Raw genomic sequence first — 137,950 nt, forward strand, 5'->3', positions numbered from 1 at the left:
CGCCTCCAGGTCCACTCGCCCGGCAGCCTGGTGCCCCCAGCTCCCAGTTGACCGGATCAGACGGTGCGTGAGCGAGCGTTGCCACTGAGGTTTCAAAAACCCAATCCAATCCTGGGGTTTGAAGGCCCTGGGGGTGAGGGTATAGGGCTGTTCAAGGAGTGGGATTGGGACAGATGTTTGGGAGGTGGCTAGGTGACAGGCTGGCTGGACCCATGGTCACCACCTCTTGGCACCAAGATTTCAGACAAGAGAATATTGTCTGCAGTAGCACCAGACAGGTGGCCTGGGCCACGCCACTCCCCCTCTTCCTGTCTGCCTGCCCCTGGCCACCTTCACACCTCCCTCCTCCACTGGCTCCCCCTAGGCAGGCAGCAGCAGTAGTGCATGTAAACATCTTGAGCGCTCGCTCATCACCACCCAGGGGGCCAGCTCCCCACTCAGCAGCCTGGCCTCCGACCCTAACACCTCCGCCAGGAGGTTGCCTCTGGACGCCCGGCCCTGGACTCTCATCCTCAGGAAGCACAACCACTCCGTTTACACAGCTTAATTCCATTGCGGGCAGGTGGACGAGGTCCCCATCGGACAGTGCCTGTAATGCCAGTCAGCTAAGCCCGCCCCCAAGGCAGGAGGCTGAAGTCCAGACAGCTCAGGTCACGCATCCAGCCAGAAGTGTGGCAAATCCGTGCTGAAGCTTCAGGAAGGAAAACCCAGAAACACTTCCCCCCTCCCCCACCAACCCACAGATCCAGATCTGCAGCCTCTGAGGCAACCTCCCCCAGCCTCAGTCGGCCCCATTAACCAAAACAGCTTCATTATGCCAATTTCCAGCTTTCAATGTGCGGCTGATAGCTGTCAGCAGAAATAAGAGTTAATGTGGAATTACTCCCATTCACTGAGCTGCCTAGCTAGAGGAAGCTGTAAAGCTTTGATCGCAGCAGCAGAGACCCTGCCTCCCCAGCCTGCACCAGGCGGAGGGGCTTCTCCTCTCCTTCACGGCTGGGGAGGGCAGGCTAGAGGTGCAGCCTTCCAGAGCAAGGGGTTCAGGTTCTCTCACTCTCAGACACACACACACTCACACTCATGTACACACACTCCTTTACACAAACACATACACACTCATACACACACAAAGAGGCAGCCCTGAAGCTTCCCTCCCCGCCGCCCACTCCCCATCTCCAGGATCTCTCTCTCATCAATGCCATCTGGACGTGCCTAACTCTCCATCCCTTTTGTTTTTACTCTGGACCGTGATTAGCTTTTTATTTAGGAAAATTACTTTATTTTATATATATATATATATAGATAGATAGATAGATAGATACGTACGTATGTATATATAAAAAGGTTCCATTTCATTTGTAAAATCTCATTTTTTCTTTTTCTTTTTTTTTCCCTACAGAAAATGATGACGAGGTTAAAGGAGAAAATAAGTTACATTACAGTTTCCAAAATGGTTCTCGCTCTCCGCTGAAGATGGGCCACCGTTGGGGCTGCAATGCGCTCGCGGTCCCAGCTTGTGCTTTGCAAGAAGAGGGAATATAACTAGACTGTTATTTTAGGTTAAAATAGCCAAGAGACAGACGCCTTCGCCTCAAAAATATTCTGAGACACATAAAAGTAGAAGGAAACAAGTCTCTTCAGTCACAAAATGTCGTACATCCCGCATATACTAGATTCAATTAATTTAATAAAATAGAATATACATAGAGATTCTGCACAAACGTATTGCTTTCTCCCAACAGCTCCTGGTGTCGGGAACCTCAGCTGCACCGGGCCTCTCCTTCTGCCTGGAGCCAGAGTTGCCAGGGCTGCTGCTTTTAACTCTCTTTGGAAGTTCTGCTTGCAGGTACCCAGAGCCACTGAGGCAGGGAGGAGCGCCTCCGCCTCCTTGGTGTCTATATGGAACTTTTGTCAGGAATATAGCCCAGGAGGAGGAGCTAGGACTTGGCACCCAGTGGAGAAAGGTGAGTGGGAAAGTGGGGCAGGACTCAGGGGTCCAGGTCTGCTGGGTCAGAGGATAAACCGGAGAGACTCAGCACATCTTTCTTTGGGGAGGGCGAGGCAGCCATGCTGTCAGGGGGGCCAGAGGCCAAGGGATCCTTGGAGTCGCTGGACGGAGCCCTCCTCCGGAGGCAGACGCCAGGGCTGGGCGCGGGCCGAGGACCTTGGCTCTCGGGGGGGTCTATGGAGATACTAGGCGGGCTGAGTTTTTTCTTGGGCCGGCTCCCAGGCCCGCCAAGAGGCTGGCCCCCAAGGTTAGAGGGGTCTGTGCTCAGGTGGGGTTGGGAGCCGCTGTCCAGGCAGCTGACGGCGATAGAGTGTCTCCTCTGCTCATCCAGCCAGGACGTGGGCCGGCGCTGGCAGCTCTGGGCCTCCACGCTGTAGCACTTCTTCAGGTCCCGTGGGGATGGGGGCTCCTCCTGGCCGCCAGGGGGCAGGAGGTCTCCTGAAATCCAGCTCAGCTCCGTGTCCAACTCTAAGCTGCTTCTGGTCTCTGGAGGGCCCTTGCCCCAGTTGGGTTCTGGGCCTGGGCAAGGGGCTGGCGGGGGCATGTGCTTGGAGATCTTGCTGTGGCTGCGGGAGTGCTGCTGTGCCTGGGTGCCCGACTGGCCCCAGAAAGAGTAGGCCCGGGCCAGGGGCGGGGAGGGCCCACTCACCTCTGCCAGCAGGTCTTCCCGGCTGCCCAGGCCCTGAACGTCCAAGGAGTCAGTCCTTATTGCTGCCTATATGGGGTGGGGGAGGGCTCAGCCCAGCAGTCTCCTCTCCAGCATGGACTAGCCCTCCTGTCAAGCTGGCTGTGCCCCCCGCCCACCACCACCATGCACAGCAGGACCATCCTAAGCAGAGGTCCTGGTAGCCGCTCTTACTAGGAGATAGGGGTCATTGCAGCCTGACCTCTGTGGTCCACCATGCCTCCTCTCTCCCCACTAAACCCTGTCTTCCCTCCCCCATGCTCTGGTCTCCCCTAAGCCTACGAGAATCGCTCTCTCTGCAGCCCCTGCCTCCTGGGATATGAGAGAGAAGCCAGGCCATCTCTGCTCACTGAGCTGGCTCCTTCACGCCTCCCCGCCTCTGCCTAGACTTCCCCTTTGGCTCTGAATACCCTTCCTGATTGGCAAGAATCCCTCGATTTTACGGACTCAGGTTCTCTGTGACACAGTGTGTGACAGTCTCCGTCCCCAAGTAAAACCGACCCCTTCCTCTTCTGTGTCCCTGCTGCCCCCCACACATGGGTGTCTGGCAGCTGTGAGCTGAGGCTGCAATGATCTGATGGCAGGTATGTCTCCACTATTAGACTGTGAGCTTCAGGGGGCAGGGGCTGTGTCCCCGGTGCCTGGCACACAGAGGCTGCTTAGTGACTATTTGCAGAATGAATAAGGACTGTGCCTGCTCCCCCAAGCATGTGGGATTGAGATTCTCATGTGTCCACGCTCATGCCTCAGGATACACACATGGCATGGGCTGTGGCCTTATCACAGGTGGGCTCTGGGGCCGGGCGTGGTGGCTCACACCTGTAATCCCGGCATTTTGGGAGGCTGAGGCGGCCGGATCACCTGAGGTCAGGAGTTGGAGATCAGCCTGACCAACGTGGAGAAATCCCATCTCTACTAAAAATACAAAATTATCCAGGCATGGTGGCGCATGCCTGTAATCCCAGCTACTCGGGAGGCTGACGCAGGAGAATCGCTTGAACCCAGGAGGCGGAGGTTGCGGGGAGCCGAGATCGTGCCATTGCACTCCAGCCTGGGCAACAAGAGCGAAACTCAAAAAAAAAAAAAAAAAAAAAGAATGTGGGCTCTGGAAGGTGGGCCCCAGGCTTGGCCAAAAGTGAAGACACTTAAAACCTGCTTTGTGCCCCATAGCTCAGTCCAGAGTGTGGAGAAGAATTAGGAGGCAGCTCTGGTTGGTGAGGAAGGAAAGACCAGAGACTGGGGTTCTACCTCCGACCAGACAGGCGTGACCCTGGGCAAGCACTACCCCTTCTGGTCTCCAGGCCTGCTCAGTGGAACAAGGAACCGGGTGCAAATTTCAAGAAGGCACAGACCACTTCCGCTTTGCCCAGTACTGTGTCCCTGATATCTGCAACTGAGCCTGGCACATCACTGGCACACAATAAATATTTGCTGGAAGAATGAAAGTGTCAACCCAGGTCATCAGCAGCAGCAGAGGGTCCAGCCCCCAGGCCTGTGCCTGCCTTTCCACACCTGCTCACCTGGCGCCTGAGTGGCCTCTGAGCCAAAGGGGACCGTCCTGGTGGGGGCAGTTTGGGGATGGTACCCCAGGTTGGGGTGCTGTGGGGCTGGAGCAGATGAGGTGCATCTTTGGGAAGCTGCAGGATATAGCTGGTATCTGCTGGCTGGGAGTGAACGGACAAGACGGAGCCTGTGGAGGGAGGGAAGCAGGGGAGGGGTGGGGGGAGAGAATGGAGCTGGAGGGTTCAGGGGAGCAGGCTCCCACCTGAGCCCTCCCTTCCACTCTCTCCCCCTTATCAGGGCCTCTACCCTAACCTCCTTACCCCCTGGACTCAAAGCCATTCCCCCAGGCTGCAGGCTCCCCTGAGGTCAGAGAGACCTCTTTGGCTGCCTCAGTTCCCCATCCCTTCAGATCAGGACTGGCTTAGGCCAGGATGGAATCTCCCTGTGTGAGCCAAATTGGCCTGCTCTGGCCCTGGTACCTGACTGAGCTTTGGGGAGCCCCCAGCCCCTGTGTCCCAGGGGCCCCTCGGCAGTGCTCCCGTGCCGACACATGTAGCTGTCATTGGGCAGAGAGTGCGTTCGGCTGACCGCAGACTTCCGCACAGTCAGTAAGTCTGGTCCTGGCAGCTCCGTGGGGTGGGGCTGAATCTGCAAAAGGAACAGGGGAGGGAGGTGGAGGAAGAGGGTGTGTCTGGGTTTGGTAACTGAGGCAGCGCTGACAATAGAAAGCAGCAGCACCCCCCGCCCAGCCCTCACCCCCATGCCCTCCCAGGACAAGGTAGAGATGGGCATGAGCGTGGCTGGGGAGAGGGGCAGACACATGGATGAACCCTCCACACGCGGGGAGGAAGCAAGTAGGAGGGGGTCTGGGCAGCCGGGAGAGTCTGCAGGCCCTGCCCCCCACCCCCTGCAAAACTGCACACATTGCATCACCTTTAAGCTCCCACTGTGGTGGTGGAGGGGCGGGGAGGTATCCAGAGAAGGGAGAGCAGCCCCCAGCCCCCAGCCCTGCAGGTGGCTCACAAGCTCATTCTAAAGGCCCCATTTAGAGGCTCTGAAGGGAGTCCTGGTGTCCACAGGGGCGGGCTGGGGCCCTGACCCAGAGCAGCTCAGGGGAGGATTAAAATCTAACAGCAGGCCAGGCACGGTGGCTGGTGGCTCATGCCTGTAATCCCAGCACTTTGGGAGGCCAAGGTGGGCAGATCGCTTGAGCTCAGGAGTTTGAGACCAGCCTGGGCAACATGGCAAAACCCCATTTCTAAAAAAAAAAAAAAAAAAAAAATTAGCTGGATATGGTGGCGTGGCACCTGTAATCCCAGCAACTCCAGAGGCTGAGGTGGGAGGATTGCTTGAGCCCGGGGGGTCAAAGCTATAGTGAGCTGGGATCGTATCACTGCACTCCAGCCTAGGCAACAGAGTGAGACCCTGTCTCAAAAAAAAAAAGGCCAACAGCAGCCCCTACAACCCTGTGCTGTCGGTTGGGGAGGTGATGGGGAGAGGACCCTCCCAAGGAGCAGGGACCAGGCAGCTCAGGAGAGCTTGCAGGTTGCAGGCTGTTCATCCAGTTCTTACAGCAGCCCCAGGTCCCAGCACAGGGCCTGGGTTGGGTTCAGGTGGGTTGAATGGCAGATGACCACCAGAGGCGTGTCACAGCTGGCTCCCTGACCTCCACTTTAACCAATAACTCTGGCAGGTGAGGGTGGAAGCCAAATTCAGCTGCTCCCTTAGTGGACAGACTCGGGGTGGGAGTGGGGTTGTTGCTTTGTTTCAGAGAAGGGAGGTACTTAGCCTTGGACTCCAGCATGAGGGAGCCTAGGTTTGTTCTCAAGAGGTTTCTCCATCACTCTGTGACCCCCTTCCCCCTGAACCCTTCACCCCTTGTTCCCAGGGAGGCTGTAGGGGTCCTGTCCCCATGCAGGCCCAGCCAGTTAAATAGCCCCAGCAGGGCTGAGGATGGCTAAGTTGGAGGACAATCTTATTTTGCTTCCCCTCTCAGCCCCAGGCTCCACTACTGCCAGCCACCCAAGACCCCTAGGGACACCCCCGCCGGTGGTCCAGTCCCTGCCTCAGCTGGGCCCTCCTCTGACAACAGGAGGGGAACAGTGGAGAGGAGGGGGCTGCTCACAGTCAGAAGGGACGGGAGCTGGAGAAGGGAAAGGGTAGGGAAGCTGTCAGAGCACAGAGAAGCCCCTTTCACCCCACTGAGTTTGGTGAAGACGCAGGGACACACAGGGACAGTGACGGAGGAGACAGGAACAGCGCTCCAGGTGAAGAAGGGCATGGCAGTGGTGGCAGAGATGCGGCTCTCACCCACCACGTGGTGTGAAGGTCTCATGTTGTGGGGGGGTGGGGTGGGGTGGGGAGGAGTGGGGCAGGGACAGGGAGGGCTGGCTTGCACAGGGCTCCAAATTCATAGATTGACTCTGATGACACCTGTTTTGGGCCGTGTCACTCCTGGGTGTCTGGATTCACTTTTTCATAATGGCTGCTGCTGCCTCTATACCCTTCAGGGCAAGGCCCCAATTTAATCTTATCTAATCTCTTTGTCACCAGTGGGGGACCTGAAGACCTTGTGCCAGCAAAGCGTGGGCCACCGAGGGCCTGACAGTTGATGCCTCTGGGTGGAGCCTGGCAGCAAACTGAGAGGAGGCGGCCCCAGGACCCTCCCTGGGCCGATCTGGAGCCCTGCAGCCAGCCCAGCCCCGGGGGTGGCCGGGAGCAGTGAGGGCAGTGTGTATGTACATTGCTCTCCAGGGCACTAAGTAAGAGTGTGTGCATGTCATCAGGCAAAGAGTCATCCGTCAGAGCTAGAGAGCAGGACGGTTCAGACACAATCTCTGACGTCAGAGACAGAGCCTCCATCTCAGCTAGAGGGATCTAGACAGGGAGAGAGATGATCAGGCATGAGAAACCAGGACAGCGCACACGCGCGTGCGCACACATACACGCGCTCTCTCTCAGTCCCCACTTCCCCCTTTTCACGAAGCACGGGGGGTGGGAAAAAAGGCATCCCTTCTCTCTCCCCACCCTTTCCCCAAACAAGCTGACAGTGCCTCCCCGCACCCACTTCAACCCCCTGCTCTGATCAGAGAGGCTGCGGCAGGCACTGAAGAGCCAGAGCAAACACTGACAAAGCGAGGAGACACAGAAACACATTCTAAAGATACCCCAGGAGCCTCCCCAGCCCCTCCCACACTACCACCACCCAGGGAGGGAGCGGGAGGACCGAGGGCTTTCGACTCTCAAAAAGATGATACCAAAAAAAAAAAAAAAAAAATGAAGAAAGGCCAGCAAAGCACTGTCTCTCCTCCCGGCACAGACAGAGCGGCACGGGGGGGCGCCAGGGACAATGCCGCTAATCTGACGGCTGTTTTCTGACTATTCTCTCGGCTTCCAACAGCCTGGTAGGACTTGGCCTGCCCCCAGATTCTGACTTCTCCCCTCGTGGGCCCTCCTCCGCCTGCCTGCAGCCTGCTCGCCCTCTCCAACTTGGGCTCTGGGAGGTGTTCTCCTCCCGTTGGCCTGAAGTGGGCACACTCGAGTGGGCCGCCACACCATCTGGCTGGCTCACCTGGGACCCAGGGGGTGCCTCAGTGCCCACAGGATGCTAGGGGACAGTTGGACCATCCCTCCCGGAGCCCCATCACCTTCCCATCGTGTCCTCTTCTCCCACAACCTTTCCCTGTGAGCCTCTTTCAGGAAGGGGAGGCCTTGGAAAGGGACTCACTTTCCCACTGATCATTCTAGGTCATTGCCAGATCTGAGACTGAATCCCAACAAGAGGCAAGGTCCCTTCCCACATGAGGATCACTGTCCATTTTTTGGGGATCAGGCTAAAGGCTTCCTAAGAACCTGCCTGCCCCGCCACCCAAAAGGGCCTCTGGAGGACTCGGCTTTTCTGTCTCCAGCTGACACCTGTCTCCACTCCGGGTCTGCAGCCTCTCACCTAGGTGGAGGGAGGGTCGGGCCCTCTGTCACATGGTAGTAGGTGGTGGTGAGGGGATCAAGGGGAGGGCAGGAGGGCAGGAACAGCCCAGAAAGCAGAAGGCCTGGAATTAGATGGGACTGGGGGAGGGGGCCAAGTGGCGCTGTGGGAAGGGGCTGGGCTTGGGCAGGAAGCCAAGTCCTATTTCACACCAAGTTCTCAAAATCCACTCCCAGCTGGAGACTTCTATCTCTTTCAGGACAGAAATCAGTGGCTCCTGACAGCACTCACCATGCCCAGTGGGCTCCATGGCTTAAAAAGCCACCAAACTGAGGACTGGCAAGTGTGTGCTGGACACGAGCGGATAGAGAGACTGCAGCTTGGCAGCGGGCTCCCTGGCCACCTACACTGTCTCCGGAGGCCTTCCTCCCTGGATCTGATACCTCCTTCCCTCCACCCTCTAAGGTCCCACTGCCAACTTATCTTCTGCCCCATCCCCCCTTTTCTCTTCCAGATTCTTACAAATCCCCTCTCCCCTCCCCAAGCTCCTCCTCCACACACCCTTCTCTGTATCAGAGGGGCAATCTCAGCAGCCCTGCCTTCCAACTCTTTTCTGGAGGTGATCTCAGTCTAGAAGAACCCCTGACTGCCTCTTGCACTCAACTGAGGCCCCGAGGCTGCACTTTCTACAGATACCCAGTGGGCAGGAACACTCCCAGCTTCCCCAGAAGCATGGCACAGCGTGGCACAGCCCAGCGCGGTCAGGGGAGAGGGCACAGCACAGGGGCACAGTAACCTGTGGGTCGGAGCCTCCCAGGCTGGGGGCAGAAGGGAAGGCAGAGGGCTGGCCCCCTGGGCCTGCCAGCTCGTCCATCAGCTTCAGCTCCCACTCCAGGGAGCCCTGGATCAGCAGGGATATGGTGTCAAACAGCTGCCTGTCCTGGGGAGCCAGCCCGTAAGGGGAGCCGGAGAGGCAGGGGAGCAGGGGTCAGAGGGCAGTGATGGGAAGTGTCGTGGAAGGGGATTGACGAGAGACACAGGGAGAAAGAGGTGACACCCAGACAACACACATGCACATGTGCACACACACAAACACACACACACACACAAACACACACACACACAGCAACAAAGAGACAAAGAGGAGGGGGTGGGGAAGAGGGAAGGTGGAGGAGGAAGGAGAGATGGGAGATGGAAAATGAGTAGAGCCCACGGCGGGGGGAGAGAGAGAGAGAGGTAAAGAGAAGATAAAAGGATGGAGAGATGGAAGAGAATCAGGCAGGTTAAAGGGTGGGTAGGAAAGAGATTTGGCAGTCGGGCAAGGGTAAGAAAGAAACAGGAAGGAAACAGAAAACTTAGCCTTGAACCTATGAGTCAGGAAGGGAAGGCCAGACCAGGCTGGAGGAGCAGAGCATGGCTAAGCTGGCCCGTCTGCTGGGGTGGCCCTGTGGGGTGAGTGTGGGCAGCCATCCCTGGGGAGGGGCAGTGACTGCTTGCTCAGCATCCAGGACGGAGGGCGGGAGGCTCCAGGAGGAGCCCTAGGGTTTGCGTGCTGCCCGCTTGGCTCCCACCCGCCACCCTCCACACCCTTCTCCTGCCCCAGCTCCTCTAGCGGCCGGGGTGGGCGTCTGCTCACCGTGGGATGCTCCAGGGAAAAGTGTGAGGCTGATCTCGCATGGGCCGCTGGGTGCAGAGCCCCAGGCTTGGGGCTGTCGGGGCTGTCGGGGCCCTCGACCCCAGGCCAGAGGAAGGCGCTGCCCAGCGGCGAGTGGGGTTGGGGGCTGAGGGTCTTCATCTCCAGCTCCAGCTCAGCCTCCAGCTCGGCCTCCTCCTTGGCCTCCTTGTTGCTCTCCTCCAGGTGCTTCATCAGCACGGCGATCACCACGTTGACTAGCACGAACTGGGCCGTCAGCACGAAGGACACAAAGTAGATAGGCGAGATGACCGTGTTGTAGCAGGTGGACTCCTGATCACAGTCCCGGAGGGTGTCCTGGGGAGGGTGGAATAGAGGGGTGAGGCTGGGGAGGACGGTGGTTGGAGCTGTTGTGGAAAATCAGGTCACTGGTGTCACAGAGCATTGGAGGATGGGAAGGAAGGGGAGGAGGAGGGAGTGTTTGGGGGCAAAGGAGCACTACAAGTGAGAGTCAGAGCATGTTCCTGGGAGAGGTAGTTCCAGAGTGTTCTAGCAAGAGGGAGAGAAGGTCACATGCTTTTATTTGTGGCCAATTCATCTTCCCAAGGAATCCTAGCTCAGGAAGTGGGGCTGCCTCCCTGGAGCCTAGGCCAACCCTGGGCCCTTACCTTCATAATGCCGTTCCAGTTGTCACCTGTGGAGACTCGGAAGAGGGTTAGGAAGGCCATGCCAAAGTTCCGAAAGGTAGCATGCCGGCCCAGGCCCTCACAGGGGTGTGTCTCGTCACACTCTGGGGGAGGAGGGAAAGGGGGAGAGGCCCATGTTAGTCCAGGAGGCCCCTGGTCTCCAGCCCTGGCTCCTCCATCCTCCCCTACCCCAACTCACCCAGGTCTCCAAAGAGCTCCACGCCCAGAGCTGCAAAGATGAAAAACAACAACATGAAGAGAAGTCCCAGGTTCCCCACCTGGAAAAGAGGAGAAGAAATAGAAACGATGCCACTGGATCTCCCAGTCAGCTTCTCTGAGCCCCTTCCCTCTGGAAAGCACCTCCCCCTCCCCAGAGGCCCCCCCACCTTCCGGCTACCTGGGGCAGGGCCTGCATCACCGTGTCCAGCAGCGCCCGCATGCCCACAGCCATCTTCAGCAGCTTCAGCACTGCAGAACAGGACAACGTCATGAGCTGGCCCCTTTGGGTCCCTGGCCAGACAGCTGGCAGAGTCAGGGCCAGGGCTGGGCTGGGGCTGCTGGGATGGCCATCCCCCAGCCAGCCAGGTTGCATCCCCACCCTCAGCCCTGTCCCCAGCCTCCCTTGGCAGAAGGTGGGAGAAAGACCCATGGGAACCCACAGCCACCCAGGCCTTGGCCAGCCACAAAGCCGACCCTTGCTCTCGCTCCCTGGGCTGGTCACCCTAGGAGGGCAGGTGCGTGGGCTGGGCACCAACCTCGGGCAATGCGCAGCACCCTCATGATGCGGATGATGGTGGGGTTGATGGGCAGCGAGGCGTTGACCTCGATTTCCTCCAGCGTGATGCCCATGATGGACAGCAGCACAATGGCCAGGTCCAGCTGGTTCCACCTGGAAAGCCCAGAATACAGCTCCCTGAGTTGGGGGAAGGGGTTCCTGAAGGAGGGGGCAGTCGTGGCACAGAAAGACAGGGCTGGAAAGGAAGGCAGACATCAGCGGGTCCAGCCTCCCATCCCACAAAGAAGAGGCGTGGCTTATCTAAGGCCACACAGCCAACTGGTGGCATGAGTAGGACTAGGACTTTAGCTCAAAAGCCTCTGCTTTTCATTTGTATTCATTTGCTTTTTTTTTTTTTTTTTAATTTAGCACTTACATGGTGTTCACTATGCACCAGGCACTTTTAAGGGCTTTACAAATAGGAACTCACACCTGCAGTCCCAGCACTCTGGGAGGCTGAGGTGGGAGGATCACTTGAGCTCAGGAGTTCGAGAACAGCCTGGCAACATAGTGAGACCCTGTCTCTACTAAAAATAAAAATAAAAAATAATTAGCTGCGTGTGGCAGTGGGTGCCTGTAGTCCCAGCTACTTGGGAGACTGAGGTGAAAGGACAGCTTGAGCTCAGGAGGTCAAGGCTGCTGTGAGCCATGACTGAGCTGCTGCACTCCAGCCTGGGCATCAGAAACAAAACAAAACAAAACAAAACAAAAACAACCTCAAAACCAAATAGGAATTCATAATCTCACAGCTCTGTGATGTGGATACTATTATTTTCTCTCATTTTACAAATGAGGAAACTGAGGCACAGAGAGGTTAAGTAACTTACCCAAGGCCACCAGCTACTAAGTGGTGAGACCAGGATTCAAATCCAGTTCAGGCAGTCTGGCTCCAGGCTCTGTGCTCTTAAGCCCCAGGCTAGTCACACTGATTTCTAGCTGCCAGCATCCCCCAGGCCCTGTCTTGTCAAATTCTCTCCATGCCTTCCCATCTCCTGGTCCTCGATGGTCCCTAGTCCCCTACATCGGCCACAGGGTGGGGGCTGAACCTCAGGAATTAAGAAAGGTCTTTAGACACTAGGTCTTCCTGGGTATTTCCCCAAGAGACTCATTCCTTTCTATCTCTACGCAAGTCCCCGAGACCCCCCTCTTCTCCGTTACCTGTCCTGGAAGAACCGACGGAAACCAAAGGCCACAAGTTTGAAAACTGACTCCAAGACAAAGATGACAGTGAAGATGTAGTTGCAGATCTTCAGAGCCTCATCCAGAATCTGGCAGGGATGGGGGCAAGATGCAGGGTCCCTTAAGGCCCAGGGCTGGGGCCTGTCTCCCCGCCCCTCCATCATACCACCCAGGTCTGAGAGGCGGGGGAACTCCAAGGAGACCCGTCTTCTCTGTTCCCGCCATGATGGCTGGCCATTAGCCACCACTCCAGAAGGGAGTAGGGTACTCATTCACATGAATGAATCAACCTTATGCTAAAGGATCTTTCTCCTTGGGAGATGGTGAGGAGGTCACATGAGAATGTACTAGAAGACACGGCATGCCAGGACGGGAAGGGGCCTTGTGCATTACAGATTCAACCCCCTCATTGGACGGATGGGGAAACCGGGGGCTGGAAGGCAGCCAAGGGAGGCTGACTGGAGAAGTGGCAAGGTCACAGGTGAGCTTTGGAGCTGGACGTTCGCTAGAATCTCAACTCCAGAAGGGCAGGCATCCATCTGCCTTTTTACCCTCAAAGATCCAGAGCGCAGCTCATAGTAGACACTCAACATTTGCTGGGTGAAGAAACCAGGTCCTCCACTCCCTTTCTGTGTGACCTTGGCCACATCAACTAACATCTCTGAGCCTCAGTGTCCTCATCTATAAAACAAAGATGATACCCACCTCCAAGGGGCACAAGAGGAACCTATGTAGTGTGCCTAGCACTTGCTTGGCACAGAGGTACCCTGGCTCAGGCTGTGTTAACCTTGCCCAGAGGTTCCGCAGCTGGAGGTGAGGGGGCCAGATGGCTGGTCCACTCGCTCCTACCTGGGGCTGCTGGTAGTGCTCCATGGCCATGGTGACCACGTTCAGCCCGATGACACCTGTGATGAAGAGATCCAGGTAGTGGCTGGTGCACAAGTGGTGGACGAGGAGCCGGAAGCGGGAGTAGTCAGAGTAGTAAGGTTTGCACTGGGCTTCTGATGGGGCAGGGGGAAGAGCAGAGCAAGTGTCAGGCCCGTGCCCCCCACACCCCTCCACCCCCAGTCCCTCACAGCCACCAGCCTCTAACGCCAGAACCGAAACATTCCATAATCATCACCATCCTCGCCCTCCCCACGCTGCCCCTTGGTGGGGGCAGCCGTCTGGGCGTGTCCCCCTCCAAGCATCTGTTGTACTGGCTGCAGTTGAGGGCAGGATGGATCAGGACATGCAGAGCCCCCCACCTACATTAGACGCCAGGTGAGCCCCCTCCCCTAGGCAGCCTCCAAAATCCACCAGCCCCTCATAACACCCTCGATTCAGTGTTCCGCAGCAAGGCCAGATCGACACGATGAAAAACAACTGGTCTCCTCAGGCTCAGAGGATGCTCCATCAACGGGGAGGCAAAGGCTTTTGCTCCTTCACCAAGCTCAGCCCCCCGGGGGAGCAGAGGAGATTACACAGAGCTGGGATTTGGAGATAAAACCGGAGATTGGAAATTGGACATCTTCTTGGCTGGCTGCACTGACCCACCCAGAGGGCCTCCAGTGTCAGTGAGGGCAAGAGGGGAGGCCTTGGGGCTCTGCTCCATCCCAGACTCAAGCTGGGAGGGCCCCACCTGTTGGACTCACCCAGTTTCTAATGAGGCACTGCCCAGCCTGCTCCTGGGTGTTTGGGCAGCCTTAGACTGCAGGCCGGGCTGGAAGCACTGTCTGAGATCTGTCAGAGGCATAATATTTCTCTTGTAATTAGTGAACCACTTAGTCATGAAAATCACGGAGCCAGAAGGTTGGGCTGCCAAGAAGGCAGAATAAATCTGGGGGCAGGAGATTTCAGGGGGGCCCTCTTCCAGGTGCTGAGGAAGGGCCAGGCCAAGTTGGGGCACATGTTCTCGGGAGGATGTTGACAGATTGGTCTCCCACGAAGCCACAAAGAAGGAAGAGGCTTTTCACGGGGAGGTGTGTGGCAGCCTCAGGTCCCAGACAGCCCTTCCGTGTCTCAGGAGGTCTAGGGGGAAGCCAGCCAGTGAGGGCTGCCGCCTCTGAGGCCTGAGCCAGGGGGTAGCTGGCTTAGGGGCAGCAGGAAGCTTTGGGCCCAGGCCAGCTCAGATGTAACTGTCCTTTCCCATGCACAGGACCATTGAACAGAGAGGTAAACTGAGGCAAGGAGCAGCCTGGGGTGGGCTCCCACCCGAGGCTGAAGGAAGAAGAGCACCCAGGTATTGCACATCCAGCCTCGTGGGTTGCCATGCTCCGGGCCCACTTGGCCACTCTCCAGCATCGGCCTTGAGGTGTGGATGACCACGGAGCAGACAGTCCCCGGCACTCTGCTGTGCCTTAGGCGTGCATGAGGCCATCTTCCTGTTTTCAGAGATCGGCCAGCCAACTGTGGCTCTGTTTGTTCGAGAACAGAGCCCCAAGAGTGTGGGGCTGGAGAGCCTGGGGCAAGGGAGGACAGGAGGCTACGGGTCATCTACACCACGATGGTGGAGGGTGGGCCGGGTGGGCCGGGCCTCTTCCTTCCTTCCTTGAGTACCACAAGAACCAGAGGGCGCTAGTCGCCCTGCATTGCCTGAGCAGCCGGAACGTTTTCTCTGCATTAATCTCCATAAATGCCGAGAGCACCCGATCCCATTATGCTAAAATATGAATGGAGAATTAACTAAAATGTTTGAATACAATTAGGTTAGAAAAAGCGGCTCCTTATTAGCCCCATTATTAGCTGAGACAATGTAGAGGAGAGGCTGGGAGAGTTGCCCCCCTCTCCCCGTCACCCCAGCCTGACTCTGTAGGCAGTTCCAGGCCAAACGGAGCAGCTGCTCCCACCAACTCTGGCCTTGCGCTAGGGGTCTGTGGGGTGGGTGGGCTTCAATTCAGCCGGGACCCTCCTCCAAGAGACCCAGAAGGAAGGCGGGGCAGGAGGACTGAGGCAGGACATCTGCTTATAGACAGGTCCCGGCCCCTGAGGTCTGTACAAACGCCCCTCCACCCTGGCCCCTACCCCAGACGGCAGGTGCTGAGGCTGCCAGAAATCCCCCATTAGAGCGCAGGTCCAAAGAGTACCAGGCCAATCTGATCAGCATCTCCTCGGGCAACCCCTTTGTTTTTCAGAGGGAGAGAATGAAGCCAGGCAAAAAGTGAGTCATTCAGCTAGCTACGAGGCATGACCGAGCTGGACCCGAACTTCCAGCCCAAGTCCCTCGCCAGTTGCCAGGTGGCTACAGACACAAGGCTTTGAGACTTTGGCCCAGAGGACACCCCTGGATGGTCTGCCCAAAGGCCTCCACAGTTGGGGCCTGGTGATGCCACCCCCCTTTGCTGCTCTCTGGACCTCGGCTCTGCAGGCAAGCATCCGGGTGTGGAGAAGAAATAGAAAGCCCCTGGGAGGAGCCTTGGGCAAGCCTGCTGCTTTGAGAGCTCCAACCATAGCCCAGGAGGAGCCTGGACCTGTGGTCACTGATGCATTGGTAGCTGTGGCACCACCTCCCTGCCTCCCACCAGGATGAGCTGCCTTAGGTGGAGAAAATACCAGAGTCAGATAGTGGGGGGAAGGGCATATCTGGGGCGGCCCAGGCCCCCAGTTAGGGGCAGGGAGGGAGGAGTGCAGAAGGAGGGCTGCAAGGCAACAGGCACAGTGAGTTAGTAGGAGTCACAGGGAGCCCAAGGCACGGCCAGGGCGGAGGGTTTGCAAAGGGGAGTGGCAATGAGTAGGCGGAAGACAGGGGTCACTCCCAAGGACACAGGCCCCCCACGGCAGAGGCCACACCTTCAGCTGCCGTGCCCAGGCCTGATCACTGGGTCCCGGCCTGGTGGAAGGAAAGAGGGTGAGTGAGTGGAGGTCGATGCCGCAGGTGGCCAAGGAGAGTGGAGCTGGTGTTGGAGGCTTAGCTGTCCTGTGGGGCAGCCTGATGACCCAGCAGCCCCGGTCCCTCCCTCCATCTGGGAAGCCGGGGTGGACCCAGGCGTCTGGTCAGGCCCATTCCCCTGATAATCACAGGCTCTGCTCTTCTGCCTTTCCCTAGGGTCTGGCTCTCCCTCTCCTGCTGGGAGCAGCACCAGGACAGGAGTGCTAGCAGGGAGGTGTGGTGCACGGGTTTGATTCCCAGCAGCCCTGGACTGCGTTTGACTCTGTCCCCATCCCCCTAGTGGGTAGATCAGTGCATCTGCACCGCTGTAGGAGAACCTCTGGGGTAAGGCCCAGGAATCTGTGTTTATGCTTTCCAGGTGATTCTTATGCACATGGAAGTTTGAAAAGCTCTGGCATAGGCCACGCAGAACTCCAGGTCCTAGGAAGTGGGATATAGGATGATCTGAGCCCTTGTTCGGGGTCTCTGAGTCCTCATCAACAGCCAGGGAAGGTAACTGGTGTACACGCCTGCGTGTGCCACCCCAGGATACAGTGGGGTCTGTCCACTTCAGGAGCACAGCAGAAGGTACCCGGAATGGGAGTGCAGTGCAAGGGTCACGAGAGTGTTTAGCACTGAGTGGGCGAGTCACGTCTTAGGGGCCATGAGAGTCTGCATGTGTTGATTTCTGGGATAACACCCAAGGTGGAAAAGTCTCTGTGGGCTAGCCCTGCGCTAGGATGTTTTGGGGTGAGTGTGAAAGTGTGCACACTTCAGTCTACAGACCAGGTGGGCCCGTAAGAGAAAAGCTGAAGGCCACTTCTTCCTTCCCTCCCCTCATCCCCTAACAAGTCAGGAATTTGCAAGACAGCCTGATGCAGAGATGTGGGGACCCTGGCAATCCAGACACAAACCAGCCAGAGACTCCTGAGCCCCAGAGAGGCAGTCTCTCAATGCCAAACACCACTGCTTAGCATCATGGGGCCATAGCACCGAGGGCCTCAGGGATGACCTACTCAATGGAGGCTCAGAGGTTCTCTCTTGGGTGGGTCCCTGAGGCCCCACAGATCATGACGCCCAACATCCCCAGGGCAACATCTGCCTGATTCTAGCTTCCAGGGGAGTGGGGAAAGTGGAGCCGGTGGTTCCCAGACTGAAGTTCCAAGCCTGCAGGAGCCATGGGGGTCCTTATGTTCTCACTCTCTCTCTTTTTTTTTTTTTTTTAAATGGAGTCTCACTCTGTCACCCAGGCTGGAGTGCAGTGGCGCGATCTCGGCTCACTGCAACCTCCGCCTCCCGGGTTGAAGCGATTCTCCTGCCTCAGCCTCCCGAGTAGTTGGGATTACAGGCATGTGCCACCACGCCCGGCTAATTTTAGTAGAGACGGGGTTTCACCATGTTGGCCAGGCTGGTCTCAAACTCCTGACCTCATGATCCGCCCGCCTCAGCCTCCCAAAGTGCTAGGATTACAGGTGTGAGCCACCGCGCCCAGCCCTTATGTTCTTTCCAATACTTCAAAAAGCTTGAAAGAAACCCTATACTTTGCCTGTGTTAAGGCCCAACAGACTAATTTAATGACGAAATGGTCTTTCTTTGCCATCATTTAGTGCGTAACCTTCTGCAGCTCAGAAGCTGTGATTAGCAATTAGATGTGCCTCTGATTAGTAAAAATGATGAAAGAAAGTCATTATTGAAGTGCTCTTAACTTCATAGACAGCCTTCTAAAGTGTGAAGTCTGTTGGAGGAGATGATAACTGGGGGCCTTGGGGATGAACAGCTTGGGAACCACCAGCTGGAGACATAGTGTTATGAGGCCCCACAGCCCTGCCACGGACTCCATGAGCCTCCACACCTCCATCTGGGGGCCAGTGGGGGAGAGGGGAGCAGGGGACCGAGGGACCATGGAGGGTGGGCTGGACCAGGAGGCTCTTCCCAGAGACACGGCTCTTGAAAATAAGGACCCAAGTCACTCCCAAATCTTTGGCTTTTTTTGGAAGAAGCTCGTGGCCAACTCAGGCCTTTGATTCCCAATTCCTGCTGTTTGTAGCGATGACGCAGCCACCGTGATCACTTGACTATTAATGAGTCTGTTCAATTATTCATCGTTACATTTTTAAAACAAATCCTTCCCCTCTCTGCTCCTCTCATCCTGCTCCCTTGGATCAAAGTCTCCCCTCAGACAAAAGGAGACAGGAGAGATTTGCAGCTCTAATAATCGACCGGTGAGTTACAAGGAGGAGGCACGGGAGGGAAGAGGTAGCGGGAGATGGGGAGCTTGGCCGGCCAAGGAAGCCCTTGCTGGGAAGGTGGGCTCTCCAAAGGGCGTCGGCAGAGAGGCCTCAGGCCCTCGCCTCTCGTCCAGTTTGGCGCAGGCCTGCGGGATGCTGCAGAGCCCAGCGCTTCAGCCCCTGCCCTCTTGGGGACCCCAGGGACCCTCACCCCTTCACCCCAAGAGGATAGAATCAATGAGCCACGGGGAGGGAGTGAAGAGCATGTCCCCACGCGCATGAGCCCACACCCCAGACGCAGTACCTGACGCAGCGCTGGCTGAGCTGCCGGAAGCAATTACATCGTCCAGCATTAGATCTAAAAGAACGAAACACGACATTGGTCACTGGCCGGACCAGGTGCGCTGGGCAGGGCCCCTCAGGGGCGGCTTCCCCTCAGCTCCCACCTCACTCTGCCTATGGGTGGGGTGCGCTGAGCATGGGTGGCTGGCTCTGAATGTCTAGCCCGAAGCTGGGGGCACAGGGTACTTGAGGAAGCCAAGCAATGTGGCTAGCTGGTCAGGGTCACGGGGCAGGGAGGCACTGGGAGGGGCAGGCAGCTGGTCATTGGCACAGATGTCCACTTCTCCCGCGTTGTGGCCTCAGCTGCACCTGAGACAGCTACAGACCCCAGAAGGGGAGCCAGCTGGGCAGGCAGGGGCCACAAGTGCCGCCTGCCAAAAGAATTCCATCTGCCCGACTGTGAGGAGGGGGTGGGGAGGATGGAGCAGGAGTGGGACGGTGGCCACGGAGGACAGTGCACCTGCTCGGCTGCAGACATCCACAGGGAAGCCGAGCCCGGACCCCTACCCGGAGCCGAGCAGAAGGCCTTGTGGGTGCTGATAGTGAGGGTGGGGGACATGGAGAATGGCACCTCCCATTGCTGCCCAGAGGCCAGTGTCTCCCCCACATCCTGGAGCAGCTCCCGCTCTTCACAGGGAACACAAGTCCCCTCCCACCTCCACCCTCGTCTGCAACTCCCACACTCTCCCCCCTCCTCACAGTGCCACTCCCAGGCCGCGGGAGATAGAGCTGACAGCAGAGGGGAGGCAGGGGCACGGCAACCCCTCACTCATTTGGTGGTACTCACATGTGAACACACCAAAGGAAAACTCAGGCCACCGCACCCATCTTATCGGCGGAAGGAAGACGATTTGTGAAAAGGTGAAGAGAGCATGGGAAACCCTCACCCCAGACAGAGAGAGACACACAGACAGACACACAAAGGCTTAGAGAAACCCACACAAAAGACACTTAGAGAGACGTGGGCCGTGACTGAGAGAGAGAGGCGCGGAGATTACGCTGTACCAGGCAGATGGGAGCCCTGGAACCCGGGAGAGAGGGAGACAGGTGCAGACGCACCTGGGGATGCCCCAGAAACAAAGGGGCCTGGGCGCCTGCCGCGTCTCTCACATCCTTCCTGGCCTCTGTCTTCTCACTTAGTCTCGGCCCACCCATGGCATAAGGGCATGAGGACGGATGGATGGGGGCTTCACCCACCCAATGCCAAGAGATGCTGGGGAGCACAGGTGAGGAGGTGAGGGGCTGCAGGGGCCCAGGTTATTCCAGAACTTCCAGAACTTCCCCAAGCCAAGGGGAGTTTTCTTTTTTTGTTTTCATTTTTGCTTTTTTTTTTTTTTAGTTTAGCAGAAATATATATATATATATAATGGTAGAAAGTTTTGTTAGAGATAGGGAGGGAGGGGTGTCTGGGTTCTCTTTCACGCTGTTGTCCATTACTGAGTTCTGCTGAGGCTTTGCTCGGCAGCTGCAGACACTAGGTGGGTGCAGGGTTGAGATGCTTGCTGCCCACCCTGGGCCTCTAGATGCTGGCATGGGGCAGTGGAGCAGCCAATGAGGCTCCTCTGAGAGTCAAGCTCGGGGGGGGCTGGGTGTCAACCTCCATTTGGTATCATCTGGAGAGGATGATGCTGAGGTCCTGGGAGCCCCCAGGGTGGGGACAGCTCCCCCTACCCATGGGGCTGAAGTGGTCTGCTTCATGCTCGCTCTAAAGGCAGACATGCTCTTGGGGGGAAGGAGGTGAGGAGGGGGGTGGGAGCCTCTTCTCCCTGCCCCCGGCCCCAGCACCCAGCCCCCTGCAGTCGCAAGGCCAAGGTCAAGCACGACCCAGAGAGAGGTGGAAAGACTACCGACCAGCCATCTGCTTCTCCTTACTCCTTCTCTTTTTCTCCAGTCTTCGTAGGCGCTTCTCCTCCCGCCGCCGGGCCTCCTCTTCCTCCTGGTGCTGCCGACACTTGTGGAAGTTCTCCACCACCACACCCACAAACATGTTCAGGACAAAGAAGGCCACAATGAGCAGGAACGAGATGAAGTACAGCAGCATCCAGGGGTTGTGGTTCATGATGGGCTGGCGGGGAGCAGGAAGGACAGGCGGAGGCATCAGCCCGAGGGCAAGCTGTCTTAGGAGCTGCCCACAGCCTAGGTTCCTGCAAACCCAAATAGCTACAGCCACCTGACAGGCGATGGAAATGAATGGTGTGGGTTTGATGTGAAGCAGCAGGGAGGGGCAGGGACTGTGGTAAAGGGGAGAGTAGATTCTCCATCCAAAACTGCCTCTTTGTTCTGGCTGACTCCTGCCCTGAGGGAATGCAAGCCCAGTGTTCCCAAATCTTCAGACTTTTCCTGAGTAGACACAAATCTGGATTTCTGTGTAAAACTCACCATTTTTTTTTCTTTTTTAGAGACAGGGTCTTGTTCTATTGCTTAGGCTGGAGTGCAGTGGTGCGATCACAGCTTATTGCAGCCTCGAACTCCTGGGCCCAAGAGATCCTCCCACCTCAGCTGGGACTCCAGATGATACCACCACACCTGGCTAATTGTTTTTATTTTTAGTAGAGCTGGGGGTCTTGCTATGATGCCCAGGCTGGTCTCCAACTCCTGGCCTCAAGTGATCCTCTTGCCTAGGCCTCCCAATGCACTGGCATTACAGGTGTGAGCCACTGCACACAGCCCAAATTCACCAGTTTAAAAATATTCATCACTAATTCAAAAAATGTTAAACATGTTGTAGACCAATAAAACATGCCCAGATTTGGCCCACAGGCTACCAGCAACAGCCTCTGCTGTAAAATGTGATGCTTCTTTCATGGCATTTTGCCACCCTGCCTTGCTCATTCTGTCCTGGAATCAGCCCATGCTGAGTGACCTGAGCCCACAGATGGATCCTGCCCACCTCAGCCCTACCTGCTGGTCCACGCCCACAGCATCCAGCCCATCGTACATGATGTCCACCCAACCATCCTTGGAGGCCAAAACGAACAGGGACATCAGGGCCTGATAGGGAGGAGGAGAAGGAGACATTTGAAGTCTAGGATGTGTGGCTGAATCACCTACCACCTGCCCCCAAAGTGTCTCCTGCATCAGCTCCAAGTACCCCAGCCCTCGAGGGGTCAAGCTGGAGTCACACTCCAGGCTCCAGGAGAGCCCTCCCTCTCAGGGTTCCATAGCTGAGCTGCAGCTGGAGGGGCCCTGAGAGATGGTCACACCCTCTGCCCTCCACCAGGTAGGACAAGGGACCAAGAAACCCTGGAAATCCAGAAACCAAAACCAGGGTGGGTCTGGGAAGCAAAACTGAGCAAGCAACTTCATTTTCTACATTTCTGTTTCTGCAAATATGGAGTGAGGAAAGGAATTATCTTGACAATATACCCGTCCCTTCCACCATGTTAAAGAAATATATACATCATCTCATTGCATCCTTACTGTGACCTCCGAGGAGATTCTATTCACCAGTGAATGGAGGTGACTCCATTCACCAGTTAATGAAACTGAGGCCCTGGTAAGTCAGCTGCTCCAGGTCATTGAGCTGACAATGGTGGGGTCAGGATTTGCACAGGATTCACATCCAGGGCTACCTGCCCCTACTGCCATGTGTGCTTCCTGCTCCACCATGTAGCTCTGTGGCCCTGGGCAAGCCCCTTACCCTCTCTGAGCCCCTGTTTCTTCATATTTAAGGACAGCTAGAGACCCCATGGGCCCACTTTTTGGGGCACCGCGGGATGGACTGGGCTTTGCGACATGCTGCTGGTTAGACAGCAGAGGGTGTGAAGGGCTGATCTCTTCGTGGAGCCCACCTCCACTGGAGTCAGCAGGTATCATTAAGCATGGCCCTGTGCCCCCTCCAGCCTCCTTCACCACAGCCCCACCTCTGAGCCTGGGGCTCACCTGGCCGAGGTTGTCGAAGTTGTACTTGTGCCGGACCCACCGGTAACTGGCCTCGGCACAGTCCGATTTATTGGTGATGTTCCTGGTATCCTCGCCCTGGCACACGAAAAACTTCCCTTTGAAGAGCTGGACACACATTCCCAGAGACAGAGAAAAGTGAGCTGTGACCACAGGAAGCCCAGGACTCCTGAGCCCCACCCCCACACCAGCCTGGGCACATTTTGGGTGAGTGTGGGGTGCTCTGCTCTGGGGGCAGTCAAGTCAGGGAAACACTGACAAGAGTCTCCCCTGCCGACGCCCCCTTCCTTTCCAAGAGTGGGGAGGAAAGGTAATCCGGGCGGGCAGTGGGAAAGGGTGGAGGCGGGTAACAGTCATTCATCTTCCACCAATGGTTAGGCCAGGCGTGTGCCAAGTGGGAGTCCCCAGCATCATCTGGGAACATGCTAGAAACACACCTTCTCAGGCTCAGCCCAGATCTATTGAATCATACACTCTGAGGTGGGGGAGCAGCAATCTTTTAACAAGCTGTTCCGGTGATTCTGACGCAAATTCAAGTTTGAGAACCAGTGAGCTAGGCATTTAATTCTCACAGCAACTCTGGGTGGGGGAGTGGGTATCTTCAACCCCACTTTACAGATAAAACAACTGAGGCTCAGAGAAGTTAATCCACTCACTAAGGTCCCATAGCCAGCAGGTAGCAGAAAGGGGGCTTGAACCCAGGTCTGTCTGATCAGAAAGCTCACCCTCATTCCAGTATAAACCAGGCTATGTATGACTACTGGTGAAAAAGGGAAGGCAGGACCAGGGGGCCTGAGCAAACTGCTCGAAACAGACCTAAATCCACCGGAAGGACTGGGCTCAACAATGCTTCACTCTACTGACCCAAGGAGGCTGGGAAGTGAGGAAGGGGAAGGGCACTGGGTGGGAGTGGGGAGGGTGTACAGAGAGGCACCACACAGCTTTGGTAAATGCACCCCAGCCTGGTCCCTAGGGCTACAGAATTTCCAGGAAGTCAGGGAACAGCCCCCCGACCCAGGGCAGAGTGGACATCCCAGGAAGCCAAGGGAAGGAGGAGCGGGGAAGGGAGGGTGTAGCCACCCAGGGGCTCCCACGCTGCCTGAACAGCCAGCTGTCTACCCTGCAGCTGAAACAGCTGGAGCCAAGGGCCCTGGAAGACTATGATGGAGGGGCTCCCCGGCCCCCTGAGGCGTCTGCTGAATCCTGCAGGCAGCTCTGGCTCTTTCTCTTCCAAAGCCAAGTCTCCTCCCTGGGCCCAAGGCCAAGTTTCCCCAGCAGCCCCCACTTCCTGCCTCGTCTGGGGTCTGCACCCGCCTGCCTGCCAGCACGCTGCTAACCTGGCCCAGCTGTCTGGGCCCTGGATCCCCAGACCTGGCCTGCAGCCCACTGTGCTTGAGCGGGGAAGGAAGGGAGGGGATCCCGGAGTAGACCGCGGGCCAGCGTCTGTGCTCAGGGAGTGCGTGCAGAGGGCAGGAACAGCAGCCTGCGGCTCCCATGGCCTGAAGCCTCTCTGCAGCCCCGGTCCTCCTTGGGGCCTTCCTCTATGCTCCCACTTTTCTTCGAAATGCCCAGGAGGTAAAAGGGCCTAGAGCCTGGAGGGAAGCGTCCCTGCTTATTCCTTTCTGGAATGAAGGCAGCAACAGCAGCTTGAGCCATAGGACCCAGGGGCCAAGGGGAAGGGCCCTACTCAGGCTTTCACCCACAGCTGGCCCCCAGAACCCCACACACCTGCACCCCCAAGATGCCGAAAATGATGAAGAAGGCACAGCAGATGACTACAATGTTGCCGATGGGTTTCAGTGAGGACATCAGCGTCTCCACCACCAGCTTCAGCCCCTGCGCCCGGCTGATCACCCTGGGGAGGGGAGGGAGGGAGGTGATAAGGCTTCTCCCAGCCCAGACCCTCCCTTGTCCCTTGACCCTACTCCCCACCCCCAACCTTGACCACTGGTCCCTTCCTGGCCTCTGGTGGCAGAACACAGTCCTCTTTTCATGGGACCCCTGCCATCAGGACCCCTACTGTAATCTCTCAAAACAAGTGGCAGAGATCCCCATGCCCCACATCTCCACCTCCATCCCAGGATGTCAAATGTATGACCTGTTTGGGTTGGGAGTGGGGAGGATTCAACTCAAGTGAGGCGTTCCCTAGGGATGCAGTGTATTGTGGGTTGGGGGCACCAGGAGATAAACTTGTAGGGGAGCAGGCAGAGAGGGGAAGGGGCAGAGGGAGATGGACTATCACAGTTAGGGAAGCATCGCCATTACTCCACATCATCCCCATTAAAAAAAAAAAAATCTGAGTTGGGGGTGGTGACTGGCTGATTGGAAAGGGATTCCTGAGAGGGTGGATCCCTGGCCAGGAGAAATGTCACCCAGGGGTGGTCCCTGGCAGGCGCCTGAAGATGGGGAAAGCCAGCAAGAGGTGTCTGTCACCTCACGGGGAGGGGCTGAGTGTCACCCCTAGAAGCCACACAAGGGAGAGCCGCAGCTGAAGACTGAGAGTCCTGCCCGTGGGCCCTTGTGCCGTGCGCTGCACAGGGCTGCAGTCACCTTACATCACATGGTGCAGCGGCCCTGAGGAATATGTCATGTCGAAGAGGAGGAAAGCAGGTGTGCATCTGGAGGGAAATTACTGCGGCTGTAATCTGAGTGTTGTCTGGGGCGGGGACAGGATCGCCTGTAGGGGTCACAGACAGGAGGCTGGCCTGTGCGGGCTTTTGTTTGGTGGCAGGGAGTGCTGGTGGTGGGAGATGTCCCTGCGGAGGGGGCCACCTGTTGGAGGTGTTCCGGTGCTGGGGAGGTAGTCACCTGAGCGGGCGCAGGGTCCGCAGCAGCCGCAGCACCCTCAGCATGCCCAGGATCTTGGTGCCGCTGTCAGAGACCATGGACACCAGAATGTCGATGACGGAGATGAGCACCAACAGCCCGTCCAGCACGTTCCAGCTGCTCCGCAGGTACGCCTGCTCCCCGAAGCACCAGCCCAGCGCCACCACCTGGGGACCGCCGCCGCGTCACCGGCCGCCCTCCCTGCTGGCCCCAGCCCTGCCCTGTGCTGTGGCCAACCCTCCCATCCTCAGCCCAAGCCGTCTCCACCCCAACCAGGAACCAGAGGGCCCAAGCCAACACCAGCCCCCATCACCTTCACTGTCATTTCAGCCAGAAAGACTGCGGTGAAGATGTAATTGGAGAGGGTCAGGAAGATGCGTTCCTGCAAGAGAGGGGAGGCAGGGGTTGCCCGCCAGGAAGCCCCCACCCTTGGGCCAGGTCTGCTCTGCATACACAAGTCAAAACCTGCTTCCAACATTTGACTCAGAAAACGACCCCCACCCTCCACAACAATGTAGATCACGCCCCTCTCATACACGCACAGAGCCAGTGCCAGGCCCCTTGACTCCCCTGCAGCTCTGTGGACAGTCACACCCCTGTCTGTGACCAGAGCTCCCCACCCCCACAGCCACTTAGCCCGAGGGGGAGAGGATCTGCACCGCAGTGCTGTGATCTGCGTTCCACATCCTAAGCCCTATTCCCTGGTTCCTTTTAAAAACTGGGGCAGGATCTCACTTGATCTCTGACCCCTGCCTGCCATCCCAACCTCTTCACTTGCTTTCCTGCCGTGTGCCCCAGAAATGGAGCAGCAGTGGAAGCTGGGGTCCTGACACAGACTCTGCACCCCCAGGCACAGGCTGGGGCAGGGCAGGGAGGAAAGCCATCTAGTTCCCTGGCATCCATGGACTGAGTCCCTCCCTGGGTGGCCAGGAGACGGGCGCAGATCTCTAGAGAGGTGGCGGGCAGGGTGTGAGCACAGAGAGGAGGGAAGGAGAGGAGCAGGTACATTGACAGAGCTGGAGACGGAGAAGCTGAGTGGGAAGATGGTGAGAGAGACGTGGAGACAGTGACATGGTGACAGAGAGCTCTACAGCAGGGCCTCAGGCGGGAGGCAGCCAAGGCTGGAGTGCAGCCAGCGCCCCTGCCTTACCCTGTGACTCCGGGTGTGAGGTCCCCAGTGCGGGTGCTCTCTCACCCGCCTAGTCCTGGGCTGCTCCCGCCATTCCTCAGGCTCCCTCCACCCCGACCCTAATAGAAAACAGAAGCCCCAGCAGCGCTGAAATCTAAACAATGGTGTGGGAGATGGCAAGGAGGGATGAGAGGCAAACCCTGGCTACCTCTGAGCAAGTGGTGCAGGATGCCGTGAGGGGAAACACAACCACCCCCCACCCATCCTTCTGGAACCAGAATTGCTGCCGACAGCGAAGGGCTACAATGCCAGGCTGGGAAGAGACAGCTCCCAGGGTGAGGTGGGCCCACCCTGATGGAGTTCGATCCTGGGGTGGTATGTACAGGGCCTCTGGCTCTCCTTCTGAGAAGGACTGACAGATTCGCAGCCAAGCAGAAGTGACCCATGTCCCCACTAAGGCCCCTGAAAATCTACTTGTTTTTGACCTGGAAGGACCACCAGGAGCGAAGAGCGGCTTCCATGGCCACTCTGCATGCCCCCGAGGCCCCGAGGCAGACTGGGCAAGATGCCTCCCCATCTGCACACAGCCCCTGCACCGCCCCAGCACTCCCTGACTCACGCATGTGCCCCACAAGCCTCTGGCCCATGAGAAATAGCCTGGAGTGAGACGAAGCACCTAGCTGGGCTGGTGTATCATAGAAGGGAAACTGAGGCAGGAGAGGACACAGGTGGCGTCCTGGGGACCAGGATCTGGTGAGAGGCCTGAAGGAGAGTCCTGGCCCCCTCACTCCCTGCTGTGTGACTTGCAGGTCAGCAACTGTGGCCTCCTCGCCTCCCTCACTTGTCCTGAGTGCAAACCCCAGGAGAGGCCTTGCCCGGAGCGGGGCTGGTGACTCACAGCGCTGTGGGGGTCAATTTTGGGGCGCTCCATGGCGATGGTGATGCAGTTAAGGAAGATGATGACAAGGACCACGTGGTCGAACATCTTGTGGGTGATGATCCGGTGACACAGGAGGCGGAACCTGCCCAGGCATGGAGGCAACGACTGAGAAGGGGAGGCAGGGCAGGTGGCAACGAGAGGCACTGCCCGCAGCCCCTACCCCTCCAGAGCCCTCCCAGCTGAGGCCACCCCGCTCACACCCCCAGGCAGGGTGCCACTTCTCAAATCCCTGATAGCATCGCCAGGGGTAATTTCCCGTGAGAAGAAGAGGTCGGGACATAGGTCAGACCCCTGCCCTGTCACTTACCTGGACTGAGGAGGGAAGATGTAGGCTGACCAGGAGTCTCGCTCGAGGCAGCAGGCAGGGAGTCGGGCTCGGATCCATGCGCGGACCCGCTCGCCTTTGCTCTGCAGAACAAACACTGGAGTATGAGCAGGACCAGGCCTCCAGGCTCCCCGGCTCCTGGCTCCTCAGCAGAGTCACGACCCTCACTCCTTGTCTACCCTCTCCCACCTGGGGCCCAAGCTCTGCCCTGCCTCTCTTCCTTTATTCCTAAAGCCACCTCCTCATCTCCCTGTCAACCTTGCCAGGCCCCCTCCCCATCCCTGAGGACCCCTCGCCTCTCCATCTCCTCCCTCTCCTCCCCTGCACCCCCAACCCCGCTCTCCCTCTCCCCACCCCTGCCTCCAGCCCAGCCCCCTGCCTGTCCTCCCTGCTGGGCTGGGAAGCAGCATCAGTTATCAGACACTGGCCCCACACAGCTGTCTGTTCAGAGACACACCTGAGCCGAGGAGACACTGGCCCTGCTCTTCACGTGCTAACCCTGAGGTCACTGCACCCCCTCCCCAGGGGGAATGGTGGTGGTGAGGGGCTGGGGCAGGGGCACATGGGTATGGACAGAGTGGGAAGTCAGGGCTTGCGATGAGGTTGAGATGAGAAGGGGGATGCGGGCCATCAGTTTGGAGAGATGAGCGATGGGTCCTTCTGAGTCACAGGGGAGGGCCATGAAAGATTCATACACATCTGCCCAAAATCATTCATATCCACCGAGGGTGGCAGAGCTGCAGCCCCAGGCACAGGCATGACAAGGATCTGGGGCTTGGCAAGGCAGGCAGAGGGAGAAAAGGGATTGTTTGGAGCTCGGTTTCCAGGTGCCCCTTGATATCCTGTGGGCTTGGAATGGTAACTCCCTTATACCCTGCCGGGCCAGGCACAGCTCCCCCTCTTTCAAGGTCAGGGGTGAGGGGTCACTGTGCCCACAGGGGCCTCACCAGGTTGCCCTCGTCATCGGCGTCATCCCCATCCAGTGGGGGGTCGTCAGGCCGCAGGGCCCGGGCCAGGCGCCCTGAAGCCGACTTGCCATTGCAGTCCTGGTGCTCAGAAGCAGAGCCTCGGCCACTGGCAGTGCGATGCAGCCCTGGCACCTGCAGTGTGTCTGGCAGGTCAAAGGAACTCTTGGCCTCCCGCTCCAGGGACCCCCTGTGGCGACGGTCACTGCCCGCAGGGCTGGCCCGCTCCTCTTCCGAGCTCTCCTCCTCATCCTGGCTCTCCTGGCCTTCTCCCGACAGCAGGGACCGCCGCTCCCCACTTGGGCTTCTCCGCTTCAGGCTGGGGGCACGGCCGAGGCTGTTCCGGCTGGAGCGCCTGCTGGTCCAGCTGCTTGCAGCGCTCCAGGGGCTGTGCGGGGAGCTGCGGGCGCTGGGCTGTGGGTGAGCAAGAGAGGAGTGGTCTCAGGTAGGGCCCAGCAGCCCTGTCCTCTCATGTGCACCCGGTCTCCCAGGAGGCTCACTGGCATCACATCAAGTGTAGGGGTGTGAGCAGGAGCTCTGGACTCTGATGCCCGGGTTCAGATCCTGGCCCACCCCAACCAGCTGTGTGACCTGGGGCAAGTTATTAAGCCTCTCTGTGCATCTGTTTCCTCATCTGTAAACTAGATATGGCAATAGAGCTCATTCCTCATTTAGTTGGTGAGAGAAGTGTTCTCATCAGCTGAGTGGCAGTGTATATAATGTATACATTATATAATGGAGTGTATATAATTGAGTGAAGAAACACAACTCAACAGCAAAAAATCAACCCAATCTAAAAAATGGGCAAAGGGCCTGAATAGACACTCCTGAAAAGGAGACACAGGGCTGGGCACGGTGGCTCACACCTGTAATCCCAGCACATTGGGAGGCTGAGGCGGGCAGATCACCTGAGGCCAGGAGTTCGAGACCAGCCTGGCCAACGTGGTGAAACCCCATCTCTACTAAAAATACAAAAAATTAGCTGGGTGTGGTGGCGCACGCCTGTAATCCCAGCTACTCAGGAGGCTGAGGTAGGACAATCACTTGAACCTGGAAGGCGGAAGTTGCAGTGAACTGTTGCACTCCAGCCTGGGTGATAGAGTGAAACTCCATCTCAAAAAAAAAGGAGAAACAGATGGCCAACAGGTACATGAAGAAATGCTCAACGTCACTAATTACCAGGGAAATGCAAATTAAAACCACAATGAGTTATCTCACACCTGTTGGATTGGCTACTATGAAAGTGATGAAAGATAACAAGCGCTGGTGAGGATCTGAAGAAAAGGGAACCCTTGTGTCCTGTTGGTGGAAACGTAAATTAATACAGCCATTATGGAAAACGGTATGCAGGTTCCTCAAAAACCTAAAAATAGAGTTGCCATATGACCCAGCAATTCCACCACTGGGTATTTATCCAAAGGATTTGAAATCAGTATGTGGATGAGATATGGGCACTCCCATCTTCATTTCAGCATTATTCACAATAGCCAATATATGGAATCAACCTAAGTATCCATCAATGGATGACTGGATAAAGAAAATATGGGCCAGGCGCAGTGGCTCATGCCTGTAATCCCAGCACTTTGGGAGGTCAAGGCAGGTGGATCACTTGAGGCCAGGTATTTGAGACCAGCCTGGCCAGCATGGTGAAATCCCATCTGTACTAAAAATACAAAAGATTAGCTGGGCATGGTGGCACATGCCTATAATCCCAGCTAATCAGGAGGCTGAGGCAGAAGAATCGCTTGAACCTGGGAGGCAGAGGTTGCATGCAGTGAGCTGAGATCGCACCACTGCACTCCAGCCTGGTCGACCGAGTGGAAAGGAAAAGAAAGAAAGAAAATATGGCATACATGCACTGTGAAATACTATTCAGCCTTAAAAAAGAAGACTGTCATTTGTGACAACATGGATGAACTGGAGGATATTATACTAAGTGAAATACACAAGGCACAGAAAGACAAATAAATACCATATGATCTCACTTATATGTGAAATCCAAAAAAATTGAACTCATAGAAGTAGAGAGTAGAATGGTGATTAGCAGAGGCTGGGATTGGGAGGGGTAAGGATGGGACCAATGGGGAAGGCTTAGCCAAAGGATACAAAGTTTCAGTTGGACAGGAGGAATCAGTTTTCGAGATTTATTGCACAGCATGATGGTTATAGTCAATAATAATGTAATGCATATTTATTTCAAAATTGCTAAGAGAGTAGATTTTTAAATGTTCATCCCACAAAACAAAAAAGTCTGTGAAGTGATGCATATGCTAATTAGCTTGATGTAATCATCCTGTAATGTATGCATATATCAAAACATCACATTGTGCCCCATAAATATACACAATTAGTATTTGTCAATTAAAAGCAAAATTTAAAAAAATTAAAAATAAATAAAATCATGAGAGTATGGGCACCAACACTAGCCTTCCAGATTAAAATGCTGGCTCTGCCATTCCCTTCTGCAATCTGAGGCTCAGGCCCCCTCTGTAAAATGGGGATCATTGTGGTACCTACCTCCCAGGGTTGGTGTGAGGATTAAATGCATTTAGAATGCTTCAGAGTAGTGTTTAGAACAGTGTCTGGCACAGAATCAGTACCTAGATGAGGGTCTGTTATTATTATTATTATTATTATTATTCGGTCTTGAGGAGGTATGGACACCCTACCCCCATTTTACAGAAGCAGCTCAGAGTGGTGGCGTCTTGCCCGAGGTCACTCAGCTAGGTTACAGAAGAGGTCAGCTTAGGCCCTGTTTTCAGCCCCCAGGCTAGGGCTCCTTCCCTGGCTTGCATCACCGGCGCGGACTCCCCAGGGGCTTGTCCAGGCACACCCAGTCCCCGTCCCCAGCCCATGGGGCAGGGGCTGTGCCCTTGGACCCTCCTGCCTCCATCCTCTCTTCCTCCTGTCCTCCTTGGAATATCTCCCACCATCAGGGTACCCACATGCACCCCCTACCGGTGACTTCATCTCGTGGGCCGCCCCAGGCTCGGCCGACCCGCTGCTGCTGGTGCGGCGCGACGCAGGGCCCAGTGCCTCGCCCAGGCCCGTGCTGGTGCTCTTGGGCAGCGACATGGGTGTGGCTGCCGTGTGGATGATGAGAGGTGGCAGCAGGCTCTTCCGCAGCTCTGGGTGCTCTCCCAGGGACACCACTGCACGGGGAGAGAGGGAGAGATCCCGAGTCCACTCAGGGCTGGCCCAGGGCTAAAGGTCACACCCCAGGATAGGTACTCACGGGCCAAGCACTTCTTCCTGTCCCCATCACCATCCAGGCTGGGTGAGAAGAAATCGGGCTCTGATTCGGACTTGTTGGCATCTCCCTAGGGCAGGGGAGCAGCGGACCATTAGGGATCGGGCCAGGCTGGGGTGGTTGGGATGGACCGGGCCTCCCTCTCTTCACACACGCACACCACATATAGGCCACAGGAACCAGCAACCACGGCACGAGACATGCACGGCACAGGCCAGACCCCCCAGGCTTGGGGCCCGAGGCTTCCCAGGGCCCCACCACCTCTGCCTCTCCAGCCACACCTCAGAAAAGGCCACGGCTTATGTGAGCCCACAGCACAACCAGCCTGGCTGAACGGTCACCAAGGCTGGCTGGGGAGAGAAGGGGTAGCTAGGTGGCAGGTGGCACAGGCCAGAGGGGGCTGGGGACCTGGGGACCTGAGTGAAGTGGTCACTAGAGCCTCTCTTGCAAAAGTTCACTGGAGGCCCTTTGCTTTCTCTCCACGGCTCCCCTCCCCTGAGCCTCAGACTCGAGGACCCTGGAAGGAAATTGAAAGACCCCAGACAGAACAGCTCAGCCCGAGGACGCCACTTCAGTCCCTCGGTGTCTTCCCTTCATCTTCCCCAAGTCCCGGCCACCTCCCTGGCCCCATTTTTACCTCTCTACCTGTCTCTGGGACAGTTGTTTCTTTCTTCTTAGCAGGTCAGTAGGTTCCCCAGTAATTACACACTTCTCCTTAAGAAGTTATTAAAAAATACTTGATTGCTACTTTTGATAAGGACATAAATATTGGGTAATTGGCATCTCAGGGGATCATTTTCATTAACTCAGTTTACAGCCCTAACGAGGCCTTTAATTATCAAGTGGAATCTCCAGGGGGCTGCTCGGGATATGCAGCACCATGGGGTCCCACAGGAATGCTGGCTTCGCCCCGAATTCTGGTGCTGGGGCAGGGAACAGCAGAGCACAGGCTCATCGTGGGGCCAGAGCGGGAGCCAGCCCTGAGAGCGCCAGCTGGACCCAACTGGGTGATGAAGGGGCCAAAGGCTCAGAGGTGATTTAAAATATTGGTACATTTTGGCAAGAACCACATCCCATCCCCACATCCTCCAAGGACTTGTCCTGAGCTGAGGCAGCTTGCAGGGTCTCCAACAGGGGCCTGAGGCAAGGGGTGAAGGGGTGGGAGATGGGGGAGTATAGTCTACGGCCAGATCTTGACTCCACTGAAGCCGGACGTCTGGGACTCCTCCGGGACCTCAGCACAGGCACGCACACACGGGGTGCCCCACACACGTGCACACAGAGGATTCTAAGTCCCTTCCTTCTCCGGCCCATCCACCGGTCTGGCAGGGATGGAGATGGTGCCCTTGGTGGGTTGATGGGGGCAGAGGCAAGGAGGTGCCTCCCTTCCGTGTCCTCAAGGGGGAAGGGACTTAAAATCGAAGCAAACCTCACAACACCAATGACCATCACGGCTATGACAGGTTGCACAGCAGCGGAGCGTGAACACGAGCACAGAGACATGGAGGCGGAGTGGAGGGGCACGGGCATGGGGCACGGGAGGCATGCCGGCTCATGATCGCGTACCTACCCCCTGGGAGTCGACAGGCAGCTGAATACAGCTTAACTGTCCACTCGCATCTTCCCGTTTGCTGATTTCCTACAGGGAAAGGGGGAGGCAGGGGAGGGCTGCTGGTCACAGGCACTCGAGGCCTTCAGATATCGGCAGTGTCGAGAGAGGATGAAGAAAAGGAGGGGCGCAAACCCCACAGCAGGGGAACTGAGAGACACGGGGAATAGGGGGCAGAGAGGGGACAGAACAGCCTTCCAGAATTCAACTACGGGCTCTCAGGCCAGAATGAATCTGAAGGGTGAGTGCAGAGGCCAAAAAGATGGGGACAAGGGCAGGTCCCCCCATAATCCTAACAATAACAGCCACCATTCATTAAGGGTGTGCCCAGCATAGGAAACTGCCTCCTTAACACCAGCTGGCTTCCTTGCAACGTAGGACGTAGGTTCCAGGATTGCCATCTTACACAGAGAAACCCGAGATTTGGAGAAGTTGAGAAAACTGCCCCAAATCATACAGAGTAAGAGGTGGATCTGGGCCTGGAACCCGAATCTGTGGCTCAGAACACCACTCTCCTCTCACCAGTTCGGAGGCAGTGGGCTTGGGGAATGGGTAGGAAGCAGGGAAAGGAATGGACGAAAGTCAGAGTCAACACGGAGCCAAGTCAGGCCTCATAACGTCTCATGCTCTCAGCTTAAGTCCCTTCAGATCAGAATAGATCCAGCTGCTCCGTTTGAGATGGGATGTGACAAGTAATGCTGAGATGATGGCTCTGATGTTGTTTAGTATCAATTAATGGCCTCACACAGGGTCTGCTGCCTGTTCATTTAATTAAGTGTGTGAATGATAAATACACAGGGATTCAGGGCGCTGCCCCCTGCAAGTCAGGAAATCACCAGCCAAGCAGGCTGTGTCCCTGGACCACCCCCTCCTAGCTCTTGGCAAGGTAGCAAGGCCAGCAGGGGGGCTACCCTTGAAGCCTCCTGCTGGGGAAGCCCACCAAAATGGGGGCAGCCACTTCCTCTGCCAAGGTGGGTTGTCTTATTTGTCAAAACAAAAACAAAAATCCCAGGCCATCACAACAGCAAAACCAGACTCCCCTGCCAGACCGTGGGGCTCCCTGAAACCTTACCCAGGAGAGGGCAGGTGCCTTGGAGGTGTCCAGGCCATGGGCATCGAAGGACACTCCCCAGCCCTGCCCACCACATGCAGGACAGGGGAGCAACTGGCCCAGCCCCTCCCATGGGCACTCCGGGGCCACAGTCACTGCCCACTCCCATGGAGAGGGGATGTTCTTCAAGTCCTTTCTCCATCCCACCCCAGGCCTGAAGCATCGCAGCCCAAGACACCGCATCCTGAGTGAGACCCTCCCTGCAAAGGTCCTGATACTGCAAAGGTTGGGGAGGGTGTGGCTGCCTGGGCCTTGTTGAGCCCTCACACTGGGGCAGTCCCAGGCCCCCAGCAGGGCCAGAGTGACCAGGCCGCCCCAGGGCCAGGCTGCGCTCATTCCCACACTCCGGCTTTGCTGTTGCCTAGCAACCAGGCCCCTCAGCTGCACTCAAGTTAACAAGGTGTTTGCTGAAAGGGCTGAGTGCTGGGGAGGGGGCCATCTGGGCTGGGCACCTCCAGACTGCCTTGGCGGCTGAGTGGCAGAGGAGGGGAGGGGAATAGGCTCACGGTGTTTTCCATTTCCCTCCACAGAGTTGCACGGAATTTTTCTGAGGGAACCATGGCTGGCAGGAGCTGCCTTTGGAAGGGGCCAGGGGGCCCGGTCCTCACTCAGCTCCTCCTCTTATAGGCCCTGAGCAGCAGCAGAGTGTGTCTACTGGCTCTTGTGGGAGCACTGTGGTGCCCCTTAATTCTTCAGGCCTCAGGGAACCCCCAAATTAGTGTCCCATTCCAGGGAGCATACCGGCGTCCCTCCCTCCCTCCCTGCAAGAGGCACAGCCATCACCAAAGCCTCCCCCACCAGCTGCCCTGGCTGCCCCACAGCAGGGAGGAAATGCGGTAACGGACAACTACAGACTGAAAAGGGTAGCGGGGAGAAAGACCAGTGTAGGACAGATACGCTGCACCCCACCAACCCAGCCGGCCCACAGGGAAAAGCCCTCCCTTGAAAGACTGGGAAAGAGTCGGAAAATAGATTTTTGTTTTTCCACCGTGTGCCGGGTATTTATAGACCAGGCCGCAGCGGGAGTTTCCATCCGGGTCACCCAGAGAGAACTGGACCAAGAGCTTCTCCAGACCCAACCTGGAGCATTTCTAGGTTGGGTCAAACTGCCCTGTTTGAAGCCCCAGCAAGCTGGGGTGGGTCTGGGGGCTTGGGTGGGAAGAGAGGCAGCGCTGAGGGAGAGGAGGGGGTGCAGCCCTCTGGGCAGAGGCTGCTCGCCGACATGGCAAGGGCAGGATCGATGTAAATCAATATTAATTGATGACGCTGCCTGTGACGAAGGTGATGGAGCCTGGGCTGGAAATAGGACGCTCATCTCTGCCATGCCCGTAGCTAATTGGGCTCATTTCTCACCCTGGGCAGCTCAGCCCTGCTCTGGTCTTAGTGGCATCTTCATCTGCTCAGTCAGAGCTCAGATGACTTGCACACAAGCCTCCTGCACCCCTCGGCTCAGAGGGGTCCTCTCCGGGTGTTCCATAGAGCACTGTGCTCAGGAGTCCAGCTGCACCACAGGCAGACATTTATCTGTTCTGCCTCTCTGGGGAAGGGATCTAGCCAACTCTGAAGGAGATGTCTACTCGGTAGCTAAGCCACCCTGTGTCCCATGTGATGAGGGGCTGCATGAGATCTGGAGCCTCCCGCCCCTGGTCCACCCCGGCTTAGTCTAAGAGGCTCTTCCTGTGGGACTTCCCAGGCCCCCAAAGTTGGCAACAGAGGGAGGAGGCTCAAGACAGGCAGCCGATTGGAAGTGGGACTGCTGTGGGCAGGGTGAGGTGGGCAGGGCAGTGGGTTACCTCCGCCTGGAAGCCCTCCACCAGAATGGCGACCAGCAAATTGAAGAGCACGTAGTTGCCGAAGGTCATGAGGGCAATGAAGTAAAGGGCCGCCCAGGATGACGTGGAGGCCATACCATTGTAGAGGACTTTGTTCCAGTCCTCCTGGGTCAGGATCTGCGGGCAGAGGACAGGAATCAGGGCCTATACTAGGGGCACCTGACCGCCCCTGTCCACGCCCTGCCCTGTTACCCTCACACCTGAAAGACGGTGACGATGGCCCAGAGCAAGGAGTCAAAATTCTTCCGGTCTGGTAGGGTGTCCCCATCCCGCTCAGAGGCAAACTTGCAGCCAAAGAGATGCATGCCCAGGATGCTGTTGGCACAAGGGGGCCACAAGCTAGGGATCAGAGCCCAGTGCTCCTCACCCCTCAGGCCCTCCTGCCCCCAGCCTGGCCGGTCTCTCAGCCGGCAAGGTGCCATGCCGCCCTCACCTGAAGATGAAGATGAAGAGCATGAGCAGCATGCAGAAGGTAGCCACGTTGTCCATGGTCTTCATGAGCACCACCAGCTGCCGCTGCAGCGCCGGCAGGAAGCGCACCAGCTTCAGCACGCGCATCAGGCGGAAGGTCCGCAGCACCGACAGGCCGCCCCCCTGCTGGCCCACGATCTCCCACACGCTGCAAAGGGGGCAGGCAGCCTGAGCCCCCTGCACCTTCACCCTCTCCCCCTACTCCCTCAGAGAAGACTCAGTAGCACCCAAGGGCCTGGCTGGGTGGGCACATCGAGAGAAAATGGGGCACAGGTGGGCCCCCAGACCTCCAAGCAGGAGCCTCCAAGATAGTGAGGATTTGGGTGACAGCCCCAGCCCCCTCCGCCCTCTCCTCCCTGCCAGAGATCACATCCTGGCAGCAGACAACCCCCTCCCTAAATCTGGCCAATGCAACTGCATCAAGTTATGGAATATTTGCTTTGTTCTCTTCTAATGAAATCTAAAGCCAATTCCAAAAGCAATAAAGTGGTTCTCCTGGCCCCAGGCCTTGCGGGGACGGAGCATTTTCCCAAGGTCTTGGAAACCCTAAAGCAAGTTGCTGGTGTCTGAGATGATTTCCAAGCACTTTTCGAGCCGGGCAGCTGGCTGGGCCTCATAACTCTTCCAACTCCTCTCTAAAGCCAATCTCCAACCCTCGCCCATCCCAGGCCTGGGTGGGGTCAAGGACAAGAGATAGAAGTGGGGAGAGGAGACTAAAGAGGGGCCTGGGCAATGAAGAGGTGAGCCCAAGGTCCACAGGAGCAAGGTGGCGCCAAGAGAGAGATGGAGGGGGCATGGGGACACAGACAGCCCCCCACCTAGGAGGAGTGGCAGGTCCTGTGAGGTCAGTGGGGCCTGACTCCAGACCCCTCCACCCCAGGGGAATAGGTGGCATGGCCCCTGGCCCCAAGACACCCCTGCTGGCATTCCTCAAGTGAGAGTCAGTGCCAGGGGGTAGTCATACCTGATGACCACAATGATACCATCGAAGATGTTGTAGGGATTCTTGATGTAGCCAAAGGGACCATACACAAGCAGCTTCAGCAGCATCTCCAGGGCAAAGAGGCTGGTGAAGACGATGTTGCTGATTTCTAGGGCGTTGGTAAGCTCCTCGGGCTGCAGGGCAGGGTGGGATGTGAGGCAGCTGGCTTACCGCTGAGCCCCTCGATCCAGTCCTCCAAACATGGGACACCAGAGAGAGGAGGAGCAGGAACAGCAAGCTTGTGCGGAGGGGTTGCTGGATGCTCAGGCCCATGGGGAGGACCCTGCCCCAAAGGCTCCGGGAGGAAATGCACCCAGGGGCAGGGGCCCCAGGAAAGGGCCACGTGAAACCCATAGCCCCAGCTATTCCCTAGCTCTGGGTCTCAGATTCAGGGGCCACAGGCTCAATGGGAGGCCTGTGCTGTGGGTTCCGCCCTATCTCCTGCTGGAGCTGCATGGCCCATCTTGACCTAGGCTATAATGCAAGCCTAGTGGGCCCAGGCCAGCAGCACGACAACGCTGACGGATGTCAGAGGGTGATCGCCAAGGCCTCACAGGCACACCCGGTCACCAAGCCCCACACAACGTCACACGTATTCCACAATTACTCTGTGGACTTGGCAGCTTTCTCTTGGACAACTGTTGGCTACTCTTGCTTCCTTCCAGACACACACACACACACACACACACACATAGAGAGAGAGAGAGAGAGAGAAATGCATGCATTCCCAGTCACACACATGGTGATAGGCAGAAGGAAGACACCCAGACATCCAGGAAGGGTTGTCACAGTTGAGGAGACACCTGGAGCCTCAGCCTGAGCCTGGGACACCCGGGTTAATTCTCAGCCTATCCTATCACTCACTGTGTGACCTTCAGCAAGATTCTCAACCTCTCTGGCCAAATGTAAACACCAGAGGTAATTCCTTTCATGCTCCCTACCCAAGTCTGGGACTGGGACCGAGGATGCACCCTAGAGAGTCCTCAGAAGGACTAATGACGAACCCTGTCTCATCTGCCATTCCAGCTCACTAGTGACCTCGCTTTCAACATGAAGTGCCTAGCAATGCACCAGGCATTAAAGGAGCTGCAAAAACATGCCAGCCACACGCCCTGACTCCCAGGAGCTCAGTGTCTGCTAGAAACACGTTGTACACACACAAAACGGCTGAATAACCACAAGAGGCCTTAAATGCTTCAGTGCCAAAATAAATTATCCAGGCAGCAAGTCCAGGAGTTCAGGGGAGAAAAGGTGAGGGGTGAACACACAGAGAAAGGCTTAGTTGGGAGAGAGGCAGCACTTGAACGCCTAAGGGTTTGTGGAGTCTCCCCAGGCAAGGGTTTAGGTGGCGTGGCTCAGGGTGGGGGGATCATGAGCAACCTCAGCCTGGTTCTGGTTGAAGAAGGGAGGGGTGTGGCCAGGCAGAGGGCTGGGGAAGCAAGAAGAGATATGGTTGGCTCAATGGACCCCACTGTCCACCTGATGGATGTCTGGACAAAGTAGGTGTCTGGCCTGGAGGGCAGAGGCCAAGTCCATAGTAGCTGCTCAAAAAGTTTGGGTTAATGAAACAATCAAATGAGGCCCTCATTCCATCAGACACCTCTCCATGCTTCTCACTGTCTCACTGACCAGTGGCCCAACCAAGCCCGCAGCCAGGCCTGAGGACACCAAAAGTCATCCTAATGGCCCTAGTTTGTGCAGCCAGCTTGGGTGGGAGGTGGAGAGACTCAGAACAAGGGGCTTCTGACTAGCAGGTGAGCGGCATTTGGGGGCCTCAGGGACAACAGCTACTCAGAGAGGTAAGCTTTCAGACTGGTCAAAGGCAGGCCTGGGGGCACAGTCAGGGCCAGCAGGCAGGCAGAGAGCCAGCTGTGCAGAGTGGGAGTGGCTGTCGTGGGGGCCGGTATGGCATGGAGTCCGTTGCTCCAGCAGATCTCAAGTAACTCGTAGCTCCGTGGATTGTGAGTGGGGGCACTGCCACCTGACCTGGTTAGCCGGGTCACACGGGGCCATTAGTGTCTCCGGCGTGAGCACAGTACAGGAGGTGGGGTGGGGCCAGGATCAATGCACATAAAGCCCCGGGCTCAGACCCCACCTGGCCAAGTGGATCCCCCCACTCTGTGCTTCCAAGTCCAGTCTGCCAGGGAGTGGGAGTCGGCGAACCCTCCTCCCTGTCACTCTGCCACTCGCCGTGTTTTTGGGCCTTGGATTAGATTAAAATGAACATGGACCGCACAGGTATGATGTTTTATGGGTTCTCTGGCCCACCATGCACCTCCCCTCATGCCATTCACACAGTAGTCCTGCCATGCTAGTCTCATAGGGGCAAAAGACGCCAAGAGATGGAGGGTGACCAGTTCAAAGTCACAGGGCAGGAAGAGCTGGGGTGGGGCCCAATCCCACATCCCTCTGACTCCAAGAATATTAGACAGTCAGGATTTGGAACCAAGCCACGGTGATGGTGAGGGGCTTGTGAATCCAGATACATGGTGGACTGGATACACAACGTGTCTTCTAAAATTATATTCAAATCAACAGAGCTCTAGGAATAAAGACCAACTCGATGTGAAGACACAGCCGAGGTACACTTATAATGGGCAAATTTCATGGCATATAAACTATACCCCCAAAAAGCTGCTAAAAATAAAAATTAATGAAACATTCTTTTAAAAGTTGCTGAAAACACAGTAGCTTTTGACGTCATGTATTTACTCAATCAGTGAATTCTAAAAGTACGACTACTACTGTGCGTGGAGAAGGAGACTGTTCTCTTCACTCCCCGATGTTATCCATGGGGCTCTCAGGAGTCTGTACTGACGGCTTGTGGACACGTGCACACCTCACTCTCCTGCACATTACCGAGAGGCTTATGGAGAAGGATGATGCCAGGCTCCTGCGAGGCCTGCCGCCCCATAAGGCTTGCCTCATTGGCCCTTGTCAAGGGCTGTGCCAGCAAAGGCTGGAATCCCTCTCTTGCCCAGCCAAGTGACTCCAGGCCTGGAGAAGCAGGGCAGCCTGATGCAGGTGGAAAGGGGCCTGGCGCACTCCCTCGGCCCTGCCTTGCTCTCTGTAGTCTCCCTGCAACACTTAGGGTCAATGCCTCTTCTTCTCCAGGGCCCTGGTATTCCCTCCAGTGAGCCACAGAAAAAGAGCCCTCCTCCCCCAGATAGCCAGGTCTGTCCAAGTTACTAAATTGGAGGCTGGGAACGATCTGCGAATGCAGGATGAGGACATAGAGACACAATCTTAGCAACAAGGTTGCCCCAGGGACCGGAGCTGTAATTACGGCTGAAAAGGGGCAGGAGTGGAGCCAACATCTGGCAGTGCCCACCACAGGCCAACTAGGCTGAAGACCTCCTCCTGGGATTTCATTTCCTCCCTGCTCACAACAAACAAGGGAGGGCTGTGAGCCTCCTAGATAGTTTGGGAAACTGAGGCTCCGAGGGGTGTGGTGCCTTGATGGAGGTCACATCACCCTCCTGGAGAGGTGCAGAGCCAGGTCCGTTGTGCCTCCCTCTACATCTCTGCCCTCAAGACCCTTTCCACAACATCGCCCCCACCATATACCCAGACAGAGCTCACACAGAGAGCACACAAACTCATCAGGCTGGAGCCAGCCTCCCCTCACTGGCCATCCCCAGCTGTGGAAGTCCCTTCCCAGGTCTAGCCTGCATCCTTCCTGCTGTTCACAGATGTCAAGGCCCAGTGGAGGTTTCTGTGAAATGAGGCCAGGCAGCCTGAGCTTATCCCACCCAGAGGCCCCAGGTCTCTTGTCTGTGTTGATGCTGACTGTAAATCTCCATCTCCCATCTCCTAACACCTCCCCTCCCCTCCTCTCCAGCTGTCACCTTGCAGCAGCGGTAAGCTACTCAGTACTTCCCAGCACCAGGGCTCCCCAAGCCTCATAGCTGCTCCATCAGCTAGCCCTAAAAGTGCCTTCTGTGTGCCAAACACTGGTGTTAGAAAGGTGCCACCAACTCTGAGACTTTCTTCCTATGTGACCTTGGGCAAGTCCCTTTGCCTCTCAGATCCCCAGTGGCCTCTTCTGTTAAACAGGGTAACACTACCTCCTGGGAGGCTGCCCTACAGAACAAAGGAGTGAAAGGCTGTGAGAAACCCCAGCCCAGGGCCAAGCTCACACAAGGCAGGACCGATATCTGCAAGGCTGCAACTAAACACCACACTGGGGGCAAAACCCAGGAGCCACGGGAGCTCAATCCCGGCTGAGGTCAGTGGGCCAGTGGGGAGGACAGCCTGGGAGGATGTCCATGGAGGGTGTCCCCAGCTGGGGACAGCAAGGGAAGGGGTATGCAGGGCACAGTGCAGAACCAAGAATCAAGTTGTCTGCCCGGATCAGAGGGTGAGAGGGGCTGGTGGGAGAGAAGGGTACAAGGTCGGCAGGGCCAAGTGGAACACCCTTCCTCTGCTCCCTCTGGACTGGTCTCTGCCCCCTCTGGACTGGTCTCTGCCTACCATGCTGCCACTGAGGCCCTGGGGGTTGGGAAGGGAGGGAGGAGATGTGCAAAGTAGTGTATTAAGAAGATTAATCTGGCTGCAGTGGTGGCAGCGTGTGGACGGCTTGGAAGGTAGAGACAGAAACCGATTAGGATACTGCAGCGGTCCAGGCAGGAGGCCTGAGAGCCAGCTCTGGCAGACAGTGATGTGTCTCTTGCAGAGAGGGCATGAGGGGCTGCACAGGCCTGGTCAGAGCTGAGCAGAGGCTTGGACCAGTCACTCCTGCTCTGCCCAAGCACCACCCCAGCCAGCCGCCATCGCCCCAGCTTCCACCTGCTCCACTGACCCTGAAATCTCTGCTCTTCTGTTCAGACTCCTCAGCTCACCTCACCTCTGCTTTTGAGGGGCCTGCCTGCTGCTCCCACCCACCCAGGACAGGGGCGCAGGCAGGCTGCAGTGAGGCAGTGAGGGTCACTGGGTCAGTGGGAGGCAAGTCTTCAAGGAGGTGTGGGAAGTCAGGGAACACTTCGGTGGCAGGAGGTTTCCTGGAAATCTCACAGGCCTCATCATGTAGATTACGGTCCTGGTCTTCCCCAGCCCCGGGAAGCTCTCCAGTTTGGATCCCCTCTCCTGTGCCCTCCTGCCCACTGGGCACACTGCTAGGTGTCATGGTGCCCCCAGGGCCTCCTAATCAGAGGCAATGCCAAGGAGACGCTTTAGCCGCAGTCACTGCCTCTCTGCCCTCAGGGCAACATTCCTCAGAGTTCATTCTAAGCTTATTCCCCTCACCAGCACCCCCACTCCCACCTCTCCCACTGTCATTGGGGTGTAGGTGACATGATATTTCCTAGCTCCCCAAAGCCCTCGAAAGTAAACACACAAGCTACCTAGGCACAGCACACTCAGGGTGCCCACTCAGCTTCAAGATGGCTGACCCAAGGCCCCTGCTACTTAAAATTCTGGAGCTGTAGCCAGGCGTGGTGGCAGGTGCCCGTAGTCCCAGCTACTGGGGAGGCTGGGGTGGGAGGATCGCTTGAGCCCAGAAGTTCCAGGCCGTAGTGAGCCATGATCAAGCCACTGTACTCCAGCCCAGGGGGCAGATCAGGATTCCATCTCTTAAAATAAATAAATAATAAAATGCCGGAGCTGCAGCCCCTGTGCCTGGTCCCCCTGGACAGCGTCTAGCCCATGGTGGGTCACAGTAGCCCACATAAGGGCTGCCCTTCTGACGAAGACTTTCAAGAGCTCCTGCCCTGCCCAGCCCCAGCCCAGGTAAGTGCCCTTGCCCTCCTCCTCTCCTCTGCAGCTCTGGAAGTGCTGAGTATCGCTAGAGAGAGGCACGAACATGTGCTGGCTGGACAAGTGATTCCCTGTGGGTGGTGGCCGCATGGCTGTTTCATGCCTTTATTCACAGTCCCTGGTTCCTCCCTTCTTAGGTCTCCTCTCTCCCCCAGGAGCTGCCTCAAACCTTCTGGACTCTGCAGCCCCCAGCCCTACTCCCCACCTGGCCCCTCGTTGCAGGCTTACATGGGGGGCTCCACGTCCCTCCTCCAAAGAGTTCTGTGTTGTGCATCCCACTGTCTCTCTTCCTCTCCTGGAAGGGAGCCAGCCGTTCCCCCACCTGCACTTTGATGCGCTCCCCCGCCTCCCCCCTGCCACCCCCCACCCCCGCCCCCGGCTCCCCTGGGCCCTGGCCTATCAGTTATGCCTGCATCCATTACTTCTTCAATCTCCTTCCCCCTGCCTAAAAGCAGAAAGCTTCTGTAGGACTCCAGACCCATTCAGTTCTGAACTCTGGGCCCCACAGCTCCAGCTCTGTCCAGGGACCCTCTTCCCAGCCCTCCTCTTAGTGGATGCCTCAGCAGCAGCTGAGCCTCCCTTGGCTTCCCCGACCCTGAGCAACCACCTCCTCCCCCTCCCAGTGCTCATTTCACGGCCTCTCTTCCCTCAGGCCAGCATTCCTCAGAGTTCAGTCTAAGCCCGATCCCTCCACCAGTACCCCCACTCCTACTTCTCTGGCTGTCACTGGGGTGTAGACGACACTAAACAATCTCTCCAAGCCCCTGGCTTCTCATCCAGAGATCCAGAGTCTGCCTGATCTCCCTCCTGGGATGGCCCACAGCCATCTCAAACTCGGTGCATCCAAAACAAACTCTCTCACCTCCTCTCCCAAACCTGCTCCTTCCTGGGCGGCGCCATCATGCTCGGGATTCTGCCTTAGAAACTTCGGGTTATCTAGGATTCTTGCCCACCCTTCATCCCTCTGGACACTAAGGTGCCCCGGCCCAGAGAACCTGCCAATGAAATTGCATCCTACCCACACCCCCTCGTTCCCATAGCTATGGCCTTACTTGGGGCCCTCTTTGCCTCTGATCTGAACAACAGAAATAGCCTCCAGGCCCTCCCCCACCCAGCCTGCACCTATGGGAAGCACCGGCTTCCTCGCTGGCCTAACATCAATCACTGCTCAGACACCTCGGGGCCAGGGCAGGGAGGAAAACCTGACTGTCCTTCAGAGCATCCAGTGCCACCCTGTGCATGTGCCTTAATCCCTCCACCTAGATCTCTCTGCTCCTACCCACCCCTCCGTCTCCCACCTCCCCCTACCCCCACCACCCAAGCCACTGTCAATTCCATTCATCTTTCGAGGCTGCGTTCAAAAGCCACCACCTTCGTGAAGCCCTTCTGAAGGAGAGCTGGGGATGAGCAGCTCTCCTTTGTCCCCTGAAGCCTCTCTTGCGGCATTTGGCGTAATCATCCATGAAACAGAATGACTTTTCCACCAGAACCTACATTTCTTGGGTGTTTCTGGCTCAGCCCCCAACCCCCTGATATTCTAATATTCTATTGGAGTGTGCTGTGCACAGGATATGCTCCCCTTGTTTGTGGAACTGGGAGAGCCTGGAGCCAGGGGTTGCCTAAAAGAACAAGAGAACACCTTAGCAGACATCTCCAAAACAATGCCCCTCTCCCTCCCTCACCAGATAGCCTTTGAATGTCTGGGGCCAGTCAGCTGTAAAGGATCATCCCCCAAAGCTCTGCTTGGTCCTCAGCCCTAGCTCTTCAGCCAGGGCTTCTCTATCTGGAGACCAAGGGACTGGCCGGGGTGGGAGGTGTCCATCAACGTTTGCCCTCAAAGGCCACATTTAGGGTGTCCAGGCATGTGGGGATTTTCTGGGGAGAGGGTCCCCAGCCTTCAGCAGAACTCAAAAGGAGTCTACGACCTCCTTCAAAGTTCAGACTTACCATATCTGGACCACCTCCCCCTGCCCCACCCCCAACTTCTCTCGCCTTGAACAGCCAAACTCACTCACTTATAAATAGAAACCCTCTCTGGACATGTATCTGGAGTGACAGGATGGCCCCAGAGTGTGAGCAATGAGCAGAGTCATCACCTGCCCTGTCCTCTCTCAGTCTGCAAGGCCATCTACCCTGGTCCCTCCCCCTCCTCTCCCCGTCTACAGCCCAGGAGACCACTGGGCTACATGTAGCTCCCCTCTCCCCACATGCTGTTGTCCCTCTTCTGGAACATGAGACTAGCACCTGTCCCCCACCCCACCATGACCCAGAGCCGGGAAGGAGATGTTAGGAAGCTCCTGTGTCTCCAAGGCCCCACTCCTGCACTCCCCTCTTCCTGGAGAGGTCTGGCCCCAGTGCAGACCCAGGCAGGACACAGAAGAGAAGGCAACTTCTTTTCTGAGTTCCGACAGTCTGCTGGATATGGTCAGGATGGCTTGCAGGCACCTTGTATGCAACATGTCCCCCAGCCCACATCTGCTCAAGCCACATTGCTCCCACCCCAGGTAGAAACCTGGGAGTCATCCTTGCTGCTTCCTCTCAACCCACGTTTCCAACTGATTGAGTCCTGCAGATCCAGCTACCAGCCAGCTCTCCCCAGCCCTCTGCTCTCCATTTCCAGGGGTGAAGATGTAGTATAAACTGCCTGGACCACTGCCGGGGCCCTCATACTGTGCCCTACCCCCCACCTTCACTGGCTATGTCCTACTCTTCCTTCAGACTCAGCCCAGAGGTCACCTCCTACACGGAGCCCTCCCTGAATTCCTTCTCTGGTCTGGGTTAAGGGCTCCGCCTCCACGTATCCCTCTCTGAGCATGTGCCACATCAAGTAAATATGACTGTTTACTTGTTGTGATCTCTTTAAAAAGAAGGACAGTGCCTTGGGCCCAGTGGTGTGCTAGAGCTGTTTCTCACTGGCTTGGGAGAACCAATTGTCCACGTCTCTTCCCAACCCCACATTTGGTGGAATGGTGTTGGTAGCTTAAAACCAGCTATGGTGGGAGCATTTACACCATGGAAATTGGCAAATGCTACAGATCAGGACTTTATTATTTTAGAAGGGCTGGTTGTTAAACATTTACCAGCAAATCACTGCTTAGGCACAACTCCAATGCAAAAGGATGAATTGGAAAAAGGTTCCGGGCTCCATGTACCGCCCTGAGTGGATGGGGCACACATGTAGGCTGGCCCCATATCAGATCACACTTCGACATCAAGTCATTTTCTTGCTCTCTCCTCAGTCTCCTGGGTTCTTGTCCTCCTCACCAGCCCTCTGGGCAAACCCAATCCTGCCAGTTCTCCTCCAGCTGGTGGTTAAGGGGTGGAGGAAGCAGGACACAGAGGACAGCATGGGGCCAGCCCCGGGCGGGGTGGGGTATGACATATAGGTGCTTCCTCAGTCAGGAGCATGGTGGGGTAGCGCAGGTTGGGGGGACAGGACAAGCGAATGATGAGTCAGCCAGGGGATGGTGGGAGAGGACAGGGCCTGGGGATGGCAGTGGTGACGGCCAGGAGGGAGGGCAGGGACTCCTCCTCTGGCGAAGCACCAGCAACACCCTTTCCAGTGCCCGCCCCCCCCCTCCCCCGCAATCCAATCGATTCCGGGATCAATGGACACAATTGCCTCATTAAGGGCACCACAGGGAAGCCATGAGCCTCCTCCACGCTGCAGCACCTCTGCAGCCGGCTCCAGGGGAGTATCTGTCTCCCTATCCCGCCCTGTCTCTGCCCTCATTTGCATCTGGGACTCAGTCTCTGTCTTCAGCTCCCTCTCTGTGTCTCTGTTTCCCCATGTGTCTCTGTGGTTCCATTTGTCTCTGTCTGTTTCGGCTGTGGCTCATCTCTCCCTCCATGTCCTTTCTCCCCTGCCTGCGCGTCTCTCTTCCTGCCGTCCTCCCCCGTCTCCATCTTGCCCTCCGTGCCTCTGTCTCGTCCCCATCAGTCTCCTCTCTGTCTCCCTCTGCGTCCCCATTCCCCCATGTGTCTCTGTCTCCCTCTCTGTGCCCACTCTGTGTCTCTGTCTCAGCCCCCCACATCTCCTTGCTGCCTTCTCTGGCAACCCCCACTCCCAGCCTGCTCAGGCTCCAGGGCCCAGATGGCGGGACGTTCACGCCGCAGTGCCTGCAAGCACAGGGCCATGGCAGCTTCTGGGACTTCTTACTCTCCGCACTCCTGAGCCTGCTGGGCAGCTGTCAGTCATCTGCCCAGCCTGCTGGGGACTCCCACTCACCCCCGTGGGGCCCTCAGCACCAGGTATGCGGACAAAACCCTCCCTGGAGCAGACACTGCTGTCACTGAGTGAGGCCTCCCTGCTGCTGAGGACTTAGTGGGAGCCCTGGGCTTTCTCCGCCCTTCCTCAGGAGCCTGAGCAAGGAGAAGGTGCAGGCACCCTTGACTGCAGGCACCTTGACTGAAGGTGCAGGCTGCTGCCTTCTCTCCAAAGGGGCGTCCTTCTTGACATCTAACTGAAAGCCCTCTTGCCAAGGCTTCATCTGCCCTGGGTCTGTGTGACTCAGCTTCTTCCCAGTGCAATCAAAACCTCCACCAGCAGCATCGGCTGGGCAGGGACTGCTGGGTACACCCCCCAGTGGTAGGGAGGGGGCAGTGGGGAGGTGCCCCCTGGGGGAGGGGCACCTGACCATGGCCGGAACAGGGGTGAGGGAAAGGAGGCTGAGGTTCAGGGAGCCTGAGTAATGGGAGGTTAGGGGCTGTCACCACCTGGGTCCCGGAAGCAGAAAATGCTGCCCACCCCCCACTGCCACCAATCTGGCAGAGTGGAGCACCTCTCCCTGGGAGGCTGGCAGAGTTGGCATGTGCACACACACCCACACCCACGCAGCCCAGACACAACATGCCCACTGTGGTGTCATGTGCGCCCACCCGCTGGCACTGCAGCCAGGGTCCCACTCTCTCTCCACCTCATGGCTGCTTGGAGGGGGGCCCTGTGGAGGCTAGAGGAAGGGACGCCAATGTGTGATGGTGATGGGGAGGGGTGCACCTGGCCAGGTCGAGCAGTCTTGGGTAAAAGCTGGGTGCTCGAAATATTGCAGGTGCAGAGGTCAGTGGGGTGGGGGGGGGCTTCGAATCCCCCGGAAAAGTGAACACCTCACTGTCTGCTCCAGACCCGGCTTGACCTGTGCCCCTCAGCCTCAACCCAGAGCTCCCAACATGCCTGTACCACCCTGCCTGTACCATCTTTTTGAGATGCCCCTTCCACAGAGTGCTGTGCTGGTGTAGGAGCCACTCCACACCTCTGGCCCCCTCCGCCTCTGCTCCTGATTGGGAGGGTGCGGAGGTGGGGAAGTGCGTGCCTTCGTTCCAAACCAGGGAAGGTTGGGTTCTGATGGCCCAGTGCCTCCCTGCTGCCCCAGGGAGGCCAGAACACCCAGGAGAGCAGAGCCTGGGCGGACCGTGAACTGCAGCACCTGCTTGCTAGCCTCTCTCCTTTTCCAAGAATCAGCCATGGGGGTGACCTGGAAGGCCAGACTAGGGGGAGAGGGAGCGACTTCTGGAAAGAACCCTGTGGAAGAGGGAGCCAAACCCAGTTGTGAGGACCCATGGTGCCTGCTTGGACCCCCAACAAGCGGGCAGCTTCAGCTCATGGTGGGGGATCAGTGGGGTCCCCCAGGCTACCCTTTCTGTCTCTGCATAGCTCTGAGGGTTAGAAAAGCCTCCTCCCCCTCAGCCCAGATCCTATTGCTTGCAGCCATCAGCCACACAAAACAAGCCTGCTTCCTCTTCCACATGACAGCCCTTCAAATATTTGAAGACAGCTTGCCTGTCCCTGCTGAGCCCTCTCTCCTCCTCACTAAACATGCCGGTTCTTAGAACGATTCCTCAAACGCGATGGCTTCAAGTCCCCTTGCCATGCTGGGCACTCTCATCCACCCTGAGCTGCCCTGTTCACAGCACGGCTCCCAGACGGGAAGCCAGGAAAGACTGCCTCCCTCCCTGACCCCAACAGGCCTTCATTTCACCCAGGAGCAGGCACCAACCCTCCCCTCTGCACCCCTGTTTACATGGCCCCTCCTGCCTCCAATCAGTCACACCCGGACTTAGTGGGTCAGATGGATGCCACAGGACCTCCAACACCCCCGCTCCGCACTACATCTTCTCCAAAGACCCAAACATCTCCCAGTGACGCGCCTCTCCCCACATGCTGACGCTCACCACTTGTTCACATTCTTCAAAGCCAGCCTCCTCCGAGCAGCCTTCCCGGGTAGAACATACCCTGTGGCCTACCCGGGGCGACCTCCATACTCAGAGACTTTAAGCACTCCCTCTAGAGAATCTCTGAGCATTGCTCCATCACCCACTTCCCGTCCTACCTGCCAGGCGGGCTAGCAGCATGGAGAGGAAGCTGAGCACAGGAGGAGGGGTGTGGAGGGAGGTAGAAGGCCCCAGCCCCAGGCGAAAAGCAGCTGGCAGGAGCCCTGCCTCTGCCCACACTCTTACCTGCTCGTGGTATTCGATGCCCATGCTGAGTGTGTTGACCAGGATGGCGATCATGATTCCCCGGCCAAAGTACTTGCTGTCCACAATCTTTCGGAAGGTGTCACAGATTAGACTCCAGAAGGCCAGCACAGAGCTGGGCTCTGCATCTGGGCCCAGGCTCCGTTGCCGCCGGCTGTGGGGGTCCCGGAGGTCGCTGTGCTGGGCATCCTGTGTGAACTCATAAACTGCCTCGCTGTCTGAGTCAGGCATTTCACGGTCGGCAAGCTCCACCTCCCCTGCCCCAGCCCGGGCACAGTAGGGGCAGCTGTCTGGACCACAGGCTCCACTGTCTGCCTTCAAGCAAGGGCTGGAGATCTTGCAAGAGCTTTGGCAGGCACCTGGAACAGGAGAGTAGAGGTGAGAGGCTCCAGAGTCTCGTACCTGGGGCTTCCCCGCCCTCTGAGTATGTGTAAAATGAGTCAGGAGTCTGGGGTTGTTACAGTGATGGGGTGCTAGGCACTTAGTGGGCCAGGGGTGCTGAATGTCTGGCAAGGTGGGCAGTCTTGACCCACAAGATGCCCTAATGTCAATAGCACTTCATTGGCAGTCACTGCTGAGTGTTCTGGGGCTCAGAGAGGTGGCCTGGATGTCCTCTGAGGTCCTGGACAGCTCCTATATCCTAGGTGCCTTCAGCAAGGAGCCTCGCTCCCCTTCCCCTTCCCAGAAGCCAGGCCTACATCAACACTGTTCTGAGCAGCACTTTCCATGGGATCCTTAAGACACGGCCACACACGTGCACTTGCACACACACCCACACCAGACACGTGTACCTGCACACGTGCTCCAGATGCACACACTTGTGTACACACGTATACTATTTGCACACCACCATATGGGCACACATACATGCACATACCAACACATGTGTGCACAAACACATTCACACATGGCACATATGCCAGACATATGCACACATGCACACACACCAAGGGAAGAGGTTCATATCACACATGCACCTACACACATCAAGCACATGTGCACACAAATGCATATGAACACCAGACACGTGCATGCACACACACACACACACACACTGGACCCCTTCATGGACATAGACACATACACGCATACTAGATGCACTCGTGCGCACATACCCAGGGACCTAGCCCAAGACATCAATGTCCCTTTAAATCCAGTTTTGATCACAGAATATGAGAACCTCAGAGAGTACCAGGTAAAGCATGGATGTGGAAGCCCCCCTCTCAGGGCCTGGCCCCAGGTGGGCTCTCAGCGACATTTCCCCCTTGACTGCATCTGCACACAGGAGGGAGTCAGTAAGCACCACTGACAGTAATTATGGGCCCAGCCTTGCCTTTTACACAGGAGGAAATAAAAACGTGGGTGCATGTGACTGGCCCACGTCCCGTGGCAGGGTAGTGGAGGAGCTGGCATAGAAACCTTTCGCTCTGGGTTCTGTGATAGCACCTTCTGGTCCCAGCCCACATTCCCACGTAACATCCCCACGAATATCCCGCTGCTCCCCACGTGCCACATCCTTCCTGAAACACAGGCCGTGGGCTGCAGCTACAGTGAACCTGTCTGCTGGGGAGAGCCCGACGTCCCTATGTGTCTCACTGCCCCCACGACACTGAGAGTTTCACCCATCAGACAAGCAGCTCCCTGAACTAGGTCTCCCTGTGCGGAGGCAATGTGACTCAGGTTTAGCCAGTGGGGCATGAAGCTGGACACAGTCACACACCATTTCCTCTCTGAGCCTCACAACAAGGAGTCCCGAGTGTGGGCCCCGAGTCCGCCCCTCACCAATAGCAAAGCCTTGGGCATGTCATGCAATCCCCTCAAGCTTCCTCGTTCTCATCCACACCATGGGGATGCTAAGAAAGCCTATCACCTAATGGGTAGAGAGGATCCAATGGAATTTTGCCCGCAAAGCATGTGACAGGCACACAGCCATTGCTGTGTGCAACAGTTGCTAGCCATCACTGCAAACAGCACGAAGCAGGTGTTTATTACATGATAGTTACTGCTATTACAAATGTAGGAATTATGAGTTCCACTTTAGCAGATGAGAAAATCGAGCTCAAAGCAGGGATGTGACTGGTTGAAGGTGCCTAAGCCATGAGAGGCAGCATGAGAATATAAGCCCTGGTTCCTCTGACTCCAGACCCCCTAGTCCCCTCTGGGATGCCACCCAGTCCCCAGATGAGGGCACCCACATGCCTCCACCCAGAGTTCTCACCTGTACTCTGTGTCTCCAGCAGCTTGTGCATGGAGCTGTAGGGCCCGGGTGGGATGTTGAGGCTGGTGAGGGTTGGGGGCCCAGAGCTGGCAGCCACCTCTACTAGTGCCTTCTCCTTCAGCGTCTCCGGTGGAGGGCTGGTGTGCACGGTGGGATACACCTTCCCGCTGCCCACAGTCCTGCCGGATGCCTCAGATGGGGACCTGGGAGGGGGCGCCTGGCAGCGGACTGGCTCTAAGTGGCAGTCGGCATGGTAGAAGCTGTGCACAGACTCTGCGCCACCTGGGGGGCCCCCGGAGAGGGCAGGCGTCGAGGGTGGTGGCAGCATGAGCCGGCGGGACCCATTGGCATCCCTGTCCTGGATCTCCGGGCTGGCCCGGGGGGCCCTGAGCGTCCCATTGCCCAGGTGGTAGTGGTGGTGATGGTGGTGGTGGTGGTGCACCAGGTGGTGGACGGATAGGCGGCGGTGGGAGCGAGAGCAGCTGCTGCTGGGCTGGGTCACCTGGCCCCCGAGGGGTGCTGGGCTGCTGAGCAGCCCGGCCCGCACACCTGCTGCCCGAGAGACCTGAGCCAGCCTGCGGGCTGCCTTACGAAGGATGTACACCAGGTACTTGAGCAGCTCCTCATAGCAGCTGCCGGGCTCAGAGAAGCTAGCCAGGGTGCTGGCGTTGGACAGGAACCGCACACGCTGCTCCCGCATCAGCTGGCTTTCCCGCTGCTTGGTCTCTGAGAACTGCGTGGCAATCACCACCAGGCACAGGTTGATCATGAAGAAGGAGCCCACCTGTAGGGGTGGGGACAGGAAGAGGAGACGTCCTGAAGAAAAGTGAATCACAATGCCAGCCGCCACATACAGAGGAATTCCTATGAGCCAGGCACCACGTTCAGTTATTTTCCAAGCATTATCTCATTTTATTTTTAAGACAGCCTCAGGAGGTGATGCTATTGTAATCTCCATCAGACAGGTAAGGAAACTGAGGTCCACAGAGGTCAAAGCATTTGCCCAAGATCACTCAGCTAATTCAGAGCAAGGCTAAGACTGGAACTAAGCTCTATGAAATTCCAAGATGTTGCTATTGAACATGGTGTTATCCTGCAATCTCTCAAATTCCCTGTCCCTAAACATGCACACCTGCAGAGACGCAGCACCCCTTCCGCAATTTCCATTAGGAGTAGCGAATGCTGTGGAAATGAATGCAATATTAGGGACATGGGGTTTTCAAATTATACTGAGCCTTGAGATCTTGACGAAAACATCATTTACAAGACTCCTGCTTCTAGCCCCAATTCTAGCTGTGTGACTTTGGGCGAGAGACCCTTAGCCATGGGACCTCATATCCTCATCTGAAAACAGGGACCATTGGCTTTGTCTGTCCCCGTTTTCCCTGTGCCCCCCTCCCTCAGATGTGGGAGGGGCTGAACCCTTGACCCTACAGACTAGTCAGGCTGCCACCTGACTTGCTCACACTCCCCCAGTCCCCATCTCCACGCCTCAGTTTCCCCAGAACTCTGGAATGGCCATTGCTTGGACAACAATCCCAAATGAAGGAAATGAATATTTATGGTGACAAAGCAGATTTTTTTTTCTAGATCGTGTCCTAGTAATTATGATAATTAGCTTCACTAGTGTGATTCCAGAGAGCTGTTAGGAAAGATTTTTCAGGGGGTGTGTGGGAGGGTGGAAACTAGGCCCCTTATCTCCCTGTCTGCTTCCTTCCCCCTCTCCCAAGCCCAGGAGGGAAAGGGAGTGGGGATGGGGGGGGCCACACGGTGAGAAGACCCCACTTCCCTGAAGCACTGGCTTCACCCCTTGAGGTGGTGGCCAAGGATGGGAACAGGCCTCCAGCCAGACTTTGCCCCAAGCCTGCCCACTCTTCCGCACCAGGGGAAGTTACGCAGGCAGGAGGAGGTGGCCTTGGGGATTTACTCTTTCTCAGGGCCTACCCTCTGTCTCTCACTCACAGGGAGCTGCCTTATTTTGTCTTCATCTCTCTCTGGAGCTAGTCCTAGGTCCTGAGTAGATCTTAATCTTTCTTAATCTCTTTCTCTCAATGTCTGTCCCTCTGTCTGGCTCTGTCGTTGGCCTCTTGGTGACATGGAAGAAAGGCTGAACGTGGAGTCATTAGCCTGGGACTGAATTCTCAGCCCCAGCCGCTTACTTTCTGTGTGATCTTGGCCCAGTGACCCACCCTCTGGGGCGCCGAGTTCTCATTTAAGAGATGGGGACCACAATCCCTGCCCTGGCACCTCACAGGGGACGACGAGGATTAAACAGGCAGCAGATGTTACAGCATACGTCAGCAGTGATGCCCCACTCTTGGAGATTAATACACAGCATAGGCAAAGTGCCTGGTAGGGTCAGATAAATGAGGAAATGTCAGTTTCCTCATCTGTAGAATGGAGAGGATCATGGTGAGGATTAAATGCACCAGCACATTGAAAGTGCTTAGATCAGGGGCTGGCGCATAGTAAGTGTTCAATAAATATTAGCTCAAAGTGGTGGCAATGAAGTTATTAACTATGAATGGTAGTGATTAAAACTATTAAATATTGCTGCTTTTGCCTCCGTCTTCTGCCTTCTTAAAGTCTGGCAATTTCTGAACTGGCAGGAATAAGAGATCAGGCAGCATTTAATACCAATTGATCACTGATCAGAATTTTGGGTAGAATAATTCTTTATTTGCAAGCATTTCAGGATGTTTAGCCTCTCTCCCCTCCCCCAGTAACAAATTGCCAATTGCACTCCCCTTGTCCTTATAAAAAACAGAACTCTGTAAACATGCTTCAAAAACCACTGGATTCATTCAAAGGGATGAATTGAATGATATGTGAGTTATGTCTCAATAAAGCTATTAAAAAAATCAAAACCAGAATCACCCTTTCCCATTTCCAAATGCCCTCTGGGAGAGGTGGTATCATCTCAGGTTGAGAACCATTCATCTTACCCATGAAGAAACAGAGGCCCAGAGTAGTGCTGGAGGCCTCATGGAGAATGACTTGCCCAAGGTCCCAGTAGCAGTTAAGTCCCGCCTTGACCTTGGATTTCCTCCTGACTCTGCATCTGGTGTCCCTCCTACTATATGACGATGCCCTCTCTACAGGACTTGTCCTGAGAGCTAAAAATTTCAGACAGAGAAAACTATCCCCTCTCTGGACTGCCCCCACAGGTGTCCCCAGGATCGCCCATCCCCATGGGGATCTGAGGAGTCACTCACGATGATGAGGAGGATGAAGTAGATGAAATTGTAGAAGGAATGAGCATCCATCACAAAGTACATGATGTCGACCCAGCCCTCCAGCGTGATGACCTAGGGGGTGCAGAGGGGCAGGCTGACTATGGGCCCACCAAATCCTCCTTCAGTCTCCTCCAGAGGCCTTGACCCCCACCCCAACCCTGAGAGTGACCACTCCGATCCTGGGCTGTGTCCTGGGGCTGGTGTTCTGGGGAACCTCCCGGGGCCCAGGCTGCCCCACCTGGAAGATGGCGATCCAGGCATAGCCAATGTTGTCAAAGTTGATGGCGCCCTTGAAGGGGTTGTGCTCCCCCGCTGAGCAGTTGGTGTAGTACTGGTTCCAGTTGACACAAGTGGTGTTGCTGGAGCTGTTGTAGGCCTCATAGTCCAGACCGCAAGGTGGGCCACCGCCCCCCTCCCCACGCAGTGTGGGCACGCTTCTGCAGGACCGCATGCCGTTCTCGCGTGGCTGGGAGCAGATGAAGGGGCTCTCATCCTCGTTCTCTGTCTGGTAATAGCGCTCCAGGTCCACGCTCAGGGGACTGCAGGATGGGAAGGGGAACAGGGGTGAGGCTGGGGAGTGGGCTCTCCAGGGAGAGGGCCCAGGAAGGGAGAGATGGCACAAGTGCTCGAGGCACATACGGTGAGCAGGGCAGAACCAAGAATGGGGAAGGGACTGGGCAGGGCAGGGATTTATGGGCACCAGGAGCATGAGGCCTGAGTGGGGAAACTCCAGACTCAGGATGTTGGAAGGTCACATCCGGGAATAGCGGTTTTCAAATTCCGCTGCACATTAGGATCACTGGAGGACTTTAAAAAATCCTTACATCCAAGCTGAGTCCCAGAGCAATGAAATCAGAATCTCTGGAGGTGGCACCCAGGCATCAGTACTTTTTAAAACTCCCCAGGTGGTTCCAATGGGTAGCCAAGTTTGAGAACCAGATGTGTCTCAGATGTTAGAACAGATATGTCAGTAGCAACCGGAAGTGAGGAACTTGGGGGGGGGTGCCCAGCCCCATAACCACTCCCAGGTCCTCCCTGGACCCTGTCCACCACTCACAGGCTGAAATTCTCAGGTAGGAAGCATCGGTTCCGAAGCAGCCCTGCCCACAGCTGGACGCCAACGATGCCGAAGATGAAGAAGACGAAGAAGCAGAGCAGCAGGACGTTGCCCAGCATGGGCAGCGTGTCCAGCAGCAACGTGACGAGGATGCGCATGCCTGTGGGGGCAGAAGCCACGCTGGGGACACCAGGCTGGCCGGGCTAGGCTGACTGCCACGGCCCGGCAGCACTCCCGGAGGGGCCCCACCAGGGACTCTGAGGCTGAGACGGCCCGGCTCAAGCTGGAGGGGAGACCAACAGACACCTCTGACTCCCCAGATAGCCTCTGCAGCCCCTTGCCCCGACCCACTTCCCCTTGTGGCTTGCCCATAGTAATCTGCACAGTACCACCAACAGTGAGCTAGGGAAACTGTGGCCCCTCCTAACTCTCCCAACATCATCACATGTGGATAATATCACTCCCAATTTACAGATGAGAAGTCTGAGGCTCGGAGAAATGACTTGACTCACTCAGTATCACACAGCTGCTAAGTGTAGGTGCCGGAACTGGAACCCAGGCTTTGGCTTCTGAATCCCTCTCCAACACACACCCACGCCCGCACACACTCACACGCACACTCCCTACCTACTTCCTTCTCTCAACAGGCACAGTCACTTGACCTTTCTAAGTTATCACCACCAGAGTCATTAGGGAAACTGAGGCAGCGAACTCCAGGAGGAATGACAGCAGGCAGGAATCTCATTTTGAGAGCCAGCTCCTAGGCAGGGGCCAAGATACCCTGTACTTCACTGTGGCTCTGAGCCCTGAGCCCTGAAACTATTCCCCGCTTGGTCCAGATCCCCACATCAGGACCTGAAGAGATACAATACTGTCTTCTCAGAAGTCCCTCAATTTACAACCCCCTCCATAGGGAAAGCCACTGAAACCCCCTCCTCAAAAGCCCTGTTAGGGTTACTTCCCTCTCTCCGTACTCCAGGTCTAGAACCCAACCGGCCCAAATGGTCTGAACCAGCCCCCAGTCTGCCAAGCCCTCGTCAAGCAGACAGATCTCCAATGGCTGGCTTCACCCCCAAAGTGCCATCTATGGCCCCCTGCCCCCTCCAGGGCAAAAGCTGCTAAGCAGCAGCTAATTAACCCTCTTGGTGACTGCAGCGCCCAGCCCCGCCCCTGCCAGCCCAGTCTTCTCACTCAGTCTCCCTCCCCCTCCTCCTGCCCCATCCCCCTTCAGCTTCTCTGTGCTCCAACTGAGATCAATTCCTCAGGGTTTGCATTAAGGGAATTACACCGGTGGTTAGACAGAGGCCTATAAATCTGCCAGCCATCACCTGGGGTGGGAGAGGAGGCAAGGTATGCCCCTCTTCTGGAGCTCCTGTTAACATCAACACACCCCGAGCCCCAGAGGACACATTCAACAGCTCTGCCCTCCCAGGGGCAGCAGCAACATCACACACACACACACACACATACACACACACACACACACACACACAGCACAGGGGGCTGCTGCTACATCAGGTACACAAACAGGCACTGAGCCCCAGAAACATGCATTCCCCGCCAACCACCCCACTCCTAGGACCACAGCAGGGACCATCTGCAGCTTGTGTAGGTTGGGGAGTTGCAAAGGGGGCCTGAGCAAAGGGAGGGGGCAGGATGTAGGGGGAACTAGAGCTGCCAAAGCCTAGCTGGCTCCAGAAACCAATGCAGTTTAATTTAGATAATGGGCCCGGCAGTCACTGCAATGGGTTGGAAGGAGGCGGGAAGGAGGAAGGGGACAGAGGCTGAGGGTGAGACATGGAGTGGCCTTGTCTTGAGAGAAGTCACGTTCAGCGTGGCCAGCGTGTCTCACCAGCAAGAACCAGATTGCATGAGAGGCTGTTCTGGCTAGAAAACGCCATTAGCACCTTGCGTCCACTCCTTGCCTGTCAGCCTCTCCAGTCCCCATACCCCTATCCTCCCGGGGGGAGTGGTCATCTAGCTGAAGGGAGAGGGTCATCTGAGATGTTTCTGAGACTCTGACCTAAAGCCAGGCTAAAATGAGGTGGGGTTTTCCCAGGTAACTCCCATAGTGCCAGAGTCAGGAGTTCCATTTTGTTCCAGCAACCCTAGCTCCCCGCTGAGCCCTTCTCTGACGGTGCCTGTCAGGGGTCAGGTGAGGACACAGTGGTAGAGGTGGGGTCTGAGATTTCCACATTTCCTCCTGGGGCTCTCTTCAGGGGCTGAGGGCTGAGGGGTCACTCACTGGGCACCCGGTTAATGGCCCTGAGCGGTCGCAGCACACGGACTGTCCTGACAGCTGAGAAGCTGACGTTCTGCAGGTCCAGCGAGTACTCCAACATCCTGCAGGGAGGGGCCCAAAGGGAGGCCCTTTGAGTCTGAGGCCACGGTGGGGTCAAAAGAGGTCAATGAGGAATCCAGCTTTAGGGGCAGCGGGACAACCTCTGACTCCTTCTTCTTCTTCACCACGGGACCCTGAAGATCCGGCTCTCTGTCTGGGGGTCAAGGCTACCCCGAGACAAGGACAGATTGCCCATCAGAGAAGGGGGCAGAATTAGGAAGAAGGCCTTGGAATTTAGAATATAGGCTACAGTGCTAGAGGCAGGGCAGCCTCAGACCCTCAGGAGATAGCCAGGGAGAAAGTGGTGTTGTAACTGGGCTGGAGCCGAGAGGTCACAGGCCCAGAACCCTGGCCCTGGGGAAGGGACCGATCTGATCCATTGCTCTCCCACCCCAGCCCAGGCCCTCACCCTGCAATGACGATGAAAAAGTCAAGCCGGTTCCAAGTGTCTCCCAGGTAACACTTTTTCCCAAAGATGCCCAAGGCCACCATCTTCACCACCATCTCCACGGCAAAGAAGGCAAAGATGAAGTCATCAAAGGCCTGATGTGGGGACAAGAGGTGGCTGAAACTGAGACGTGGGTGAGGGAATACCCTCTAGTCCCACCCTAGCCCCCACCAGTTGGGTCAGGGCCTCTCGCAGAGGAGTAGGGGGTATTAAAATTAGGAGGGGCCAACCCTCCAACACACACACACACACACACACACACACACACACACACTCACCTGCAGGATCCGGCAGCGCTGGGAGTCACAGGCGATGTCCTCGCACGGCCGGAACATGCCCAGGGTCACGCAGTTGAGAAGGATGACCAACATGCTGATGCGCTCAAACCAGGTACTGGCAGTCAAGGAAACAGCTGGCCAAGGCTAGAGCTGAGGCCAGCCCCCCGACCCCGCCCTAACACCTCGTCCTCATTTACCTCCTGGCTCCATCTGAGGCTAAGTAGGTGTGGTGCCAGGGCCCTGACATACACATCAGACCAGCCCCCAGCCCCAGACTCCCCATCAGAGAAGGGGAGTCCCACCTTGGTCATCTCACCTCTCTGGACCCAGCTTCCTCATCTGTAAAGGAAGACAAGCCACAAATACCCTGACTATTTGCACAAGCCATTTGGGGAATAAATCGATCATGCCTGTGGAAATGCCAGACACCATGAGTTTGCTGCAGAATCTGAATCCTATTCTCCCTACCTCACAGGGTAGATGTGAGAAGCAAATGAGATACTGTATGTGAATGTGTTATACAAACCTAAAGTCGGATTATGCCTGCCTTACAGTTTACCAAGCACTTTCACACAATGCCACAGTTGATGCTCACAACAGCCCTGTGAAATATCCGGGGTAGATCATTTTCTTCCCCAGAACTTGAGGAAGTTGAGGCCCAGGAATGCCGAAGTCATGTGCTGAAGGTCACCCGAGAAGCCAGGATGAGACGGTGGTTTCCAAGCTCCTGACCTATGATAGCTTCCTCTGCACACCATAGCTGCTCATTCAGGCAGAACCGCCTGTCATGACCGCCCTGGCACTAGGTGGAAGGCAGACGTCCACAGCTGCAGTCCCCCCTGCTACAGCACCAGAGCCCGGGGCTCCCTCTTCCACCACCAGCCTCCCAACCTCTCAACACCCTCAAATGACCACTAGGCATATTCACACATTTAAATATTGAGGACCCATTATGTGTCAGGCACCATGCTGGGCATAGCTCCCAAGCCGTGCAGAGTGGACAATGTCTACCCCCTCCCCCAAGAGGCCATTGCCGCCATCACACCTGCTTGTGGCTTCCAGCCCAGACCAGCCAAAACAGCAAGCGGGAGAGAGGGGTTCTTTCTAAACCCTGGGTCTTTCCATACAGTGGATTCTATGGAGTGACTCATTTCCAGCCCATCAGCAGGAGAATGTACAAAACGGCCTCCGGACCTTAGAAGGTTCCAGGCACTGGACTCACAGTTAAATGACCAAGTATCCTGTTTTCTATAAGGAAAATATGAGAAGGGTGGGGAAGAGTAAAGAGGCTAGAAAAGATCAGAGAGCAGGAGATTGGGGAAAGGAGACCAGAGACCCCGTGGGGAATGGGGATGGGGGAGGTATTGTGGCAGCTCCTGGCATGACCCACCAAGCCAGACTCTGTAGGGCCCAGAGCAGGTGGAATCTTGCTTCTGGAATGAGAAGGCTTTGGCCAGGCATCAAGAGGCCAGCAGGAATATTCAGGAACCTACGGACCTTCCTCCCAGCTGGTCCCAGCCATAGCCCATCTCTGTTCTGACTCCCAAGCCACATGCCCTCCCCCATAGCCCATGACTCCCTCAAACCCCTGACAGCCCTCCCCCTTCTCTTCTCCACCACCCAGGCCCTTCTCCCCTAGACTCACATGCCTGCTTGCCACCTGTCCATGGTACCCCGAGAGTCCTAATGCACTGCAGTTTCCCTAACCCCCACCCCCTTACAAGAATAAGAGGGTTTAAAAAAAAGGTTCTAGGTTTTTGGGGGCAAGCAGATGACAGGGAGGAAATAAAAAGTGCTCTGTTTCCATGGAATTGTTTTTCTGAGTAGAGCTGGAGTGCAGTGGATCTCTCCCCAGAATGGGGGTCAGCCAGGGGTCACCCTGGAAAAAGGGGGACAGGAAGGGAGCCATCATTTGGAAAGGGAAAGACACAGTTACCCTCAAGAACTGGTCTGCTTTCCCCATGCAGGTCCCCTCCTCTCCTCTGCAGGGAAACGGGGGTCTGGAAGGAGCCCATGTGAGTAAATGTCTCTGTGTGGAGGGAGTAGATCTCTGAGGAACAGGGGCTCCCAGGACATCTGCTTGGACCCCTCTAATGGCAGAGTTCCACCATGTTAGTCATCTGTGCACTTGTTGACCTCCCCTGCTGAGCTGGGGCTCCTGACAGGCAGGGGCATTCTGATATGTCTTTAGATCCCCTACGGAGCTTGCTGTAGTGCCTGGCATGGAGCAGATGATCAATACTTGGGAAGACTGAATGAATGAATGAAAGAATCAACCAATCAATCAGTCTCCCTGCCTAGAAGCCAGACGTGTGTCCCCATTCAGGTTTTCCTGCCTTGTTTCCCTTGATAGAGGTGAACTGCTTATAACTGGGGGAAGGTACAGAAGTGACCCCACAGAGGAGCTGCCCCTCTTTCTGTCCCCACCTTACCCAGGCTCAGACTGGAGGCCTCTTACAGGCAAAGTCTGCCCCCAAATAACCTCATGCACAGCTCTTGACCATGTCAGCTCCTTCTTAAGGGTCCCTTGGCAATTCAGCCTACTTCCAAGTAACATCCTGCCCACCCTGTGCAGCTCTCCTTCCACGTCAGGTAAGCATAAATGGACAGGCAAGAGACCAAGGCACATGACAATTTGGTACAATCTGAATAGAGGAATAATTAATGGGGGGGGTCTTTCACCCTTCTCAGAGTAGGGCTCGTTTCCTTGGGAACATGGCAGTATGTCACTGTGTGATGTTCTTCTGTTGCCATAACGACAGGAGGATGTGTCACCAGGTGGTGTGGATTTGTTGTCATGGTAATTAAAGAGACCCCTCTCACATGATCTCCCCTTACTGAGGCTGTTGTCTTGTCCTTATGCAGGGCAGGAGAATCAGGGAGACCCACAGGTTATCAGGTTGGGGGGAAACCATGTGACAGATCCCCATGGTAACCAAGGGAACGGGGGACACTGGTTGCCATAGTGACTATGAGAGACCTGTGCAGTCACATGTCTACTGTTGCTATGGTGACTGTCCGGGCTGGAGTGGATCCCAAAGAGGGGGTAGGAGAGGGGAGGATCTTTCTTCTCCCCACAACCCACCATCAAAAGCAGAGAAAAAGGAAACGGCAGGGAGAGGAACCCCACTTCCATCCCTCCTCCTTTCCTCCCTCCTGGGAGAGAGAACTAGAGCATGTTATCTCCACAAATGAGTCCTCTGTGTGGGGCTTTATCTAGATAGAGCCCTTGCTTAGCCTGGCAGCCGCAAGGTTGAGGAAAGTAGGGAGAGGAGGGGGGTGGCTGGGACACCTCTAGGGGCACAGGGGCTCTGGGCATGAGCTGAGAAGGGAAGCAGGCCCTCCAGCTGCCCCATTCCCACCTAGGAGCCTGGAAATGTGAGACTAAGGAATATTGAGGAGAAAATGGGCCTGGACCCAGGAGTCCTGGCCTTTTAGTAAATGAGGAGGTAGGGGGATAGGTCCTTGCCTCACCCATCCCACAGAGAGGCTCCTGGTGTCTATTGGATTCGGCAACCCCTAGGGTAACAGGGGATGTAGGGGCTCCGCCCTGCTCCAAAGCTCAAAGGGGGATTCCCCCAGCAGAACCCTCCCCCCCACAAGCCTATTTCCCTGTGGTTCCCCCCTCACCACGCTTCAGTGCGTGGGTGTAGGGGGAGAGAGGCTTCCAGCTGAATTGAAAACTGAAGCTCACAGAAAGGCAGCCGGCTCCACCCAGAGACAGAGACATGAGACACAGAGACATAAGAGAGACGGCCCGCTGGAATCTTTGGAAGGGGAAATAGGCCAGAAATCTGATTCAAACGTCTGTGACTCTGTGTGTGTGTGTGCGCGTGTGTGTGTGTGCGCGCGTGCGCATGTCTTCGTGTGAGCAGTTGTGTCTGTCGCCATCCTGGCTGAGGCAGGCAGGGCGGGGTGAGTGCTGGGCGGGAGCAGGCGAGGGTGAGGGGGGGCTGTGTGGTGGGGGTAATCCCAGGAATGGCTCCAACTGGCACTACGGGTGATGGGGAGTCCCCCAGCAGAGCGGTGGAGCAGAGCGGGTGGGAAGGAGTATGTGTGTGACCCAGAAGGAAAGTGGGCCTGGGGCAGAAACCATGCCAAGCGGTGATCTGGCCCCCCTCAATCCCATTCAATTCTCCAGCCCCAGCCCTTCTCCCCAGAATCTCCTCTGGCGAGCTTAGGGTTTGGAAATTAAATTGGACGAGGGAATTGATGAAGAGACAGGAAGAACACTCCCCCCACCATTTCCTCTGAGGACAGAAATGGAGAATTCTCCCTAGGTAAGAGAAATAGGCAGACTTAGGGCATTGGGACAGTGTGGCAAGGAAGGCTCCAGAAACTCCTGTGCCCCCACCCTTCTAGAGGGACACACTCAGACACACAGAGTGACGCACAGTCACTCACTCACACTCACTTCTGGAAGCCATTAGGGCTCCTGCCGTTCAGGCCTCCCCCCCTCCTCCCCCCACTCCTGGCAGGCTCCCTTCTCCCCCTCTGGCCCCCCTCCCACTCCCCCTCTCTCGGCATCCCAAATGCCAGCCTGTGATTTCCAAATGAGAAAAAGCTGTGCTGGGCTCTGAGCTTGGAGAAACTCCTACACAAACTTCCAGATGTGACACAACAGCCAGAGAGGGAATGCAGAGGAACTCCTCCCCGAGAGGGGAGCGCGCTCCCTCACACTTGCAGGAACACATATTGGAAAGGCCAGCATGCTCCCCTCCGATCTGAGGCAGGGGTGACTGTCTGCCAGTACCCCTGCTCTCCACACCAAAGCTTGCACTTCTGAGCCTTTTGCTGTCCTCCCTTGCAACACACATACACACACACACACACACACGCACACTTCCTACCTGGGTCTAGATCTCCTCTCTAGGAAACCTGGTCTCTTAGAAAGGAGAGGCCAAGAAGTAGAATGTGCCAAGAAAAGCCTAACTAGCTTCAGTTAGTTGGGGGTGGAGGGGAGTGTCCTTATGTCCCTCCGGCTCAGCGGTGTAGAGGGACCCTCCTGAAGCCTGCGGGGAGTCACAGATACCACAAAGAGAAAGAGGGAGGCCCTGGAGGCAGTTCAGAGCCCCTCTGGCAGCAAAAATACAGGTGTCTCTTGGTACTTGGGTAGGACGGCAGTGGTGAGGGGCACAGCTTAGGCAGTCCCCTGCCAAAAAATTGTTGTCAACCCATCCTCAGCCAACCCAGGCTTCTCCAGACCTAGTAATGCTGATGCCCCACACCCAACAACCACTCCCCTGGGGGAAGCTGCTCCCCAACTCCCAAGGTGAGTGCTGTCCTCCCACCTCTAATCCCCATGCCAGGCCTCAACACTTGCCCCCGTCCAGACCACTCAGTGAAGGAGTCTGCCTCCAGACCCTCCACTAGCACCTGGAGATAGGGCAGGTGAGAAGAGATGCTAGCCTGGAGGTCTGTTTTCAGGGAGAGGGGAGAGAAGAGCTCTCTCTACCTCCCCTGGGACCCTCGAGAAGGAGGACGTAGAGGTTGATGCTTTTTCCCATTCGTGGAAGGGGTAAATGATTAGGGGCAGAGAGGAGAGTTGCTCAGAACCCATCCTTTCCAGCCATATCGTTCTCCATCTCCATCCCCGCCTGGGAGAAAGGGGCCTGGGGGTGGGGGCTCAAACCTCAAGATTGTGCCTATTCAGCAGGAACACAGACCTCTGAGGCCTGCACCTCTCTTTCTGCAGCTCAGAGAGAAAGGAAGAAGGGGCAGTGGATGAGGAGAGGGTGTGATGAGGGGAACTTCCCAAAGACCCACAAGGTGTCAAGAATGGGGGTGGGGGGGCCACAAGCTCATCCCTGCTTTGCACACTAGAGGCAGCAGAGCTGCAGAGAGTGAGGGCGGCACCAACCTTCCAACCCCCCTTCCCCAAAGCAGAGTCCCTGCTAGGCTTGCAGGGGCTACAAGGGAGACCTGGGGTCTCCCACCCTGGGTCTATAAGAACCTCTGAGCTGGAAGGAAGGAGCCCAGAGAAGCTGTCCAGACCTGAGACAGCAGCAACACCTCCCCTCCACCTTTCCTTCCCCCGGTGGCAGGACCCACAGGGGAGCTTGGGGCCAGGCGTCCGTCAAGTGGCGCTTTGAGCTAGGGTCTGACTGGGTTGGGGTCTCCCCTACCACTCCAGCCTGGGCAGACAGGGGGCAGTGCTAAATCCATCTCCCTGGAATGTGGGGCTTGCATTCCCCAAACCTATCTGCGGAGTCTACACTGGGGTGGTGGACCCGAGTCCTCCTTAGTGAACACACTCACAGTATTACTGTCCCCCCCAATACTTTCGCAGGCCTGCAGTCCCCCATACCTGGTCTGCAGGAGCACTCTTTATTTGTGAAAGGGGAGGAGTAACCTGGACCAGCTTAACCCCATCCCCCACTTGCTAAAAAAGCTCTTGACACAGTCTTTCCCTCCACAAGAAAAATCCAGCACAAAACTCCCCATCCCAATCTTATGCATCGAATGGTGATCGGGTAGGAGGCACCCGCGGCACTGGGCTCTAGCGGAAAGGGGCTCCACTCCCAGCTCCGGGGGCAGACAGCTCCCCTCCACCACATCTTGTTCTCATTCTGCGCCCCTGACATCAGCCGCCGCCGGAATCTCCTTGTTGTGCCTCCAACCCGCGAGGTGGGGGGTGAGGTGGGCCAGGACCTGGTCCCCGCCCCCCAACATTTCCCTCTGGGTCAGTAAAAACCTCAGCCTCAAGGACCAGGTGGGGGGATCAGACCCTAGAATCCGCCGCAAACTTTGGGGCGGGGGAAGGAGGGAAACCCAGGAGATTGCGGTCCCCCCGCCTCCGTCCCCGCAGCTTCCTCCCCACCGCCCCCACCCCCCCACACGCCCCCCCCCCCCCCACCAAACTCGGAAACCAAACCCAGCTCGCTAACCGGCGCGGGCAGAGTACAGCTCCCAGGCTCCCGAAGCTTCCCACATCTGGAGGATGACGACCCTCCCCTGCCCACATCTGGAGGGCGTCCAGCTGCGAGCCAGCGGGGCACAGCTCTCTTCTCCTGGCCTGGATCCCACCCCCCACCCAGGAGGACTGAGGTGTGTGTACGCAGGTGGGGTAAGCCCGGGTTACCGACAAGACCTGCTCGCGTCTCCGCTCCCACTCTGGTGCCCCCTCCCCTCCCTGGCAGCCCCCCTCTTATCCGCCCACCCTCCGGGCTCACTTCTCCGACTCACCTGGTGGTGGGTTCTCTTCCCCCCGACCCCCGGCGGTGGGCCAGTCCCCCTTCCGACCCCGCGCCTGGCCGTCGTGCCCCGAAGGATATGGGTTACAGACCGTGCGGAGACACCAGCTCCGCGGGCGGCTGTCCTGGCTCAAGTAGAAGAAAACCACCGGGGCCAGCGCCGGGTACGGCAGCCCCTCCGCCTCGGAGTCCGCGCTGCCCGGGTCCTTTTCTGCTGACCCCGGCCCCGGCCGGCCCCCGGCCCCCGACAGGTCGTTGAGCCGCATGAAGCTCCGGGGCTGTCCTGACTCCTCGGCGCCCGCTCCATCCTCCTCCTCGTCCATCCTCTGGCCAGCCGGGGCCCCAGGCGGTCCGGAGAGGGGCAAGCGGCGCCCCTCCGAGGAGGTGTCCTCACGCAACCCGGGGGCCCCGGCGGGGGCACATCTGGGGGGCTCTAGGGCGCAAGCTGAGCCCCCGGGAGGGCCAGTTCAGCCCAGCTCCCCCTGCCCGCAGGGGCATGCTGCCCGCGGGGCGCCGGGGCGCAGGGAAACCCCGCCCGGCGCGAGTCCCGCTTCCCCTGCGCCCCTGGGGCTCCCCGGGCCAGCCGGCCGGCTCCCCCTCACTTTGTTCCGGCTTCTTCGCTTCGCGCCCAGGCTCCGGTTGCCGGATTCGGCGCTACCTTCGGCGAAGCCGCCCCGAGAGGGCGAGCGAAAAGGGGGGCAACGGCAGAGGGCGGGGGTCCGGGGAGGGGCGCCCCCTCTTCCCGCGGCGCAGCTGGAGCCGGATCTAAGGGGTCAGCATCGTCCCGGCTCCGCGCCAGGCGGCGGGGGAGGGGAGGAGGGATCTCTTTAGGGGTGGGCTTGGAGGGGGTGGGGGCGGCTCCTTCCCCCGCCCCGCGGCGGGCTCACTGTCCGGGAGGGGCGGGGAGACAGTGGGGGGCAGTCCCGGGCGGGAGTGGAGGCGGAGATGCCGCCGCCGCAGCCGCCGCGGTGGCTGCCGCTGCCGTAGCTGTCGCCGGCGCCACTGCCTCCTCCTCCGGCCGAGACGCGGAGCGAGCGAGCGAAAGCGGCGGCGAGGAGCCCGGCGCACACCACAGCTGGATCCCTCACTCCAACTTCAAGCCTCGGCCCCGCCCCCAGACATCCCCGCAGCCAATCGCCGGACGCCGCCGGCCCCGAGCCGAGCGCCCATTGGCCGTCCGCCGTGGCAGTGCGGGCGGGAGCGCAGGGAGAGAACCACAGCTGGAATCCGATTCCCACCCCAAAACCCAGCACCGCCCCTCTCCCCTCCCCTTGCCCCTGGGTCCGCTCCCGAAGGCTGGAGCCAATCAGACTGCTGCCCAGACCGAACCCACTTTCCTATTGGCCGTTGGGGTCTTTGGGACTCCCTTGGAGGGAGCCCGAAGAATCAGAGTATTCGGCGCGGGGTCCTGGCGTAGGGCCGCAGGCCCCAGGCATCCTTTGTCCACGACCCCTGATTTGGGCAGCAGCCGGAGGGCGGAGCTCAGCTCTGGGCGGGCCTGGGGAAGAAAGGAGACAGGCGGCACGGGGGTGAGGGTTGTGACCAGGGGGTCCCAGAGCGAAACCCCAGGTCTCCACCTGGTTAATCTCCCACCCTGGAGTTGAGCTTGGCTGCGGGACTGGGGAAGGGAAGGAGCGGAGCTGGATGTCCTGGGGGTGGGGCTTCAGGCTGGAGGGGCCCAGTCTTGGAGAAACGGGCGGAGCTCGAGAAAGGCTAGGGTAGGCATGGTCTAGGCGTGGCCTCCACAAATCTCTCGGGCTTATTGGTCATGCTCCCGAGTCAATTTTGAGACTTCGACCCTGACCTCGTAACCCTAACCCGCTGGACCTGACCTCAGTTGACGCTCCTGGGCTTCATCCCTTTGCCCCTAGGGACCTTTTGAAGGGCGTGAACTCCACGCAGGGGCTTCGTGCTTGAACACGTGGCCCCAGGCAGGTCGCGCTGGACCGCAGAGCCCGGATCTCCAGGAGGGTCTGCGGAGCAGAGCGAGGACCCCTAAGAAGGAACCTGTGGGGGTCTCGAGTGTGTGGGAGGGGGCGGAAGCACAGAGCTGGGCTTTATCGACTCGACCTTCAAAGTCCCCACCACCGCCACCCCCCAACTTCGTGCCTCAGTTTCTTTTAAGTTCCTATGTGGCTTAGGGAAAGAGTGTCCGCGGAACTGGAACTTCGCGGGCCTGCCGCCTTCACTCACCTTCACCCTACCGGCAGCGGGCCCTCGTGGGTTTGCGCTTTCCACGCGCGCACACGCACGCGCAGACCCCGGCCCTTGCCCCGCCTACCTCCCCGAGTTCTGGGGCTCAGTCGGCTCTAGCTCTCTCCTGCCGCGGGAGCCACTCCAGAAGGATGTGCGTACCCAGGAGCGGAGCGCCGCGGGTGTGCTGGGCGCCGGTGGAGGGGGAAACAGCGAGGATTAGACGCCGGGAAGCACTTCCCCAACATCTGCGAGAGGTAGACACGGCGGAACCTAGTGGGTCAGTCAGTTCCCTCTCCGGAGATTTTGGGACGCTTGCGCCACTGCGGAGAGGCGGAGGGATGGGCGGGATGACCTCCATCACCACCCCTCACGTTGCTGAGGCCATCACCCCTGGGCGTTGTTCACTCTCCTAAGGCTGCGCCACCCACGCAGCCCCCGCGCACCTCCCGCCACCGCAGAGGGTTGGGGTCGTCTCAGTTCCCGCCCCGGCCGATGGGGAGAGGGGATGGGGGAAGTGGCAGAGTGGCTGCTGCGCTGTCGTCTCCCTGGTTGCCCTTTCGCCGAATCCATGCACCGAGTTGTGTAAATGAGGCCGGGCGGGCTCATTTGCATTTCATGCTAATGAGCAGATCCCCTAAGTGCCTTTTTTTCCTGGCGGGAGTCTCTGCTCTCATTCTGAGTATGCGGCGGCTGAGTCTTGAACCCCGTGCGGTCTTCTGGGAGAGGGGGGCTATTTATGGTTGCTCCGCGCGTCTGACACCTTCTTCCCTCCCGAGAGGCCGCAGTCTGCCGGGTCGGCCTGCCCTTCCCGCCAGGATAGAGGCCCCGGGGCTGGCGCGAGAAGTAGGGACGCTCATCACCCCTTCTTTGCGGAGGGGAAAATGAGGACAGAGAGGCTGGCCCAGCCCAATGATCAGGTCCCCTGGTGGTCAGCAGGCCCCACACCCTCATCCATCATCCCGGCCACCCCTGGGCTCTGGACTGAACTCTGTTCTAGAACATGCCCGAAAGGAGGGCAGGCACAAACGCACCATCTAGATAAATTGAGATCCACATGCACTTCCCTGGGTTCAGGACCTAGGGGAGACCGGCCACGCAAGACAGGATCTGATCCCTGAACTCGGCATGTTGGGGCTGATGGCCAGTCGGAGATGCTTACCCTTAGCCTGAGTGCCAGAGAGGAGGCAGAGGCAGGACCCACAGGGAAGGCAAAGAAGACCTGAAACCATCTTTATTTAACTCCAGCCCTCCAAGCCTCAGCTCTGACATCACCTCCTCAGAGTGGCCTTCTTTCCAGCAAGTATTTCAATGCCACTTAAGTGCCAAGGTGCTTAGGATACAGCACCGAGCCAGACACAAGTCTGGAACTTCACAGCACTTAGCCCAGGCTGGGATTATATGTTTGTGTTTGCAGTAATGAAATGATCGTCTCTCCATCTAGGCTCTGTGTTCCCAGAGGGGCTATGTTCATTTTGCTCACTAGGGCCTTGTCTAGTGTCAGGCACAAAGTTGTTAGGTGAATGAATGACCTCAGGCAGGGAAAGGGAAACAAAGGGACAAGAAATTCCTTTCTTTGGGCCTCAGTTTCCCAACAAAGACACTAAGCCTAACTAAGAGCTTTTCTGGGTTTGAGGAAGAACCCCCCCATATATACCCTGCTCAGCCAGCCCCTCCAGCCCCCTCCAGCCCTGCCTTTACCCCTCCCTCACAGCCCATCTGGCTCCCTGCGGAGCTAAGATAATCTTCCCATCTGTGATACCCTTTGCTCAGGGATGATACAACCATTATCCCATTTAGTCACCTTAACAGCCCTGAGAGCTGGGTGGGTGGCCCCCCACCTTTCAGATAAGGAAGGGGGGTGCTCAAAATGATGAAGTTACTTAAGTGACTGCCCAAACGGTATGGCCCTGTCTCCAGTGACCCTGGCCCACAGGTGTTCCGCTGGTAGAACCGGGTGCACACTCAAGAGGGACCAGCAAAGGGGAAGGGATGCTGCAGGAACTCTTATAATCCTGCTTCTGAGTGAGATTTATGTGGGACCCTGCCCCCTTTAGAAATTCGAGCACTCCTGGGAGAACTAACCCTTTAAGGGGGTAACTCCTTCTTCCCAACCCATTTACAGAATCCCATCATCCCGTGCACATCTCATCCCAGGAGGGAGAGAGGAGCTGCCGAGCAGAAAGCAGACTGGCTGCAGGGACAGAAGACACCAAGGGCACCCTCCCCCCACAGCTATGCCTGGACCTCCTGCAAGAAGAGGAAGCCTTAGGGGTCTTTATTGTATCCTCAAGACCCCAGAGAGAAACAGAAGTGCTGAGGGGTCACAGGCAGTTCTCTTACCCTCTCTGGGCCTCGAATATTTATCCATAGGAGGCTGAAAGTACCTGCCTCGCAACTCATTCATGAGGGTCAATGGGACGACAGTGGCAAGAGGGCTTGGCACACTGCCCAGACTGTTCCAAAGCCAGGGCTGGGGCTGCCAAAAAGGCCACCTGTGCTTCACCATGCTCCATCCTCCCTCCCTTCCACCTCCCCAGGCCGGGCTCCACTTGTCCAGCTCTCTGACTTCCTGGCAAGGTTGAGTGGGCTCCAGCTAGGAAGGGGCCAGCTGACCTTGTTGGCCGGAGCACTAATCCCCTCCAGATGGGCCGGTGGCTTGCACTGAGGGCCTGGCTGCCCAGACAGAGCTGACTCTGGTCCCAGTGACCATGTGTGGCTATGTGTGACCGTGTGAAGGGAGCAATTCCATCCAGTCTCCCGGTTCCTTCCTGCTTCACTCCTCCCCACTGCTGACATCCCCCACAAGCAGTGGCCCCATGAAGGCCTTCTTGTCTCTAGTAGCCTCTTTTGGCTCTCTATGTTGCTTAGCTGGGAGGCTGAGGATGCCTGGCACAGCCGATTCCCAAAGGCCTCAGAGGGACAGCTCCTCCCCCTGCTTCCCCCACCCCCTGTCAGCTCCATCACTCTGCACCTGCCCTTCCCAAAGCATGTGTCCCAGTCCCCATCCCTCAACCCAAGGAAGCTAGACGGGGTTTCTGGAGCCTGGGAAGATGTATGTGTCAAGGACAGGACTCAGGAGCATTTCCCAACATTTAGGGGAAAGGATGAGGTCACAGGAAGGCTTTCTCTGCAGCAAGAAGGACTCAGATAGATTTGGGGAAGGACTTCCAACCCAACAGATGTTCCAAAAGAAAGAGAACTCTTTCTTTGGACCAGCTTGTATGAAAGCAGACGAATGGACAACATGACCTCCTGCAAGGAGGCCTTGCTTCCATCCTTTCGAGGCTGGGGCTAGATGGATACCCCAAAAGAAATGTCTTAGTTGTGACAATAGCAGCTCCCACAATGCACCAGGGCATATGCAAAGTCACCATTCTGTGAAATATAAAAGCTCATGTAAAGGATCTCTGCCCCTTTCCAGCTCAACACAAGGAGACAATGGGGAGGGGAGGGCAGGTTCCCTTCTCAACCTCTTTCTGAGGGCAAGGATCGGGCTTTCTCCCTCCTGGGCCAGTCCACACCCCCATGCCCACCCCTGGGCATCTTCACTTGGTTTTAGTCCCCTGAAATCCATTCAGGCTACAATGACCATGGAAGGGAAAGGGGCAGTCTGCTGACCCCTGGAAGATGAAGGAGAAATGGGAGAAGGCAGAGGGGTCAGGTGGGGGCTGCCAGAGGAAGCGGCCCTGAATTGCCGGTTCCCAGGCTGAAGCCTGAAGTCCCTCCCTCATAAGCAAAGCTGAGGCCCTCAGGTTACCACGGGACACCGTTAAGTTTATTCTAGGGTGAGTGGGTGCCCAAGGGGGGCAGTGAGTATGGCCGAGGTCACCTGGTGGCAGGGTGCTCAGGGATGGCCACAGGTTCTATAGGGCCCTGCAGGGCCTGAGTCTCTAGTCAGTTGGGATGCTTCACCTTCTGCCCCAGCCCAAGGGGGTTGGGGCAGTCATGGATGTAGCAGTTTTCGTAATTCACAGGGATCAGTGATGGGCATTGAGCAGGCTTGATTCTCACACACATATGCAGTGGCCTGGTCTTCCAACCGTCGGAGGGTACTCAGGAAAGGCAGCTGGCGGGACAGGAAGCTCGAGGGGTCCCCATCAGCCAGAATCAGCACCTAGGGCAGCAGCAGAGCAGGGAGAGTCACCTGCCGGCGTGGGGTCACCTGCCCATTGACAAGGCCCACTGGGAAGTTCCCTCTTCCCAACATTCTGAGGGGAAGAAGATGTTGAGGAGCTGAGGATGGGAGGGGGCAGCTCTGGGGAGGTGGCAGGTTGGGCTCACAGGAATGGGTACCTTGTTAGGAATGTAGACAGAGTGGACGCACTGCACCAGGGCCTTGGTGTCCTTGGCCTGGCGGTCTCCACAGATCACGATCTGACCGGAATAGAAAGGTCACTCTGGTGTGTCAGGGGAGGGAGGGCTGAGCCCTAGACCACCAGGGCTTCCCCATCCTCCCTCCGCCCCACCCTATATCCCTAAGAAGGAAGAGGGACTCATCTCAGCTGCCAGGATGAGTTAATGCTTGGCAAGTGGGAACACACACACACACTCACACATGAGAATACCGAAGTGGAAATGTCATACATATACACAATGGTACAGATACAAACACGGGGAGACACACACCCAGAAGACCCAGGGCACACAGAGACCCATCCAGACAGACACAGAGTAGTCACACACACACACACACACACACACACACACACACAGTAGATGCCCACACAGAGGCAGACACCACACACACAAACACCAGACACACATGCATGCAGGCAGACACAGAGGCAAACCTGCAGATGGGGCATCCACATGCAGACAGACACACACGATGAACACTCACACCAGCATCCCCCTCAAAGGTAGGTGCACAGACACACACCTCCAGGGTCACACACACCCGGAAGTACACACACACCAATAACACAATACGGACAGAAGCAATTACACTGACACCAAGGCGTACAGAGAAACACTTCATCAGCCACCACGGACTCATATTAACTTCTGCCTCCCTGTCTGACAGGCGCCTCCACGCGCCTGCACACACACAGACCTGAGCTCTGGGGACGGCCAAGGAACCCCACCCCCTGTTCCCATCTGCCATCGCAGCCCCAACTTCCCTCCTACCCGAGGTCCCAGCCCAGATGCCCTCACCCCCCACCTGCTTGAGGGTCTGCTGCTGGGCTGAGAGGGCGCGGACCATCTCGGGCAATGCCACCGGGACACGGCGCATGCGCTCGGAGAAGGCGGTCAATAGGCACACACACTTGTCCATCCAGTCCTTGTGGCCAGTGAAGCCATGCAGCCGGAGCAGGTTGTGGGCTGACACGGAATTGGCGCTGGGCTCTGCTCCATCCTGGTCTGCAGCACACAGGGAGGCAGGGGGTGGGGGTAAGGGCGGGTCACTGAGTCCCAGGACCCTGCCCAGGACTGTATCCAGGGCCACTTGGGGCATGGGACAGAGAAAAGGCCCTGCCCATCCTGCCCCTTCCCCGCTCTGGGTGTGGATGCCACTCCAGCAGTTATCAGTACTTTGCTGTCTTTTTTATGGCACCCTCCACTCTACCTGTCTAGCCTCAACTGTTGGTCTCCAGGCTCCCTCCTTGCTGCTGATACCTCTGTCCAGCCAACCAGCTGCTCAAGCTAGAGCGGCATCATCCTGTCCTCTTCCTCTCCCTCTCCCTCCGCTTCTAATCCATCTGTGAGTCTCGCCAGGGCCGCGACCAGAAGAGATCCAAATCTCACCATGTCTCCCCATCTCATACTTCCACATCCTCTGAGCCTTCACCAATGCCTGCCTGGACTGAACACGAGTAATGGCCTCCTAACTGGTCGCCTGTTTCCCCCACCCCCACTTCTCTCCACCAGTGGTCAGAGTGACCTCCTTAAACCCATACCAGAGCAGATCACAATCCACTTAAAACCTCCTTGCCAGCCGGGCATGGTGGCTCACACCTGTAGTCCCAGCACCTGGGAAGCCGAGGCGGGAGGATCACCTGAGCCCAGGAGTTTGAGACCAGCCTTCTTTTCTTAGGAGAAAAACAAAAAAAGACAGCTTCCGTGCCCTGCCGGCCTCAGCATTCTCCTTGGTGCCCTCCTGGAACACGCGGGCCCTGCCTGTCCTCCAGGATACAGGCTGCCTGCTCCAGGCCTGTCATGCACTGCTCCCTATGCCTGAACTCTCTCCACAGCTTCTCCATGGCCACATGGCCCCTCTTTCCCTCCAGGCCTTGGTTAAATGACACCTGTCACAGGTGTCCTCTAATCTCTCCCTAGGCTGGGTTGGGCCTCCTCTGTGGTTCTCTCCCAAAGCCCTTTCATTCCCTCGGTTAACATTTATTAAGCACTTACAATGTGCCAGAACCACACTAGACCCTGGGGATACAACAGTGGCAGAAAGTCCTGATCTTTGAGGAGCTAAAATTTGAGTTTCGGGAAAGAAACGTTTAACCACAGACAAGGTACAAGGGTGATAGGGAGCAGGTACGCATAGAGCGTCCTACTTCATGGCACTCACCACAATTTTAACTGCACATTTGTGCATGTGTTTTTGCATTATTACTGCATATTCGCTGTCTCCCCTACCATACTGTAAGCTTCGTGAGGGCAGGGACCAAGTGAGCCTTGGTCAATATCTGAATCCATGGGTGTCAGTTACTGTGCTAAGCATGTTTACAGAACAGCTAAATTCATCTTTACATCAACCCTGTAAGGTAGTACCAATGTTAGCTCCATTTTATTTATTAAGAAACAGGCCAGGCATGGTGGCTCTTGCCTGTAATCCCAGCACTCTGGGAGGCTGAGGTGGACAGATCACTTAAGCCCAGTAGTTTGAGACCAGCCTGGGCAACATGGAGAAATCCCATCTCTACAAAAAATTAGCCAGGCATGGTGGTGCATGCCTATAGTCCTAGCTACTCGGGAGGCTGAGGTGGGAGAATTGATTCAGCCCCAGAGGCGGAGGTTGCTGTGAGCCAAGATCATGCCACTGTATTCCAGCCTGAGTGACAGTGAGACCCTGTCTCAAAAAAAAAAAAAAAAAAAAAAGAGAAAGAAAGAAAGGAAGAAAGTAAAGAGAGAAAGAAAGAAAGAGAAAGGAAAGAAAGGAACGAAACAAAACACGCTCAGTGTAGTGGTTCATGCCTGTAATCCCAGCACTTTGGGAGGTCGAGGTGGGAGGATCACTTGAGCCCAGGAGTTCAAGATCAGCCTGGGCAACATAGCAAGACTCTGTCTCTATTTAAAAAAAAGAAATTGAGACTCAGAAATACTACAGCAGCTAAAAATCACACCATTAAAAAGTAGCAGAGACACAAAGCCAGGAGGGCTCCTGCCCACACCAGCTCTTCACCCACGCTGCACTTACACCTCCCAGGACCCCAGACTAGCCCTGCACCCCCACTGACCGTCCTTCAGACGCAGGGGCAGGCCAGCCCCCAGCTCAGCCTCACTGCAGAAGTAGCCGCCACCCTGGGAGTCCCAAAAGAGCCTGTCCTGTGTGTCCTGCAGCCGCAGAGCCCACTCGAGCCACGCACTCTCCTGTGAGGCCTCATACAGGTCCAGCAGGCCCCGCACCACGAAGGCGTAGTCCTCCAGGAAGCCCCAGCAGGGTGGGTTGCTGGGGGACAGGCATTAGGGGAGAGGCTGGGGAGAGTCCCAGGAGAGTGGGCCTTTCCCAGAGGAGACCCTTTCACGCATTTGTTCACTTAACCCTCCATATAAACCCTCTTGGGCAGGTGCCATCAGCCCACTTCCCAGATGAGTAAATGGGCCCAGGGAGGCTACAAACTCACAGAAAGCACCTGGCAAAGCCAGGACTGGAGTCCACATGGAGGGGAGAAGTAGGGCAGAGGTAGGCTGGGGACGCGTGGGGAGACGAGCCCTCCCGGTCTACCCAGCCCCCAACCTGTGCTCCACAGTCCCCCCAGAGCCGGTGTAGCAGGTCCGCATCAGGCGGCCACTGGCCACATCAAACATGTGCCGCTTCAGGAACTTGGCACCATTGGTGGCATAGTTGATCAGCCTGTCTTGGCCCAGGACAGCCCCAGTCACAGCATAGCCTGACACCATCAAGCCTGGAGCCAGGAGAGACAAGTAGTGGTGAGAAGCTGGCCAGGACCCTCCAGGCATGTCCACCCCATCACCTCAGGCCCCAATACCTCCCTGGAGCCATGGGTGATCCCTAAGATCTTGGGCTCCAAAGCCAGACATGGCGGGGTTCCCAGCCCTTGTGTGTGACCTTGGGCAGGTTACTCAAGCTCCTTAAGCCTCTTTTGTCAACTGAGAATAATAACGCTAATAAAGGGAGAGTGAGCATTTAGCAGGTGCCGGACAGACAGGGGCTTTGTGAAGGGGGATCCTACAGACAGGCTCGGTCTCAGAGATGCTGCCCCACCATTCCAGGCAGCCAGCATCTTGCTGTCCAGGTGTGGCTTGGGCCGATGCTTCCGGGCCTGGAAGAGCTTCTCCAGCCCTGTATTAAGCAAGGTCCGCACGGCCTCCACATCCAAGCCAAAGCGGGCAGCAGTCAGCTCCAGCGAGTACCGGACGGTCAGCACATTCTGGCCCTGCAGCTCCCCCTTGGGGTCCTGAGGAGAATGGCCTTTGTCTGCGAGCTCACATGCCTGGCAGGCAGGCACCAGGGCCCGTCAGGTGACCCCAGAAGTCCTCACCTGACTGGGGCTGATGTTACCAGCCTCCGTGAGGCCGTAGTGCTTCATCAGGAGCTGGCCTGAGGTCAGCGGCTCGGTGGCACCCAGCACAGGCTCCGGGAGGAGCTGCTGAACCTCTTTGACCGTCCACACATAGTAGGCGCCCTCTTTGGGCCGCATGCCCCGCTCTGGGGGCGAGTCTGCATCCTCAGCGCTATAGAAGCCTCCAGACTGTGGGGAGGGGAGAGTTGGCTGGCCCCGGCCCACAGGGCAGTGGAGGTCCCGACCCCTCCCACAGCCAGGCCCACCTGCCACCACGGACACACACCCGGTGGCTCAGGCTCCGAGCCACGTACTGCAGGATGCCTTTGGCCATATCAGAGTAGAATTCATCGCCAGAGATCTAAGAAAGGGAAGAGAGGAGACTGCGAACAGAGGTCACTGGGGAGGCCCCGGTGGAAGGCGGCAACATTCTCTGAGGCAGGTGTGGGAGGGAAGCCTGGGGAGTGGGTACCTGGGAGGGAACAGGGGATTCAGATTAAGAGGAGCCACAGTCACCAGGAAGGCCTTGGGAGGGGCAGCCAGAGTGAGATGCCTGTTCTCTGGGCTGGGGTCAGGGGTCACCTGGAAGGCCTGCGAATAGGCCACAGCGAGCTGTGCCTGGTCATAGAGCATCTTCTCAAAGTGAGGGACGTGCCACTGGCGGTCTGTGGAGTATCGGTGAAAGCCCTGTGCAGATACAAAGCTGGAGGCCAGTCCCAGCCTCTGCCCCACCCCACAGCCCCCTGCTGCCCCTCCAGGGAACACCCAGTGCCCATCACCTGCCCCACGTGGTCCCGGATGCCCCCGTTAGCCATCATTTTCAGGGTATGCAAGGCCATCTGCTGGGCCCGAGAGCCATCCTGAGTCAGTCGATGGCTGAGCCAGTAGGAGAACAGGAAGCTCAAGATCACTGTGGGGGCACCAAGAACATGTGGCTAAGAGAATGGGAAAGTGGGGACAGAGATCGGGGTGGTCAGGAGGCCGTGGGCCAGGCAGAGGCTGGGAGTCCACTCAACGGGCAGTCTCTGGACAGGCTGTGAGGTCAACAGTCAACCCACAGGACAGAGGGTAATAGCCTAAGCCAGAGGTCAGAATATCATTGGCTCACAGAGGACCAGTAAGTTACTTGTCCCCCTAGAGCCCAGAATGTCATTAGCCAAGCCAGGGTCACTGGGTCACTGACCAAATCAGGGGACAGAAGGTCATCATCTAGGTTAAGGTGAGAGGGTCACTGCTGACACCAGCAGTCGGGTCTTCACCGATAGCTATTGACAGGCTAGGGGAAAGGAGGTCACTGCCAGTCAGGAGGACAGGAAACTACGGGTGAGGCCAGGAGCCAGTAGGTCCCTGACCAGCATAGGAATCAGAAGGCCAAAGCCTGGGCTAAGGCGGGCATGGGGCACTGACCCGGCGTGGGAAACTTGGGGGCCTCAGCGAAGCCACCATATTCCTCATCATAGCCCTCGTCCAGCTGCTGGAAGCAGCGATTGTTCATGGTGGCGGCAGAGGGCGGCAGCTGGCGGTCACCCACGCTGATCTCTGATCGGGCCAGCAGGGCGGTGGTGACACGCTGGCTATTTTCTAGCAGGGTGTTCTTGTTCTGTTTCCACTGCAGGAGGTGGGGGCACACCTGGAGGTCAGCTAGGGGGAGGGGCTCTTGTTTCCTAGTCCCCCACCCTCGTCCCCCAACTCCCCGAGGCACACCCACCTGTTCTCGTATTCTCAGCAACACTGTGCGGAAGCCGACTCGGGTCAAGCCATCCTCAGGAGGGAAATAGGTGCCCCCGACAAAGGGCTGGAGGTTGGGAGTCAGCCACACATTCATGGGCCAGCCCCCGCCACTGCTGGTGGCCTGGCAGAGAGAGAGCGAGGGTGAGGGGAGCTGCCCTGACCCCATGTGGCGCATACACTCCCGAGGAGGGCTGCTCACCTGCACGAACGTCATGTACACCTTGTCGACGTCAGGCCGCTCCTCACGGTCTACCTTCACGCTCACGAAGTCCTCACTGAGCAAGCGGCCGATCTCCTCATTCTGGAAGGACTCCTCTTCCATCATGTGGCACCAGTGGCAGGTGGAGTACCCGACTGAACAGGACCATGGGGAGAGGTCAGGGGGCCAGCGACAGGTCAGAGGGAGGCTGGCCAAGTGGCCCTGGCTGCATGGAAGACGTCCTGGCCTCTAGTCTCCTGGAAGACCCGCCAGGCCGAGAGGACCCTCCCCCATCCACTGCCACTCCCTGCCCACACCCCCATATCAGGGAAGGTGGGAGCATTACCTGAGAGGAAAATCGGCTTGTTTTCTTTCCTGGCCTTGTCGAAGGCTTCCTGTCCCCAGGGGTACCTAGACCCAGCAGGGTGGTGCATCACTCAGTAGCCCAGGGGGTCTGGAAGGGGCCCAGGACCCCAGCGATTCCAGGCAGGGCCCCAGGAGAGGTGCTCACCAGTCCACAGGATTGTAGGCATGTTGTAGGAGGTATGGTGACTTCTCGTGGATCAGGCGGTTGGGGACCCTCTGGGGTGCAGATGAAGGATGGCTTCCCTTCCCTCCAGCAGGCATGGGCACTGAACTACTGACCGTCGCACTTCGGTCCTTGTCCCGGGAGGAGCTACCCCTGGTGAGGACTGGTGAGTCAGGCAAGCCAGGGGCCTCCACCCACCTTCTCCCAGGTCCCCCAGCACCTGCCCCATTCAACTCAGCACCCCAGTAGGACCCCTGCTCCCAACCCAACCCACCTTTCTGAACCATGGGGGAGACTGTGGCCTTTGTGCTCCCCCTTATGTTTTTTGGGGGGTGAGGAGAGGTGGCTCATTGGGGGCTCCTTGCCAGGTTAGTCTCCCCCAACCTCCTGGGCCTGGCGGTGGGAAGGATGGCTGTGAGGTCAGGGCGGGTCACAATGGGCAGAATGGTTCTTGGGGCTCCATTCTTACCCCTCCCCAGGCCCCTCCCCGGGCCCTTCCTGGAGCAGCTGCTTGGAGGCATCTCTCTGGCAGGCCTGGGTGTTGCCCCACTGGAAGGCAGCCCACAGTTGGTGGCTGGACAAGCCAAGATCAGTAGGGTCTGGGACTGGACCAGGTGAGGGACAAACAGAGGAAACCAGACATGGAGACTCCCTCACTCAACGCCCACCTGCTGGGACTCCTGTGGGGCCAGGTCCTGGGCCAGACCCCAGGACACCTAGGGAATCAGAGACCTCAGGGAGTTCAGCCTGGAAGTGGGACTGCAGGCAGACCTAAATAACGAAAGGTCCATGCAGCAATAAAGGACTGTGACAGGGCACAGGGTACTACTGGAGAAAGGCCCTTGACCCAGCATCCAGCACTGGGGTGCAAGGAAGGCTTCCTGGAAGCGGTGTCAGAACAGTCCCTGAAGAGCTGGCACTGCACTGGAAGGACGGGGAGAGGAGGGAAGAAATGAGGACGGGAGGGGAGGGGAGGAGAGCCTTACTGCCAGGGCCAGGTCTCAGGGGCAGACCGGAGGTGGGGTGGGGGAAGGGCCAGGCATGCAGGGGTGGTCCAGACCGGCACTGGGGACCGGTGTCCGGAAGACCCTCCACTGGGCCCGCAGGCAAGCGCAGGGAGTGCCCTAGAGGCCCGCTCGCCCGCCCGTACCTGCGGCTCGCGGCGAGGCCTGCACCGGCGCGGGGCAGCAGAAGGACGCGGCCCAACCAGGCCCGCGCGCCCAGCATGGCTGCTCGGGGCCGTGGGCCCGGCCGCTAAGGACAGGAAGGGAGGGCAGGAGGCTGCGAGGGGCGGGCCAGGCACCTACGGAGCCGCGGGCGGGTCTTCCCCGGGACTTGGGACAGTGTGGCTGGTCTCCGAGCGTCGCCCTGCGGCGGAGCGCAGAATTGCAGATCAGGCACCCGGGCCTTGGGAGGACCCATTCTGTGCATAAAACTGGGCTCTGCCCCTGCCTGGGGAGGACAGCTCTTCTCAAGGGAATATGGAGAGTTGTGGGATCTAGGGCTGGGGGATGCTAGGGCCATGGGATGCCAGAGCTTCAGCTCATTTTGTCCAACCCCTGCCCATTTTACAAATGAGAAATGAGATCCAAGGCGAAGGCGTACCTTGGCCAGGTCCACCAGCTAACCTAACAAGCTTTGCTTTTTGCAGCCTCCTCCTCTCTAGGTCCTACTCAAATCCTACCCACTCCAGGAAGCCTTCCTTAAATAATACTGATGAGCCCATTTCATGTCACATAGGTTACACATGGCCTCATTGGCTACATTCAGCCAATATTTATTAAGTGCCTGCCGCCTGCCACTCTGCAAGGCACTGAGTATACAATGGTGGGCAGAGAGAAACAAGGCTCCTGGCCTCACATGACTCACAGCCTGTTGAGAGCGGCAGATGCTAATTCGACAGCCATACCGCTAAACACCCACATGACAAGTCCATGAGGGTATAAGGTAACAAGTGACCTGATCTGGTGGAAGGGGCAAAGGATGAAGGCTTCCCTGAGGAAATCACATTTGTGAAGCCACGGAGAACGAGAGGAAGGAACTTGGAGGGTGCTCAGGGGGAGTGCTGGGGAAGAAGGCAGAGGTACAGTTTGTGCAAAGTTCCCGTGGCTTGTCAGTGAGTCAGGGCTGAGCAGCTGCAGAAAGAGGGAAGACAGGGAGTAGATGAGGGCAGAGGCAAGATCTTGGAGAGACTCGTGAACTGTGAGAAGGGGATTTTTACTTTTTGAGACAGAGTCTCGCTCTGTCACCCAGGCTGGAGTGCAGTGGTGTGATCTCGGCTCACTACAACCTCCACAACCTGGGTTCAAGGCTGGTCTCGAACTCCTGACCTCAGATGATCCATCTGCCTCAGCCTCCCAAAGTGCTGGGATTACAGGCATGAGCCACCGTGCCCGACCCAATTTTTTTTTAGATGGAGTCTCACTCTGTCGCCCAGGCTGGAGTGCAGTGGATCTTGGCTCTTTGCAACCTCCACCTCCTAGGTTCAAGCAATTCTTGTGCCTCAGCCTTCCAAGTAGCTGGGACTACAGGTGCGTGCCACCACGCCCAGCTAATTTTTGTATTTTTAGTAGAGACAGGGTTTCACCATGTTGCCTAGGCTGGTCTCAAACTCCTGACCTCAAGTGATCCGTCTGCCTCAGCCTCCCAAGTGCTGGGATTACAGGTTTGAGCCACCGTGCCTGGCCAGAGAAGGGGATTTTTGATGAGAATAGAAGCAAGCTGTTGAAAGGCTTTAGTCAGGAGGGTGACCCGGTTGGATCTGCGTTTTGGAAAGATCCCACCAGCTTCCCAGTGGAGAATGAAGTGGAAAGGGGCAAGAGTGAAAGCAGCAGCAGATAGGAAGCTATAGCAGCACTCAGAGGGCAGATGGGGGAGTGGAGATGCAGAGAAGGGGATGGGCTGGAGGTCGGTCAAGGAGGAAACGTCGTCAGGATTGGCAGCAACAAAGAAGGTGGTGTCCAGGGTGACTTGAAAGGTGGGGCCATTCCCTCAAGAGAGGGCATGGGGTGCAGGTGGGGGGACAACTCATGGGGTTCATTGTGGGACCTGCAGGTTTGAGATGTGCACATGGAGACAGAGATGACACTGCTTGGAGGACAGAGGAGAGGCTTCAAGAGAGAGGATTGGGGGTCTTGACTGTTGAGACCATGTGGGTGTGGAGCTATCCAGGGAGACCATGCAGTGGAGCAGAGAAGAGGGCTCAGGTCCAGGTTTGAGTAAGCCTGTGAAAGACACAGATGGAGGCAGGGCGTGGTGGCTCACGCCTGTAATCCCAGCACTTTGGGAGGCCAAGGAGGGTGGATCACCTGAGGTCAGGAGTTTGAGACCGACCTGACCAACATGGAGAAACCCCCATCTCTACTAAAAATACAAAATTAGCCAGGCATGGTGGCGCATGCCTGTAATCCTTGCTACTCAGGAGGCTGAGGCAGCAGAATCGCTTGAACCCGAGAGGCAGAGGTTGTGGTGAGCCGAGATTTCACGATTGCACTCCAGCCTGGGCAACAAGAGTGAAACTCCGTCTCAAAAAAAAAAAAAAAAAAAAGAAAGAAAGAAAAAGAAAGACACAGAAGGGGAGCAGCCAGGGTGCAAAGGACAGCACCCCAGAAATGAAGGACAGAGTGCCTACATGTCAGACTCCTGAGGGGCCAGCCTGGCTGGGACAGAAAAACGTCCACTGGCTTCAGCAACATGGAGGCCATTGGTGTGCTTAGTGGGTGTCGTTCTAGTGAAGTCAGGCTGAGAGCAGAAGTCGCCGAGTCGGCTGAGGGGGAAGAGGAAAGGGAGGGGAAACAGAGAGAGATGATGGGTGCTTGACATGAGGGGAAAGATGGGAAGACACTGTCAAGATGGATGGAGCTAATTAAGACACATTTCGATGGGAAGGATTCATTTGAGAGAAAGTGGTGGACGCCATCAAGGATAGATGAGATAGTGGTCCTGTGTGACTCTGAGAATGTGGGGTGTGGCGGGTTGTTGGAAGGGTTGGCTAGCCAGAGGGTCCAGCGGGTGCTCCAAAGAACATGTTCTGGCTAGAAGGAACGAGGTTAAGCTCAGAGAGCTGGAAGCCTGCCTTGAATGTAGAGGAATTTGGGGTGATGACAAACCTCCAAGTGTGACCATGGTGAGGGTCACTGAGAGGTCAAGGGGCCATAAGGTCCTTGGATAATGGAGCAACTTGAAATTGAGGTAAGAGCTGGATGAGAAGACCATGAGCCAAGACTGAAGCATCCCAAAAATGAGGTGGAGTGGCAGCCCCAGGCAGGGAGGGGACAGAATGACCTATGGCACCAACCTCCTAGCAGGAGGGGTCTTGCAAGGAGGGAGGCAGGAAGCAAGGCTGCCAACTTCTTTGTGGGAGACAAAACAGCTCCCCTTGGGAGTCCTCGGGGGGATCCAGTTTAGAAGAAGAGAGCCTGGGTGGCAGGGCCACAAATTGTGGGTCAGGGGCCAAGAAGGATGGAACATCCCAGGTTTGGGTGTAGCAGAAGATATTAATAGATGGGTGCTGTACTCTGGGTATTGCCTGGCAAAACCAGGAGTGAAAGGCACGATGGGTTCGTGCCTCATGGTCAGTCTCTGAAGAGGGTGGACTCTGAGCTGAATGGACACTGGCCTGGGGACATCCACATAGTAACCTCACGAGGAAGAAACTTCTGATCCCATTTGACAAGTAAGGAAACGCAGGCACAGAGACATGGAGAGGGTAAGTAATTTACTCAAGGTCACAGAGCATAACCACTTATTACTAAGTGATTCTTGTTAGGGTCAAACCTTGGAGCAGAACTTTGAACCCTGTCAGTCTGACTCCTGAGCAGGTGTTCTTGTCCATCCTGTTTGTAACTGCCATTGTGGGACTCCCTTCCCCTACCCCCACCTCAGGAAGGGGAGTGGCATTGTGCCTCTCCACTCACCGACTCTGGTGGAAGGCCATTTGTCCCTGAAAGGGGGATGGGGGCTGGCTGCAGGCTGCCTGCAGAGCCAGACGCCAAGCACTGAGGACACATCAGTGTCCAGTGGTCCAGTGATCAGGGAGCACTGAGAAGAAAAAGAGGCGAGGGTGGTCATAGGGGCCCCTCCTGGATTGAGTACCAGGCCTCACCCCACCCTTGGTTTCCCAGACTCCACATAAACCCCCAGAAGGGGTCCGATTCCTCCTGTGTGGCTAAGACTCAGTTTCTCGCCAACCTTGGCGAAGCAAGGTAGAGGGCAGAGTTACATTTAAGGTGACTCAGTAAAACAAAGGAGCCTGGGAGCTCCTGCACTTGGCTCCTGCCACAACCACATCACGTGCTCCTGGCTTGTCTACCCTGCTGCGCTGGAGCTCCTGGAGGTTGGATCCCTCCAAGGTGAGCCCAGCACTTTGTCCACAGCAGTCAGTCAATATTTGCTGAATTAAATCTGGGGCCCAGCCTGGGAGCTCCAGGCCTTGGAGCCAGACTGTCTGACTCAGTTCCAGCCCCGCCCCATGCCAGCTTTGTGACTTTGAGCATGCCATTTAACCTCTCTGAGCCACGGTTTCCTTGCCTGAAAAATGGGAGTAGTGCCGGCTGCAAGGTGAGAGACCTGTGCAATCGCACTGCAGTGGGCTTTGCGCTTGGTTTCATGCTCTGTTGTCCCTGTTTTGAAATTCTTCACACGATTTTAAACAAGGAGCCCCTACATTTTTATTTTGTATTGAGCCCCACAGATTATGTAGCCGGGGTCCTGAACGGAATTAACAATATTGTCTACCTCAGAGAGTCGTTGCAAGCATTAAATAAACTGATCTGCTTAGCACATAAGCAGTACCCAATAAATAGGAACAAAGGCCTATTGTCTCTGGCTGTTAGCTCAACCCCAGTGCCCATTTGTGATAAATGAATGAAATGACCGAATTGAGTGACAGCCTGGGAGCATCTGGAAGCGAAGGTGCCTGGGTAACCGGGGATGGAGGTGAGGGTTGAGAAGAGCTGTAAAGGAAGCGGGGCAGTTTTGCACCCTACGTTGTGCAGCTGCAGTTTCCTAGACTGCCGGTGATCCAAGCTGTGGTCGAGACCCGGCCGCCACACCCCGCAAAAAGTCCACTTGGTGACAGCTGAGAACGAGGGTTCCAGTCTTTATTATGCGGGCGTTCAGTTTCTAGCTCCCGGGCCGTGGTCCGCGTCCAGCTTCCGGAGCCGCCGCGGGATCCCAGCCGCCACCGGCTCAGCAATCCACTAGCACCGGCCCCGGGTCCGGAGGCGGGGCCGAGGGGCGTCCGGCGCAGGCGCAGGCGAGGCCGCGGGGCGCCTGGCGCAAGCGCAGGCCGGCATGGGACGGGGCGGTGCTCAGAGGAAGGGGTTGGTGCCGGTCTGCGGGGGCGGGGGCCGCGGCCCGGCTGAGCTCGGCGTGGGCAGCAGCGGCTGCGGCAGGCCAGCGGGGGGCGGTGCGAAGGCTCCGGCCTGCGGGAAGACGCTAACCGAGGCGGGGAGGGTCAAGCCTGCTGGCACGCTGCTGAGCGGGAGGGGCAGAGAGGCGCTGTAGGTCATGGAGCCCAGGGGCGCCCCCACAGGCCCGCCTGCCAGGCCCGTCGCCGGCGACCCGGTGCGCATCTGGTTTAGCGTCGGCCTGCCCGGCTCGCCTGCGCCGAACGGGTTGGTGGGGGACGGAGCGCTGAGACCTGCAGAGAGTGCAGAGAGTGGCTTCGAGTGACCCGGGGTTCAGAGCCCTACACTGGGAGGTCTTGGAAGTTGGGAAGAAGAGTGGGCTCCTCCAGCCGAGGCTAGGCTCTGAAAGCAGGAGCCCCTGGGTTGAGGGACAAGGGGATGTCTTACCTGTCAGGAAGGGGTTCCGGGTCTTTGCAGCCTGGGGTGCCTTGACCAACGAGTCAAGGTTGACCAAGGAGGAAGCTGAGGGGCCCAGAAATGACTCGGGAGTCCGGCAAGCTTGGGCCTCTTTGCTTGGCTGGGTTAGTGCTTCCCCTAGTATACCCAGGTCCAGGGCATCTGGCTCCTTCGTGCCATTTTGCTTGGAACTGGGGCTGGGGTCTCCAAACAGGTCCAGCTCTGGAATAGAAATGCTAGAGCTCATTGGTGGGGAAAGGGATTGGCGCCTGACATTGGAGGAAGAGGACAGAGGCTGCTCGGGGTGGGCCCCTCCTTCCCCAGAGCCTCACCATCCCCTTGCCCTGCTCACCCGCAGGGCTGCTGGGCTTCCCAGAGGGCAGGGCCTGCTCCAGCCCCTCCTTGGTCTCTGTGGATTCTGGAGGTTTGGCAAATGGGTCAAAGGCCGAGGCACCACCTCGGAAGAGAGAGAGGAAGAGGAGACGGGTTGACAAAAAGGGCAGGTGTTGGTCTAACCCCTTTCCAGAGAAGCTGCCCTCCTAACACAGACAGTACCTGCTGCCCCTTGGCCCTGCCTGGAAGTCCCCCAGCCCCTCACTCACACTCTCTGGCCCTCTTCTTACCAGGTGTGTCGGAGGTCTCCAGGGAGGCTCCCCAAGGGTCAGCCCCAGTGCTGGGGAGTTTGTGGTGGGGAGAGTTCAGTGCCCAGGGGTCTGTGGTGGGGGGCCCAGCAGGCAGCACTGGGGTCCTGCCCCAGGGCTCAGAGGAGGAGAGCATGGGAGTCAGATCCCAGGGCTGGCTTCGGGACAGGATGGTTCCTGAGGGGATCGGAGACCAGGGGTCTGCAGAAGGCCCCCAGGAGGAGCCACTGGCCTCTGTGTTCGGCCTAAAACCTGAAATGGGAACAGCATAGACGTGATCCCAGGCCCACCCTTATCCCTCGCCCAGGGACCTTCCCAGTTACCCAGCCCAAGTTGGGAGGCAGAAGATCCATGTCACAGATGGGCTGCCGCCTCAGGACCACCCAGCAGGCTGGAGTCCCTATTTGGCAAGTGACCCCAGGAGCTGGGACCTGCAGGTGTGGGCGACTCAGGCCACCTTCCCAGGCGTGCTGAGCAAGTGAGTGCAGCGAGAGAACATTTGCTGCGTTTCCTAGGAGCTGGGCCCTTCAGACAGTCTCCATAGCCCTCACTACGAAAGCCTGTCCCACAGGCGGCGGAGGCTCAAGGTGGTGAGTGACGTGCCCGGTGACACTCAGATGTTGGGAGGAGGTGCTTGGCCCAGCAAGTGGCTGGGAAGGAGGTGGCTCTCGGGCCAGCCTGGAAGCCTCTTGCAGCCCTGCATGCCCACCTGGGATGTCCCATGGGTCAGCAGAGCAGTGTGTGGAGGGCGGGGCCAGGGCAGGTACGAAGATGTCAGCCAAGTCCAGGATGGAGGACTGTGGAGGGGAGAGGCAGCCGGGGCTCAGAAGTGGGCGGGGCCTGGAGGGAGGGCAGGCCCTGACCTGTCAGGCTAATGCCAGCTCATTCTCTTTACTCATTCCACAGATACCTATTCATGATCCCTCACCTCTGCACAGTGCTTTACAGTTTATAATGTTTCTTCATCTACAGAGTACCTGATTTGCATAACAACCCTGTGAGGTAGGTAGGGCAGGTGATGTACCCATTTTATGGATGAGCCAGCCAGCACACAGGGGGTGGAATGGGTTTGCCTGAAGTCACACAGCCAGGGAGAGGCAGAGCTGGGATAGAATCCAGGCCAGCAGAAAGGGGCAGGAAGGCCAAAGGCAGATGTTTTTCAACCAGCCTACCTCCCTAGGTCAGTGTCCAAGAGAAACTGGCCACAGGGAACATGGACGGAGAGGAGACCACAGCACCCGGGCATGGCATGGACAGCTTTGGAGGGCAGCCTTGCACTCAGCAGCTGCCCACTCCCCATGCGGAGAAAATATGTCCATGAGCCCGAGGTGTTTTCAGCACCATGTGCTTGGGCCCACCCTAGTCTTGATCGACAGTGTCACATAATCCTAGCATGTCAGAGCTGGAACTATCCAATAAGCGCACTGTGCAGAAGGGGAAACTGAGGCCATGACAGTGACATGCCCCAAGTCATAGAGTAAGTGGCAGCAAATCCAGAACCCATATCCGGGGGTCTCCGATCAGGATCCTTTTGCATCCCACTTTGCTGTTAACTCAAGTCACCAGCCCATGCAATGTGGGACTAGGGCTGCTACACCCCCACCCCTATTTCATCTAATAAACATGTCAGTGCTTACTATATGCCAGGCATTGCTCAGCTTTCTCTTTACAAATACTCAGTCCATCTCTTAGGCCCTGTCCATCCCACGCACCCCAGCCCACTCCCTACCTGGCTGGTTTTTAGCTTCTCCTCCTCCTTTCTCTCTTCTCTCTCAGGCTCTCTGTCCCACCGATGGTGGACCACGGCCCCTGCACCATTGGCCATGGGGGAGCCATCACCCCGCCAGGATCTCACCTCCTGCAGAAGGCACAGAAAGAGTTAGGAGCATGAGCAGCCCAGGCGGGAATCCGGGGACCTGTGCACCCAAGGCTGGAGTCGAGAGAGTGCAGGGTGGGAGGCAGCTGAGAGGTTAGGAGCAGCAGGGCCACCGGGTACAGTGAGAGGAGCCTGTCAGTGCCCTGAAGCACCTCCACCAGCAGCGGCAACAGCACCGGCAGCCCAGCGGGCTCGGCCCACTACCTTCTCGTGCTCCTGCCAGCTCAGGCGCAGAGCCAGCTGCAGCTGCAGGTCCTCGTCCCTGTGGGAGGCTGGGGGGACAGGCTGCGGAGGAAGAGAGGGGTAAACTTGGCCCTGTACCCCCACCTTGGGACCAGAAGGGCAGTATAGGCCTGCCTGGGTCATGGGGATGGAGAGACAAATGCCCACCCTCAGTGTGCATGGGCCGTTTGCCCCTCAGTCAGCAGGGTGGGTGTGGCCTTCTCCCTGCCTGCATCTGAAATGCAGTTTAAAGATCAAGAAGACTGATCTTTCGCTTCTGAATCCTCTGAGAGTACCTCAGGCCCTCCTGTGTGAGGCCCAGCTGCCTCCTGCCTGGTCTTCCTGGATCCACAGAGGTAACGGCAAAGATGATGATATCGGGGGCCTGTCCTTGTCTCCCCAAAAGGATAGCTGGTGGGCGGGGGCGGGCGGCATATCCCAGTGTCTCCTAGGAATATGTCTGAGCACACTCACCCACTCCATGATGAGGTGGTAGCAGGCGCCCCAAGACACAACATGTGCCCCTAATTGTACACTCGCCACCCTTTCCAGGCCCAGTGGAGAGGACTGGAGGCAGGGAGGCAGTCCCTGCCTGCGACAAACCGACAGAGATAGAGGGTCTTGTGCTGTCCTTGGGCACAGGACTGGGGCTTTGGGTGACAGAGCCTGAGTCAAGGCCAAGGGGCTCCCAGGCACTCTCTCTCTCTAGCCCATCCCCTCCCCACCACAGTGGGGCTGCATGGCCTCACCTTCTCTGCCTCCTCGCGGCTCATGGCTAGGGCCAGCTGCAGCTGCAGTTCCTCTTCCCCTGACGTCTGAGGCCGGGCCTGCTCCAGGTCGGAGGTATAGCGGGGTGACGAAGAGGAGGCTGCAATGACCATCATGTCTGTGTGACCACACGATTACCCATCGGCTCCCACACCCCTCTGCCTGCCAGGAAGCTGAGGCTCAAAGAAGAGAACTGAGAGGAGGGGAACAACGGCCGTGGAGGCCCCCGTGGGCCAAGCAGTGTGCCAGGCACTCTGTAAGTTCCCCATCCCAACCCATCCCGGTGGGATGGCTCCAGTCCCTCCTTAGCAGATGCACAGGCAGCACTTAGGGCCCTGACCAGGGTCCTGAAGCAGGACTTGAACCCAGGTGCCCTGACTCCAGCTCTTGGACTTCCAGATGGACCCCGTCCTGCTTGGGGGCAAGGGAAGTGCAAGGATAGGAGGTTCTAGTCCAACGAGGTCACAACCTCAAAGCCCTCAGCAAACTGTCAAGGGCTTTATGGAAGGCGGGCCATTCTGAGTATTCCTCAGATCCTGGAAGCCCCCATGACTGGGGGCAGGAGAGTCAGGGACTGTCTAGCCGCTGCCCTCAGGTAGGGGGATGAGGGGGAATGCCGTGTGTCTGGGTGCAGGGTAGAGGACCTTCCTGCAGCTGGTCTCATTTCATTCTCAGATGAAACAATGGAGGTAGGTGAGCTTATCCCCATTGTACAGATGAGGAAACTGAGGTTCGGAGAACTGGTTGCCCAGGTCACACAGCTTGGAGGAAGCAGAATATAGAATGCTATCTGACTCCAAACCTGTGCTTCCACCGTCATGCCATCCTATCAGGCAGCTAACGAATGGTAATCAATCTATAACAACATTATTATCTGAGCTAACTTGTTGAGCACCTCCTATGTGCCGGGTGTTGTGCCTTGCATGTTACATTCCTTATGTCTGAATCCTCATAACACCCCTTGGAGGTAGGTATTATGAACCATGGCTTGGATTGCAGAGCCAGGAATGGAAGTCGGGCCACCTCCCCATGCCAGCCACGCGCCGGGGCTCACTCACAGTTGTGGGAGGACGGAGAGCCCCGGGAGCGGCTGTAGTCCTCGCCGTAGCGGCGGCTGAAGCCCAGTTGCCCACTGCCAATGCCGATGCCCTCCAGTGCCATGCGCTCCTTGGTCTTGAGGGCGTGGGTTCGCTCCTGCCGCAGCCGCTCCTCGTCCTTGAGCAGGGCCATCACCTGCTTGACCTTCTCGCGCACGTTGACGCCCTGGTCCTTGCCGTCGCGGTCGATATACTGGAAGTCCTTGAGTGTCTGGATGGTGTAGAGGTTCTCGCGGCACTGGTGGGCCACCCGCTCGGAGCCCGTCTTGAGCAGGTAGTCCAGCAATGTCAGAGCCTTGTACACGTGCCGCCAGTTCTTGCCGCTGTCATTGAGCCGCCGCCACAGCATGCCCATGACCTCGGTGAAGGCCACCGTGTTGAAGGTCAGGTCAGCGATCTCGGACATGAGCGAACTAGGGGGGCCCCAGGGGTCATTGCTGGTGGCCTCGCGCACCTTGATTTCCGCCTCGGAGTAGTTGTGCACGATGTTCTTCACCTGGCGCCGGAGTGCGGAGGTCGTCATGGCTGGAGACTTGGAGGTGGGTGGCCCTTGCCCCCGCCGGAGGTGGAGGGCTGAGGGCCACTGTGGTGAGGTCACGGTCTCGAAGGATGGGCTGCCGTGTTCTCAGCAGAGCAGCTGCGTTCTTGGATTCCACATGGGGCTGAGGAAGAGAGGGCCAGGAACTCAGGGGCAGAGGCCTACCTCACGGGTCACTCAGCCACTGACCAACTAAATGAGGCCTGGCCAGAGTGTCCCTGCCTCCAGGGACAGCCTTCAGCAGCACACGTTCTTATTTCACTTATAATTCAGCAGGCACTTGGAGCTTTGCATGCTCATCTATCTGTCTTCACAGTCACACCACAAAGATGCTATTATCATTATCTCCATCCACAGATGGGAAAGGTGGGGCTCAGAGTATTAAATGGGCCCAGTGCAGTGGCTCACGCCTATAATTCCAGGACTTCAGGAGGCCAAGGCAAGAGGATCACTTGAGGCCAGTAGTTGGAGGCTGCAGTGAGCCATGATCATGCCACTGGGCAACAGAGCGAGACCCTGTAATATTAAGTGACTTGTCTGAGATCACAGAGCTGCTACATGGCGAACCAAGATGACCCCAGGAAGCCCCACCTAAGAGTGCATGGCCTCATGGGGGAACGCTAACAGGATTCCAGGAATGCCCGCTTGCCTTGCTTCTGCTCGGCCACTGCCTCTGTTTCTGCTGAGATCTAGCTTAAGACCTATCCTTCCTAGCTCCTCAGCTCACTTTTCTCATATTGTTAATTTTTATAATTTGATGCATTCAACACCTATTTCCTGGAGGCCTTTTCTGAGCCAGGCACCATGCCAGGCACAGAACACACGCCTTGGTCCACCCACGTTCAGTTGAGAGGGTACAGAAAATCACAGTCCAGTGTGGGAGTGCGGAGCCGCACAGGAAGACCCAAGCCAGGAAAATCAGGGGAGACTTCCTAGAGGAGGTGGTGGCAGAGCTGAGATCCAAGATCCAAGGGAAGAGTAAGGAGTGAACCAGCAAGTCAGGGGAGGGCAGCTCAGAAGAAATGCTATGACCTGGGCCAGAAGGCAAGAGAGTAAGTATCATCTGAGGAAGACTGCCCCTCAGAGTTCTGGCCACTGCCAACACTCCTGCCTGCCACCCCCACGTACACATGAAAGTGTTGAGGACAGAGAGGGGATGGGACCTGCCTGTGTCATATGGCACGTAAGTGGCAGAGCCTGGACTACCATCCAGGTCTCCAGAAGACTAATCCAATCCTTATTGTCAGTGTTACCCAGTTTGGTCATTATTTCATCGGATTGCTTTACTGTCTCGGTCCCACCTTCTCAGCTAGAATGGAAGCTCCCTGAGAGTAGGAACAGTCTGGGTTCTCCAAAGCCCCAAAACCCTGGACACATGGTGGACCTCTGGTACCCCAGCAGGGAGAAGAGCTGGGCCAGCCCAATTCCCCACAATAGCCACAGGTCCAGGCTGTCTGCTGAATACAACTCCAGGCCCAAGGTCCTCCCAAAGGCCCTTTCAGAAACCAAAAGAGGAATTCCCTGACCACCGCCATTCCTCCCACATTAGCACTGTGTGTGCATGCACACACACACTGGCTGGGCCTGCAGAACCTCCACTTCACCCATGAACTGTCCCCCACCCACCAAACACCTCTCGGCTCCACCCTCCATCCCAGCCCGTGCCCCAGCTGGTCCCCAGGCTGCCAGAAGCAGGAATCTGAAGGAGACTGTCCTCCCCCACCCGATTCCAGATTCCACGCTCCTTCCACCCCAGCCCCGCCAGCGCTGGGCTCAGTTCAAAGCAGCCCCACGCTTTGAAAACACGCCTTGGCAGGTTTTGTTGGGGGCCCAGAGAATAGGATACCGTGGGAGCGGGCGAGGTGGAGAGTGCCTGGCCCACAGCACAGCCTACCTTTTGTCTGCTGTCTCTTTCCTTCCAGCGGGTGGTGGGCCTTCTGTGGGAATGCCACGGCCACAACTTGTTTAACTCCTGCCCTCTCCCTTGCTAGTGACTCAGACCTGCCTTCACCTCCCCAACCCGTGGCTGGGGGTGGCAGAGTGAAGAGGGGAAATAATGTGCACCAAAGCCCGCCCAGCACACGCCCCTACCGGCTGGCCGCTGGAACTAGCAGAACCAGTCGGGCGCTGTGACTGCACCAGAGCCCTACCTGGACCTGGATGCCCTGGCCCTCCGGCCTGGCCTGTGTGGGGGCACCAGCCTCTGGGAGGGGACTCTCGGTGTGGGCCCAGCGGCCCTGCCTGGACCTTTTTCACAGAAGGTGGACATTCTCTGCACACCCCTGCAGGGGCTGGGGGGAAGGGTGGGGCCGGAAACATGGGGAGGCACCTTGATTTTCCTTTTCTGGAGTTTGAGGGGACAAGGTGAGGCTGCCCAAGCACAGAAGGGAGGAGGAAAGGAAGAAGGCTGCCCAAGCACAGAGAAGGGAGGAGGAAAGGAAGGAACGCGGGAACGCGGGAGGGAGCAGCTGGGAGTGCTGCCAGCAGTGTTACAAGCAAAGGGTTTTATCGAACACGATATGCCCAGAAATAAAAGGGAGTGTAATAGAAACCCAGCGGCCGATAAGGCGGTGGCGGTAGCAGCAGCAGCCCTGGGCAGCTGGGTATGGAATTACTGCAGTGACCTTGAGCCAGACCCTGTCAGGTGGAGGGAAGGACACAGAGAGGGCAGGGCCTGAGAATTCAGAGATGACGAGAGGGCAGAGGAGGGAGGAGGCTGAGGGGATGGGAGCAGGGCCAGCAGGCAGTGGGATGGGCCACGGGGCACGGAGTATCAGCTCTCTCCTGCATACAGGGTCCCAAGGAGAACTGCGCAGTAGGGAGGGGCTGCTTTTCTCAGGGCCTGCAGGATGGGGGGATCTGGAGAGTTTCCCAAAAGTCAGGACCAAAAAATGCAGATCGCTCATCCCCAGCAAGGGGTTCAGAGAGACGGAGAGAACCCAGATCTGTCCAGTTACACGTGCATGAGTTTGTGTAAAGTCTGTGCACCCACCAGCCCAGCCCACACCCCCTTCCCGTCCTCTGCTAAGGTGGGCTCCAGTCCCTGCCTCCAAGTCAGATCCAGCCAGAGCAGTGGGGAATGACAGTGCCCTTCTTGATGCTGTAGGGACGGGGTGAGCTTGAACTCTAAGCTTCTGGCCACTGTAATATCTGCATCCCGGGAGCACGGGAGATGGGGGAGGGGGGACTGCCCTGAGGCTAGAGGTGTGCATGAGGGGCTGAAGAAGAGGAAACAGCAGAGATGTGCAGAAGGAGTCTGTGGGGAATGCCACCAAAGATGCTAAGATGCCACCAAAGATGCTAAGTCCCAGGATGGATGGGGAGGGGGCCCTGAGTCCCTTTTTGGGGGCTGCAGAGAGGGAGGGGTGGCAGGAAAGAAGCCTTTAGGTCCTCTACAGCTCAGCCTTCTCCCTCGCACCTGGAAAAGAGACTAAGCCCCAAACCCACTGTTTGCTTCCCACCAACCCCCGCCTTCCATGCCGCCACTGTGAGAGAAGGGGCCAGGGAGGAAGCTTACCTCCAGTGTGGGCTCCCTCGGCCCCAGCCCCGGCCCGAGTAGCCTCTGCGGTGACCCTCCGACCTGTGCAGCAGGGGGACGGCACAGCCTCGGGAGCGTCTCCAGAGCCATCCACCACGGACCCTCGTCCCAGAGACCCACCTGCTCCCAGGAGGTGCAGACCCCTCAGAGGGGCAGCGGCAGGGTCCCTGGAATGGGTAGCAGCTCTTCCCGCGTGCGTTTGCCTCCTAGCCAGCGCCAGGCAGCACTCCGAGGAAAGTTGCTCAGCTGGCCCGGCAGGTCTGCCTCAGCAGTAACAGGACACAAGAGGAAGCGCAGGGCGGGTTAACCCCTTCCTGCTGGCCAGGCAAGTGTTGCATTGAGAGGTAGGGGGCCGGCCTGTTGGCCGCCCCCAGGAAGTGCACATCTGGAGCCAGTGCTGGCGACCCGATCCCCTCTGCTTTGAGTTAACCCTTCCCCTGCCTCTTCAACAGGAAAGGAGGGGGGGCTCCAACACCCCCACCACACCCCTCCCCTTCCTCCTCTGGGCCAGGAGGACATGAAAGGAGAGGGCAGGGCCATTCCCTGGGGCTGGCTCTTTGGTGGAGCCCCCGCCTTCTGGGGGAGGAGGGCATCAGGACTGCAGCACAGCCCCCTCCCTGCCTTTCCTACACGGAGTCAGATCCTTCTGTCCATCCTCCGCCTTCTGCATCTCAGCTGGAGGATGCCTGAGGCCCACTTAAGGATGCCCACCCACCCAAAAACCAAAGTTGTTCTTCAAACTCTGGGAGCCTGGAGTGCTGTTCACACAGGGAGCCCAGCCCCAAATGGTTATGACTGACAGAAGACAATGAGGGGCCTGAGTTTGAGCTGACAATACCTTTTTTTCTGAGAGCCATTTCCAGCCTGTTTCATGTTCCCCTGAGCAAGGGAGGTAGCATGAAGATCAGCAGCTGTTTTTAAGGCAGAAAGATGGCTCAAGGCCAGATAGTTTGAGATGAGGAGGGGGATAAGGCAGACTAGACCCCGAAATAACAAGGTGATGTGGCCTCTAGAGCTGAAGAGGTGTGGTGAGCATGATCTTCAGGGACTGAATTGGGGCCCTGGGACCCAGCTGAAGAGGGGAGATGGCAGGGAGCCAGGTCCCATGGGTCTAGTTCTACTCCTCATCTCACACTTTGTCATACTTGGTGATGACACTTCGGGAAGACCTGGCTCCAGGAAGCATGACCCTAAAAGTGTGGGCCAAGGAAGCCAGAGGCAGAGACTACCAGAGGTGACACACTGTCCTGTCACCTGACTCCTTGTCTTGCTACCAACCTGCTCTTCTACTTGGCATCCCACACATCACCTCCCCAGCTATGTCTGTCTCTCCTTCTGCTGGAGGGCTCTGGCAGCTGGCAGGAGGGGATCTGAGGGCAGGTGGAACATGGGAGGACCTGGATCAGGAGCTAACCTAGCCAAGATCCATCATGCAAGACACAGAGGCACACAGAAGTAGTAGAAACTTGAAGGTTCTTTGTTGATTTATTTATTAACCTGTTTTCCAGAAGGTTGCTTGGGCCCGAGAGTCACCTGCAGAGGCGCAAAGCCTCCTCGACATTCTTTATGGGGCTGAGCTCATCAGCCAGGACCATCAGGTCGGTCACCAGGGTGTCCAGCAGCCCCCGGACCTGGAAGAACGGGACAACATCACAGGCAGGGTTTACGCTGTGGGAAGCACCTATATATCAACTGTGCTGTGAGAGAATAGCTGGAGAGGGGAAAGAAACCAGTTGTTTGTGAAAGAATTTCACAAGTTCAAAGTTCTTGTGAAATAATTTTTGATTTTGCAGATTTTTTTTTTTTTTTTTTTTTTTGACAGGATCTCACTCTGTCACCCAGGCTGGAGTCCAGTGGTGTGATCATGGCTCACTGCAGCCTTGACTTCCCTGGCTCAGGTGATTCTCCCATCTCAGCCTCCCAAGTAGCTGGGACTACAGGCGTGCACCACCACACCTGGCTACTTTTTTCTATTTTTTGTAGAGATGGGGTTTCGCCACATTGCCCAGGCTAGTCTCGAACTTCTGGGCTCAAGCAATCCACCTGCTTTTGCAGTTTTATTTTTCAAACCAGTCTGGGGAGGTGGCCGTGCGCTGGTACCTTTGACATATGGAGGCACTAGAGCTAAGTTGTTAAAGGGGCAACTCTAGGGAGCCCGTGGAGCGGTGCCCATTTAGCCGTTTGGGGTGGGCCTGGGCTCAGCCCCAGTTCTACTCTGGCCTCCTGGAGGCCAATTTTCCTTCCTGTATCATAACAGATCCACAGACTGAAAGGTCTCTGGGACTGACCCCTCCAATGGGGTTGGATCATACAAGCCCAGACAAGTTGATTCTTTTTTTTTTTTTTTTTTCTGTAGAGATGGGGTCTCCCTGTGTTGTCTAGGCTGATGTCGAACTCCTGGGCTCAAGCAATCCACCTGCCTCAGCCTCCCAAAGTGCTAGGATTATAGGTGTGAGCCACTGGTGCCTGGCCAGCAAGTTGATTCTCTCTCTTTTTTTTTTTTTTTTTTGGAGATAAGAGGATAAGAGTCTCACTCTTGTCACCCAAGCTGGAGTGAAATGGCGTGATCTCGGCCCACTGCAACCTCCACTTCCCGGGTTCAAGCGATTATTGTGCCTCAGCCACCCAAGTAGCTGGGACTACAGGTGAGTGTCACCATGCCTAGCTAATTTTTTGAATTTTTAGTAGAAACGGGATCTCACCGTGTTGCCCAGGCTGGTCTTGAACTCCTGAGCTCAGGCAATCTGCCCACCTTGGCCTCCCAAAGTGCTGGGATTACAGGCACGAGCCACCGCACCTGGTCTGCAAGTTGATTCTTAATATCAAAGAGCCATGGAAGGGTCGACCCCCATGGGTCCTCAGAGCCCTTTAATTACTTTCTAGACCCCATCAACCATCCGATATCTTAGTGATGTCACCAGTGGCAAATGGAACTTTTGATCAAATGAGATCCAGAGTGTGACCACAATACATGATGTAATCCCAGCTCCCCAGCTATCCACATAAGAGGAAGACAAGGCGTCGCCATTAGACACACTGACATATTGAAAATGGCTTTGTGGACCTCCCCTCCAAAACAAACAACAACAGTAACAAACAAAACGGAAAACCTGGGTGAATTTCTAAGGACCTGCTACTTGAGAACGGATTAGGATGAAGTCTCTCTAGTCCTTCAAAACTCTTACAGTTGATGGGAATGCACCCTGCATGGTATTCTCCCAAGGAACGCATCTGCCGGGATGCACCTAACGGGGAGTAAGAAAGAGAAGGGCTTCCTTCCTCTCTGTTCCCCTAGAGTCTGTTCTCCAAAGGGCAGCCAGAGCCATCTTCTAAAGCCTATGAGACCCTATCACGTTTCTATTCAAAACCTTGTGTGACTTCTCATTTCACTCTGAAAAATCCCAAGTCTTCACAATAGCCTGCAAACCATCCCCCACCCCTATGACCTGCTCCCCACTACCGCCCTCTCCCTTCTGGCCCCTCCCTCCTATGGCAGTTGCTCCCCATGCCTGGAGCACTCTTTACTGGACGTCCACTTGGCCACCCTTCCCCTTCCTTCAAATCTTTGTGAGTTGTCACCTCACTGAGGCCTCTGTGCCTCCATTCCCTGCCTGGTCTATCTTCTCTCCCATCGTGCTCATCACCTAACATGCTAGGTGCATTCCTTATTCATGAGGCCTGTCTCACACATGAGGATGCCCTTCCTGAAGCAGCTCTGCTTCCACCATGATGGAGTGGGCACTTATTGTTTGCGGACTGAATGGAATGAATGAGGCAGGTGGGAGGCAGGGGAAAGGCTGCTGGGCGCTTCCCTTCACCTCACTGTGCAGCCTCTGGGTGTATTTCTCCATGACCAGGGGGTCTATGGGTTCTTGGGAAGGGAGGATGATGTCAGGGGTAGGGTCTTCCAAGGAAAACCTGTCCCGACTTGCAGATTTTATGACTTTCTTGTCATCCTTTGCCTTGTGCTTCTTGCTGTTGGGACGGTCCTGCTGGGAGAGGGAGACACACATAGCCTTCAGGAGCTCCAGAGGTAGGCCAAGGATGTCCTCAACAGTAGCTCACTGGGAGAGCCTGGGCATATGTCCACCTCCACAGCCCACACCTCTGCAGCCCCTCCAATCCCCTCCCCAGCCCCACCTGGCCCAGACCACACCCCAGCATGCCTCTTTCCCGAGCAGCTTGGCTCCTTTCTTGTCTTCTTTGTCTTTGATCCCCAGTTGCTTCTTTTCCTGGGCTGCTCCTTTCCGCTCCTCCTTCCCAGCTTTCCCCGCAGGTACCTTCACTTCCATGATAGGAGGTGATTTTTGATCTAAGGGAGGTGGGTGGAAGAAAATGTGGCAGGCCCCCAACAGCCTAGTGGATGCTGCAGGTATGTGAGGAGGCTTGAGGGGAGGTGGAAAAGCAAAGGGCAATAGCCTTGAGCCCTGGTAGGCGCGTGGCTTCATGAAACAGGACCGTGGTGCCTGTGTTCTGGTCCCAGCTCTGCCACGCTCCCATGAATGGCCATGGATAAGTCATTTAACTTTGCTGGGATTACTAAACCAAGGTGGTCACTAAGGTAGCTTCTGGGTACCACATCCTGGCAGCCGATAGAAAGGGGTAAGGGGCCTACTCCATGGGCTCAACCTAGCAGAGCTTCCACCAAAGGAGTATGACTGGCCCAGGCACTGCTGCTTGTCCATTCAGAGAGATGAGGAGGGCTATGCAGAGGTGTGGTTGGTTGCACAAGATCTGACCTTGCTCTTCAGGCACATTCAAATAGATGGTCTCCTTCTCAGGCAGGCCCAGCAGAGACCTCAGCCACATGGAATGGCCTACCAGGCTGTCAATCACATCTCGCCACAGCTGCAAACTAGAGGGCAAGACATAGTGGAGAAATGCCATCACTCCTCATTTGTCCTTGAATCTGCAGAGGCTTGGGTCCCTCCCTTCAAAGACCCTGGTGCCACAAGCTGCTGTGGAAATGCCACACCCCTGAGCAGCCAGCATCCTCACTGTTCCCCGCCAGGGCAAGTGTTTGGAGGGGGTTCTGGTTTGCCTTGGGTGGCAACCAAGAAAAAAATGGCCCAGGACTAGGGTTAGGAGGCCTGCATGAATTCAGTCCTACTTCAGAGGGCTTGAGGCCAGGGCCAGACTTGGGTCCAGTCCCACTGGAGGGGCTGAACCTTGCATGAGACTTCCAGCATAAGGTTCCTGGGGCTTGTCCTGAGGGCCTTGAAAAGGACCCCATGCCTATACAAGCAAGTTCCAAACAGGTACCAGGGAGGGTGACAACAGAGAAATGAAGCTTTTATTGGAATCTGCCCCCCCTCCTTCTTTCTGCCCTCTGGCTTCTCCTTTTTCCATTCCCCTGCTCACTGAGAAGGAACAAGGAAAAAAGGGGAAGAAAAAAAAGATAAGGTGTTTGATCTGCTGTGACTGCTCTCCAGTGAGCAGCAGGCACTGCAGGGTTCCAGAATATGGAATGTTTGCGGCATGCTCTAGCAACCTGAGCTCAACGGAAGCTCAGACCCCTGGAGTCCCAGGACTGCCTGCCCAGGACCCCTGCAGATGCCACAAAGGGAAGGAGATGGGGCGGCTCTCCTGGCAGGGCACCTACCACATCTGGTGCAGGAGGTTGGACTGCAATGGCCTTGGCTTCTGGCACAGCTCCAGGGCTGCTTTGTTGAGCCTCATCAACGCATCCTCTCTCTGGTTCTCATCAGGGAGCACCATCACTGCCTGGCAGGGTCATGGGCACCATGGGCATCATTCTGCACCAGGACACCAAGGCTCTCTGTGTCCTCTAGTGAAGGGCATGGTGATGTGGGGATGGGTGGCAGGGGACCAGGAACCAGGAGGCGATGCAGCTTTGGAGAGCTGTCTGGGTGCCTTTGGTGGGAGCCAGGGACCCCCCTTAGAAATCTGTACCTATGAACCCCTTCTCCAAGATTTGCCAGGGTCAGAGAGTAGGCCCCCCTCCTGGAATACAGCAGCTTGGGCACCCCAGACAAAAACAGGTAACCCGGCTGGGCACGGTGGCTCACGCCTGTAATCCCAGCACTTTGGGAGGCTGAGGCGGGTGGATCACCTGAGGTCAGGTGTTCGAGACCAGCCTGACCAACATGGTGAAACCCTGTCTCTACTAAAAATACAAAATTGGCCTGGCATGGTGGCTCATGCCTGTAACGCCAGCACTTTGGGAGGCCAAGATGGGTGGATCACGAGGTCAGGAGTTTGAGACCAGCCTGGCCAACATAGCGAAACCCCGTCTCTACAAAAATACAAAAACTAGCTGCATGTGGTGGCGCATGCCTGTAGTCCCAGCTGCTCGGGTAGACTGAGGCAGGAGAATCACTTGAACCCGGGAGGCAGAGGTTGCAGTGAGCCGAAATTGCACCACTGCACTCCAGCCTGGGCAACACAGCAAGATTCCATCAAAAAAAAAAAAAAATTAGCCAGGTGTGGTGGCACATGCCAGTAATCTCAGCTACTTGGGAGGCTGAGGCAGGAGAATCGCTTGAACCTGGGAGGTGGAGGTTGCAGTGAGCCGAGATCTTGCTACTGCACTCCAGCCTGGGCAACAAGAGCAAAACTTCGTCTCAAAAATAAATAAATAAATAGATAGATAGATAGATAACCCAAGAGATCACTTTCTCTGGGCTCTCAGGTTTTGTTTCCTTGCCCATAGAGCAAGAGGGGCTGCTGGGGCCTCCCTTGTTGGTTCGAGGCAGGAATATTCTCTACCAATGCCTTCCAGGGTCTTGGAAGCACCTTTCTGAAGTCCTCCAAGCAGAGGTTCCACTCCAGCAGGGGAAGGCCATCCGGCTCCCAGGGGCTCTTGGTGCTGTCCACATCTGGGCTTTCCTCCACCAGGATCTCCTCCATGATGCTCTTCCGCCGAGAACTCTTGGTCCCCACTCTGGCCTTCTGGGACCCGGATTCCCTGAGGGCCTCGTTCTCAGGCCGGGGCACTTGAGGTTCGGAGATGGGGCTCCTAAAGCGTGGTAACAGCTCGGCATTCACAGAGGTCTTCTCTGTGGCTATGGGGCTGACGTGCTCCTTGTTCCCTGGCCTGGCCTCCTCAGCCTTGGCGGGCAGGATCATGTACTGGCGCCACAGTTGGTGCAGGCTTTGCACCACTTGGTGCTCGTAATGCAGCTGCAGCAGAGGATGGGAAGGCGTGTGAGGGGGAGGCTGGGGTGCAGGCCTCAGTTTCTTCAATGTAAATGAGGATATAAATAGTACCAGGGCCAGGCACAGTGGCTCAAGCCTGCAATCCCAGTGCTTTGGGAGGCCAGGATAGGAAGATCACTTGAACTCAGGAGTTCAAGACCGGCCTGTATGACATAGATCCTATCTCTACCAAAAAAAAAAAAGAGAGAGAAATTAGCTGAGCATGGTGATGCATGCCTGTAGTCCTAGCTACTCAGGAGGCTGAGGTGGGAGGATCACCTGAGCCGGGGAGTTTGAGGTCACAGTGAGCTATGAGTGGGACGCTGTACTCTGGCCTGGAGTGTGACAGTATGACACGCTATTTCTTAAAAAAATAAATAAATGAAAATAAGTAGTACCCATCTCATAGGACTGCTGTGAAGAGAGGTGAGTTACTCATGGAAGATGCGCAGAACAGAGCTTGGCACATAAAAGAGTTTACTATTACTGTCACCTAGGGCAGCAGTCCCCAACCTTTTTGGCACCAGGGACTGGTTTCGTGGAAGACAATTTTTCCACGGATGGCAGGGAGTGGGGGAATGGTTTCAGGATGAAACTGTTCCACCTCAGATCATCAGGCATTAGTTCGATTCTCATAAGGAGTGTACAGTTTCCATCCCTCGCATGCACGGTTCACAATAGGATTCGTGCTCCTATGAGAATCTAATGCCACCGCTGATCTGACAGGAGGCGGAGCTCAGGCGGTAATGCTGGCTCACCCACTGCTCACCTGCTGCTCTGCGGCCTGGGGGTTGGGGACCCTTGACGCAGGGAACACATAAGGGGGCAGGGGCTGGCGCTGGGCCTCACCTGAGGATTCCTGTGCCGGAACAAGTCTTCCTCGGTGAGATAGGCATCCACAGGTGATGGTGTGCGCTCCGGGGTCAAGACCCCCATCAGCAGCTCCTGCAGCACTTCGCGAACGACAGTGACTGCCTCATGGGCAGTCAGCTTGCTCTGAAAAAGGGAATGTGGCAGAGGATGGCAGCCCAGGCTCTCAAAACCAATGCATCCTTCAGGAAGTTGGAGCCCCCAGGACTTTGTGCCTTCCTAGGGTCTGAGTTCCTGCCATTGACACACACACACACACACACACACACACACACACACAAGTTCCTGCCATTGACACACACACACACACACACACACACACACACACACACACACACACACACACACACCCCCCCCCCAGGGTCTGAGTTCCTGCCATTGCCACACACACACACACACACACACACACACACACACACACACACCTGTTCTAAGACCTGAAAACTTCTGAGTCTCTCCAGACATCCTTGTTCCCTAAAAATGGATGAAAAGGATCCAGAGGAGGGCCAGTTCCAGTGACAGCTGCTGCTGCCTGGGGCCTGGTGGTCACACAGTTAGCATGTCACCAGATTAGGAAGAAGGGGCAGGGCACATAGTGGGGGTGCTTCTGAGGATGGTGGTGAACCTTCATCAGGCTTCAGTGAGTGTCACAGAAACACGGGAGGGGCGCCTTGTGTGAGACATGGGTCCTACGGTCAGTGAGTAAAGCAAGCATGACATTGTCAAAATTACCTTTGATCACCACTGGCTGAGCCCCAGATGAAGGAGCCGGTCTTGTGATTGGGGGCCACAATAAATAAAAAAGCACAGCTTTCCACCAAATCCCAGGATGCACGGCTCAAATGGCCACACTGTGAAACTCACTGCGGAGGACAGATTCCCAGCTCCCACCTCACACTCACTCGAGTTGTCAGCTGATTGAGTGGGACAGTGGGAAGACTCATGCTGCTATTTATTAATTATTCTCCCTGGTTTTGAAGTCTTTTGGGTTAAATGCAACTCCACTGTGTAGTACTAGACAGCGATGAACAAAACACAGACCAGTGCATAGGGCCACACATTGTACTTTACAGTCTGCCTCTTAAGGCTCAGTCTAATTTCTTTCTAACTCAGTGGGGCCATGCATGGCACTGCTGCAAGCTGCTCCTCGCCTGCCTAGCCAGCGCACCCATCTTTTGAATCACAAGCCCTGGGAAGTGTTTGTGGAGCAAGAGTAGTTACCTGTTTGCTAAAAATCCAATTCTCCTCTTAGGCTGGGAGAAATATGATCCCTTCAGTCACTGCCAGGAAGAAACCAGGATACCCTACCTGATGTCCACAGGGGCCATGGTCCTGGGTCCCTTACCTCCAGTACTTTCCTCTCATCCTCGAAAACGTCCTGGGTCAGGGAGACTGCGTGGAGATTGGCCTGCAGTATAGCACCTCCTAATAGAGTAGGATGGGTTCGAAACTCCCAAAATTCCCTGAAGATCCCAGCAGTCAAAGACTTGAAGAAGAAGGTAAAGGTTTTAGTTTCTCCAGGCAGAATCACACCTGAGAGGGATAGAGAGCGAGGTTTTCAACATGCAGGAGCTGGCTGAGCCTCAGGCCTGCATGCTCCTACATGCAGTTAACTGAGCCCCAGGCCAGGTGGCTGGCCAACCATCCTAGTTTGCCCAGGGCTGAAAGGTTTCCTGGAATGTGGGATTTTGAGTGCTAAAGTCCCAGGCAGACAGAGACAGCTGGCCATCCTAGCCCCAGGCCTGCGCACCTAGATAACTGAGCCCCTAGAACGGTTCTGCTCCCTGGTGGCTCACCTCCCCAGGTTCTCAAGTTCCATCAGTCTCTCAACAGACATGAGTAGTCAGGCCACACATTTCACAGAAGGAATGAGAGGGACAAGGCAGGGAAGCGGGGCTCAAACTTACAGGAGCTGGGCAGTAACTAAACTTTGATGTCTCACGGAGGACAAAACCAGCCCCAGACAGGAGCTAGCCCATAGGATGGCTTCTCCCAAGTACCTTCCCGGTTGTCAAAGTAAAATCGCTGCATCCTGTTCTTCTTAAGGTCTTGGAAAGTGTCCGGCTGGTGCTGCCGTCGCCAGTCATACCAAATGGCCACAGTGCCATTATTGACCACACTCAGTTCTGAGGAGGTTTTCTCACCTTCCAGGGTTTCAAAGGTCAAGTGAGCAGCAATCCCAACCTGCCTCTGGAAGGAGGAGGGACAAGAAATGTCTTTGCTGGAGACCCTGGCCTAGAGTGAACAACTCATCTGGTCTGCCCAGGACTTTTCTGGCTTTAGCACTGCAAGTCTCGTGTCCCAGGCCTCCAGGGCTTGGCCACTGTCACACAGAGTGGTATCCTACTCCAACGTGGTTGTCTCTGAGGTTACCCTCAATAGTAAGAAGAGAAGATAAAACAAATATATATTTTACTTTTTTTTTTTTGAGACAGAGTTTCGTTCGTCACCTAGGTTGGAGTGCAATGGCGTGATCTCAGCTCACTGCAACCCCCGCCTCCCAGGTTCAAGCGATTCTCCTGCCTCAGCTTTCCAAGTAGCAGGGATTACAGGTGCCCACCACCATGCCCTGCTATTTTGTATTTTTAGTAGAGATGGGGTTTCACCATGTTGGCCAGGGCTGGTCTTGAACTCCTGATGTCAGGTGATCCACCCACGTCAGCCTCCCCAAGTGCTGGGATTACAAGGCATGAGCCTTTGTGCCTGGCCAGATAAAATATATTTTATATCCAATGAACACTTCTATTCCTTAGCATCTGAAGTATATTTTAGAACCTTCTTAGAGCCATACTACTTGAGTTTGCTTGCTTACATGCTTGGGGGCTGGGTATAAGCCCCAGGTGGCTTATGACACTCTGCAGCCTTGTGATTTTATTCTTGCTCAAATTAGTGTTGCTGTCACCATTTTCAGACGTGCTGAATGCATGACCAGATAAAAACCCAAACAGGAGACTGTGCAGGCTGCTGGTAACTGCCAGTCACCTCGGGGCTGCACCCCTGAGGGAGGCTCTCCCAGCAGGTGTGGTGGAGGCAGTTTTACCTTGTCCTGTGGATTACTGCCTCTGATCCAGCAAGCTGGCTTCCCACAGAACAGCAGAGAAGGGCCGAGAATAGGCATGGAGACATCACAGGAAATGGCCAGTGTGCCTCTGTAAGAAAAGCCAATGACTTATTTTCTCTTAGGCTGCCACAGTCATGCCATGTGGAACCCCACAGAAATGGTCACCAGGAAGCCTAGAAACACAACCAGCTCCACCCTACAATGGAGTATGATCAACTCCACTCCTGCGCAGCTTCCTCCTGACCCATTGCTCTAGATGGGAGGTTCTTAGAAACACACAGACTCTTTAAGCCCTCTTGCCAGAGCCATTCACAGTACACAGAAATACATAGACTCTCCATGCCAGAGGCATTCAAGATGCACAGCAGTGGGAGGGTCTAGAGAGCCCTCACTTGACCAGCAAGGGAATGTCTGGGAAATCCCCATTAGGAGTTGGTTGTTGGAAAGGAGCAGATGGCAATAGGAAAGCCAGCACAGCTGCTGGAATGGGTTCAAGGAGTGGGTGGCAACCACTGGAGAGAAGCTAGGCTGGAAGCACCCTGAGCTCAGGGAGGGAAGCCCGCTCTTTAATACTGGTAGGTGCTGGAGAACTCTTCAGCCTCTCTCCCCAGGGTTCAGGCTGCACTCACAAGTATGTTGTCTCTTCAGAGGAGCTTCCCTGACTTCTTTCAAACACTGTGTAGTCTTCCACAGTAACAGCCGAGAAGGGCCGCCCTTTGCCTACCACCTCCAGGCCATCAATATCCTCCGAGAGATGGAGAAAGGTAAGATGAGCTGACTGAAGACAGGCACTGCCCCAAGGGGCTTCTGACTGGGGCATGGAGGCCATACCAACCTGCTGGCTGAAATCCAGCTCTTCCATGATTCTCTGCAGCTCCTTGCGTCGGTAGATCAGAAACAGACTCCGATCCCAGGTGTAGCGGTACGAAGCATCCCTCTGGGCTGGTAATCCTAGCATAAGGTCCAAGGACCCTCAGCATAGGCTGCTGCCATGTCCCCTTGCTCACCCACTTCTCAAGGGCTCTGAGAGTGCCTATCCCAACACCATTTCTAGGAAGGATGAAAAATACAGCTTCCCTGCGGCGGCTAGACTCCCATTCTCCTGTCCTATACCTCCTCAGCAGCCCTACACAAGACTCCTGCAAAATTAGCTTCCAAATAGCCAAATCTTTGGATGATAATAAAAATAATAAAAGCAGCTACCTTTTATTGAGTGCTTAACAATGAGCCAGAAGCTCTTAATACATTTCACATCTCATTTAGCCCTATCACAACCCTGTGCATATTTTACACATGAGGAAACTACAGGCCAGAGGGGTTCAACCACTCTGGGGTTCACTAGCACGACACAGCTGGGACCTGAACCCAGGCAGCCTGGCAGGCTCTAAAGCAGTGCTGCTCAAGAGAAACAGAATGCAAACCACAAACACAAGCCACACATGTCACTGAAAGTTTTCTAGATGCCACACTGAAAAAGGAAAAAAGAAACAGGTGGGATTCATTTTAGTAATATAGTTTGTTTGTTTATTTATTTATTTATTTATTTTGAGACAGAGTTTTGCTCTTGTTGCCCAGGCTGGAGTGCAATGGCATGACCTTGGCTCACTGTAACCTCCACCTCCCAGATTCAAGCAATTCTCCTGCCTCAGCCTCCCAAGTAGCTGGGATTATAGGCACACACCACCATGCCCAGCTAATTTTTGTATTTTTAGTAGAGACGGGGTTTCACCATATTGGCCAGGCTGGTTTTGAACTTCTGACCTCAAGTGATCCATCCGCCGCAGCCTTCCAAAGTGCTGGGATTACCGGGGTGAGCCACTGTGCCCAGCCTCATTTTAGTAATATAGTTTATTTAATTCAGTATATCAAAAATATTGTCATTTTGACATGTAATCAATATAAAAATGATTAATAAAATATATTGTTTTCACACTAAAGCCAGTGTCCAGTTGACAGTGACAGCACTTCTCAAGGCAGGGCAGCCACGATCCAGGTGCTCACCAACGGCATGCAGCTCAAGGCTCCACACCGGACGGCAGCTCTATGGCTGCACTCCAGTTTCCTAGCTCTCTCACCGTTTTACTGAAGAAAAGGAAGAGGGAGCCAGACTTCAGGAAGACTCTGGGACTTGCCTAAGGCCACAGAGAACCACAGAGAAACAGGCCCTGGGCCTGTTTCACTGTAGAGCTATGCTGGCCACTTCCACACTACCCTGCCTCCGGGCCAGGCACAAGATGCCAGCTGGCTTACAGCCCTGCACCTCACCTGTCTCCACCCGGATGGAGTGGGGCTTCCTGATGTGAGTGATGGGCTCCATGAGGCCACGCTGAGTTTTTGTCTTGGTCATGACCAGACCTGTCATCTCATCTCCCAAGTATTCCAGTCGACTCCAGAACCCACTGTTCTCCCAGCTCTGGCAAGGAAGAAAAGGTGAGTCAGATTACCTGGACACCTCAGCCAGATGCTAGTGGAGATGTGGGAAGACAAGAGCACCACCACAGGCTACAGATGCTCCCTCTGGGGAATTCATTGCTGCCGTGATTGCAGAACAGAAGCACCCACTGCTGTGTTTTCTGGACGCCCTGTTGTCATCTTTACCTGCCCCCAGCCAGATGGTGTGGGTTGGTACAGGTACTGCACTGGTCTACCAGAAAAAAAGGTGGGGGACTCTTCAACCTCTCTCCTTAGGGTGTAGGCTCCACTCAGTCTAAGCTCCTAGGAGACAAACACTAAGACTACTCTAATAACTCGCTACCTGTGTGGCCACCACAGGCTGAAGAACTTTACTGACTAATCATATAATTTAGTAAAGGCCTTGAGGGCTTAATGATGTTTTGCAATGAATAGGTTTTTTCTCCCCAGCTGTGCCACCTGAGACCAGCATCCCTGTGTCCAGACACCTGCCCCCGCCCCTCTCCTCCGTGCACCCCCCTGCCCCCCGGGCACTTAGGACAGGTGGCCTCACTTTCCTATCACGCCGGGTTGGAAGTGTGCAGTCAATGAGCTCCCGCTCCTCCTGGATCCGTCTGTAGGTCTCCCCAGTGTGCATGAGCAGCTCACTGACTGGCTTCTTTAGGTGTTCTAGAGAGAGAGGCAAGATTGCAGCCACTCTGCCAAACCAGAACAAACAGGGGCCTTGGCAGTCTGCATCGGGCAGCCTCCCTCACGGGGCTGATTTCAGGACCCACTGAAGCTTCAGAGTGAGACGCTCTTGGGAGTGAACAGCACAAATGTGGTCAGCCCGAGGCCAGGCTCTGGAGGAGAGCAAACAACCCAGCAGAGCCTTGCTGCCAGATGGAGGCCGGGCAGGAGCCCTGTCTGCTCTGCTCACCGCTGAGGGCTTCCTGCTGCTTCTTCCGCAGGGCTGTGTTACGCTGCCAGTTTTTCAGAAAGTTGTGCTGAGGAGGTGGGGCCCAGGGAGGTCTCTTCTCTTCTTTTGGGGCTTTTTGCTTTGACTCTCCTTCAGCAGAGATGAGGGTCATCAGACAGGGTGAGGTAGGTATCCGCTCAGCCAGCTGAAAAGTACAACATAGGTATGTGGAGGGCAGTGAGAAGGCTCTGGGCGGGGCTGAGCACACATTTCCCGAGGCCTAAACCCGTGCTGTTATCCCACTGCGCTGAGAGTCCCTCCTCTTCAGGACTCCAGAGTAGCCAGTGACAGAAAATAAATCCCAGAAGCAGGGGGCCCTGAAAGCAGCTGTCAGTCCACTCTCCCCCAGAAAGGGAACTTCTGTTTCAAGATTGGGGTCAACATCTTCTAGTGTATTTGTCCTCACAACTGATGTTGAGTGACACCTTCACCCATGTGTAAATGGAAGCATTCTTACAGGGCCCAGGCCCCTTAGCGCCTGACCAATCAGAGTCAGCCTGGAATCAGGGAAGCAAGGGGAAGAGACAGGCGAAGCACTGCATGATGGGAAGGTTGGAAAGATACAGAATCTTCCCGTGGCCCAGGAAGCAGTGGGAAGCCACCTTCCTCCACCACGTGGACTGAGGAGGGCAGGCCAGTCTCCAGAGAAGGGAAAATCAAGACAGTGCACAGAGCAGAGGGAAATGAGGCATGTGGGCCCTGAGTCCTGACACCTTTTTGGGTGCAGTCTACCCAGACCCAGGTACTCCCGCCTTTGGGTTCCATGAGGCAATCTCTGGAATCCTTACAGTAAATCCCTGACTTCACTGAAGCCAGCTTCAGCTGCCTGAAGTGTCCAACTACTCTGGGAGAGGGTCCCTTATCAACTCAGACTCAAAACCTACAGACTAGACTGTCTCTTTAACCCCAGCCCTGCTTGCTGTGTTAGGTGGGAGACCGAAATGACTTCAGTGACTGCTCTCATCCAGGTAGTTCTGTGCAAACAAACCTGGGTGTTCCCTCGAGCAAGTGCAATTCTCTTAAAGTCCTGGAGACTCCCCAAGATGTGGTGGGGCAGGATCTGGTCACTGCCATCGAAGCTGTCACCGGGACCTGGGAGGATAAAAGAAGAAAGGGGAAAGAAGCTGTGGGTGGACAACTTACAAGAGGGCAACTTTCTGATGGAGAGTGGGTTTCTCTTGAGGCTGACCCATGAGTTGAAAGACAGTGAAGCCAGGGCTGAGACTGGGTGTACCAGAGTAGTCCAGAGGTTTTGTGGCTGCATCAGGATTCACGGGACGTGCTACAAGGTGGCAGACCTTCCTCCTAGGATCCGTGGGTTTGAGTTTACGGATGATAAATTTCTGGGTAATGACACGTTTATCTTCCTTTTCAGTAAGGCGAGGAATGTGTTGCTAAAAAGAAATAAAACAAAGGAGAATTCCACCTGTGGTGACAGGAGGAAGAGCACCACCCATCTCTTCTGTTCTAGTTCTGGGTGGAGTTCCTGAAGGCTGACAGATCTGTTTCTTCAGCTCTGTCCATATGTTCTGTCAAGGAAATGCCTGTGTAACAGATATGTGACTTAGTAATATCCTGGAGGGAAAAAAAAGAACATCTTATGCCTCCAGACAGTTCGGGTGAGAGGTGGCTGATTCTCCCAGGTAAAGCATGGGGTTAGGGTTTAGCAGCTTTACCCAGAGCTGTACCTTGGCTCCTTAAACTCATCCTCCCTTCTGTGAAATGGGAATGATGGCACCTACCTCTATGGGAAGCAAGATACCTCATCATCTCATTTATCCCATGGTTCTATATGAATCTCAGAAATGTTAGACAACACAGTGAATTCCTTACAGTGGTAAAGTGAAAAGAATCTGTGTTCAGTGGGTTTTTCCATGGAGTTAGACACTCCCCATGAGTAGGGAGACGGTGGGAAGACAGTGGACATGGCTGGTGTTCTAGACCACTCAGGCTGCCGGCAGGGAAACGTTTCTATGGTAAGGGAAGCTTGGGCTTCATCCTCACCTCCTTCAAGTCTTCCTTCTTAATGGCCAAGGCAAGAATGTCATCTCCTTGTAGGACACTGCTAACAGGTTCAGGCTCTTCCTGAATTGTGGGTGTGGGTTGTTCAGGTCCCTTTGCCCGCTTCTTTTCTGAAGAGAAGCAGAAAGTTATTAAGTCCTTAAAGAGCTCCTTCTGTATATATCAATATATACATACAAAAATAAAAGTAAAAATATATACTAGACTCCATGGTGGGGGGCAGAGCTGACCAGCTGGATAGATAGCAGAGGCTGCCAAGGTGGCCTGGGCAGCACTTTGCTGGGGCAATGGGAGTTCTCTCTGGAGGGTCCCACTACCCACAGCCCCTGGCTCACCACAGTGACTAAGACTTCTGTAGCCAGAATTGAGATCAGAAGATGTTTCATTTCAGGCCAGGTGTGGTGGCTCATGCCTGTAATCCCAGCACTTTAGGAGGCTGACACAGGAGGATCACTTGAGGCCAGGAGTTCAAGACCAACCTGGCCAACATGGTGAAACCCTGTCCCTACTAAAAATACAAAAATTAGCCAGGTGTGGTGGCCCATGCCTGTAGTCCCAGCTACTCGGGCGGCTGAGGCAGGAGAATCACCTGAGCCCGGGAGGTAGAGGTTGCAGTGAGCTGAGATTGCGTGACTGCACTCTAATCTGGGTAACAGAGCGAAACTCTGTCTCAAAAACAAAACAAAACAAAACAAAAAGATGTTTCATTTCGGGTGCCGTGGTGCAAGCTTGTAATCCCAACACTTTGGGAAGCCAAGGCAAGAGGATTGCTTGGGCCCAGGAGTTCAAGACTAGCCTGGGCAACATAGTTGAGACTCCATCTGTACAAAAAAGATTATTTTTAATATACAAAAAAGATGTTCCATTTCAGGCTATGCTATTTATAAGCTGGACAGTCTTGGGTACACATCACTTAACCTCTCTAGGCCTCAGGCTTCCCATGTGTAGAAAGAGTCAGTTGGACTAAATCAGTGGTTCCCAAGTTAATTAGTCCAATGTCTGCCTCAGAATCTTTGGGGGAGTTTTATGAATACAGCTTCCTGGCTACTGCATGGAGCCAGGGCCTAGGGAGCTGTAATTTTTTCAACTCCCTAGGTGATTCTGATGCACAGTGGTTTGGGACAACTGAACTAGATGTTTTGCCAGCCTCCTCCAGTGCTGGCACTGATCCATGCTTCTGGGTGAAGGCACTGGGTTTCACAAGACACTGGTTAAAATGCAGAATCTCTGTGGGGGAAGCAGAACATTCACCACTGGCCATTTATTGCATACTATTTCATTTAATAAAGATTGTTTAAGCAGTTTCTACACGCCAGGCACTGTGCTAGGTTCTGGGGATATATGCCAGAGCTTGTCTTTAAAGAGCACATGCCCAGTAGGAAACAAGACCGTGAAACAGACCGAGCCAGAGTAACTACAGGAACATGGTGGGGGGGAACACCCAGCCCAGAGTTGGCGGGTGTGGGAGGCAGGGGTGTCAGGGAGGGCTTCCTAAGGAAGGGATGTTTAAACAGAGCTGAAGAAAGAAGTTGGAGAAAGGAAAGGGCCCTGGGGAACAGGCATTCCAAAGAAAATAACATAAAGAGGCATAGAGGCAAGAGAATGGAGCACATCCCTGGAACTCAAAGCATGTGTTTTTAAATAGCTGGAGTGTGGTGAGGTGGGAGGGAAGAGGCAGAGCCCAGAGACAGCAGCAGCAGCCATATCGTGAAGAGCTCAGTGAGCCGTGTGAAGGCTTACCCCATGGGCAATGGCATGCCAAGGAATGGATTAAGAGTTGCAAGATCTTGAGAGGCCAAGGCAGGCAGATCGCTTGAGCCCAGGAGTTCAAGACCAGTCTGGGCTCTATAAAAAAAACAAAAATTAACCAGGCATGGTAGTACATGCCTGTAGTCCCAACCACTTGGGAGGCTGAGGGGAAGGATAGCCTGAGCCCAGGAAGTGAAGGCTGCAGTGAGCCAAGATTGTGCCACTGCACTCCAGCCTGGGTGACAGAACAAGACCCTCTCTCTAAGAAAAAAAAAAAAAACTGCAAGACCGAGGATGAGTGTATGAACGTATTTAACAGTCTGTTGTGGCAGCCACAGCATTGACAACACCCGGGGCCGAAGGGGGTCACAGGTCACTCTCCAACGAGGACACACTCCCTGCCTTCCTTTCACAGAGATGGCTTAACAGGTTCAAACACATCTCATTTCTCTGGCTGGTCAGCCCTGTCATTTTCCCTCTGGTTCAGAATGGTTTGATATAAGGCCCTACATAAAACAATCAAACGTAAACCTGAGCCCTGAGGCCTTTAGGGAGTTTAAAACAAAATTTGGTTTTATCCACTGCTTCTCACAGCACCGTAATCTTTAAGAGGCAATATCACGAAAACATCAAGGCAGGTGTTTTGGTTAATAAAATCAAACTTTTTTTTAGGAAATTTCCATAGAGTTGGTGACCAAAAAAACTCACACCAAAATCATTCCAAACATAGTTCTAAATTCAGCCTGTTGACCAGGTGCAGAGGCTCACGCTTGTAATCCCAACACTTTGAGAGGCTGAGATGGGAGGATTGCTTGAGGCCAGGAGTTCAAAACCAGCCTGGGCAACACAGGAGAACCTATCCTTAAAAATAATTGTTTTTCTATTAGAAAAAATAATAAATTCAGCCTATCATCCACAGTCTGTTTCTGTAATGGGGTCAGCAGAGGTTTGGAAGTATCTGTTAAATGCATGGCTCTGTGCACACAAACACACATGCAGGGCTGCCAGCTGAACCCCGAGTTCCAGTCTCATCTGCCGCCATGTATGGGGATGCAGCCTTGGGCTTTGATTTCTACCTCCCCTCTCCCTTCTACACAAACTCACCAAAGTGGGTGGCAGCCTATGAGAATTGAGATCAGTTGAAGGTCTGTTTTTGTAAATATTTTGGTATTATCTGTACTTTCTAGGACATTTGCTTCCTTTATCCATAACCTTGGCTGGGTTGACATCTTTCCAAGTGATTAAACGTCTCCAGATGTGTGTTTTTTACTGGTGAGTGCACAATTACCACGTGTCAATAGAAACTTTCAACACTGCCGAAGATTTTTGGGGGCCAAAGCTCCCATCCCTTCAGTGATAGAGAAGCTAATCTTTCATGTTTGGTTTAGATTGAAATAGTAAAACTCTGGTCTAAGGTTATTCTGAGAAAGTTATCTTTAATGTAGTCCAATAAATGCTCTGTTACTGCATACAGTCAGGGAGTGGTATGTTCTAGTTATTAAAATATTCATTAAAATGATATATACATCTTTTTTTTTTTTTCTTGAGATAAGTCTCACTCTGTCCCCCAGGCTGGAGTGCAGTGGCGCAATCTCAGCTCACTGCAACCTCTGCCTCCCCGGCTCAAGTGATTCTCCTGCCTCGGCCTCCTGAGTAGCTGGGAATACAGGCATGCGCCACCTTGCCCAGCTTTTTTTTTTTTTTTTTTGAGATGGAGTTTCGCTCTTGTTGCCTAGGCTAGAGTACAATGGCGTGATCTCGGCTCACTGCAATCTCTGCCTCCCAGGTTCAAGCAATTCTCCTGCCTCAGCCTCCCAAGTAGCTAGGATTACAGGCGTGCACCAACATAACCGGCTAATCTTTAGTATTTTTAGTAGAGGCTAGGTTTCACCATGTTGGCTAGGCTGGTCTTGAACTCCTGACCTCAGATGATCCACCTGCCTCAGCCTCCCAAAGTGCTGGGATTACAGGCATGAGCCACTGCACCCGGCCGCCCAACTATTTTTTGTATGTTTAGTAGAGACAGGGTTTCACCATGTTGGCCAGGCTGGTCTCAAACCCCTGACCTCAGGTGATCTGCCCGCCTCGGCCTCCCAAAGTGCTGGGATTACAGGCATGAGCCAGTGCGCCCAGGGATATATATATATATTATATATATAATATATATATTATATATTGAGTATATATATTATATATTATATTAAATATATATATTTTATATATATATTAAAGTTAAATTGCTAGTAGAGAGTGCTTACCAAGCCCCTTCTATGTGCTATAAACTACAAAGATGGTATAAAAGGTTAAGATATGGCTCCTTCTCATGAGGTACTGAAAAATGTAACAGACAGGAACACACACCAGTCATAGCTAGTTGAGTTCCTACATTTGTGGTACAGGCAATAGGTTTGGTTAGACATCAAAAAAGGAACAGATCCATGTGGATTACACAGTTCAGAGCTCTGAAGAAGGGTTCAGAGGAACAGCTGCAGAGGTGGCTCCACAGGCTGAGGCAGGCCATGAAGGAGAGGCCGTGAAGGAGAGGCAAGCTTTGCAAACCAAGATGCTCCAGGTGAAGTCAAAGTCCAAGCAAAGCAAGGGGCAGGGCTGAGCATGGCATGTGAGTGGCACGATAACACAGAAAACTTGATGGGGGGCCGGGCGCTGTGGCTCACACCTGTAATCCCAGCACTTTGGGAGGCTGAGGCAGGTGGATCACAAGGTCAGGAGATCGAGACCATCCTGGCTAACACAGTGAAACCCCGTCTCTACTAAAAATACAAAAATATTAGCCGGGCGTGGTGGCGGGCACCTGTAGTCCCAGCTACTCGGGAGGCTGAGGCAGGAGAATGGTGTGAACCTGGGAGGCGGAGCTTGCAGTGAGCTGAGTTTGCGCCACTGCACTCCAGAGCCTGGGCGACAAAGCAAGACTCCGTCTCAAAAAAAAAAAAAAAAAAAAAAAAGAAAGAAAAGAAAACTTGCTGGGAAGGTAGGGAGGTGGTGATGTTGGGGATGAGAGGGAAACCAGGGCATGACAGCTTTGTAAAGCATGGCTCAGGCATCTGATCTTTGGTCCAGGGGAGTGAGTTGATGACAGGTGCATTTCAGAATGATTCATCAGATGAGGAGAGCCAGATGGACTGGAGAGGCAGAGGCAAGCTGGGGAGACCAGGGAAGGAAGAGCCCCAGGGATCATTTTAGGACCTGCAGGAAGACTCCACAGGGCTAAGGTATGTCTGACTACTGAGCCTGTAGAGGCCCAGCTCTTTCTGGTTCTTTGGTCTGGAATCCCAAGCCGATATGGCTCCTAGTGAGCCACCCAGCTGACATTTCTCCCTTGATGCTGACAGTGAGGGGTAAAAGAGACCACCCCGCTTGCATGGGGTAATCAGTCTCTGTCGGAGCTGGACCAGAGGGCTGGAAGCAAGGTGCTCAGGTAGGGGTAGGAAGCGAGATGCGGAGGGGGGATCTATGGAGGGAGAAGAAACCTGGACTCTATTTTTTCTGCTTCTTGTTTTATCTAAGTATTATTCGTTTTTAGTGTTGATTAAAGTCTTTGGGAAATTCTGACCTTAGGGTTGGGCTGGGGGAACCATGGAGGGGCTGTCTCTACTAGGGCAGAGCTTTAATTGGTTGGGGAGGTGAATCTAATACTGCTGGGAGGGTTCTTGGTTTCTTAGCAACAAGACAGCGGTGGGGAGGTGGCACATAGCGGGAAGGGAGGGTACTGGGACTCAAAAAGGCTCTCAGGTCTCGAGAAACAGGTTGAAGTCACTATTTTTGCTTTCCTTTTTGCTTATGAGTCAGAGACTTTGAAGAAACGTTACACAAGGTTACAAGATGACATTTGGTCATTAGCTGCCTTGTATGGGGGCCAGCGGAGAGTACTGCTCTACAACATTAGAAGCTCCCCTGAGATATTTTTAAAAAGGTATCTTGCATGCTAAACACTTCATTTTTTTTTCCCCTCCTCCCTCTGGCACATGTTCTTAACTCAAGGGTTAATTAACAAACTAAATTTTCTGCTTATTAAAAATAAATATGCAGTGAAAAATCTTCCCTTGATTTGTTTACAGCAGTTCAAATCTGATAAGATCTCCCAGAAACTATGTGAGCAGGAGGCAGTGGCTAGGAAAGCCCTTGACTGCCCTTGCGAAAGGGGACCAGATATTCCCTCTCTCTCAACTATTAAAAAGTATGTCATGGGCCAGGCACGGTGGCTCACGCCTGTAATCCCAGCACTTTGGGAGGCCAAGGTAGGAGGATTGCTTGAGCCCAGGAGTTCAAGACCAGCCTGGGCAACTTGTCTCTACAAAAAAAAAAAAAATTAGCCGGGCATGGTGGTGTGCACCTGTAATACTAGCAACTTTGGAGGCTGAGGCAGGAGGATCGCTTGAGCCCAGAAGTTCAAGACTGTAGTGACCTACGACTGTTACCACGGTACTCCATCCCAGGTGACAGAGCGAGGCCCTGTCTCAAAATACATACATACATACATATATACATATATATATATATATATATATATATATATATATATATATATAGTATGTCATAAAACAGCATTGGACTTTTATTTTTTTAATAATGGGGGTCTCACTGTGTTGCCCAGTCTGGAATGCAGTGGCTATTCACAGGTGTGATCATCAACTCCTGGCCTGGAACAATCCTCCTGCCACAGCCTCCTGAGCAGCTGAGACTGCAGATGTGCACCACCATGCCCGGCTCAACGTTGGACTTTTATACATGAAGAAACATAAAGCCATACTGAAAAGCGACTAAGCTCCTGTTAGTTTTCTGAAGGTCCCCTCTCCTCACAATGAGCTTTCACAGCTCTGAGGCTGGGTCTCCCCAGGGCTTGCAAGAGCACATCCAGGCTTTCTGACCTAGTACATAAAGCCCTTTCATGGTCTGGCCCCTGCCCTACCCACCTGTACAGCCTCTTCTGGTTCCCACATTTACAGTTCCATAAACTCATGCTGCTTCCTAGACCTAGAGAAGCAAACCTCTCCTTTTTTTTCTTGTCTGCCATAGTGTCACCTTCTTCAGAAGACGTCCCCCTACAACCATCCCTGGTCTGGCTCAGGTGCTCTGAGCCCACTTAAGCCCGATGGGCACCTACATCACAGCATTTGTATTTCTACCTTTGTCTAGTTACTCCTCCAGGTGTTCATTAGACTGAGTTTCTTGAGGACCAGGGTCACACAGTTAATACCGATACCCTTCTGGTGAGCCACAGTACCACACAAAATCAGCTCTCAGTAAACAAAAATAGGCTGGGCGCAGTGGTCCATGCCTGGAATCCCAGCAGTCTGTGAGGCCGAGGCAGGAGGATTGCTTGAGGCCAAGAATTTGACACTAGCTGGGGCAATACAGCGAGAGCCCTGTTTCCACACACACACATACACACACACACACACACACACACACAAAGAAAAAAAAAGCTAAAAATTTAAAAATAAATAAATGGAAACAGCCAAAAAAGATCAAAAGGGGGTGGGTTGCAAATGAGAATATGTCCATGGAAGTCAGTCCGCTATCAGACGCCCTGTGGCTCTCCCAGGTGCAACCAGAAGGAAGCTGTAGAGGGTAGGAAGCAGTCATATCTAGCGATTCTTTTCCAGGCTAAAGGAGCTGGATAAGTGTCATCCAGCTGGAAAGTGCACGTGGTAGGAAAAGGCAGTCAAAAAGAGAACTAGCCAAGCAAGGCCTTTCTTCTGGGTTTTTCCAGTAGGAATCCTAAGTGACGCCTGCCCCCCTCCCCCACCCTCCTCTACCAAATAATCCCATCAAGGTGGCTGGTTTCAACACTTCATTCTTTCCTCTTCCCAAGGACCCCAATTCCTGGCCCTTCTACCCTTAAACTCTTTCCTGGCTCTTCTGCACTTCATCCAGTCCGGGGATCCTGCCTCCTGCATGCCACCCTAAGATGTGGTTAGAGGTAGAGGTATCCCTGCCTGCGCAAGGCCATCTCCCCAGCCAGTGGTCCCTGAGGCCCCTCTGTCAGTCTCCTACTTCCTATGTCCCCATCCCCAAGGCCCAGTGCGCTGTAGGCTCTTCCTGCCTTGCCCCCATCCCTAAGGGCCCTCTGCCCAGTACGCCACTTCCCCGTGATCTTTCCTCCATCCCTGGTGCCATCCCCATCCTCCAGGCCCCGTGTCCTGAACTCATTCCGGGGACCGCTTCCCCTCTCGGGTTCTCCCGAGCGCCCAAGGCAGCCAGCGCCAACCTTTGACGCTCTCTGAGGCCTCTAATAATCTGGTTGGAGTTATTCTGAGGCGGGAATCCTTCTTTAGAGACTTCATGGTGCCGCCCGGCACCATGAAGCGTTGCCCTGCACCGCCGGCCCAGAGACACCAAGGCTGCGCCGCACCCGCCAGCCAACGGCCGCCACTGCGTCCACAGCAACCGGTGCCCCGCGCGGGGGCGCGCACCCACCGATCAACTTGGGCGGAGACTGCTTGGAAACCTCCTTCTTCATCGGGCCGCGCACGCGCCCGCCGCCGGCGGCTTCAAGAGCGACGGACCCCTAGAACGCCCTGCGGGCCCGGCCAGTGACGCCACAGGCTGCGCCGACGAGCGCCGTGACGTCGCCAGCCGGGCGGGGCGGGGGACCTGGGCGAGGACCCCCGCGAGTTGCGGGAGCCGAGGGCTGGGTGGGAGTGGCTGGCTGGTAAGGATGCATGACCTGCCTCGCCCCGCCCTGCTGCTAGACCACGGGGGGCGGGTGGGTCGTCGGGGGAGCCAGCCCCTGCTTCCCGCCTTCCTCGACTAAGGCCACGTCCTGTCGAGGGACCTCCTTCTGCCCCCCTCACAGCGGTCCTGGGGGATCGGGCCTTTCAGGACGTGCTGAAACCCCTTCGTGGCGTACCGTGGGTTTTAGGTGTCCCTGCCTGCCCTCCCCTACTCGCACCAACGCGCCTGGAGACCTCCCGGGTCCACGCTCGCTGCAGCCACTTTGGCCTTTCATCACTTCCCAAACCAGCCAAAACTTTTGCCCTGACTTGGGGCATTCTCACAGTCCTTGGAGATGCTGCCTCTAATTATTTTAAGTTTATAAACGCACCCGCTTTTTTCGCCTTCCCCTGGAGCCCTGACGCATTCTGGAATTATTTTGGTTTTTTGTGTAGTTGCCTATTGTCAAACTGGCTCTCAGAATGTATGAGAGCAGGAGCTGCCTCAGGCCCTGCCCTCAACCCAAAGTTTAGTACTAGTAGTTAGGCAGTAAAGTGTACCTCAAATAGTGAAGGGGTTCTAGAGCCAGACAATTGGGTTCTAATCCCAGCTATGTCGGCTTGTTAGCCGTGTGTTCTTGAGCCAATGCCTTGACCTAGAGAGCCAGTTTTCTCTGCTAGGCACAGTGGTTCAGGCCTACAATCCTAGTGCTTTAGAAGGCTGAGGCAGGAGGATTGGTTGAGGCCAGGAGTTCAAAATTGACCTGAGCAACGTAGGGAGACTCCATTCTAAAAAAAAAAAAAATTTTTTTTTTTTTTTGAGACAGAGTCTCACTCTGTGCCCAAGCTGGAGTGCAGTGGTGCCATCTCGGCTCACTGCAACCTCTGCCTCCCAGGTTCAAGCGATTCTCCTGCCTCAGCCTCCTGAGTAGCTGGGATTACAGATGAGTGCCACCATGCCTGCCTAAGTTTTGTATTTTTAGTAGAGACAGGGTTTCAACAGTTGGTCAGGCTGGTCTCGAACTCCTGACCTCGTGATCTGCCCGCCTCGGCCTCCCAAAGTGCCAGGATTACAGGCGTGAGCCACCGTGCCTGGCCTAAAAATTTTTTTTTTAATTAGCTGGCTTTGGTGGCCCACACCTGTAGTCTTAGCTACTCTGGAGGCTAAGGCAGGAAGATTGCTTGAGCCCAGGAGGTCCAGGCTGCAGTGAGCTCTGATTGCACCACTGTACTCCAGCCTGGGCAACAAAGTGAGACCCCCATCTCATCCATCCATCCATACATATATACATACATAAAATGGAGGTCATAATGCTGCTCTCACAAGACCACTGCAAGGGTTAAATGAATATGTATTTATTTTTCTTAGAGAGTATCTCACTCTGTTGCCCAGGTTGGAGTGCAGTGGCACAATCATAGCTCACTGCAGCTTCAGACTCCTGAGCTTAAATGATCCTGCTGCCTCAGCCTTCCGAGTAGCTGGGACTACAGGCATGTGCCACTGCACCCAGCTAATTATTCAATTTTTTGTAGAGACAGGGTCTTGCTATGTTGTTCAGGCTGGTCTTGAACTCGTGGGCTTAAGCAATCCTCCCGCCTTGGCTTCTCAAAGTGTTGGGATTACAAGCATCAGCCACCTCACCTGGACTGAGTGTGCATTTAAACTACGAAACAGGGTGCCCTCCATAAACTGTAGTATCTTCTCAGTCAATTCTCAAAATCATGCTTATAAGGACACATTATAAGCCCATTTTACAAATGGAGAAACTGAGCTCCAGAGAGAAGGGTGTAATGTCACCTGACTAGCGGGAATCACAAATTGAACCTGGTTTTCAAAAGTCCAAGGCGAGGGCTCTTTGGACCCTGTCTCCTGGGACATTTCTGAGTTTACAACAGCTGCCCCAGACAGCAGAGGAGCTAGAGACGATGCCAGCAGTGCTGGTGAATCCCTGAGCTCCCTGTGTGTTCCCCATTGCTGGGTCCTGCCCCAGGGGCATGGCCCCTTCTTCACACTGCTCTAGACCTTGCTCTCCTTATGACTGAGGCATCCTCCATGGACAGCCCCTCTCCTGCTCTCCGAGGCCCAGGCTCTGGCTTCCCTCTACCCTCTAGAGAATCCCCAGTAACGTTTACTTCACGACTGAGCACTTATGATCCAGCAGGCTAGGTGCTGTGCCATGTGGGTCCTCCAGGAAGCAAGCACTGAGATGAACGTAGGAGCGCAAGAGGTTTATTGTGGGGAGAGGGGGTAGTGGCAAGGCCAGCGAAGGAGAGGAAGCAGGAAAGGGCTGGGAGAGCCTCAGACTGTGCTGCAGATCTAACAAAGTCTTGGCCAACCCAGCATGTCCTCTGGGCAAAGAATGTTTGTTAGAAGTTGTCAACTAACTGCCTTCCTTGAGGGTGAATAGCAAGTTCTTTCTTGAAGGGAGACAGGGATGGCTCACCTCCGTGGCTGTCCCAGAAGCTCTGTAAGATATGGAGGAAAATAAGAAACATTTCCTCTTGCCCTCTAGGAGCTCAGAGTCCACTGTAGAGCAAAAGACAAATGCTCATGAAACTCTAATCCGTGCACCCAGTTTCAGGAAGAAGGCCTTTTAACTTTGGGAAGTTACACAGCTTGTGGGTGGCATGGCTGGGATCAGGACAGAGGCTTGGGGATTGTGAAGGGAGGGTTTGGTGGAGATCAAAGGACAAGGGAAGAAGCAGGTAGGGGAGTATGTGGTCAGGCAGGCATGCAACCTGGTTGGGCTCTGCTGCCAGCCCCTGAGTGACCTTGGACAGGTCTCACCCCCTGTCTGTGTCCCAGTATCACCATCTGTATCATGAAGGGGTCCAGACCAGATCAGAGCTGCTTCACCTTTTGAGAAGCCAATCAAACCTAGGAATCTTCTCCTGAGAAATGTGCATTTGACTTTTTTAAAACTATAGTAAAACACACATAACATAAAAGTCACCATTTTAACATATTCAAATGAGTGACATTTAGTACATACACAATGTAGTGCCACCATCACCACTACCTACACTATCTACATCCAGAATGTTTTCATCAGCCCCAAAGGAAACCCTCTACCAGTCATTCCCCAGCCCCGACCCCCATCCCCTGACAATCGCTAAGCTCCTTTCTGTCTTTACTGATTTGCCTGATACTTCATATCAATGGAATCATACAATATTTGGCCTTTTCTGTCTGTTTTTTTTTCCACTTAACACGTATCAGTGACTCCATTCCTTTTTGTGGCTGAATAATATTTCGTTTTATGGGTATACTGTATTTTGTTTATCCACACATTTGCACATTTGATTTTGCACATGACTTTGCATTCAATTCCAGGGATTCCCTGAAGCTCATTCATGTGCGACTGGGATGGGGGTAGGAGGAGGTCAGAGTGCTTTAGACATGAAGTGGGGTCATTTGAAAGTAGATTTCCAACTCTAATGTGTGAGCTCCTGGGGTAGTAATTAGCTGCAATTTAGGAACCACAGACTGGATATGAGGGGGGCCTTCTTAGAGGAGGTGGGCCACTAAATAAAGAGTTCACTGGGTAGTTCGGGGGGCAGGTATTCCAGGTGAGGACACAGAAGGTACAAAGGCCTGGAGGGGCTGGGCATGATGGCTTGTGCCTATAATCCCAACACTTCGGGAGGCTGAGGCAGGAGGATCACTTGAGCCCAGGAGTTTGAGACCAGCCCGGGCAACATAGTGAGACCCCGTCTCTACAAAAAAATTTCTAAAAATGAGCCAGATGTGGTGCCACGCCCTTGTGGTCCTAGCTACTCAAGAGAGTGAGGTGGATGCATTGCTTGAGCCTGGGAGGTCGAGGCTGCAGTGAGCTGTGATTGCGCCACTGCACTTCAGCCTAGGGTGACAGAGCAAGACTGTCTCAAAAAAAAAAAAAAAAAAAAAGCCCAGTGTGTGTAAAGCACAAGCTCAGATGACAGCATCGCTTCACCAGCATAGCTCCCGCAGTCTCCTCCCAGCGCCACAACTCTGAGCAACTTCCTGGAGCCCAGGGAGGAGGAGGTGGTGGCTAGGTTGACAGAGGACACGGCATAAATTATTGCTTCATGCCTCTGTTTATTTCCACCCATCCAGGTGCTGGGCATGTCGTCAGCTACTCCTAAACAGCCTCTCTAAATAGAAAGCACATTTCCTCCACAGACTGCATCATCCATTTCCCAGGGACAGCCACCCTCCTAAAGACTGAGGCTGGGAGTCATCTGTTCTCCAGCCCCTCACATCTGATCCCCCTCCCGGTTCATCCTGCCACTCTGTCTCACTTCCGCATACCCACCTGGCCTGCTCCCCTATTGTTTCCATTGTGCCCCCCTCAACCAGGTCTGACCACCCGCACACATAGCTGGCTGATGCCCCTCACATCTGCCCTCACCCACTCACATCTGGCAGCTGCACCCCTTAAACGATGCATCACATCACTGCTCCCCTTACTACAACCTTGCTCAGCTCATACTCAGCAGGAATCTCACATTCTTCTTAGCCCAAAACACAGGACGCAGCTGGACTCTGCTCCCAGAATGGACTGACTTCAGCTTCAGGGATGACACAGAGACTCTGGGACGCTTCTTAGGAAGGACACAAGGGGGGATTTTCAGAGGCTTTGGAGTAAAGTGTGTGTTTGCTTCTCAACTTTGCCCCCACTTGGGCTGTCTGCTTTAGAGTGGGGACAGTGAACTAGGCATGGTGGCTCACATGTGCAATCCCAGCATTTTGGAAGGTCAAAGCAGGAGGATCACTTGAGCCCAGGAGCCTGAGACCAGCCTGGGCCACATAGTGAGACCCCGTCTGTACTAAAAATAAAAATTTTAAAAATTAGCCGGGTGTGGTGTTTGTGCATGTCTGGAGTCCTAGTTACTCAGGAGGCTGAAGCAGGGGGATTGCTTGGAGCTCGGGAGATCAAGGCTGCAGTAAGCTATGATTGCACCACTGCACTCCAGCCTGAGTGACAGAACGAGACCCTGCTTCAAAAAAACCCAAAGAAACAAAAATAGAGTGATAGAGTGGGGACAGTGCCTGTCTCACAAGGTCACGGTCACCTTCTATTGCCTCATCCTATTTGTCATCCTCAGAACTCCTACACATACACTTCTGTGGGATCTGTCTGCCCCGCTAAAGCACAAGTTCCAGAGGTGCAGGAGCCTGTCTGTCGGCTTCATGGCTGTGTCCCCCATTCCTGGCTGGCACATGTGGGCCATCCTAATGGATGGGTGTGGGGAGCCTGCAGGAGCATCAGTGAGCCTATGGTCGCTGCCTTCCATGATCTGTGGGGCAGGGAGAGAGCTGGCTCCTCCCATGCAGCAGCACCCAGGGGCAGAACCACAAACCACAGCGACATACTCCTAAGAAGACTGCTATGAGAAGACAGTTCTAAGAATCAGGGCTCCCTCTGAGCATGCAGGAGTTCCTGCGCCGGTCCAGTCAGCCTGGGCTGCTGGGGAGGACACGCCCAAGATGGATGGACATTGAGTTCTGGGCTCTGTCCCGTGGACCTCCACCAAAAAAATGGTTCTCTGCCTGCACCCCTCCATCCTCGCTCTGGGCAGAAGGCCACCTTCTGAGGGCAGATTCAGGGCTGAGGGAGCTGGCTCACCTTGGGGACTTCTTCCTAAATTGTGGGGGTAGCTGAGGAATTGTCCTTCTCCATCGGTGAGAATAGTGTTCTAGTGATGCATGGCTGGGAACTGAGGGGGCAGATGCTGACTCAAAAGCCCTGGGCCTGAGTCTCTTTTTAGCTGTGTCACCCAGCACGAGGCCTCCGCTCTGAGTTTCATCTTCCTCCCTCACAGAATGGGCTCAGCACAGCCTTCATCTACTTTCCAGGATGGATGCAAGGTGGAAAAAAGAATGTGTGTGAAAACTATACAGATGAAAGGGATTATAGTTAAGGCCTGGGACACTCAAGTCAACTAGAGCATTTCTCTCTTAGTGAGATAGGCAGAATAACCTCTCCACCACAGATGTCCACCTCCTAATCGCCGGAAACTGTAAATATGTTACCTTACAAGGCAAAAAGGATTTTGCAGATGTGATTAAGGATCTTGAGATTCACAGATGATCCGGGATTATCCGGTGGGCCCCATGTAATCACAAGCGTCGTTACAAGAGGGCGGCAGAAGGGTCAGCATCAGAGAGGCAGATGTGCTAATGGAAGCGGAGGTCAGAGTGTGTGGCTCCGATCCAAGACATGCCGCAAGCCTTAAGAAGCTGGAAAAGGCAAGAGGCAGATTCTCTCCTAGAGCCTCCACAAGGAACACAGCTCTGCTGACACCTGGACCATTTCAGACTTCTGACCTCCAGAGGCTGCAAGATAAATGTGTGTTAAGCCACTAAATATGTGGTCATTCGTTAAGGCAGAAACAGGAAACTAACACAGACAGGGTCATAGAAACACTTTGAAATCGAATTCTCTAACTCCTATTCAAAAGTCCGTCTCAGTCCATGAAAGCTTCTGTTCTTACCAAGTTAGCTCATGGCTCCCAGGCTATCATTAAGTAGGTCACTGCCAGGCCAGGTGCGGTGGCTTATGCCTATAATCCCAGCACTTTGGGAAGCTGAGGCAGGTGGATCACGAGGTCAGGAGTTCAAGACCAGCCTGGCCAAGATGGTGAAACCCCGTCTCTACTAAAACTACAAAAATTAGCCAGTCGCAGTGGCAGGCTCCTGTAATCCCAGCTACTTGTGAGGCTGAGGCAGGAGAATCGCTTGAACCTGGGCGGCAGAAGTTGCAGTGAGCCGAGATCGCGCCACTGCACTCACTCTAGCCTGGCCTCAGAGTGAGACTCTGTCTCAAAAAAAAAAAAAAAAAAAAAAGGTAGGTCGCTGCATATCTGTCTTGAGTTCCAGTAGCAGAGCATGCTACAGTTGACGCACCCAAGTTCAAATCCCAGCTCAATAATTTTCTAGCTGGATGACCTTGGGCTAAGTCACTTCTCTGAGTCAGTCCCTTTCATGACAAAAATGGGAAAGGGCAGCAGGGGGCGTTGTGAGAATTAAATATTCCCTTGAATATTTAATTCTTGAAATTCCCTTGAAATGCCCTTGAAAACTCTCACAGATAAATTAAATTTTAATTTCAGATAAAATAATTTTTTTAGTATCAGTATGTCCCATATAATATTTGGGATATGTTTACACAAAAAAATATTCATTGTTTATCTGGTCATTGTTTAATATCATTGTTTTTCATTAATATATCGTTAAACAATATATCATTAAACAAAATCATTAAACGATATACATTGTTTATCTGAAATTCAAATGTAACTGGGTGTCTGTATTTTTGTTTGCTAAATCTGACAACCTTAGTCTTGTCCCAGGTCACATAGCTTGTAAGCAATAAAGCTAAGCCTCCATCTCAGGCTTTCAGCCCAAGGTCAATGAGCATCCTGCTGTTTCACAGGCCTGACCATAAGCGGATTCTCTGAGCTACATGGCAGTCCTAGACTCAATCCAGTTGAGACTTCAAAAACAAATGCGATTTAAGCCTTGGACACACCTCAAAAATATCAAAAGTGATAAAAGTGATCATGAAAATACAATTTAAAAACAATATGCAAATAAATGCTTATATATTATATATGTATATATATAAAGCATGTCAAATCAAGACTGAGTATGAAATGAGATAAGAAACTACATGCAAATAAATGCTTTAATGTGTATTAAGCATGGGAATTCAATCTTTTTTTTTTTTTTTTGAGACGGAGTCTCGTTCTGTCACCCAGGCTGGAGTGCAATGGGGCGATCTTGGCTCACTGCAACCCCCGCCTCCTGGGTTCAAGCGATTCTCCTGCCTCAGCCTCCCAAGTAGCTGGGACTACAGGCGCGTGCCACCATGCCCGGCTAATTTTTTGTATGTTTAGTAGAGATGGGGTTTTACCGCGTTAACCCGGATGGTCTCGATCTCTTGACCTCATGGTCTGCCTGCCTCAGCTTCCCAAAGTGCTGGGACTACAGGCATGAGCCACTGCGTCAGGCCATGAATTCGATTTCTAAAGGTGATGTTCCTTTTATTTTTTCCTTCTGGCAATCTGGACCAACCCATAAATTCAGTGGAGTTTATAAACTAAATGGCAACTAACTGAAGGCTTATCATGGCCTGCATAGCCTTCTAAGCATTTTGTGTGTAGTAATTCCTTTTTTAATAAAATTGAGATAATTCACATAAAAAATTTTAAATAACATAAAATTCACCATTTTAAGGATACAATTCAGTGTTTTTTATTTTTCAGTATATTCACAAGGTTGTACAACCATTACCACTGTTCAATTCCAGAACATTTCCATCACCCCAAAAGAAACCCTGTACCCATTAGTCACTCCCCATTCTTCCCTACCCGCTAATCCCGGGAAACCACTAATCTACTTTCCGTCTCTATGAATTTGCCTATTCTGGACATTTCATATACATTAAATCATACAGTATAGACCTACTTTGTGTCTGTTTTTTTTTCACTTAGCATAATGTTTTCGTGCATTCATTTCATTGCTGCATAATATTTCATTGTATGAAGATGCCATATTTTATTTATCCATTCATCAATTGATGGGCATTGGGCTGTTTCCACTTTGTGGCTATTATGAATACTGCTGCTATGAACATTTGTGCATAAGTTTTTGTATGACTACATGTCTTTAATTCTCTTGGGCATATACCTAGGAGTGGAGTTGCTGGATCATACGGTGACACTAAGTTTAACTTTTTTAGGAACTGCAAGACTGTTTTCCACAGCGGCTGTACCATTTTGCATCCCCACCAGCAGTGTATAAGGGTTCTGATTTCTCCACATATTCACCAACACTTGTTATTATTATTATTTCTATTATAACCATCCTAGTGGGTGTTGGGGGGGTCCTATCATAGTTTTGTTGTCCAGTTTCTTAATGGCTAATGATGTTGAGCATCTTTTCATGTGCTTATTAGTCACTTGTGTATTTTATTTACAGAAATGTCTTTTCAAATCCTTTGCCTATTTTTATTTTATTTATTTATTTTTTGAGAGAAAGTCTCACTCTGTTGCCGAGGCTGGAGTGCAGTGGTGAGATCTTGGCTCACTGCAACCTCCACCTCCCAGGTTCAAGCAATTCTTGTGCCTTAGCCTCTCAAGTAGCTGGGATTACAGGTGTGCACCACCACACCTGGCCCATTTTTGTCTTTTTAGTAGAGACAGGGTTTCACCATGTTGGCCAGGCTGGTCTCGAACTCCTGGCCTCAAGTGATCTGCCCACCTCGGCCTTCCAAAGTGTTAGGGTTACAGGTGTGAGCCACTGCGTCTGACCTTTTGCCCATTTTTAAATTGAGTTGTCTTTTCATTGTTGAGCTGTAGGAGTTCTTTATAAATTGAGGATATTAAACTCTTATCAGATACATAATTTGTAAATATTTTCCCCCATTCTGTGGGTTTTCTTTTTACTTTCTTAATAGTGCCCTTTGATGTACAACATTTTTAAAGTTTTGATGAAATCCGATGTATCTATTTTTCTTTGGTGTTTTAGTTATGGGTGCTAACTTCCTGAACATTTACAACCATGTGAGGTGGAGAATATCATTAGCATTCCCATTTTACAGATGAGGAAACTGAGGCAGAGAAGGGCTAAGTACCCCACCCAGGATTAAGCAGTGAATGGGCAGCAGAGCTGGAATCTGAACACAGCACGCACACTTCGGGGACCCAGGTGGGAGCCATTCAGGGCTCCTGTGCTCAAACTAGGGTGTGTGAACAGGATCCTTAAATTGTTCTGTGACCTTTGAACTTCACTCAAGCTGAGGATTGCCAGCCTGATGGTTTTCACAGCTCATTTTCTTATTGTTAGTAGATTAATCTGAAGGGTCCATGGTTGGTGGGGACTGGGAGGAGGGGCACATTTCCTCAGCAACTTCCCCAAAGATCTAAAGCAGCCTCCCTGAGCCGAAGCCCTGCCTGCAGGGAGGGCTCCAGGAGAGGCCTAATCTAGAGTGAGGGCAGAGGAAAGGCAACCTCTGGGGTGTCCCGGGTGTCAGGGATCTGGGAGGCAGGTGGGGCAGTCCCTGCCCGGATTAGTCAGCCACTTGAGGAATGGGGCCGCTCCTGCCTGACCTGCTGAGAGAAGGCAGGGAGCACTGGTAGCAGGAGTCACATAGTGTGGGTGCCCACTGCCTGGAGGCTGCCAGTGGGCCTCATGGTGCACAGCCTCCCAGCCACCCAGGAGGTGACACATTCTATGCTGAGCCAGAGGGAAAAATTTCCAGGAGTCAGGGCTGTCTACTGAAGTTTGAGCAGCACAGGGAAATGACAGGTCTCTCTCTGTCCTGTCAGGCACCAGGAATTCCTGTTCAAGACCTGTGTTCTCTAGAGCCAGCATGCCCAGGGCACTGTGGAGTTAAGAACATGCTACCCTAAAATCTGCTGCTCTGGCTTATTGACTATTTTGAGTTAAAGGCATTTGAAAAATAGCAGGTGCAAGAAGATCATGTGAACCTTCCTTCTGCTTTTTTATTTTTTTCTTAAGACAGGTTCTCACTCTGTCACCCGGGCTAGAGTGCAGTGGCACGATCATAGCTCACTGCAGTCTTGACCTTCCCAGGCTCAACTGATCCTCCCACTTCAGCCTCCTGAGTAGCTAGGACCACAGCTGCACCACCACACTCAGCTATTTTAAAAATTTTTTATAGTGATGAATGTCTCACCATGTTGCCCAGGCTGGTCTCGAACCTCTGACTCCAGCAATCCTCCTTCCTCAGCCTCCCAAAGTGCTGGGATTACAGGTGTAAGCCACCATGCCTGGCCCTTTCTGCTTCTTTTTTTTTTTTTTTGAGACAGAGTCTCGCTCTGTTGTCCAGGCTGAAGTGCAGTGGCGCAATCTTGGCTCACTGCAACCTCCGCCTCCCGGGTTCAAGCGATTTTCCTGCCTCAGCCTCCTGAGTAGCTGGGACTATAGGCGCATGACACCATGCCCAGCTAATTTTTTGTATTTTTAGTAGAGACAGGGTTTCACTGCATTAGTCAGGATGGTCTTGATCTCCTGACCTCGTGATCCGCCTGCCTTGGCCTCCCAAACTTCTGCTTCTTAAAAGCAGTAGATGGCCAGGCGTGGTGGCTCATGCCTGTAATCCCAGCACTTTGGGAGGCCAAGGTGGGTGGATTACCTGAGATCAGGAGTTCGAGACCAGCCTGACTAACATGGTGAAACTCTGTCTCTACTAAAAATACAAAAATTAGCCCGGTGTGGTGGTGCATGCCTGTAATCCCAGCTACTTGGGAGGCTGAGGCAGGAGAATTGCTTGAACCCGGGAAGCGAAGGTTACAGTGAGCCAAGGTCGTGCCACTGCACTCCAGCCTGGGCGACAAGAGCAAAACTGTGTCTCAAAAAAAAAAAAAAAAAGCAGTAGATGAAATTCCCATGTAAAAGACATCCCCTCTATACCAGAGGAAAACATCATTCTTATTATCAAGGATGGGAATTTGAGGCTGAGGTAAATCTATACAAACCAACCTCCTTAAACTAACCATTATCTTCCTAGTCACTTCTCTAGCCAATTAACTACCCTACCCCAAGCACAACAGCCTGCTCAGATTTTCATAATTTACTACCCTTTGTCCAAGTCAGTCTTTGAGTGTTCAACTCTATACTTTTTTTTTTTTTTTTTTTGAGACAGTGTCACTGTGTTGCCCAGGCTGGAGTTCAGTGTTGCAATCTCTGCTCACTGCAACCTCTGCCTCCCGGGCTCGAGAGATTCTCCTGTCTCAGCCTCCCGAGTAGCTGGGACTACAGGTGCGCACCACAATGCCTGGCTAATTTTTTTTTTTTTTTTAAGTAGAGACGGGGGTTTCACATCACCATTTTGGTCAGGCTGGTCTTGAACTCCTGACATCAAGTGATCTGCCTGCCTTGGCCTCCCAAAGTGCTGGGATTACAGGTGTGAGCCACCGCGCCTAGCTGAGTGTTCAATTCTAACTGCATCTTTCGGTCTTCATTTCCTTATGAAGTCTCCTTTGCCACATAAAAACTGTATTAAATAAATTTGAATGTTTTTCTCCTGTTAATCTGTCTTATGTCAGTTTAATTCTGAGTCCCAGCCAAAAAACCCCAAGATGGTAGTGGATAAAATTTTGCCTCCCCTACAACTGTAAATTCCAAAGAAAACACTAATAGTGGCTGGGTGCGGTGACTCACACTTGCAATCCCTGCACTTTAGGAGGCTGAGGCAGGCGAGATGGGTGGATCGCTTGAGGTCAACAGTTCAAGACCAGCCTGGCCAACATGGTGAAACCCCACATCTACCAAAAATACAAAAATTAGCCAGGCGTGCTGGTGAGTACCTGTAGTCCCAGCTACTTGGGAGACTGAGGTGGGAAAATCTCTTGAACCCAGAAGGTGGAGCTGAGATCGTGTCACTGCACTCCAGCTTCGGCGACAGAGCGACTCTGTCTCAAAAAAAAAAAAAAAAAAAAAGAAAGAAAAAAGAAAAAGAAAGCACTAATAGTAACATCTACCACATTTGTCAAATGCCCATTTTGTGGCAGGAACTGCTCGAGACTTTTGCCATCCACCCATCATCGCAGACCTTAGGACTGCCTTGCAAGGAAGGCATGGTCTCAGTCCTGCTGTCAGAGCTGAAGAGGTGGAGATTCATAGGGTGAGAGGCTTCACTAAGGGAAGCCAGCCAGTAGGGAACACCGGCCCCTCCTAGGGGCATTGCCGTGGCAGCCCCACAACCCCACTCACACTGCAGGATCCTGATCACCCTTTCACCCCGAGCCCAAGCCCCAGCCCTGAGAAAGCAGGGAGAATGGACTGCGGCTCAGGTTGGATGTGAAATGGGAGCTCTGACCCAAGAGGACAAGGCAGGGCCAACTGGCTTCGGGGGACACAGTGGCCAAGGGCCACCACCCTCATCTCACTCACCCACTGCACAGAGAGCCTGGGGTAGGAGGCACTCTCAGACAGTGGCTGGTGTGGCGATTCTGGAACATGTCTGAATGTCAGGCTCAGGGGAGCATTTTTAAAAATACAGACTCCTGGATACAGCGATTTGAGTTCTGTAGATCTGAGCTGAGGTGCGGAGGTGGAGGGGCAGGAATGTGCAATTTGGAGCCTCTGACAGTTCTGATGCGTAGACAAGTTTAAGAACCTGGGGTTGATCCAACCCCCTCACCAACAGTCAAGAAAACTAGAACTTAGATGACAGATGTGTTCTTCCTAGTTGTATAGTAGGAAGTGACAGTCAAGATTCAAATTCGAACCCAGGTGGGCCTAGCCACACCAACATTAGACTGCCCCTCTTGGGAGGAGAAGGCCAACTTCAACACCAACCATATCTCTGGAGGTGGGACTAATGTCTGAGCCTGGGACTAACAGAAAAAGCCCCAAGGCAAAAGATGGACTTAAATATATAAATGTAGTTGAAATTTCTGGAAAACTCACTTCCAAAAAAATAAAAATCCATGAAAAATAAAAAGGATAGCATATTAGAAGCATTTGCAGCAAGTAATACAAAGAGTTAATGTACCTATCATCTATTCATCTATTTGTTCTCTCTTTTTTTTTTTTTTTTTTTTGAGACAGAGTCTCACTCGGTCGCCCAGGCTGGAGTGCAGTGGCACGATCTCCGCAACCTCTAACTCCCTGGTTCATGCGATTCTCCTGCCTCAGCCTCCCGAGTAGCTGGGATTACAGGCACACACCACCACACCCAGCTAATTTTTGTATTTTTAGTAGACACAGGGTTTCACCATGTTGGCCAGGATGGTCTCGATCTCCTGACCTCATGATCCACCCACCTTGGCCTCCCAAAGTGCTGGGATTACAGGTGTGAGCCATTGCGACCACCTCTATCTCTTTACCTTGATAGTCCATTCAGCTGGATCAAGATATCTTCCAGGTTTTAATTGGCTAAATAAGCAAAGAGCTTAACTGTGCACACAACACAATAATTAGTAAACAAATATTTAATGGAGAATGTTTAATCTGGTCAGTAAGGCTTTAAAATGTAAATTAAAACAATGTACCATATAAAACTATGTTATTATATATGTACACATTGTCAAAGTCAAAATAAAAATGTAGAGATGAATCTCTAAATTTAACATTTTATCTCAGAAGCAACAATTGCAGTTTGGGGCATACACACAGACTGGGTGGTCTTTAGTACAGCCAAAGAACAAAGAGATGTTTGGGGGTTTTATAAAAAGGAGAATTGTTTTGAAAGATAGTTCATTGGTGCTAGTAAGGTTTTGGGGATGGCAAGTGCTGACTGGTGAGTGAAGGTGGTGGGTAAAGCCAGTCTTAGAGTTGCAGCAGGTTGTTTCAGTAGCCATCAGATAAAACTAGTTTCAGGTTACAAGAGGCAGCTTCAGCAGCCAAGCTCATGGAAAATGTACTTCTTGGAGCGAAGTTATGTGTCCCAAATACTTTTTCCCCCAACCCATTGACTCTGATTTAGTTGAGTATGGCAAGAATGACCCAATTTGTACAATCAACTTTCACGATATATACATATAAAAATTTGTAGGAAAGGATTGGGAAGGATATACATGGTGGCAGAATTGTCTAATTTTCTTTTAATATCCATTCTTTCCCCCTTAAAAAAAGTTAACCAAGCACTTGTATTATGTGGGGAGCTGGGGTTGCAGAAGCTGCAAAATGCTCAGTTTAAAAACTACACTGCACAGCCTCCCTGTGGATAAGGGTCGTCAATTAGAAATAAACTGATATCAGGCCAGGTACAGTGGCTCACGCCTGTAATCCCAACACTTTGGGAGGCCGAGGTGGGCGGAGCACCTGAGGTCAGGAGTTTGAGACCAGCCCGGCCAACATGGTGAAACCCTGTCTCTACTAAAAATACAGAAATTAGCTGGGCGTGGTGGTGCGTGTCTGTATTCCCAGCTACTTGGGAGGTTGAGGCAGGAGAATCACTAGAACCGGGAGGTGGAGGCTGCAGTGAACCAAGATCGTGCCACTGCACTCCAGCGTGGGCAACAGAGTGAGACTCCATCTCAAAAAAATAATAAAAAAAAAAAATTTAGAAAAGAAATAAAGTGATATCATAGGGTAGGGGGACTTTGGGGAAAGCTCTTTAGAGAGAGGCTAATTCATCTGGGAAAAACCATGGCATTGCTCCTCCAGCCTTCTCCTTGTTGCCTAGAATGCAGGCATGATGGCTGGAGCTCCAGGGACAATATTAGTCCACGTGGAGACCTTAGGGATGAAGCCATAAAGTGAAAATGGGTTCTTCATGACTAATGAGCATGGGCCCACCATGCTTAGCCCTGAAATGCTATGTGCAGACTTCTTTTATGTGAAGAAAACAAATCCTATTTTGTCTAAGCCTATGCTATTTTGGTTTTCTGTTACATGCAATTGAACCTAAACTTAACTGATACACACACCAAACCTCTGTGGAAGTGTAAATGGGACTTTCACACTTTAGTTTCTTTTTTTTTTGAGCAGAGTCTTGATCTGTCACCTAGGCTGGAGTGCAGTGGCGCCATCTCGACTCACTGCAAGCTCCGCCTCCTGGGTTAATACCATTCTCCTGCCTCAGCCCCCACCAGTAGCTGGGACTACAGGCACCCGCCACCACGCCTGGCTAATTTTTTGTATTTTTAGTAGAGATGGGGTTTCACCATGTTAGCCAGGATGGCCTTGATCTCCCGACCTCGTGATCTGCCCGCCTCGGCCTCCCAAAGTGCTGGGATTACAAGCATGAGCCACTGTGCCTGGCCCACACTTTAGTTTCTGTGCTATGCTCTTGCTTGCATTTATTATTTTTATCTTTTACAATAGACATGTGTTCGTGTATTACTTGTATAAACATCTGTTTTGGAGTGCTAGCCCCACCACTCCTTAGCTCTGTGACCCTGTGCAGTCAATTTCTCTGAGCCTGTTTCCTCATTTGTAAAATGGGCATGATGATAATAGAACTTATCTCATTTGGTCATTGCAGAGCTTAAATTAGCTAATGTACATGAAATTCTCGGTACAGTGTGTGGCTTACAGCTACGGCTGTACTACATTTTGCTACCACCTAGGCACTGGTGGCAGAACCAATTAGAAAAACCCAGGACATGTTGTTGAGTAAAAAAGCAGGTTGCAAAACTGGCATGGTGATGCGATCCCTTTTGTGAAAAATTATTTTTATGTCTACATCTATATGTATATCTATGCAGATTATACATATAGATAGATGTGTATATCCAGAGATGCCTGGAGGAATGGTTGGCCAAATGTTAGTAGTGCTAATTTCTGGGTAGTAGAATTTTTGCTTTCTTCTAAATGGTTGAAAGATAGCATGTATTAACTTTTGAGCAGGAAAATAAAAAAAAAAAGAAAGAAAAACCCTTTGGAAAACAATGTTCCAGTTCTCGTGCCAAGAATCATTAAAGCCTTCATACCTTCTGACCTATCTCACCCTGGAGAACTGACCTGAGGAAATAATTCAAATGAAGGAAGAAGCCATATCCACAAAAGCATGCACTACAGCAGTACTTATTATAGGAAAATTGAGCAACCATGTAAGTGACTTACATTAGGGTAATGATGATTAAATTATTCACTCATTGGAATGTTGTGCAACAATTAGAATAAGATGATGACCATGTAGCAATGTGGAAAACTGCTTATGACAAGAGAATTGAAAGGGGCAGAATGCAAAATTAGATCTGGACCAGGGTCACATCTGGGTAAAAATATGGCATGCATTTGGACTAGGACTGGAAGGGAACACAGGCAAATAAAGCAAATAAAAACGAAGTAATTTGTTGGGACCACTAATTATGGGTGATCCTTTTTTCTTTTTCATTTAGAATTTTGTCCAATATTTCTATTTTGTTATTCGTTTCATAATAATAATTTTAAAATTGGCCTTAAAAATCCCCTCAGGGAGAAGGGGCAGCAGGGAGAGAAAGATAAAAGGGAGACCTAGGATTCTCCCAGGAGGGGGTCGGCTGAGTAAGAGAAACTCAGAGGTAATGTACATGGAAATTAGACTGAGTTCCAGCTCAGTCTTCTACCTAGGTGGTCCCAGAGGTTGTATCCCTTTGCTTTCTGACTTGGCAGTGATCAATC

The 137,950-nt window shown here is 54.8% G+C and overlaps 4 protein-coding genes and 1 long non-coding RNA gene across 60 annotated transcripts; 1 reads left to right on the plus strand and 4 right to left on the minus strand.

Annotated features, from left to right (window-relative positions):
• Positions 1 to 1,667: 1,667 nt before the first annotated feature.
• CACNA1G (calcium voltage-gated channel subunit alpha1 G) lies at positions 1,668 to 68,223 on the minus strand. 19 transcript variants are annotated; one of them, XM_054460092.2, is made up of 38 exons: positions 67,229 to 68,223; positions 59,955 to 60,066; positions 59,638 to 59,771; positions 59,133 to 59,230; positions 56,888 to 57,047; positions 56,069 to 56,369; positions 55,810 to 55,902; positions 52,595 to 53,378; positions 50,359 to 50,735; positions 38,134 to 38,285; positions 37,132 to 37,317; positions 36,899 to 37,013; positions 36,660 to 36,815; positions 33,717 to 33,785; positions 32,132 to 32,216; positions 31,855 to 32,048; positions 28,879 to 29,310; positions 27,914 to 28,014; positions 27,565 to 27,688; positions 25,851 to 25,919; positions 25,520 to 25,704; positions 24,440 to 24,566; positions 22,694 to 22,819; positions 21,713 to 21,802; positions 20,684 to 20,876; positions 18,774 to 18,827; positions 13,244 to 13,395; positions 12,374 to 12,483; positions 11,196 to 11,329; positions 10,838 to 10,908; positions 10,640 to 10,718; positions 10,423 to 10,544; positions 9,758 to 10,111; positions 8,918 to 9,061; positions 6,939 to 7,073; positions 4,676 to 4,844; positions 4,214 to 4,383; positions 1,668 to 2,723 (listed from the first exon to the last, which is right to left on the minus strand). In XM_054460092.2, exons 1-38 carry the CDS (start codon positions 67,468 to 67,470, stop codon positions 1,989 to 1,991), a joined length of 7,134 nt encoding a protein of 2,377 aa, XP_054316067.1. In that variant the 5' UTR covers positions 67,471 to 68,223; the 3' UTR covers positions 1,668 to 1,988. The 19 variants fall into 19 exon arrangements, with proteins under 19 accessions (XP_054316067.1, XP_054316069.1, XP_054316076.1 ...); XM_054460094.2 differs by lacking the exon at positions 18,774 to 18,827 and having other exon boundaries at positions 20,663 to 20,876; XM_054460101.2 differs by lacking the exons at positions 8,918 to 9,061; positions 33,717 to 33,785.
• A 4,873-nt stretch (positions 68,224 to 73,096) lies between these two features.
• Positions 73,097 to 81,863, minus strand: SPATA20 (spermatogenesis associated 20). 8 transcript variants are annotated; one of them, XM_063656992.1, is made up of 18 exons: positions 81,646 to 81,758; positions 81,164 to 81,266; positions 80,770 to 80,888; positions 80,478 to 80,648; positions 80,313 to 80,377; positions 79,967 to 80,121; positions 79,745 to 79,888; positions 79,444 to 79,645; positions 78,816 to 78,946; positions 78,619 to 78,723; positions 78,323 to 78,397; positions 78,016 to 78,225; positions 77,739 to 77,931; positions 77,250 to 77,418; positions 76,750 to 76,961; positions 74,505 to 74,704; positions 73,637 to 73,717; positions 73,097 to 73,457 (listed from the first exon to the last, which is right to left on the minus strand). In XM_063656992.1, the coding sequence occupies exons 3-18, from the start codon at positions 80,844 to 80,846 to the stop codon at positions 73,287 to 73,289; spliced, it is 2,361 nt and encodes a 786-aa protein (XP_063513062.1). In that variant the 5' UTR covers positions 80,847 to 80,888; positions 81,164 to 81,266; positions 81,646 to 81,758; the 3' UTR covers positions 73,097 to 73,286. The 8 variants fall into 8 exon arrangements, with proteins under 8 accessions (XP_063513062.1, XP_054316091.1, XP_054316093.1 ...); XM_054460116.2 differs by lacking the exons at positions 80,770 to 80,888; positions 81,164 to 81,266 and adding an exon at positions 80,965 to 81,100 and having other exon boundaries at positions 81,646 to 81,762; XM_054460118.2 differs by lacking the exon at positions 80,770 to 80,888 and having other exon boundaries at positions 81,164 to 81,211.
• A 4,276-nt stretch (positions 81,864 to 86,139) lies between these two features.
• EPN3 (epsin 3) lies at positions 86,140 to 97,351 on the minus strand. 10 transcript variants are annotated; one of them, XM_054460122.2, is made up of 10 exons: positions 96,102 to 96,515; positions 91,867 to 92,567; positions 90,790 to 90,908; positions 90,023 to 90,103; positions 89,672 to 89,800; positions 88,652 to 88,739; positions 87,925 to 88,194; positions 87,654 to 87,758; positions 87,293 to 87,523; positions 86,140 to 87,138 (listed from the first exon to the last, which is right to left on the minus strand). In XM_054460122.2, the coding sequence occupies exons 2-10, from the start codon at positions 92,426 to 92,428 to the stop codon at positions 86,807 to 86,809; spliced, it is 1,917 nt and encodes a 638-aa protein (XP_054316097.1). In that variant the 5' UTR covers positions 92,429 to 92,567; positions 96,102 to 96,515; the 3' UTR covers positions 86,140 to 86,806. The 10 variants fall into 10 exon arrangements, with proteins under 10 accessions (XP_054316097.1, XP_054316094.1, XP_054316098.1 ...); XM_054460119.2 differs by having other exon boundaries at positions 95,961 to 96,515; XM_054460123.2 differs by lacking the exon at positions 96,102 to 96,515 and adding an exon at positions 94,594 to 95,427.
• LOC134738755 (uncharacterized) lies at positions 86,776 to 90,322 on the plus strand. Its single transcript, XR_010124772.1, has 3 exons — positions 86,776 to 88,532; positions 88,849 to 88,944; positions 89,719 to 90,322. It is a non-coding gene; the product is annotated as an uncharacterized LOC134738755 (long non-coding RNA).
• An 88-nt stretch (positions 97,352 to 97,439) lies between the features above and the next one.
• Positions 97,440 to 120,919, minus strand: MYCBPAP (MYCBP associated protein). Of its 22 annotated transcripts, none has more exons than XM_054460146.2 (19): positions 120,650 to 120,919; positions 112,445 to 112,572; positions 111,630 to 111,834; positions 111,429 to 111,532; positions 110,402 to 110,585; positions 110,036 to 110,151; positions 109,336 to 109,483; positions 107,906 to 108,021; positions 107,700 to 107,815; positions 107,050 to 107,158; positions 106,010 to 106,199; positions 105,355 to 105,542; positions 103,989 to 104,135; positions 102,738 to 103,124; positions 101,584 to 101,705; positions 100,721 to 100,836; positions 100,148 to 100,293; positions 99,800 to 99,973; positions 97,440 to 97,612 (listed from the first exon to the last, which is right to left on the minus strand). In XM_054460146.2, exons 1-19 carry the CDS (start codon positions 120,690 to 120,692, stop codon positions 97,511 to 97,513), a joined length of 2,841 nt encoding a protein of 946 aa, XP_054316121.1. In that variant the 5' UTR covers positions 120,693 to 120,919; the 3' UTR covers positions 97,440 to 97,510. The 22 variants fall into 22 exon arrangements, with proteins under 22 accessions (XP_054316121.1, XP_054316126.1, XP_054316127.1 ...); XM_054460151.2 differs by having other exon boundaries at positions 111,675 to 111,834; positions 120,650 to 120,862; XM_054460152.2 differs by having other exon boundaries at positions 99,800 to 99,970; positions 111,675 to 111,834; positions 120,650 to 120,795.
• Between the last annotated feature and the right edge of the window lie 17,031 nt (positions 120,920 to 137,950).

Source organism: Pongo pygmaeus, chromosome 19 (assembly GCF_028885625.2).
Source record: "Pongo pygmaeus isolate AG05252 chromosome 19, NHGRI_mPonPyg2-v2.0_pri, whole genome shotgun sequence".
In the NCBI taxonomy this organism is placed as follows: Eukaryota; Metazoa; Chordata; class Mammalia; order Primates; family Hominidae; genus Pongo; species Pongo pygmaeus.

Excerpts from the sequence above, each read along its gene's own strand:
- SPATA20 (XM_054460118.2), bottom strand. The coding sequence starts at position 81,722 with ATGCTGGGCGCGCGGGCCTGGTTGGGCCGCGTCCTTCTGCTGCCCCGC. Across the intron at positions 77,932-78,015 it reads GTAACATCAGCCCCAGTCAG|GACCCCAAGGGGGAGCTGCA; the intron begins GTGAGGACTTCT and ends CATTCTCCTCAG. Across the intron at positions 73,458-73,636 it reads CTGTCTACATTCCTAACAAG|GTGCTGATTCTGGCTGATGG; the intron begins GTACCCATTCCT and ends CTGCTGCCCTAG.
- EPN3 (XM_054460122.2), bottom strand. The coding sequence starts at position 92,428 with ATGACGACCTCCGCACTCCGGCGCCAGGTGAAGAACATCGTGCACAAC. Across the intron at positions 90,909-91,866 it reads CTCTCCGTCCTCCCACAACT|CCTCCTCTTCGTCACCCCGC; the intron begins GTGAGTGAGCCC and ends TGGTCATTGCAG. Across the intron at positions 88,195-88,651 it reads TGACCCATGGGACATCCCAG|GTTTTAGGCCGAACACAGAG; the intron begins GTGGGCATGCAG and ends TTCCCATTTCAG.
- MYCBPAP (XM_063656996.1), bottom strand. The coding sequence starts at position 120,534 with ATGGTGCCGGGCGGCACCATGAAGTCTCTAAAGAAGGATTCCCGCCTC. Across the intron at positions 111,533-111,629 it reads CACTGTCTTTCAACTCATGG|GTCCCGGTGACAGCTTCGAT; the intron begins GTCAGCCTCAAG and ends TTATCCTCCCAG. Across the intron at positions 105,543-106,009 it reads TTACTTTGACAACCGGGAAG|GTGTGATTCTGCCTGGAGAA; the intron begins GTACTTGGGAGA and ends TATCCCTCTCAG.
- CACNA1G (XM_054460092.2), bottom strand. The coding sequence starts at position 67,470 with ATGGACGAGGAGGAGGATGGAGCGGGCGCCGAGGAGTCAGGACAGCCC. Across the intron at positions 32,049-32,131 it reads CAGGAAGAAGTGCTTGGCCC|TGGTGTCCCTGGGAGAGCAC; the intron begins GTGAGTACCTAT and ends CTCCCCGTGCAG. Across the intron at positions 13,396-18,773 it reads CTCAGCCAGCGCTGCGTCAG|AAGCCCAGTGCAAACCTTAC; the intron begins GTACTGCGTCTG and ends CTGCCCCATCAG.